The sequence below is a fragment of the Neodiprion lecontei genome, chromosome 1, assembly GCF_021901455.1.
Source record: "Neodiprion lecontei isolate iyNeoLeco1 chromosome 1, iyNeoLeco1.1, whole genome shotgun sequence".
Classification (NCBI taxonomy): Eukaryota; Metazoa; Arthropoda; class Insecta; order Hymenoptera; family Diprionidae; genus Neodiprion; species Neodiprion lecontei.
In genome coordinates, this window is record NC_060260.1 from 4868941 (window position 1) to 5013119 (window position 144179).

Consider the following 144179-nt stretch of genomic DNA (forward strand, 5'->3'; position numbering starts at 1 on the left):
CCCCCCCTTTTTTTTATTCATTAACTATGCGTTGAAAGCTGTGTCAAAATACGTACAGGTACTGCTACATTACAAACTTGAGTCTTGGCATTGACTTTAAAGAATGTTATTTTTTTTTCCTTCTCATCACCCTGATATTTCTGTTTTCTCGCGTTATTTTTGATTCAAAAAATGTTTACTCGGTCATTCGATTTTTGTACTCGATTTTTTAAATGGAAAATATCATGACATTCGGTTATGTGCACCTGTAGTATTCACATGTCGTACGAATGTCGTTGAACGCGTGGGTACATCAACGATTGCATCATTACACCGCGGGGCGTTAGTGGATAATTAATCCGAACGTTAATCGACACGCGTTTGATCTTTGAACTGCGTTATGTGCAGTACGTGAGTAGGTGAAAATTTTTAATTGCATACGCGAATTGCCGCGGTTGTGAGAGAAAGAAATCGAGGAGGCGAGACGAGGATGGGCTAATGATTAAACCTGTACCCGTAGAGATCCACGAATACGTTTGAAAAGTCTTACCCGCAGGCCGAGACCATTTTGTGAAACGAGGTTCAGGAGAGGTGAGATTGACGTAGCCTTACGATTCCGAGGTAATTCGTCTCACCGTTCCTGAAGGTATTTGGTTGCAGGTATGCGATGAACAACGCGAGAGTTTAGTGCGCAGGTCGAAGGACGAGAAGAGAAGACACGTTGAGACGGGCGAATGTAATTAAATGCGCGTAGTGCCAGGTGTTTTATCAGAGAATCACGAATCAACGTTTCGCGTTCAGGCGATTATCCGAGACACCCTGGATTCGCAAATGGATCCATTGACCATCGGGACGACGTAACTTTATCCGCCATGAGTCGGAAAGATGCCAAGATCAAGGACGTGCAGACCGTTGGTTGCATGTCGAGGGAATCTTCCTCTCCGTCCGCTGACCCAACGTTACATGTAGCTGCCGTAGTAGCATTTATTTTCATTACAAAAGTCGACATTTTTTTCTTCCTTATAAGTCTGTTACTCAGTTTTATGTAAGGATATTACGAAAAATTGCTTCACGGAACGGTGTTTCCATTTACGGTAGTCTCATTCATTTCTTCTTTGAGTAAGGAAGGTTCCTTTACTCCAGGGTATATTATACTCGGACTCGCAGTCTGCACTCGCAGAGATCTCAAATTTCGAACGTCATCTGAAGCCGCCACGCCGTTGAATCGGTACGTGATCGTTTTGAAGAGGACAAATTGCTCGAATCATAAGCTCTATACTTCTACACTTGTATTATTATATACAGCGAGTAATTATTGCGGTCGTACGAAGCGAATCTGCTCCATCAAACGAGAGACTTTCACGCGTCCGCCATACCGACTTTCTGCGGGGTGGTGACCCGGAGTAGGTATAATAATATGCTGTATCGCTTATATTCGATGACGATTTTTAAGCCCTCCTTTTGCGGAGAAAACGGGAGCGTTATATTTCCTTTTCCCTTTCCTTTCCATCGAAGAGAGCAGGGTGTGGCGTTGTTCGTTTCCTACTTCCGTTTTCCAATTTTTCACTATTCCCTCCCGTGAAGCGATCGACCGAGAGAACCGGTCAGTGTACATTCAATCTTGGAAATCCTCATACGGTCACGAATCGTGCGAATGTAAAAAAGTTAATCGCACGATTATCAAATCTAGCATCGTTGTATGTATTTTTGTTTTCAATTTTCAAACATTGAAATTGTCTTGATTCCCTCCATTCATCCGATTTTCTTATAAATTCATTGGGTCTCTGAGATCCACAATCAGCTGTAAGGTACCTGCGTACTGTAGAATTGTTATCATATGTAACAAAACGACGAAGGAGACTGCATGATTAAGAGTCCACGTCAGAAGGGACGTGAAAAGTTTTTCGTCGTGCTGGAAATTTTGTACATTTGATCGAATGTAAATGAGGAGAATTCTCGCGGTGTCGTTGGAATACGTGACGAGTTGGAAAGAAGAAAAGGGAATCTAGGGCAGCAGACGTACGAAGCAAGTACAAGACCATAGAAAGGAAAGTCGATCCGTCGAGGCGTACGCAAGAAACTTCTTCTCTGCAAGCCAAACACTGCATCGTTGGGTACAGAGTTACAGAGAGTCTAAATAGTCGAGCAGCCAGTCGTCCTCCAGGTACAAATCGAGTGGCGTTCTCCCCCCCACCGTGCCCCTACTTTTGGGGAGCTTTCGCATCCCACCCTGGAGTCTTGGCTCGGTAAGGGGACGGCGTCCCCGTTAAAGAACTACGTTGACCACCAGCCGCTAGAACATACTCTTTGGCATTAAACAGTCGAACATTATCACCAGGCAGAGTTAGCCGACTGTGTTACCGTGCAGGCTGCTCCTTGCACACTTCGGGAAGTCACTTGGTCGCAATATATCGCAGTCGTAAGAAAATCGTGGTATTTTGTCAGTGTGTGGTGTCGTGGTGGCTCCAGACTTCGATCGGAGTCTCTCATTGTCGGTATCAATTACTGAGCACGATTTTAACATCGACGTGATACCGTTACTGAGAATATTCGCGAAACGCGAGCAAATGCAGGCAGAATGATTCGCAGGTGAGGAAACAGACGTGGAATCGAATTTTTTACATTTTATTGTTTTTCCGAATCGCGTTAGAGAGGTAAAGGTGGTCGGCGGAATTTTCCGAAATTTCGCGCGGTCTACGGTGATACTTGTAATTGCTAGTTATTAAAATGTACACGCGAATATTATTTATACACACACCGACGCGGTTGAAGCCTCCACGGAAAGTGAAAGGGGCGTTTAACCGGCTCTGAGAAAGTATAAAATATCTCGTTTTATTTGGATCATCCCGTGATTACTGTGCTCGTCTTGACGTTCGCCGCAGGCGGTTAGATTTAGGTAACAATAAAACGAGGACAACGGTTCTTGATGTCTTCGGGATGTTTGAAAGGAGGCTGACACCGAGGCAATTGCGATGATTCGGAAGTTAGGCATCGCCTTCTATCACCCGTCATATTTCACTCTCATACACCTTTCTTTCTTTCCTTCTTTCTTCCCTCCGGGTACGCACGAGTAAAACGGACTCGCGTAGGAGATCCGATGCTCGCAGGACTGACGTTACACGGATCCATGCACACCTTGAGCGCAATGTGACTATCGCCGTCCGTATTAAGTGTCAAAAGTGAAAATCGTCTTCCGCAAAATTCGATACGGGCACGCACCGTGTAACCCAATATCGCACATTTCTAAGGATACCGTTGGTTGTACAGTCCTCTCGCGTTTTTGCCGAACCAGCTTTCCGAACGGATTGCAAAAGCCGGGATATTGCCAGTTCGGACACATCGGCTGAACGGTTGGACAAATCAAGGACCTTTTCTTATCGGAGATCAAAATTCTACGTCATGTCTACTCCGATTACCTCTCGATTTCGAGTATCATATTCTGACGAAATTTATCGTGCATTCTTGACCAATGTAAAGTAGGCAAATGGAACTTTTTTACTTTGCAACGTCGTTTTCAGAAACTTACTCCGGTTGAAAATATCGACGAACGAATACGAAACGCGCGCTAGAGAACAAATCAGAATGTCCACATGCATGTACAAGTAGCCAGAATAAAGAACCGTTGAATAGAAAGGAAGTCGCCATACCGTTGACATGATTTTGTTGGGACGTTTGCGGAATACGCGCCTTTTAGCTTGAAATTTATTCATCTCGTGATGTCGTGACGCGTGTCGGGTCGCGGGTAAGTCGAGACGTTCAGCGAGCACTAGGGAAACATAAAAATGTATAAAATGAGTGGAAATTTAATAAATAAAAGAAAAGATATACCTCAGGAGCGGAGAGATTTTCAGAGCTGACGTCATCGGCTGCATTGCAATGACGCAACGCGTCTCGAGGATCGGTATAACATCCGGAGAATTCAACGGGCCTTGAAAGACGCTCTTTACTTTTCAATCGTGGGATTTATTTGAAAAGAAATTCATCGCGTCTTCGGTTTCAACTTTCCCCCTTCTCAAGCTGGATCTTTATCACGCTTCAATTGATTCGGTTCGGTGATTTCAGCCCCCCTCCGCCTTGCGCAGACAGTCGATCTAATTGTCTGGATATGATTTTAGCGTTACATCGATACCCAGATAGATATTATTACGGTATATATATATATATTTCACAGCTGGATAGACATGACCGATCGTTTATTCGTGGGAGTATCGGTCATGCCTCGTTTCTGAGATCGTTATCAGAAATAAAAGAAAGAACATAAAAACATGCCTCGGTGTAAATTGTACAATCAGGCGGGCTTCGCAGTTAAGTTAAGTGGTTTTGCGAAAAATTGCACGCGGCGACCATTGACGAAGGCAGCAGCCTGTCTGCGGTCAGCCGGAAAACGCGAGGGTCCCGAAAGCGTAAAATCATGTAACTGCAGTAGCCGCTAACCGGACAACGTCTCAATTGACTTTCCATAAACCCGGTGACAACCGCAGTTTAAGTAATTTGAAGAATAGCGTATTACGGCTGAGCGTAAACCAGCAATTGCGACACCTCCGCGAGTCCTTTGCAAATTGATTGCAGGTTGTATGCAGCGAATATTCGGCCACCGCACTCCCCTGTCCTTAAACAGGCAATATAACGCCTTAATGATCCCTGGCTCGGAGTACTCTTGGCTTACTCAAAACCTCATTAAACTGTGAAACTGCAGTTGCGTATTGTTCGAAAGTTATCCGAGGTCCGTTTAATTGGTTTTATATGTATAAGCGCAGCCCGCGAACTAGTTTATGTGCCAACCAATCGTTACAACGTCGAGTTCTACCGCCGCCGCTACCAAGATACGTATCGAAACCACATAATGGACCATGCGCGTACAGACATAGGTATAAATATATTTATTTTCCAGTCTCGCGATACGTAAACACATATCGGGTATGGTTAACGATCAAATCTTTCATTATCATAGCCGTATTCAACCTTATTGCACCTAATACCATTTTCGCATAATCGTTAGCGAACCGCACGATAAGTAAGCTCCCAATACCGATCACTCGCTATATGCTAAAACCTACCGTCAGTCTGTCTGCCCACGGGCTGCTCGGGACACGTGCTCGCGGTTTCCCCCGTACTACGAACCTCGCATCGAGCCTATTTCCATGTTTCGAACTCGCGTTTCACGCGACATAACTATGCCCTGCTTTCGTCCAATCGACTACGAGATTGTATAATATATGGTTGCTCGTGTCAAAACTACTTCAATTTACGACGGCACCTCACCCACTTGTGGTTAACCCACGTTTCTGCCACTTTTATTCACCGTCGTTTAAGCGGAGAATGTTGTGTCTTTTGTTTATTTTTATTTTTATTTATTTATTTTTTTGCACGCATGTCGTATTTCTTGGACTTGGTCATCAAGTTCCGTACAAGTTTATCAACGAGGAACAATGTCGGATACTTGCAACGAAACGCACACGAAGGAATCAATCATCCGGCAGAAAGAAACCAATGATCTTGATTGATTAGCATAGCAACTATATACCGTGTAGGACGCGAAGAACGAACAATGCGTGTCACTGGTATGATTCATCTCTGTCCGGACAGAGATCGTATAAATTGTACGCTATCGCGCATTTCGCAACAGCAGCAATTTATGGCCTATAATATTATGTATAATAAGCTCGTTTTTCGATCGCTTAAGCGGAACGGAGCAAAAGTATTACAGCCGATTCGGCACGCTGTTAGGTGTCTGCGAGTGGTCATCGAGTGAACGGATTTGCTGAACTTGTCGATACATCGGCCGAAGCATCCGGACTCGAAAGGCAATAATCCTCCGGTCGTCAGTCGTCCATCCGTTCGTTCGGTTGGCGCAATCCGGGCTCGTAAAACGCGCCTGCGTAACGAGCCTCGGGAGGTGCAGAGAATGCTATTAGGATGCGTAGTTATTTTTGCTTTTCAGCGGACGATTCGCGCGATAATGATTTCGTTCCTGTGATTTCAGATCACCGATACCGCGGACGCGGTTAGCCGCGGTTCTGATTGCGGCAGTGACGATTTTCGGAGCGGATCTAAGGTGTTCGGGAATCCAGTATCAGCCGATCGACGCTTACTCAACAATCGGCGATGAATGCGCCCTGGTTCTCGACGGTCCCGGAAGATCGAGCGCCTTCGATTACACCTACAACCTGCTGCGCGGTACATTGTGAGTATGATATAGTTTTAATTCGTACCTTGGAGTTGTGGGATTCGCGAATAGGGATATAATTAAATATTACACTTACGTGGGAATACGCTTGTTCGGATTCGCAGGGCGAGCGCGTGAGCGATGAGGCAACGGTTAATTAATTCGCAATTATTATCGCACCGCACGAAAGCTATCATGTGAGCACTTTCTCCGCGATGCATAGCGTGCGATAAGTACCCGTAGCCTAGGTTGCGTTTATTACACATTGTACCGTGTATCATCTACTCCCGAGCCGACGTGTGCAACCACCCCGAATAATGCCCGGCTGAACGTCGAATCGGTGACGCGAATGACGCGTGAAAATGTTGCTCAAGAGCTTGTACTCCTCGGGCTTTTCGGCTCGACAGCTGGATCTCATTGGTCGGTATCGACTACCGACGATTAACGACACGTCGTCTACTCCCTGACCAGATCTCGTATCTCATATCGCGTGCAACCGCGGCAAAACTGCTTTTATCGATGCCTCGAGGATACGAAATAATGGAGCCGGACTCGAGAGGAATGAACATGTTCCGCCGCACCTCGGCAAGGAACGCAGCTACATACATGCACGCTCGATATTCGCCAGCGTCGCCGGCGTTCCAAATCTCTACGTAACGTTGGGTCGGTCGGTGTTGCTGCTTTATCTTTGAATGAAAATATGTAATCGCTTGTACTCTCGCAACGATGTAATATCGTAACACATACCCGTTGTGCGTATTATGACGTGTCTGTATGCGGGGAAAATAGAGCCTGTCATTCTTAAACGCATAATTATTGTTACGCCCGCGTTTGCATTTCTAACGGGTATATTATATATATATATATATATAATATATAATATATAATATATAATATATATATACACACATACACACACACACACATATATGTTATATATACAGTGGGTACAATATAATGTATCCGAGCCGTACCCGCACACGTGCGAATGGTTAAATAAGTCTGACTTAATAAATGAACTTTCTAACCCGGCAAAACCGCCGTCACGTCGAAGGCCGAAATTGTGTCGAAATCGTCGAGTACATCTGGACCAAGTTTTATCTCTAACCGGGCAAAATCATCTCTGTACGGTACAATTGCATTTCTACATTTACCCACACGGTCGTCCAGCAGCAGATACGTTCGGCTGCCTAACTACCTGAACGAATTAAGGCAAGGTCATATGCACTGACCCCTTTTCTCGCCTCGAAAGATCACCGAATAATTGCACGGCTGTCCGTCTTCCTTGGTTATTCTTCTTCCCTTGATACTTCGCATCCAGGCCCTTGGAACGACCTCCGCTTCTCCAAGGACGCGGAGGTATTGCGGGTGAAGTGTAAATTGGACGTACGGATACCCCCGAGACTCGTACAAGAGTGCACGGGTGATTATATAATGAATGATCAACGGTCGAGTGGAGTTCGGTACCGAGTATAAGCCGCTATTCCGTAATGAACGACTGGCATGATATACTTACTTACTTCCAAGCTTGACGTAAAGAACTCGTGAAATTTATTGGCTGGAAAAGGGAAGCCGAATAGAGTAATCGAGCAGCGGATATATCGCTTCGGGAGATACTCTCGGGGGCCAAGATTTAGTGCTAAATTACACCTGACTGACTTGAACTGACTGATTGTCAGGCCAATCTTTGCCTCAACAATCAATCCGACCCTCTATCGGTCTAACGTTGGATATAATTTCCAGCCTTTTAGCTTAATTCATTTCGTCAATTATCTCTCGCGGTAAAATCTGCCACAGGCATTTACTCTATTCAATCACGTTACGCCTAACGCCAAAGTTGCACGGGTATGATCGGGACATGGAAATTGATCCAATCATTACGAGTCGACCAACAACCTTTCGTCGTGATGCAAATATTGATTATCACTGGCGTTATTTGATCGCGGAGCTGAAAGACGGTGTCAAGATTTTAATAACCAATTTTTCACTTCAATCCTGCCCTTCTTACGCGTGTCATTAGCTGTGTTCGAAGCGATGCCGAGATCGAGCTAATGATCGAGAGCGACGTGCCGTAGCCGTTTTACAAGACAGCTGTTAAATATTTCATAACACAAGTTCTGACTCTGATGGTATTTAGTGTTAGATTATCTCGTTTCCAGTCAACGGATGCAAGTTTTTTCACCTGTTAAACTTCGGACCTAGGGCTATAACGTCTACCCGCACAATACGTGTCGGCTAATCGGACAGTAGCGATTTATTTCATCGCTCACTCTCTTTCTTTGTATTTCCTTCATTCTTCGATCTCTTCCCTCTCGTTTACCACCGAATCATTCATCTTCGAGACCCCGAGGCGAGGCCTTTGGCCACTTGGAAGTGGTGCAACACCCTTTCAGCGGTGACTGGAAACCGAAAACTATACCCACTACACAAAGTTACCGCGACTAACTGACTGACTGACTGAGTGAGTGACGTGCCGACGTCGCGAAACGCCTTGTCTGCGTTCCAGAAACCAGATATGCCGGCGCTGATCCTTACCTAGATCGCTTTTCTCACTGGCATGCGGCATCTTGTATTACCTCCTCAGGTACAGAGCCTTCGCAATTCGCACAACACCTTTTACGCAACCCAAGTGTAATGCTCGCCTCGCGTAAATAGAACCGCAGGCCAACGCACGCGGCATTCCTATGCAACCTTACTTAGTTTCTACCATTTATCTCTCATCCAGCAACGCGCCGCCGTTGACGTCCTTGCAAAATATTTGCTGTTCAACGTCCGATCATCCGCCCATTGTATTATCATACCTTCGTATTTTACGACGTGTACCGGCCCACGTACTTTGACGGAAATTTCTTCTATCCATTTTTCGACTAACATTTGCTTCTTTCGTTTTACAGCCCGCCTTCTGCCGGAAGTCAGACGTGCATCACTTACGACGCCGTGAACCACGCTTACATCGAAGCTCGCAAACGCATCAGTAAGTTTTTATTTCCTTTTACTTTTTTCCGTACCGCGTTCTGCATTGGTGAAGAATATTGTCGATGAAATCGATGCGTTGCGTATCGTAATTGGGATAAATTTTCCGCGTATATCAATAGGCGGGACCAGTTGTCGAGTATATCATGTAGCAAGTGACAGTCCGACGTGAAAGGCATTGGCAGAAAATGTCACGTTGGGCTAAAAAATTTATCCTCAATAACGAGATAATGTGGTTGACAATTAGGCACTTAGCGGCGCGGTCGATACAGAATGTATCGATGGTTAATTAGAGACAAATACGCAAGGAGGTATCGCCGCAGCTTGTTTGATCCTCTCAAAGCAGAGTCGACCTGCAGCCTACGGGCTAGTGCAGGTGAATACGTATGTTTATCGGCGCAAAAATACCCGTTCGTTACACTACGATTTCTCAATACTTAATGCAAGCACCGCGAGTGAGGTCGACCACTTTGTTTACGGACCACAAATAGGTCGGTAAGTGCTAGTTAACGTCAGCGACACGCTCATAGTTGCTGAATTAAATTGGTTTACATTAGGCATATCTCGACACTGATATGAATGAGAATGGAGAACCATTTTTTCAACAGTCTGGTCAAACTTTGCGTTCATTTACTCGCACGAGAAACTAATTTTCACCGATTTCTAAACAGGCCAAAGTCCTTTACTTTATACCGACAACCTTCGGCGTCAACTTATATTGTCCAATTTTCGAATAGAAAAATTCGAGATGATTCAAAGCATGAGCAGTATTTTGACGTATAATCTTTTTGGGCTTGTTAGCTGTTACGAAATTATCTCGTAAAGTTTGTAATTCTTGAGTATGTAAGAATCTGAAGTTACATATAATAGATTCATTCCCTGCGAGTTCTATGTTAGGAATAGAAAAAACTAACAGTTCATTAACGGTTACGATTTATGTTTACCCGCTATTACTTACTGATTATCTAAAAGCTTCGTAAATTATATAAGGCAATCTCGAGGGGGGAAGAAAATAATCCATCATGATAATTCGCAATAAGTGCAGACAATATAGGCCACAACTAATCTAATTACCCCGCGTAAGATTGCCTTCTGTATAATAAGTGAGGAAAAACCCGTGACCGCGATTTACTAATTTATTTCAACAAAAGTACGCTTCGTCATCCTGCCTCGCTTTCACCCTATATTCCGGTTTCTCTTTGCATTTCGCCCCAAATATTCTACCGGTATTTGTACATTTATGCAGTTCGAAAAGGCGTGCGAAATTACAGGATGAAATTAACCGAACCTGTCACAAACGCTCTGCCGCTATACGAGATTACTTGTTCTAGGTTTATGGATTTCTTTGCGTGGTTTTTACCAACATTTGAAATCATCCCTCCGTTTAAACGAATATACCTTACACCATATTTCATAACGAAGTTATTTTTTCAATCTTTGACTTACATGTGTCTGTTGTGTTGCGTTGTACAGACGTTGCTCAGCCCAACACCGAAACATGGCGCGGAGAAGACTTGGCCACGGTCGGCGAGCTCCTTTTGGACATCTCTACAAACCTCGCGCAAAAGTACGTCTGACATTGTTTAGCAGCAATTCTCCGATAAGAATATTGTTTCAAGTTATCGCAGAGTGTAATATTCAGGACCTGAATGTTTGATACCTGACCAGTTGAGCTTGAAAAAAGGTTCTCGTTTAGAAAGTGTCCAATAACAGGAGATCCGCAAGGATTGTCGTTAAACCAGTCGTAAACTTCTGAAATTGATAGTAAAATTTTTGGACCTTTAGTGTCAAGTATTTCAAGCTAATGCCAATAGTTTTGTATTCGGTTCAATCTCTGCGAATGTCGATGGGAAGGAGGGCGAAGATGAAAAATAGTAAAACATTCCACGCGTTTAGATACGGACTAACTTACGACGACATCGAAAAGGGTCTTCCGCTCATCGATACGTCGAAAACCTTGATTCGCGAAGTCTGCCCAGCGTTCCTGAGCAACGTCGAGTGCCGTCCAGGAAAATATCGGCGATACGACGGACTTTGCACGAATCTGGAAAACCCAACGTGGGGGGCAACCATGACGCCGTTCTCAAGGTAACCGAAACGTTTCCTTCCGCTTAGTATAGTTTTCATTTTTATAAACAAGATTAATGACACGCCCGAGAGAGATTTAAACGCTAATCCGCATCCTCTCGAGCGGGACTCTTGACGGACGTTCACCTCTGCCTCGGCGGCAGCAAACGGCACCGACTGCGAGGTGTTTGATCATTTTGAAATACCTGCCTTAATAAAGACCTTCGTTGGCCTTCGCCGTAGACTTCTGCCTCCGAGGTATTCCGACGGCATAAACTCGCCCAGAATATCTGTCACCGGAAATCAGCTACCTTTGGCTCGTGTCGTTTCTCGCACCATGCACCCTGACGAAGGTTATCACGACCATGCCGGTACTGTCATGGTCATCGCTTGGGGCCAGTTTATGGATCACGACTACACTTTGACCGCCACACCGTTAGGTAAGTACCTTCGTATAAATTAGCTATCTCTTATTTGGTCCTCGGGCTGTCACGACATTTTACAGCTGATTCGTCAAACGTGCCCATGAATATGTTCGAAGCACGAAACTTATACGCCGTTTCGCTTTGCGACGTATCCACCCAAAGTATTGTCCGGTAATGCTAACTCCAAACTTTCTCATTCTTTTTCTCTGATTGTTGCGCATCGATATTCTCATGACAATTGTTGTTTTCTGAACAGGCCGCAAAGACATCGGTGAATGAACGCTTCGATGTGCTTACAATCACGCTCATTCGCTATACCGTGGTTGTGGTCTGTTTCAACGGTTCATTTACGGTGGTTTCATCCCGCGCCCTTTCAAATAACACGATACCGTTGTACTTGCACCGTGCCGTTAAAAAATTGAGAGAGTGATCGTCACAATGGTCACTCCTAAAAATTATACCCTAATTGCAAGAGAAAGTGCGAGTTTATTGACTCGGTGCAATGATCTCACGTTGCAGTCCTTTCATTCCCAGGTCCTTCACCAATCTCCGAATGTACGTTATATCCGTAGGTAATATAATGATGATTGCGTGAAAGTTGATTTCGCAGATTCTATTGAACTTTGCAAAGAACAAACTTTGTACATGAACGATGAAAATAAAGAGGAAAGAAATATCGTCAACTAGATTTTAATCCCGTGTTACCTACACAGACTTGCTGAACCGAAATGATCCCGAGGAGTGCTGCCACAGGCCGCCGCACCTGAAAAATCCTTACTGCAACGAGATCCTGATACCGGAGGACGATTACTTCTACAGACTGTTCGGGGTACGCTGCATGGACTTTGTTCGAGGTTTCCCAGCGCCTCGACCCGGATGTCGCCTCGGTTCTCGCGTCCAGTTCAACCTCCTCACCGGGGTCCTCGACGGCAACACGGTTTACGGAGTGTCGGACGCTTTTGCGAGGTAAATATCACTTGACCAAACGTATCTTCGATGCGTTCCCATTGAATATAACGTCTTTCCCGACATTCGTGTGAGCGGACGTGAACGTGTAACGCAATTGCACCATCAATGTCGTCAAGGATATCGTAACGCAGGTGTGTACAACTTTTAATTGCGACAAGGGATATAGAAAAAAGGGCTATCAAGGTTAACTCAATCGATCAAGTTACACCAAGGTGTCAACGAATTATCGGTTCTGTTGACCCAGAAACAGTAAACATTACGAAATTCACGATGTCGTGGGTGTGACTGGGATATTATGCGTAATACGTCGGGCCAACGGTTTTTAAAGATCAGTTCAACTTTTTATTCCGATTCTTATCAGGTGATACCGTATCTGTGAATAACAACCACCCGACGTTCCGAGAGTTGTAACAAACGTTGAAATGATACAATCAAATGAAAAGTTTTTCTTCGGTAGAAAACTGCGGACCGGATATGGCGGACTGTTACGTATGAACCCCGTGTTCTCTGAATACGGACTTAAAGATTTGCTGCCCCTGAAGCTCGACATTCCTGATGAAGGTTGCACCAGGCCAAACCGTTCCATGTACTGCTTCGAGGCCGGTAAGTTTCCTCCGTTTAACTTCCCACCCTGATTTGAAGCGGTTGCTTAACAATCGTGGTTCGTCCGTAGCGCTCCGTAGGTATAATCGATCGTTAAACCTTGTTTCGTTTATAGTCAAGAACGAGATAATAATGGACAGCGACGGTTGATTATCCTGTGTAAATTAATAATCGCATGTATGCATAATACACGTTCAGTCGCGTAAGCAACCGATCCGGTTATTTCTAGAACATTGGTCAACTAACTAAGAAGTTATCTCTACAAATATTTACTACCACTATGGATAACTTTCTAATCGCAACTAGTCACGTGAGAAGTTCATTACTTGTAAGAAGAATTTCGAACTGTTCTTTATACACACTAAAGCACGTCCCCCAGGTACGTTACATACGTTACGCTGTAACAATTTCTTATCATTTATAGGGATTGTCCCCGTTATCGATCGTTCGTATTACTACAACTTTTCGTCAATTTTCCCTTCGAATTATAATTCCATGATCGTCGGAATATCGTTAATTTTATCTTAATCTTTGCATATATTTCGGACCTATATCACGGTCGGTATGATAATTATTTATTTATGTATATTTATTTTCAACTGGGCCCTTAGGATAATTAATTAATTCTTTTCGTCGTCTGTATTTTTTTTTTTTAGTGTCTTTCTTGTTCTTCGAAGTTTTAACTGACATCCAAGACAAATGTAACGATGTAGAGTATAGTCAGTAATTGATAGAAGTATCTTCGCTGAAAATCAAGGAGGTGGTGAGGGAGAAACTTTGATCTTTCGAAAACGGTGGCGCAGCTTATCAAAAAATTAAATATAAAAGCCGTGAATGTAGCTAACTTGTTGAGTTGGATTTTTCGCATTTCGCAGGTGAGATTCGGGTCAACGAGCAGCTGGTACTGACCTGCATGCACACGCTGCTGGCCAGAGAGCACAACCGGGCAGCCAACGCCCTGGCCCAGGTTAATCCTCATTGGGACGACGAGACGATATTCCAGGAGGCAAGACGTATCGTAATTGCTGAGATCCAGCACGTCACCTATAACGAATTTCTCCCAATTTTGCTCGGAAAGGAGGTCATGGAGAAGTTTGGCCTCCTGCTTGAGAAAGACGTAATTTTACAACCATACGTTTTACTTATTACGCAATTTCTGCTTTCTTAACGCGTATAACATACCGACTACACGTACACTCGTTCGGCTCCACCCCTTCCCTATATATTATCATGTGGCTTGAAATGCCTACGGCTAGAATGACTGACAATCAATGCCAAACACCTTGCGTATGCTCCAGTTTACCTCTTATTTATGGGGGAGTTGGAATGCCGGTATAGGACTTTCTTTTATCGAAACAGATTCGATTCTTTTGACGGGGTGTTGATTCCGTGCAACATTGCTCTCTAGTTTATTCTGTCATTCACAAACCACAGCTAAACCTTTGCTGTTTCATTTCGAAATGCAGGGATACTGGGACGGCTACGACCCGAGTGTAAACCCGGGGGTCTTGGATGCGTTCGCAGCCGCAGCCTACAGATTTGGTCATTCGTTGCTCCCGACGGCCGTTGAAAGGTGGAGCAAAGCTCACAAGTTCATCGGTACGTATCGGCACTCGGTATTTGGGACGACCGTGTGGTAACGCGTCAAAAATATTGATCAACGTCGAAGCAACGGATGAAGAAATTATTTCCCTAATTTTCTTTCAGCGTCCAAACGGCTCTCCGATCTTATCAGAAGACCCTACGATCTGTACCGCGCTGGGGTCTTGGATGAATATTTTATGGGTCTGATGAATCAGGTCGCTCAGGCTATGGACGATTCTATCACCCAGGAGGTCAGTATTGGCGTCAAGTTGGAATCCCCGCGTATTAAAGTTTCGATTCCGATTTTACCCTCCTCTTTTTTTTTGCCTTGTTTCTTCAGGTCACCAATCATCTGTTCAAAAAAGTCGGCGCGAAATTCGGTATGGATTTAGTGTCGTTCAATATGCAGCGTGGTCGAGAATTCGGACTTCCTAGCTACATGGAGTTCAGGTAACCAGGAATAATATACCTATCCATATTTGACGTGAAAAAGAGACTGGGTTTCGTTCGATTTATACCTGATAAATTGTTTCTTTTTTTTTCGACAGAAAATTCTGCGGACTTCCCGGTGCTGACACTTTTGAAGAACTCTTCGGATCCATGCCAAACGAGACCATCAGGCGATACAGCTCGATATTTCAGTTAGTATATGTTTATTTATTAAAAAAAGAATCGTTGAATAGGCGTTGTGCATCTATAAAAATAAAAATGTCCATCATTTTAGGCATCCCTCTGACGTCGATTTATGGTCCGGTGGTGTCTCTGAGAGACCACTTCCAGGTAGCATGTTGGGTCCCACTTTCGCTTGCATTATTGCAACGCAATTCAGCTACTCGAGACGCGGGGATCGCTTTTGGTACGAACTGCCGAATCAGCCGTCTTCTTTCACTCCTGGTAAGCCATAATTTTGAATAAATTCATACGAATTATCAGAAAAAAAACCCTAGCGAATAGAAAAAATTATCAGTTTTTAGTATCAACAATAACTACGATATCTTTATCCATAATTCTTGACAATAATCAATATGGATTTTAATGAAACGTTGCAGTAAATTCAGGATAAGAGATTGATATGAAATTTTGAATTGAAATTTTTCAATCTTCATCGTTTTATTTTCCTCAGAACAACTCACTGAAATTCGGAAATCCAGAATGGCGAGACTTATTTGTGACAACACGGATCTTATCGATACGATACAAATTTATCCAATGGTTCTTCCCGATCACGAAATGTAAGTAAATCTATTATAAACCGAACTGCCTAACTTCGCTTTTCTTGTCTTTTACCTCACGGTTTTTGATTTTAGAAATCCAAGGGTTCCTTGTCGAAGTGGCATTTTACCTAGCATCGATTTTAGCAAATGGGCCGAGTTTCCGTCACCGCCAACGGCGCACGCCGCCCAATACGTGAGTAATATTGCCGAGCAGTATTCGCACCTGGGCAAGTAGATATGAAAGGTACACCTCAGCATCCTGTAAGAGTGTGGGTAGAAAATAGAAATTAGTTTTTAGAACTTACATTAGTTCATAGTGTTATTGGTTTCGTTGTCACTTTTGACCGCGGGCAATTTCCCATCATTACTCAAACATCCAAGTCGAACAATTACCCTTTATCTTTATTCTCCATTTATAATTTTATTCCTCCGTTTTATGTTAAACAATTCAATTATTGTTTCAACAGAACTTTTTCGAACTTTTCAGTTTTTAATTTTGGTATTTCTATTAGAGGAATGTTACTGCAATAGTAAAAAATTTTAACGGTTTGCATAGGGTTAGCAAAAATGCTAGCATACCCTTATTGCTTCTCGGATTCGCCTTGTAGTTATTTTCATCTCGATTTCGCTATAAATAATTATTAAGTGTGTCCAATTTTATCAAATTTTTTTTTACACTTTATTAACATTCAATTTACTCATTGTTATGTTCATTTTTTTTTTCTTCATAGTTTCACCTAAATAGTAATAATCAAACTTTTTTACCTGCTTAATGTATTACGACACCTGTTATCACGAAACTTATTATCTTTTCTGCATCAAGTAAATAGCTGGACTCTCTTCTCTTCTTTACTACTATTTCTGTTTCTCACTGTTAGCTAAAATTGTCGGATTTTGCGAAAGATTTAATCTTGACACTGTGTAAGGAATTAACTAGGAATATTCTTATTGTTTTTACATACTGTAGCAATTATCGATGGAGAAACAATCGTTTCAATTACCTGCCAGTGATTCGGTGCTCTCATTTCCAACACCGTCAAACCACGGAGAAAATGTCATCTCACAAATCTTCTTTGCAAACGTAAACAGCATCGCCTCTTATCTAGAAACTTTGCTCACCCAAGAGTGAACCTATGGTTATTTTTTTTTTTTTTTCATTTTCGTTTATAAATTTCCCTTGACCAATGGATTACTATCAAACTTCGCCAAATACACACGAACATCACGCACCATCAGCGCCGCACGCCTGCACTGCACGCAATATACATTATATATATATATATATATATTTCTCTGACCACAAACATAACCAATGTTTACTTTTGATTATGTTTATATAATCAATTATTAATTGCAATATCGGGACTGAGCCTGAAAGACTAAATCTCTAGCAAAAATGTGTAGTTTCGATACTGACGTAAACATGACGACCTATTTGTACTTTAAACAGGGTATCTGGTAAACCGCGAGTCATTACTTTCAATTAATATTCTTCTCTCGACACGGCTCTTTTACTTTCACTTCGCTTCGATATTTACAATCTGCATAATCAGTAGCTTTGAGGATTCATGCTGACCGATGCCTTTGCGCTCAACAAATAGAGAACGTCGGTAAATACAATAGAAAGTATAAAATTTGGTCGAAAACGGCGCAGCATATGGCATAAGTGTTTATTTCTATGCCAGACTTACGTTATACTGATAATTTAAAGAAAATTGACGTGTTACTCTGAGGTGGGAAAAAATCTCGTATTATCAATAAGCTAATCATTGCCTCATAAATAAATCTATGTACACATATTATGTATAGGTAGAACTACGAATGGTATGTATGTAAACGTATACTGCGTACTGGAATATATTATTACGTGCGTACGAAATGTGTATACAAAACCTGCACCCATCCGATTGAGTTACCCACAATCCGCACCCGCCTGCATCAAGTATTTATATATAGTTGATTTATTTTATTATATACCCACGATTGAATACACCGGTATTTATGTATTGTAGGCGTATATCGTAGTATGTAATGTAAATATATATATATATATGTATATGTATTGCGCGATATTGTTTAATGATATTATTTAATACGCGCGATTTTGTACATACATACACATAATAATTTACCATCGTCGAAAGAATAAAGTATGGAATTCACTTTGTAAGTGTATTGCGTATAAGTGTAAAATATCGTACATTCAATATACATGCATCAGCACATATATGTATGTATATAATTGCACAATGCACGATTGATTAGCTGATTCATTGATTGATTGATTGATTGATTGATTGATTGATTGATTGATCGATCGATTGATCGATTATCAATTGTCCGCGCATTTTCTCAAGCCATTCTTTTTCCCTTTACCGATCAGCTTCCTACCTTCTCTCACCTCCTCCGTTCACTTTCCGACTCTGTTCGAGGTCCATTTTGCAATAGGAAGCGACCGTACGTGTCGATCTCTACAAGGATGAAATATACGGGCGTGACTTTTACCACATGCAGACAGGCTGCTTCTCAACCTGACGCTCCGATGCGTGAGAAATTTCTGAGCGCAAGTTTTATCTATTCAGACCAATCTTAACACACATTCACATTTCCAAAAATATTTTGTATCCACGTAGTTACTTGGAAGAATGTTTGAGAACGACCTGAGAACGTGCAGAATTTTAAGCGTGTGCAGTGCCAAATATCGTGTAAACTGTCTTAAAAAATAGCTCGGTGAGTATTACATTATTCCAGATTTCTATTTTGCTTGTAAATAATAGACATCCAAAATTTGTATTTGTGCACGGTAACGTAGAAATTTGATTGTAAATTGCTGTACGTTGACGGGGATGGTTTTTCCAATATCTATGGTAAATCGAGAAAGTACCAATAAATAGTCAAAGTAAATGAGCTTTACATTTTGTAGCACTGTGTAAATATACCAACGCTTTCAGGCGTGATGTATTCGTAACCTTAGGATTTACAGATTATTAAATCTATCGTGGGTATCTCGTATTATTTTCAGAACTTTCCTGGACCTTTCGTCATGCCTGTACCTAAACCAATGCCGCCCTTGGTTTACGCCAGGATGCCTAAGGCGTCTGAAAGCAAGAATAACTTGGTGTCAAAGCCTAAAAAGACGTCGGTAACGGTCGCCAAGATTCTAGGATTAGCCGGCCTCCGCCCGTCAAAAATATCCGCCACTTCAGTCACCCCGGAAACTAAACCAAAACCGAAACCCGATAAAAAATCTATTGGTTCACCGTGGCTGATGATGCAGCGATCGACCCAGATTTACGCCGTGCCAGAGGCAGGCTACTTCTTTGAGAAGTCAGAGGTATCAATTTCCCCGATGAAAGATATCCCCGAAGAGAAACCTCAATCTTTGAGAACCCTGCTCAACGATTTACCCAGAAGTCCTATCAAGGCTCCTATCAAGCTGCCTAAAACGACCGTGAAGAAAGTTGAGCAAACCGATCCAGAGAACATTTTCAGGATAATGGAAATTCTGTCGCGCAATCGTTACGACGAAGGGACGCAGAGCAGCCGGATTCCCCTTCGCAGGTCTAAGCGCCAGGTCACCGCTGACGGGGGGGAAAATCTCGTCGGAGGAATAGCGGGAAAAAAGAAGTCCAGGAAATCCGGCTACACCCCCGTCTTCAAGGTGTGCAACGATACCGCGGCGAGCGAGATTTCGGACTTGAATTTGCCGCCTCCGTCTCCAGAAAAGGAGCCGAAACGCTCCCGGCAGTATTACAGAAACGGCCAGCCGATACCCGATGCTGACGTCGTGCGAACGACGACCGGGACCCCGATTGTTCAAGTCGACGAGACCGTCGAGCCTCCCAAGGAGGCGGCGTTGGTCGACGAAAACGCGAAGAATCAGACCTACATAAACCTTCAGGATCATCAGAAGGGCGTGCAGGATGGAGCGGCCGACGCGCCCAAAGACGCAAACGGTTATCCCGCCGATATACCTCCCTACAATCCGGACATGATACCCTACGTCGAAGTGCCCGATTACACCGATCAGCGAGAGCAGAGCCTCGACAAGGATGACCGAAGGGTGGCGAAGGAGAGGTACGTCGAGTACCCGAACGAAGAGGCGGACGTCGTTGATCCGGAAGCACCGGCTGTCATCGAGCAGCGACCGAGGATGCCGCAAATCATTGTTCTCGATGACGACGTCGGGGATAGCGACGAGGTGCAGATGGAGGCGGAGGAACAGGAGGAACAGGAGGAAGTAAGAGAAGAAACGGACGAAGAAGGGGACGATAACGCAGGGCTGCGACAAGAGGAAGAGGACGATGAAGATTCGACAGCCAAGGATGAGCTACGTAACTCCGAGCCTCAGGAGGATGCGTTCGACTTCGAGACGTTGCGGTTCGACATTGAGGACTACAAGAAGCCGTTCAATCTTGAAGAGTTATTTAAAGAAATCGAGAGGGAAACAGCGGCCGCTTACAAGCAGAACAAGACAAGAGGAGACGTGAACGAGCACCAGGGCAGCAGACGAGTCGAAGTCCGCGGGAACAACGAGCAGGTGAAACGGGACGCGAGTAAGGCCTGGGACAAGGATTTCGAACTTCTTAAAATTCCGGTGATCGAGGAGAGCGAGGGAATTCGAAACAAGGATGGGAAAAGCGAGGAGAAAAGTGCTGGACAGGATGCCACGGTAGTCCCTCCGAATTTCTTCGAGGAGTTTGACCGAGTCTTTAGTTCCTCTACGACCGATACTCCGTTTGCCGGATACTACGAAGACGAGGATGAGGAAGAACGACTTCCCGCCTCGTCGTCCGTAGTCAAAAGCGACGATCTTCGCGAGGATCCTTACGCGCATGATAAAACCTATGAGAGAATGTTTGGGACTGGAGATGAACGGAATGGATCCGAGCCTGCCAAGGTTGAGGACGATGCGTACTACGGGCAATGGTCGGACAACGACAACAAAGGCGTAGCGGATTTCCTCGAGAAGAAGAAAAAATCTGGGATCAAGGCCGACGATGAACCGAGCGACGAATCGCTCCGTGAAGTTTACGAAACTCTGGGCACTATTCTTGACCGGAAAGATGACGTCTCTAGGCTCGATGATAAAGTCGCCGCAAAGGCAAAGGAGGAGGGAAAAATGCCGGCGATGTACAAAAATTACTGGACACTTGAATACAGTGGTCCGAAGAAAAAAGAAAAGACGTAAATAATGTTAAGATTTACGGTACTGTTGTCACGAGTTTGGAATAACCAGACTCGCAAGTTCGTTGACTAATTTTAATTATAATGAAGTAAAAATGAGACGTTCACAGTCTTAATTAATGTAGAGTGGAACCGCACGTAAAAATTGATATTCTAAGATATTTAAGTGATCTTTGTTTTAAACTGTAAAGCAATTAGTATTTACAACATCTTACTTCAATGATAAATATACTTGACTTGGAGCAATATATGTACAAAAAAAAAAAAAAAACCACGAATGAAAAACGTTCACGCGTGCTCTAAGCATAACGGTGACGTTTAACGATGCCATGCTTGAAAAGTTCTTTTTGCGATGAGCGGTATTGTAATAAGTAAAAAAGTGCGGAAAATAAATTGTTGGAAGTTAATTATTAATTAATTATTAACTATTATATATTATATATTAATTAATTAATTACTATCATGTCGCGCGATGAGTAATTTTCACGACTATTTACGTCATGTGTAACCCTCGCCTCAAATTTGGCTAATTTATTTCGAGTCTAATTCCATGTGTGGATAATCCGTGGTATAAAATCCGGTGCACAGTTTCGCTTCCTGTTTTCGTACCGGTGGCTTGTTCGAAAGATGACAACTGGTATTCGCCTGGCGGTTCGAGATAATTAATTAAGAATAACTTATAAATGTTGTTTCAGCCAGCCAGTCAACAAGCAGCATTTACGCATTACAGACAAGCGATATGATCAGTGCGATCGGGCAGTGCGTAGCGTGTGCCGTGTAAAGTTCCTTCGCAATGGTCGGTGAATTAATCTCAATGACAGATTTACGTGTATCACCGAAAGAATTCCTTCAGAGAAAGATTCCACGCTGTCCGTGTCGCGGATACTTCCGCGTCGCGTCTTGTCGCGTATTGTCGCGTCGTCGTTTCGACAAGTGCTGCAGGAAATCTAGGAAACCGAATTAGGATGAAAGCCAGCGTCACAGGGGGTTCCCCTTGTTCAAGGAGGGTGGTCCAGGACAGAGACTCAGAGCAGACTCAGGGTGATCGGGTATATAAGCTTGCGTTTCCGCGATTCAGGTATCACTCGACTCGCTACCAGCTCTCAGAGTCCAAACCCTCGTTTGTAACAAAGAACACTTGCTCGACGACTCATTGTCCACCCAAGTAAGTATTACACTACATTCAAAGTATGTACAACAATTAAGACATCGCACGCACAACGATTTTCACTCGTAATCAAACTTTTCGGATAAAAAAATCACTTTCTCTTACGGAAAATTTCGGGGGATTAGATAGTGTGATATATAAAACAGAACAATACTAAATAATATAATACTTTGTGCAAATGAAAGATTGGATTATTAGGGATATCGAACGTGTTAGAGTCAATCCAATTGTCCGTACATATGGAAAATCTCCTTGCCGCTTTGTTGGTGTAACGGTTGAAAGATCAGGGGCATTGACAAGAAACTTTGGAAAATAAAAGAAAACATTGCACATGGAATGTCTAATTATAGCAACCGCGATCACAATCAATAAGAGGGGATCAAACGCGGAAGCACGCTGCGTATTCCGGTTATTAACTGTGTGAGAAGTGAAAAAGAAAAAGAAAGAGGATAAAAAAAAAATGAGGAAAAAAGAGAGAAAAAAGAACCGAGAGACAAGACCATTAAATACAGGCAACCAAACAACCTTCGGCAATCTTCCCGGCAGTGGATATTCGGATTACTAATTAGTAGACGCATTTAACATGTATCAATGCATATTTATTTCTCTTTTTCTTCTTCGATTATTTGTTTATGTTTCTTTTTTTCTTCACACCTCTACAGGAAGCTGACCACGGAATAGTCGCGCGCATATATATTCATGCCCCGTTTTGACAAATTGTAACCGGACCTTTTGGTGGTACCTGACCGATTCCGAGATCTTATAATAAGCAGAGTTACTTGCGCGAGTAGCGTTACTCCGAGAAGCCGTTCATCGTGTTTACTTCACTCTGTCTGAACTCGTAGTTAAATTTCAAGGAAATAGAAAATTTTCAAGCCTGCACTGAACATTTCACAGTGAAGTGAGGGATATAGGTGAATATGTCGCTCGGATGCGAGATTTAATAAAAATATTGTGAGATAATTTTTGAAATTTACTTCGATTCAATATTACATCCAGTTTTACTTATCAAGCTTATTTTCTTCGGCAAATTGTCGCCTCACAATTAGCGAGAAATAATCTTTACATTGAAAATAAGTTCTCATGATACTATATGTATACATTTTTTCGCATGACTTTCATTAACTTTAACTTTATAGAGATAGAATTATAGGAGCGTAAATATTGAAGATTAGCGGTGAATAAGAGAGTTCGCCCGAAGTCGGATATAGGAGTCAAAATATTTTTGGTAATTCTATTTAATCGGCTTACTTCATCTACTAGTCCACGTGTTCGATATCTAAGACTGAAACTTAACGCTGGTTCGAAAAGACCAATTTTTATTTTTTTTTTTTCTCTCATCTACTTTTTTCTCATAAACGTCGATCCTGATCTCATTAAAGCCCGCCGCCTATAGGTCTTTGTTGCAGATATGAAGAACCAGACCCGTGTTACTATTCTCTTCCTTGTCGTGCTCGCTGTGATTGCCATAGCAGCGTCGACCGGCACCTCCAACCGCATTGGTTTGTAAATACTTGCATTTAATTTGCCTTAAATTAAGTTGAGATTAACTTGCACAACGTGTAAAGACGACCGGTTGGCCATCCTACGCGTATTAGTCGGTGAAGAAAGTTGAGATATTCCCGCCGCGGAGTATCTTCACAGATTTATTCATTAATGTAAATTTGCGTTACTTATCACGTTTTTCTATGTACGCATTCATATGTATACAATGATTTACATAAATTTAAACTGTGAAACTTGTTCGTTGAACAGGCGTCTGCATAAGGAACTGCGCCCAGTGCAAGAAGATGTTCGGCGCTTACTTCGAGGGACAGCTCTGCGCTGACACCTGTGTCAAGTTCAAAGGAAAACTCATTCCTGACTGTGAAGATGCCAGTTCAATTGCACCTTTCATCACCAAAATCGACGAGGATTAAATATTTATCTCGCCCTCGCACCGCCATGCAGCCGTTTCCAGTCTATCCGCCTATATTTTACTCCTTCTATGGCTAGATAAACTGGTTTTATTACTATCGCCAAGTTTTCGCTGTTTCAAGTTATACCGATCATCTGCAAACTTGGTTATTTTATTGGACGACGCCGCAGAGTAATCCGTATTTTACCTAGTAAATTGTACCTTCGTATTTCAAAATATTTTCATGCCGATAATCACTACGGATATTTTTCGCCTGAAATTATCTATTTTATTCTCGCTCGCTTGAAATCATTCACAAACTGGGTACCAATTCATTAGTTTAGACATGTGTTTGAGGATAACTTTGTTCCTTTCAACTTTTTATTTTTTTAATTACAACCACTGAAAATAATGCGAAGCATTGGCAGTTAGACGCGATTGAATATTTGAACCTATATACGAATTTTCATTGATGCTAAATTGATCGAAATTTATTTATATATTAATATTATTTACATAGTATTTATGTCCTGCCCATTATTTAACTCAACACGTTTATTTAAAATAGGACTACTATACGACTGACCAGATTAGTTGTTCCATTGTTTAAATTAATGGATCAAGAACAAATGACAATCGTACAATCATAGATATATAATGGATATTTTAACTCTAGTCAACCTGCAAATTATGTTGTAATTATATGTTATTGTAAAAAATTATAAAAACTAATGAGAAAGCTTATGATGAATGTATTCTTTTATGTTGTTGGTTTCTACAATAATTTTTTATTTAGCGTTCCTCGGTGATTTCGGAATCATAAATGATTACACTTGTATGCACACCACAATAATACCATGAAAATGAACGATTTTTCAACGTTTAAATATGCGTATATATTATCCTTTACATATTCACCAACTCTCTGGTCGTAAATCTGCTTCAATTGATTTAAAAAAATAATTTGAAGGTTGTCACGGAATTGATTAATTATAATACGAATAGAAAGAATTCGAAAATTGCGGACGAATTTCCATAAAACTTTAGCTTTCCTGTTGAAATTCATATAGATGGGATATTTCAAAAAATAGAGTATATCGAGAGCAAGAAACTTTTTTGCAGTTTTTATTTCCCATATCTTTCGGTACTTGTAGTTGAATTCCAAAGTCAATTCATTTCATGCGCGAGAAGTGGATGTACTTGAAATTTCTGGAGTTATTTCCTACCTAATGTAAACGAATTGAGTTATGCTAAATTTGGAATATCCCAATTAAAAAAAAAAAAAAAAAATACGTCTCTACCCATTTCTCCAAATTTCTTTCGTTGACTGATGCAAGCTTGAGTGGGAATTTTGCTCCCCTGCGAAGTAATAAATATCCACTATACAAATATAAAACATATCTGCTGCATAATTAGTTTTGCAAGCAACAGGATGATGGCAAAGTATGTGTTTAAAAAAAATTAAAATAATTCATATTCAATTCTTTTGGTATAGTAATATATTCTTTCATCCAGTACGGAGCAAAACCAAATTATAAGCATATATAAATTATATTAAACATGAATTTTAATTATTAATCGTAATACCGGTTCGCTATTCAGCTCATCGGCGAAAATGAAAATTTTGAAACCGAAAGGACAAGTTTTTTACCCGCAAGATTATAAGGATTACAGGAGAACGCAGGTAAAACCTAATACCGCAGGTTAGTACCAAACAAGTATTGATCAAAAATCTTTCAGCCAGGTCACAAGTAGGTGAATTAAATATTGAATCAATCGATTAGGAATTATAAGTATATTAAACCAATAATACAATCAAATCTTTTGTCAATTTGTAAAACAAATTACCGTTTGTTACGTAGCTTGCGAGAAACGGTTAAACTTGTCCCTGAGCCCTCCGCCGCCTTATTGGCTGATGCTAATCCTCAGGAGCCAATCGCAGGGTGCTTAATAGAATGTTGACGAATGAAGAGCGAGATCTCACGTCAGTGTTTGGAAACTGGAGTCAGGATTAGCGTTCTTAGTTGTATGACTGTAACCTTGGGACTTGGAAATAAACACATTATTTCCAAGAGATACTTGTAATTTAATTAAATAAGCAGCAGTGCCGTAACTAGGCGTAATCAAATTCGAAAATGGTAAGAATTCACCGATACCTCGAATTACATGTTCTTGTAATTATTTTAAACTCGCTCTGTCATCACGCCCGTACATAACCTCAAAAATAATGTATACCTCTTTTCAGGACGTATTCCTCATGATCAGGCGAAAGAAAACGACGATTTTCACAGACGCTAAAGACAACACTACCGTTCTTGAATTAAAAAAGATCATAGAAGGTGAGCTGAAATATATTTTCAACCATTATGATCTCATGTATGGACCTTGTCGGTGAGTGTCTGAATCAGTTGTTGAAATAATCTTTTCAAATCCTATTCGATGATGCTTAAGTCATTTGCATATATCTGCAAATCTGTGGTGACTTCGATACTTTCTAAACGTGTATTTCGTAAAGCTGAATTAATTCGCCTCTCCAGCAGATCACCAACTGTTGTTTAAGCTACTCTAAACCAATTTTAGGTATACTGAAGATTGCTCCGGCGAATCAACAACTCTACAGCAAAGACAATGTCATCATGTCCGATAACAAATTTTTGTCGGATTACGGAATGACGTCGGCAGTGGCAAAAGCACAATGCCCTGCTCTGGTTGCTTTAGCCCTACGCCAAGAAGGGGGTCAGTTTGAACCTCTTGAAATGACACCTTACTCGTTACCACCTGATCTCCCTGATGTAATGAAATCCCAGGAAGCCAACGGCAAAGAACAAACTCCGTGAAACTCGCCAATTTGTCCTCAACTAACCAACGATTGAGTATATTGATAAATTCATTAGCGATGTTTTCTAGGATTATCACAGGCATTGGAGAGAGTTCACTCTGGAGCTGGCTGTAACTGTTGACTGTAATTATTATGTCCTTGTGATCAATAGATATTTTTTCATTGTTTACTAGATTTTCAGTATTCTAAAGTTTTCAGCCTGATGATAACTGATAGTGAGTACTAAACAATCGGATGATTTGATAAAGAGTTTTTCTTTTTAAAGAGTATTTTCATTTCTGAGCTAGGTATGTCCTTTATTCTCATGATTCATCGTACTAAGAAACAATCGAAAGAGTTATTCTGAGTTCTCAGTATAAGATCTTTGATCTTACGTGAGTAATCATGTGCTGCCGAAATAAATTTTCTATGCCTATTCTTCATTTGTGATTTCAAGCTTTCCACCATGGAATTTTTTACCTCATTTCATAATGTTTTAATTCCAATAGAACCGCCTTCTTCCAGAGCAATGGAATATTACAGACTAGTTTCATCGGCTTCTTCAGCAAATTAATTGTTAATCGAGATATTCAAAGTATATTTAAACTGTTTGATTTTGAATGTTCCCTAATCTTAAAAACCTGCTAAGTCAATTTCTCATCTTTTCAAGGTTTATCATTAATATGTATTTAAATATAAATAATTATGAATACGAAACACTGGTCGTTGAGACGTATATGCAGGGCATATGCTGTTTTATCGCCCTAATCTCACTCTCCTTTGCCTGTGAAGGGTGCTGAGTAACTACATTATACAAAACTAATAATTACTACTAATCTTGACTTCCATTGCGAAGACATTGAAGAAGTAGGAAACAGATTTAAAAAAATTCATTTATTATTTTTCATTCCCTTTCATAAATGATCATGCAATCATACAAAGGAACTTGATACCTTTAGGAATACTTGAAACCGCAAGATTTGTGAAAGTACGGTAATTAATCTGTACCATAATGGAGAGAGGATAGTTGTATCATCATCTTTGATTTTTTTTGTCTATTAAATGCATTAGCACATCTAAAATTCATCCACAAATTTGAATTTAAATTTGTTACTCACACAGTACAAATGTTACACTTTTTTCGATTCAATCCAGAGTATAACACACCAAGTCCAGCAGATAAATAAATTTCCTACACCCGCTAATGCACGCCTAGTAAATAATGATAAAAAAATGTACTATTTTATAAAATTAAATATTAGTTTTATTCAGTTGTATTTTGATTGATATGCTCATTTGGCACGATCTTGTTGGCAACTTCGTTAATTATCGCGTACTACCATAATTCATGTCTCGATTTTTTTTTTTTCAAATCTCAATGATTAATTATGTGATATTTTGAAATTTAATATGAAATCTTCGTAATATTCTGTTCTGTTATAAACTCCTAATATTTTTAATTTATGAAAAAATAAATGGTATGGTTAGCATAAGTTAGTTTTATCTCTTGTAGCTTATTATTATAGTATATACATAACCCCATCTTAAGCAATGTAAGCACTGTCTAGGAAGCTTAAAGTTTTTCATGTTTGATAAATCGTACCGCTACTCGGTATGGAGTCGCAAATGTTTTTTGTACATACGTATACGTAATACCTGATAAATGCTACTCGATACAACAATTGCGCGAAAAATGAAATTTCGGATTCCGGAATAGAATACAATTGATATTTGAACACAATCTGACAAAACAATGTTATTCTTCCACCTCTCCTCAGCGGCTTAATTGTGACAGGACTTGGAACAATTTCTTTTCAAGTAATTTTCTTTCCCCACAGTCAGATTGGCAGTTGGACAATTTAACTGTTGCACAAATTACCTAGAGAACGAAAAAACCAGCCGCCGCTAAAATAATTCTAAACCTTATAGGCTACTCACACCGTTGTATTATTCTGTACGTAATTGCTCAATAATTGCTCAGTTTTTTGTCTCTACTTTGATCGCTTCAAATTCTTGTGAATGATAAGTGAATAATAAAATTGTTAAAGTACTGAGACGTTCCAGTTGCCCGTTTGGTCTGTTTTTGAACGCAGAATTAATTTATTATTTAATTTCTCGTTGAAAAGACAGACATTCCGAGGTTGCAGCAGAAAAGCTGGGTAGCTAGATATGAATTTGCAAAATGATTTTTTTATTTTTCATTCCCAAATTTTTAAATCTGTCAGCGAAGCAGTAACTGGCAAACCGTCATACACCATTCTCTGATATGTGAAATTCGGTCGTTAATACAGCGGTTACAGCGCGAATAATACCGAAACAAACGCTAGCGCGCCTCGCGTACGTCATTTGGGTCATTTCACGTTTGGCCGGCGCTCGGGGAACATCGCAGACGAACGTCGCGTAATTTTTTAAAAATTATTCAGTGAGTACGTTGTGATTCAAGTGAGTGAATTTTACGAAAGTGATGTTCGGTGATCAATGCGCGTAGTGGAGGAAATATTAAATCACAGTGCGTTATTCGACACAAAAATAGGAACCTGAAAATACAAGGTATGTGTACATGCTTTTCGAATTTTTAGAATGTCGTTAGTTTATTTAAATACGTTCTTGTTTACAAATGACGTGCTGTTGGAGAATTTTCAATGGCATTTTAACATAATTTCCAAGGTTTTTTCACTGGGAAGTGTAATAAAATCGATTTGTTAAATATTTTGCAATACGATTAAGCTACCCTCGGTCACCTATATAGTTGATGCCACTGGTTGGTGTAGTTAGATGTATTTGATGCATTGATAAACGCTACCTACAAAATGTAGAGAGCACTGATCTGGATGTATGCTTCTGACCATTTTTGTCGTAGTAGATCCGAACGCTATGTGCCGTATAATCGACGCTTGTCAACGTTTTTACCGGGAAAAATTAAGTTGAAACACCTTTTATTATCTCTCCGCGTCACGCGCGACGTCACGTCGCCGGTCGCTGTATGCATGAAAATTGCCGGTAGTACAAAATTTTCGTAATGTTTGTAACGTGCTACGTTTCTCCAATAATTTAATGTGGAATAAGTATTATGTACCGTTTGACGATGAACAATTGAAAAATGTCTATGCTGCGTGAAAGGCCGTTCGTAAAAGCTGCGATTTATGTTACGTTACTTTGAGCCCAGTGCCAAGCAGAGAATTGAATATTAAGAGGTTACGATGACTTCGGAACTTTCGACCAGCGCTAAATGCAAGGAACATTTAATATGGAGAATGTTTATGGCCATAGTGACCAGCGTCTGTGTACAATTTATATTTATGACCTTCGTCATACTGATAGTAAATTTCCGAATAATGCATCCGCTGACATGGATCATAAATACGTGGAATGCAGTAACGTGCTTCCGGACTTGGAGTTACTTCCTTATTTTAGCCACGGTGATATTCCTGCAGGGTGTGATATGCAGTAAGGATTACTTAACACCTCCCGTCTATCGAAAAAGCAGATTCTCGATCGTCTGTAACATGTTCAAACCACACAATTTGCTTGTTGGAGGATTGCACATATTAGTCGGTGGCGTGCTAGTCTGGCTTCATTTATCCCTGCAGGATGAACGCCTTGGTTTGCTGACCGTTAATTGCGACGGAGAAGAAACATGCCTCGTTGAAGAAAACTTTTTCCTACTGCTCGGCGGCTTTTGGATCGGCTTTTACTTCTTTGTCAAATCAAATTTTCATACGACACATCTACAGTTCCCCATTGTGCCCCGATCGAAGTTCTCTCAAATCAAAGGTGGAATTGGATACCTTCTACCACACGCTGCAATGAACGCCTTGTCACCTGTTCTATGCTTCATATTCTTTTACTATATCGATGGAGGATACTGCAGAGAAACTGTGCTTTCTATTTTCTCTATAAAAATGAAGGATGTACCGCTGGACACACTTTACGGACTGCTAAACATATCTCTGTTCTTTTATACCTGGCTATTCACCACTCTCTTCCTCCTAACAACATACACGATGCATTTGTCATTCGAAGCTCATCTGACACAAAGGATGGTTTTTGACATTGAACAGCAAAGCTTATTTGCCGATCAATCCTCTGGTATGTGTCTTGCGGACGCATTGGCCACCGACCAAGTACCTATCATACAACATTTGGCCTACTACGACTTGGTTACGCTGGCGCAGAAAGAGAAGCCACGCAGATCGATATTATTCACTCTCAGTACTCCAGGCGGTCGTCCATGCAACTGGAATAGTATAGCTGTAAAATGCATGGGGCTGTTGAACAGTTTTACTCTAGAAGTCAACCAAGCATGTGCTACAAATCACAAGTTGTTATCTGGGCCAACTAATACATCAACATCTGGAAAGTTGTCCGAAACGTCTTACCCTTACAAAATGAGAAATTTGACTGCTGCTAGACTCCTTGCGCCAAATTTGGACTCTACGATCCCTCCTCTGCCTAAACAAAACTCTAACGGAGATCTGTTCATCACTCAGTTTCTTAGGAGTAAACGACAGGAATTCATAACATACCTATTATCAGTGCCCATGATCAGATACGTATTTGAAGAGACTTTGGAAGAAAAGATACGTTATATATTCAGGAATGCTCAACCGGTTATATGGGCTGCGGAAGGTATTTCTTCGTTGATTGTGATTTCCCTTAAAGAGGATCAGTATGGGGTAATACAACAAGACTTGCCAACGATCATCAGAACTTTATTATCACTAAAGGAAGCTTTGGATAAATTACACAAGGCTAATATATTTGTGAAAAAATCACAGAGTGACGACAAAGAGATAAGGCAAATGATGATGTGCTTAATAAGTACGATTAAGCGCAGTATTTATAGAATTACCACCACATTTAAAGACTATATTGAGGACTTGCCGCTAGAACCAGATATTATAGGACAGCTGCAGAGCTTTCTATCTTATAGAGAGTAAAAAACATGCATTTTCTAAGACTATATTTCATATTTGTAACACACTGTGACTGGAACATTTTGTTTATTTTTATTTTTTTTTGCTCAATCACTAATTTTATAATATCTTTCTGGTTAGCAGATTCGTACTATATATTGAAAAAATTTGCCATCCCTAACCATATTACTTCCAACATGAAATTAATTCTCATTTTTTTATCCCTGTTTATATTAATGGAACCAATTTACTGATAATTATAGTTTACCTAAAATAATTAAGTAGTGTCTTTATTATTGTTGTGAACAGAATGATTTGTAACTTTTTAAGTTCGAAACTGTTATTATGGGATGAATAAAGTCAAATTGTGCATACTGTGTAAATCTACAGAAGTGTTCTGTGGAATAAAATTGGTATTCTTCTACAAAACTTTTACTGTTTCTTTAACAAAAGAAACAAATTCGACTTGTTACTCAATTGATATTGAAGAATCAGTTGAAAATGGTACTAATTAAACTAGGTGAAATTTTGATGGAAGGGAGACTATAAAACATCTGGTGGCATTTTAGATTGTATGTATTTTATTCTATCAACTGGCGTTGAGATGGTGTTTCAACAGTAAAAATAAGAAAATATGTATATTGTATGTACATCATTACCTTACACTCTTTTCAAATGCTGCACGACACTGAGATTATAGAATAAGTTATCCCTTAAGGTTGTCCAACTCGCTAATTGCGCTTTTTGTACTTTTGGCAAATACTCGCGCAACTGTTGGTCTGCAGCTATCGTTTCACCGTGTGACTTTAAAAATGCTCCAAGATATGCTTGAGCGAGTTCGAAATCTTTTTTACTTTTCATCATTGAGCGTATCATTTTTAAAAATTGTAACATTATTACAATCGATCCTCCGGAGTGTAATGCCAAAGATTGTATTTCAAAATCAATGGCGCTGGGTCCAAGAGATTTGAACCTTTCGATAACTTCCGAAAAGTCATCCGTCTCACTAGAAAGTTGTAACAATTTGCCAAATACTGTAAGACTATCAAAATTCGTTGGTGTTAATAATTTGCTCGCTTGATCTTTGTCGGTTGCTTCTCCTAAATCAAACTGTACTTCTAGTGACGGGATTGTAGGTAGGAAAAAAGGAGCAGCTGGTGGAGCTTTTGGAGCCTCTTTTGGCTTGTTTCTTTTTTTCACAATGTCTATGTTTAGTAAATTTTGCCATCTTGAGTTAGCTAAAGATGACATCGTGATTAGCTTAGAGTGGATTTGTTCCGGTGAGACAAATTCGACATTTTCACCACCATCTCGATCTTCAGAATCTACAGACAACTGGTTCGGTTCTGGAGCAGAACCTGGTAGTGCCAATACTGGCCCACTTAGATCTGATGGTATTGATGTTAACGATACATGAGAGTAGAGGGTTCGGTTAGACCACAAGTAAATTCCGAGATTACAAACGTGTGATGTAGCAAGGTATTCGCCGGTAGGGGAAAAGTGTAAAGATGTGCAAGCTTCTTCAACCTAGAAAAATAAAAGTGAAATAAATTGCATTAAATATCGAGTAAAGTTAAGAGATTATAAGTATTTAGTTATGATAAAGTGATGATAGTACTGATCTCGTACACTAAAAATGTCTATGAGCTGAGCAGAGGGAATATCCCAAGTCCGAATTGTACAGTCCATAGAAGCAGTTATCAACCATCGCGCATCAGGACTAAATGTTGCATCTGTGATGCGGCTAGTGTGACCGTTAAAATGTCGAACCAAACGTCGAGTATCTAAATCTATAAGTATGATACTCAGATCCTCAAGTGCTAAAGCAATAAGTGACGTCTCTGCATGAGTTCGAAGCCATTCCACTGGTTCCTTTACTTCAATCACAGTGCGTGGCGAAGAATCTAAAATTAAATTAAGAGAATAATAAGATAACTTATTGTTATTATCTTGCTGAGTAATTAATGCTGTTATTCTGCTTACCTTTAGTTTGTTTAAACGACCAAAATTTGATTGTAGCATCACGTCCAGCTGTGATTACAAACTGATTCAACGTATCAACGGCAACACCGCTGACTGGAGCTGTATGCCCTCCATTTTCACCACCATATGTGGCTCTATATATTCCTGATTGTATGTTAAATCTGTCTACATGGCCAGTGCTGTACCCAATTATGACGAAATTACCACAATGTGTAATGCAAAGGCTGGTAGCTGTGGCACTTGGATTATGCTTAAATCTATCCGGCAATAACTTAAGCTCTCCCATTTTTATTTTGTCGTAAGACCACGTAGTAACAACACCAAGGCCGAGGTGCAACGCAGCTACGTTATCCCAATCCTTTTCCCTCGTCGATTCCGAAGTGAAAAGTGTGATTGGAGGCATGATCAGAGGATCTTCTACAGCTCTGCTTTTCTTCTTAGACGCTTTCCTGTTGAATGATGCTCTTCCAAGGCTTTTATTATACGTTTCTGTTATTGTGGAAAATATTCTGAGCGAGGAATCGCCTCCGGCGCTCAGGATGTTATGCCCATTACTGCCGTGGAATCTAATGAAAGTTGGTGGTTCTGCATGGCCCTCGCGAATTCTCAAAAGCCTTGCTCCTCCATCAGCCAGGTCAAATATCCACAGTTTAAGAGAATTATCCGGCGATGAGGTGACGATTAAAGGCTCATTTGGTAGGCTGTTTAAACCAGTTACCGCCCCAAAATGAGCATTCAATAATTGACAATCTACCTTTCTTTGTTCCAGATTCCAGAATACCACGTGACCTGCCAGACTTCCCGTAGCCATAATGGGATGTCCGTCGCTTCTAAAGGCAATGGAAGTTACCAGCCCCCAATCCTGGATAAATTCCACAATAGATTCATCATACTTTATGTTGTGCAGAACAATTTTCCCATTTGCCAAGCCGATGGCTATCACATCAACTGCCGGGGCTTGTTCCAAGACACTAACTGGTGAGCTCCAACCCTTGAAAGTGTAAATCATTTTCGCACTCTTCAAATTCCATATCTGAAGCTGTCCCTGTTCACTACCAAGTAATATTTTATTTATGTACGTGCTCGGATGTACAATTGTTGTGATCTGAAAAATGCTATTGGCAAAATTCAGTTCCAGCACATTTTCTTCCGATCTGATATCCCACAGCTTCAGGTTACTGTCCTCGTCAATCGATATAAGGTGGGGTCCGAACGGGTGCAATATATGAATAGGACATTCATGTCCTTTGTACGTGTGCTTAAGTTCTGACCCACGACGCCATGCGTATATCTTATTATCACTCGCTGTGTAAATGTGGTAGGCATCCGCCGTCATGCAAGTTATTTCTCCGTCATGTACACCTGACACACTCAAAAGTGTGAAATGGGAACATCCGTAAGTGTGAAATGCTTTTCCAACGCATGTTACTATTAAATTTTCTTTTCTTCTTTGAATGTACCTTGTGACTACAGGAATGTGGTTACTGACGTAGCCTAACGCACGGTTTCCCGAAAATATTTTACTGTGCGACATTCTGAAGAGCTTAAATTGTCCAGTAATATGCTCGTATTTTTACTCACATATTTTTAAATCATATCAGATTTGCTTATACTGTACATTATTACTGATAGATTGGACGGGTTCAAATATTGCGACGACGTTGGGTTAGGTTAAATTAGGGTTAGGGTGGCAACACGTGTATTCAAAATCTTGTCAACATCTTCACGCTGTCGCGCAATTTTGACCGATTAGTTACAAAGGTACGTAGATGGGTGTATCGCTCAAGAATTATTGATAGTGATTCTCCACTCACAAAACTGGCAAATCTGAGAAAGAACAGTATTTATCAAATGGTATTTTTAATAGTGAAACTTCTGAATCAATTTTCTAAAATTGAATGCATCGTGGCTCATAAAACACTGATTATTCAAATTAAACGGAAATTAAAATTTAGTGTATTTCATCTATCCAGGAAGAAAGGGGGGGGGGGTGGAGACATTGCCGCGTATTCTTTCCAGTGGCAAAGGTGGGACACATTCTTGTCGAAGTTTGTAGTGCCGATAGCGCCGCTCGTAGTGCTGGGGTCATCTCTTGCATCGGAAATTGATATGATCCGACTGCACGTATTTCACATTCATGGGCGTAAACTGGTGTGCACATCGCCGCTGCTCTCTGCCGTAGTTTTTCTACCCATTGCTTTTCTACCTATGATATTGATAATTTCATGACTCAAATTTAAACGTGATATTTAGTTGTCAACGGTCGAACTGTAATGAACTGAAACCAGTTCGAGTGGATGTCAGTGGACGTGCTTTGTTAGCAAAGAAGAAAGAGAACAAGGAACCCGAGCTGCCCGAGAGTTAGAGATTTTATTAGTTAGAAGCCTTACAGAATATTTTGTATTAGAATGGCTGGACGTAGTAAGCGGACACGTAAGAACGCTACTCAACAAGATGTGTAAGTGCTGGATCCAAATTTTTCTGACTAACCGCCTTCGCAGAATTCAATTTTGCATTTATTACATCACGTTACTGGATCGCTTGACGGATAATTTATTCGAATTGTTTTCCATCTTAAACAGAATCCACCCAACTTCTCTGAGACAGCTTCATCATATTGTAATGATAATTTGAAAAAGAGATTGCACAAGCTTCGTGATTTTACTGCTCTATAATTTTCTATTAACATTTCTGTCACAATTATAACTAATTGTTGTATGGTATATCATTGCTCCATTTGCCACTGAATGTCATTAATTGCATGCAATGTTGCAATTGAATTTCAGCGCACAGGATGCGAGCACTCAAACAAGTCCAGATAAAACTTCAGTTCAAGTAATAGAATTGCAAGAAGAAGTACAATTACTGAAACAAACGGTTGACCGTTTAATGAAAACCCAATTGCCAAATGGAAGACGACATGATAATTTCCCCGTGCTTGATAAAGAACAGGGACATAGTCTAGCAGCTGTAGTACCCAGTTCACAGTTAAATCCCGAAACTAAGGAACAGCAGATTGGTGCAACAATAGCGAGTCCACAAATAAATAAAATACTTGGGAAAGGATGTAGTTGCAAAGGAAAATGTATAAGCAAAATTTGTGGTTGCGTGAAAAAAGACATTCCTTGTGGGGAATTTTGCAAGTGCACTCATGCTAAATGCCAGAACAAGGTGGAATTAAATTTTCAAATAAAATCCTGTTTTAAATTTCAATCATACTTGGCTATTTCATTGCAGACTTTTAAACAATCCTATGTGAAATATTTTTGAAATATTTTTGAAACATTTTAGTTGAAGAAGATTGAAATAGTTATAAATACAGATACCTTTTCGATTTCATTTACATGATATTGATAAATTTACAGGAATCGAACAAAGAAAATATCCCGAATCCAAATGTTCAGGACACATTGACTGGTGTGGCAGACCATGTTTTCAATAATTTGTCTGTACTTACACTCAAAGATCACCAAACGAGGGTTATGAATGGCACTGTGGGTGCATCGAATAAAACTTATAAGAATATTGAAAAAGCAACAAAGAGTATTTTCAGTCCAGATACCCCTTCGGCATACAAAGACGAAGTTCCATTAGACAGTCTCAAATTAAATACCACGTTTTACTTGGCTGATGCCAAAAAAAATTTAAGCTACACATCCGATTCGTCTGTCTCACCACTAGGTGATAGGTCTCACTCAAATACAACAAGAACAAACAATGCAGGAAAAAAGACTAAAAAAAATTCTGGAAAGTCACAAACTCGAGAAGATTCTGATGATGACGTAAGAAAAAAATTTATGACTACACGATAATTACTGAAATAGTCTACATATTATTAAGCTGTTAATGTTTCATTTTTCATCTTTTTTTTATAGGTGGAACTTTTAATTGATCCAATGAAGCCCACACGGCAGTTGCCTCGTACGCCCATCACAGGATCACCTCAAAGTTTTCGACTCGAACTATCAGCCGCACCTATTTCTTCTCCAAAAGACGAGGTTGAAGAAAAACCAATACTGCCGCCAGAAGGTAAACTATAGTCAACTCCAACGAATTTATTATACTGGAGTTGTATTAAATGAAACTGAATTTATTTCAGATTTTAATGCACCGGTGGTGAATTTGGAAGAACACTATGCCCAGCTGCTTCCATGTAAGCTTTGCCATCGCAAGTTTTATCCGTATAGGCTACAAAAACATGAAGCCAGTTGCAAAAAGTTATGAGCAGATGCTGTGTGAGCCTGATATTGTATTTTTACCTATTAAGTTGCACAAGAAATAAACAAATATATTTTTCATTATATTATAATAGGTGCTATATTACAATTAATAATTGCAGCCTCATATTAGTAGATTCGCTTGTAATGTCTAACTGACTTCTTGTTATTAATAGTAATAATATTGTTATTTTATAAACTTATAGCTTTTTTGTCTATCGGTTCTCCATTTCGATCAGTGTCAGTTTCATAAATCCTCATGTATCACCCTAAGTTTGTTCAGTTAAACTTCAACAATAACTAGATGCTTGCACAATACCAGCAATACCTTTCTTTTAGGTGGTACATGTTGAGTTAGGTATATTATTGGCAATCGAGTTATGAATTTTTATTCAATTTTCGCTATGACAAATACTAGTTTTTCTTCAGTTGAAGACACATTTAAACACAGTCGTCTAAAAAACATATCCTATAAAGTGAATGATAAGTCAATTAATTCGCCTATTTTTATCGGCGGTTGTTAAAAAAAACTCATATGTTCTGCGTTGTACTCTACAGTCAAATTCAATTTCACCGCTCTGAGGCAGCCGCCGCGAAGGGAACTGAGGGAGTTCAGTTCATACGTTACTAGGTGATACTGTATACTTAATGCTTGACTGGCTTGATTTTCCTAACTGTACCATGCAGTACCATGCTCGCCATGTGTTTGTCGATGGAGCGTGGGTTATAAATTGAATATATTTGCTAGACTTGCAGTATATTATACAGCATTATTGGGTTATAACGTTCTTGTTGCATAAATACTATTATAAAGAAGTGCTAAATGGTAAGAACGAACAATATTATTCGGCAATTCAATTATAAATTCAATTCTTTTCGTGACATAATCTAACCTCCAAGGCGTCAAATACTTAGAACTTTCCTTACCATTGTTTGAAAATGTTGAGCCTATCATTGCTTTCATATATAAGTGATAAATACATTTACTAATCAGGTATCTCACTGTTTCAACATCCTGGAACCCCACAATCGAATATTCTCTTCGGCAATATTTGTCCTAACCTATAAAATATCTTAGTTTCATTTCATCGTCAATACATTGGGATAAAAATTAATGCCTTGATATTATAGTGTTTGAATAATTGATAATGAGACTGTTATTTCAGGCACCCAAAAAATCTGTGCGTAAAGTAAAACCTGGAAAACGGCCAAATAATGGTTAGTTGAAAATAAATTTTGACTTTTACATTCAATATAATTAATAGAGTTAGTTAATAACTATTAAAGTATAACATTCATGAATTATTAATAAGTAAGCTTAAGTCATACTACTAAAATTTCGGTTATTTTCCAAATGTTCAGGCTTTGCAGAGAAATCTGATAACAGCAATGAAGACATAGTTGTGAATGGGCACGGAGTTAAACGGCATCTGCCTGATGATATTTCAGTGAAACGTGAGTCAAATCTACAATAGTGATATTTTCAGAATTTACAGTGTTGATGTAGTATATACAATGACTGATACGAATTTTCAGAGAAAAAGAAGAAGCCAGCGAAGTTAGAACACACTGAAAACAATGAAGATGAAAGTGATAATGACAGCGGAGAAGAAGAGTTGGAGGAGGAAGCTACGCCGTGCGATGTGGCAAAAATATGTGAGCCTCAAATTTATAACAGAGTATAGGTATATTTTTCTCATCGTTGAAAGTTCCATTTTATGATTTTCAGTACCTGGATCCGCCGTAGGTTTGGAAATAATGAACAATGCTGCGTTCTCATCCCTAAAAGACAAAGTATGTGAGAATACCCTGAAGGCAATTGAAGATATGGGTTTTGCTAACATGACTGAAATTCAAGCCCGATCAATTCCTGCCCTAATTGAAGGACGAGATCTTGTTGGGGCTGCAAAAACAGGCTCTGGAAAAACACTAGCATTTTTAATACCAGCTGTCGAACTCATCTACAAACTAAAGTTCATGCCACGAAATGGTTAGTCTGCAGAAATATATCCAAATACAAATCTTTCAGTAGATAGAAATTGGGAAATTTTTTATTTTAGGCACCGGCTGCATTATAATATCCCCGACACGTGAGTTGTCTATGCAGACCTTTGGCGTTCTCAAGGAGCTCATGAAGCACCATCATCACACTTATGGCTTGCTGATGGGAGGCGCAAATAGGAAAACTGAGGCACAGAAACTTTCTAAGGGTATAAACATCGTGGTAGCTACACCTGGCCGATTGTTGGATCACCTTCAAAACACTCCTGATTTTTTGTATAAAAATCTTCAGTGCCTAATTATCGATGAGGCTGATCGTATACTGGATATTGGTTTCGAAGAAGAATTGAAACAGATTATCAATATTCTGCCCAGTGAGTAGCTTTTCTTTTTATCAGTATTTGCATTGTATAGAATGCTGGATAAAAATCTAATTAGTTGTACAGTTTACATGCATTGCAACTTGGAGAAATTACTCTCATGTGTATTTCTTTTCTAACATTACTTTCTAGGAATATTCTTCAACGTCTTATTTCATCTGAATTTCTCTGTTACAGAAAGAAGACAGACGATGTTATTCAGCGCGACACAGTCTCAGAAAACGGAAGCTTTGACTACCTTAGCTCTCAAAAAAGAGCCGATATATGTGGGGGTGGATGACGAAAAAGAAAAGGCAACCGTCGAGGGTTTGGAACAAGGTTATGTTGTGTGTCCAAGTGAGAAACGTTTTCTGCTTCTGTTTACCTTCCTTAAGAAGAATCGGAAGAAGAAGGTTATGGTATTCTTCAGCTCCTGCATGTCCGTCAAATATTACCATGAACTATTGAATTATATCGACCTACCGGTGATGAGCATACACGTAAGTACGCTCTGCAATTTTATTTCCTGCACAATATATTCCTTTATTCATCACCCAGCCTCATATAGATTCTTTTATTACTCTCTTTTAGGGAAAGCAAAAGCAAACTAAACGCACCACAACGTTCTTCCAATTTTGTAACGCATCCACTGGTATTCTTCTATGTACCGACGTTGCAGCTCGTGGTCTTGACATTCCTGATGTTGATTGGATCGTGCAATATGATCCGCCGGATGATCCTAAGGTACAATTTGCATTCTCAGATTTACGCAGAAACTATCAGACAATCAGTTACATTTTTTTATGCTTGTATTGTTCTCTTCTCTTCAGGAATATATACACAGAGTTGGAAGAACAGCACGTGGAGAAGGCAGCAGTGGTCACGCCTTGATGGTTTTGCGACCAGAAGAATTAGGATTTCTGCGTTACCTGAAGCAGGCACGAATTCCCGTTAATGAATTCGAGTTCTCGTGGAACAAGATCGCCGATATACAGTTACAAGTGAGTATTACTTATTGATTAACAAATCGAATACTTTATATAGATGTTTATATCTGCTTACCAATGAGCGATGAGTTAGCATCGCTCGAAATGTATCCAGAATCACTTGCCAACTAGACTAAATTTTCTTTTCATATTGCGTCGTATTGTTGACTGAAAATTTGCCAGTAATGTGACACATAATCTAATAATAATAAGAAATAGCAGCGACGGTGCAGCGTTTCTTTACATTGCATGCAGCGCTTCTGTAAGCTCAAAGTCAGATCAGCATGAGTCTTACAGTCATTACAAATTATCAAAAGTTTCTTACTACGTTCCAAAAAGTTCAGGAAAAAATATGCATAAAGGGATAAAATATAGAAGAAATTAAATATACTGAAAATACTTGATGATTTTATTCGATACTCAAATATTATTTTGACCCATCTTCTGGGTATTGCATCGAAATTTCATACATGCGCGTGTTCATTGTTGATTAGGATCGGAGTGAAAAATGATCTGAAGGGAAATGCTCAGCTGACAATCGAACTCGGAAAAATGCCAAGATTATAATTTGATCAATAGTTATTATAACAGCCCAAGAACAATTGTGAAAAAAAGGAAATTTGCTTGTGTACTGCGAGTAGTCAAAGTTTTAAAGCGTCCGAGCAATATTTGTTGGAAAAACATTATTAAACGTGTAATTAGTCCTTCATTAGGTCATTTCCAGATGTCATTAATAACAACGATATCTAGTTTGAACGCGATGCGTGAGTTGTGCGCGTCGAGGTTTGTGATTCCAGGCAGATCGGTCTGGCGCTGGTCGAAAGTTGCTCAAAATCGCGTTATAAATACCTTCGCCTTGGCTACATAAGCCCACGCACTCCAGCGTTCCTCTTCCTCCGGCTCTCCCTGCTCTTTAAGATTTTCAGTACCTACACATACTTTACCCGAGACCCGGAAATCTATTCTTAGCATTTACTTCCATAAATAAGAAAACCTTTAGGGGATACAGCAAACCGCTTTCCGATTTCACGCGTGAGAGGAAAACTATAGCGGAAGGTACGCGATCTTGGACGAGTCATTTTATCGAACGTAATTCGAAGTTCAGAGATCAATCATAATTAACTTGGAAATTTTCTTTCTTTATTTTATTGGCGATAAATTAATTCGATTAATAGGTTCCAGAACTCTGAAAGTACGCTACACCAGATGCGAAGACCGTGTTTTTACTCGACCTAATACAATCCTTATACCCGACCGAACAGTTTTTATCCCGTATCTGGCCGTCTGCCTTCTTTTATTATCAACGTCTGTTCTATTCGTAATCTAAGCATAGATGTGACCAGTACGCGTATGCCAGCATGTGTGGAGCTTTGCCAGCGTACTTGTGTTTTCACGAATACTTGTACGTGCGAATGAATGTATCTATGTCTTACAGTGAACCAATTTACCGCAATAAATTGGCAATTATGTACATTGTTATTGCGGCAAGAATTCAAATAAAGTCTGTAGAAAATAATTGAACAAGTTAAAACTGGAAACTGAGTTCCTCGTATTTTTAATAATTTGGCAAATTTTTTTCATACGCATGTATTTTTCTATCGCTAGTGCGAAAATTGAACACACAAGAATTGGCGAAATATTTACCTGTCAAGATTCTTACATTATGTATAGAACAAATTTACCTTTTTCGCGTGTGGGAGTAGCGTCTTGTCGCAATAAGCTGCTGATTTTAATTTAAAAACCCGCCAAGCTTAAAACCGAGTCGTTGACGAATTCGAAGTTGTGAAAGATGATCACCTACTTTGCCTGGTGAAAGTATATACTTAGATATGCATCTATTTGAAATAAAGCGCGATTTTTATTGACAAATGTTTCCTTTACTAGATATATATGGATATGAATAATCTATAGGTTTTACAAGGTTCTAACCTTGTTCAAATCTAAATTTCGCTCCATGGAGGATGATTTCGAAAGCCTGAGAAAACTCTCTTGAGACATAAATTACGTATTTGATACGCGATAATTGTCAGTTGCAATGAATATCGACCGAACAGTCTCCGGAGGTAGAAAAAACGGTTTCTAGCACAAAAACTTGGTGGTGGAGACGGCAATTGCTCGTAAGAAGCTTTTTGCGTTTCTCGTTAATTGTTATATATTTACTTTATGACCATTCCCGGGCAAATGGTTTAACCCGGTCATGATCATAACGAGATTAAAGCTTTAGGGGTTAACGATATCGCTGTTTCAGGGTTTTTATACATAGAAACCGAAGAAGCTATAGGAAAAGGTGAATAAAATTATGTTGAAAGCATCAAACTCATCACATAATTCGTCTCCTAAGCCAGCTGAATATAAAACGCATCCTATAACAATTCAAGCCTTTGTATTGAGGCGGTCCAATTAGAATATATCGAAAAATCCAGAAAATTCGGTAAAATTTTAGGAATTAGTGAAATCTGCAGACCATCTAACATTAAATATCAGGGCAAAGTTTCGGTGCTTAAAATATCAGGAAACTCGAAAATAAACACTCATATATGTACAAATTGGCAGTGAAGAAATGCAGAATAAACCAATGTACTCGTATTCTGTTATAAATGTGAGTTGAAATTTGCGAGGGTGCTTTTTCGGGAACGGCGTTTCGCGGCCGTAGAATAATAACAGAGAGAGAACATTACTTTTCGTAATTTAATTTCTGATCTGCGATACGGTGGAAGAGGAGGAAAAAAAATCTTCTCTCTCTTTCTCTCTGCCAGCGTTTACACAAAGACGTTTCTTTCGGCTACCGATGTGTTCGTCTTCCTTGAGAAAAGATCGTGACTCGAGGAGGAGGAGGCTGGGAGGGTAAAGGAGGGAAAGGCGAGGAGCAAGAGGGGAGGGAAATCGCGCCCACGCGAGTGAATCATGTGCCACTCCCTTCTTGAGCGGTCGTAACCAATCCAGAATCTGCGCGCGGGTTGCAGAGGCAGATTGGAATCTGCGTCTTGGCCATGGCTACTGGGATCCGATGATTTTACCTTTCTCGGCTCTGTGCGCTATGTAGCAATAATTTTTTATTCTTATGAATAATCAGCTCGCTATAGCGAGTTAATCCACCATGTCTTTGCAAGTTTCGTGCTGATTAATCGAGCCGGGGGGTGTCGATCTCTTCTCCATTGCTTTCCTCTCTCTCTCTCTCTCCCTCTCTCTCTTTGTCTCTCACTTCTTGTTTTTGGTTTGCTACGGAATTTCTTTCTTCGTATTTTTTCGTCTACAGAGAATTACTGCTTGAATATATTGCTTCGTATTTGAAAATTTAAACGCTGCAAACGTGGATTGTTTTTCTTTGTTTTTAGCTCGAAAAATTAATATCAAAGAACTACTTTTTGAACACCTCCGCTAAGGAGGCCTTCAAAGCTTACGTACGGGCGTACGATTCGCATCATCTGAAGCAGATTTTCGACGTTGAGACCTTGGATTTATCCAAAGTTGGTAAATCGTTTGGATTCATCGTACCGCCTGCCGTTGACCTGAGTATCCTTTTCTAATCATACCATTTTGGAGCGCATGTAACGTGATGAGAATTTACTGAAAAATCTTACAATTCAAAGTTTTCACCCCAGCTAGGAGGGTGTGAAGATCGTTTCTTTCACTGCAAAATATTTTTTTTTTTTACATCCTATTCATTTCGTTTGTCAAGTCGGGTAGAAAAATCCATACGTATAATTTTCTTAACGATAAAAAAAAACCTCGCAGAAGTTGGAATAAGCAAGGATTCCAGACCTAGGAAGAGACAGGGGGGCGGCGGCTACGGTCACTTCAAGAATATGAACGCGAATCCAAGTGGACGAAGACAAGTCGATCGCTCCAAGACTTTCAGGCAATCTGGAAATCGAGGAAAATCAGATCGTCGTCAATTTGCGAGATAGGGAATTATAATTTTAATTGTACTTATTTAAGGCGCGGCGACACGCGAGACGTGTCGCTATTTGTTGAATAAAAAAAGGAGACAAGCAAATTAACAATTTTACAATCGTCGGTTATCTATAAACGAATTTCTCGCACCTATAGGAGACCTTGAGCGGGTGGGATTCTCAAAATATCAAATTTATAAATACAACATTTTTTATCGGTATCAAATCAATACCCGTATTATATATCATAATTTTTTTTTCTCGTCCATCGAAGATGTAGAACATGGAAACGTGCAGCATTCGTTTCGTAATCGGGAAGGGGTACAATTTTTCGCGATATGAAAATAGATCCGAGCGTGATTCGCTATGTAATATACGATATCCGTGTCTCTGTGCGTACGTGTGTGTGTAACGTGATCTGTGACAATATAGTATCTTTAATTCATCCCGCAGACTTGTGAGTTGTTTAGCGTCAAGAACGCGTAATGAAATTATTAAAGTATATACGCGACGTTGATGTACATACGCGTAGGTTGGCCAAGCAGCCATATTTCTTTCTGGCACTTAGATTTCTTGCTACGTCTCGGCGTCGTCGTTGTTGTATGGTTTTCACATACAGTCAGTACTCGTCCTCATGTCAGTTCATTTGGCGTTCAATTTTCACACGTTCTTTTAATGTATTTGTCATTTACTGGGCTATCAGAGGCCAAAAACGGTTACAGATCTTACAGATACAGAACAATACGCATGCCACGTAGACGAGAACATCAAGCAACCTTGTACGGCTTTTCACGTGTAAAACTAAACTAGGGCAAAGATTACCGGATTGCTCGTATAAATCTGGTTCTGATTTATCCGCTTCCGTGGATTCCTGTTCAACGCTTTGTTGATTTAGATCAGATCGTTCTTCGTCTTGTATAATCTTTGCATAACAATTTTCTTAGCGGCGGGTAAACTCGCGTCTTGCACAAATTATGCAAGCGATATACCTACGTATGATGCGCGCTGGGTAAACTGACGTTATAAATCGACTCTACAACATCTAATTTTGTGTAGTTGAATCATTGTATCTATCTTCTATAATCCTACCTTGGACTCGGTGCTAGATAAAAATATGACTATATTTTTAACATTTTAACAGAATTATTATTGTTATCATCGTCACGTGATATCATTTTAGTTTAAAGCTTGTTGTTAAAACACGTTTTTACGTCTATTATAAGGTACTGATGTAAAAAATATACATGATGTTCCATTTTCGACTCGAATGACAATTTGTAATTATAATTAATAAACTGTAAAATGAATTTCACTGCAGCGGAAATGGGTGGAAAATAAATTTCGTAACATTTCATTCGATGACGATCGTTCTTGATAAATGTTTGTGTCTTGCGTCATCTGATTCTTTTATTCGAAATAGAAGAAAAATTCAATTTTTCCGTCGGTTTTCCACAATTTTCCACAATTTTCGCTGATTAGTGTGATGTATGTAACAAAATTGACAGCGGTTTCAGGATCTGTTGGTGATCAATCTTTGTTGCGACTTTCTGGTGTGTAGGAAGTATATTATGTGGCCACCAACCCGGTCGGCAAATAGCGCTAAGAAGAGGATGACAGAAGAAGAAGAAGACGAAGAAGAAGTAGACAAAGAAGCAGCAGGAGACAAAGAAGCAGCCAATGAATCCTAAAGAAGAAATGGTATAATGTAATTCTAATCATTGTTCACGTTAAACTCTCTCCCACTCGAAGTTTCAGCGAGGTCCATGTATGGACCAGTGACGTCAGCTGGTACTATTAACCAATATATGTGTAGGCGCCCGCGATCGTAGAAGGCGACAACCCGTAGGTGCCGCAGAAACGAGACGACATTCCTAATATGCTCTGGACCCTTCAGCGACGTGCGACGACGTTATATGCGCTGACCACACCAGCGCCTGCAAAAACACAGCTGACAATCTCCGCTCCGTCTCGGAGAGGTCCTTCTCTGGAGTCACCACGGATACCTGCAGGATCAACCTACGCGATTCCACCTACCCAGCCACCTTGGTTCGCTTTGGCTTCCCCCGCCGTCAATAATTTCTCAATTTGCCTCACCTGCACGAGAGAAACAACGGGATTCGTGTAGAGAGCGAAGAGAGAGGAAGAAGAGAAGATTAAGATTGCTCACCTCGAACTTGAAGCTGTCAACCCGAACGGGACCTTATCATTTTCACTTGTACTCTTTTTTTTTTCCCCATTCTTTGTTTTCACGCACAAGGTATGCAAGTATGTACTCGAAGTACGTACAACACATGCCAATCAATCAATCAATCAATCAACCAGTCGATGCGGGGAAGGTCGGAATCGCAACGAACAGGTGCCTTGCGTTCTACTCCCGCTTTAACACGACACGTCACAACAGAACACCGCCATTTCTGCATTATAGCAGGTACAGTGGATACCCCCTACCACAAACATGTAATTTTGTATTCTCATCAAGTGTTGCGAGCTCTATTCTTGCGGTCGCATTTATGTATTGCTTAGCCTTTGGTTGCGCGAAACGTGATCTGGTAACGAAAATCATGGAACGGTTACCAGAAGGTACCATATGCACGTTGGTTTATATCATTTGATATTTTAAGGATCGTCAACGTCGTTAATAATGCTACGAAGCAGGGGGAAAGACGGAAATAAACGTCTAATATCTATCATCTCGTTATAAGGCCGTACGCGGGGATGTCATGGATCAGGATGATGCCAAACCAGATGCCTCTACTGACTGCAAGCAACCGATCAACTTCGTTAGAGGTCTTCGTTGAGCTACTCTGGTGGAGGAAGCTTCCTCGTCGAGGTAGGAGAGGCGGCTATATATCGAGCGGTCTTATAAAGCGAGAAGACTGCATGGTCCGCGTTTTAATAACGTCGTACATGTGTAAGAGGATCTCGAAAGTCTTCGATCCAATTTCAATATTTTTTCATTCCGTGTACAAAAATTTTAACCATGCACAATTGATTCCACCTATTCGTAACTCTTCCGTCCATCCTGGAATCTCTGTATTATACAACTGTTCCAGTTACGTTATCACTTCGGGGAATCAGAAAAATGGCAAACTTTTCAGCCGCACATATTTAACCGCGATTAAGCGAGACCAGCCCGTCCTTGTTGCGAATAACTATCATATCGTAATAATAATACGTTCATGCAGTTGCTCGTTGTCTGCCAACGCGCACTTCGCCGTTTATGGGAATGACTAAAGCGTCGTAGTCGTTGTCAAGTGGCTTGCAGGCAAGCCTAGGCGGTTATTACACGTGCAAAAGCACGGGCTGACGCGCTGCGTTATGCAGAAAACTATGACCTGCAGTTCTCTTCGAATTTTATGCCACGCCGCATCGTGTATGCCGCGGTCATTTTGCATGACGATATATCGTGACGTTATGTGCCTATAGTAAACTATGACAGGTTGCTGATGAATGCCTTGTAGCGCGATTACGTCATTTTTCTTTTCTATTTTATCTTCTTTTTTTTTGTAAATTCTTTTTTTCTCTATCCTAAAGACCTACCGTTGATACAAATCATCTACGATGGACGGAAGAGGCTGCCGCGATGATCTCAACATCCAAACGAGAGTCGTCTACTGTTCTCTCCGCGAATCCGCGTCACGGATTCTTTACAGATTTGTGTGGTCTGCTTTACACGTGTGCAAGCAGCCCAATTGCAAGCGTTTAAAAACTTGAATCACAGACTCGCACTCTATCCTCTCATATGCAACTTCAATATTTGGCCTGTCGTCCCAAATTGTAATTCATATCGATATTTCCGAGATGATGTAAAATTTTTGTCACTCGTTCGGCCAGTTTTTGCCATCGCCAGACTCGGTGTTTCTCAATATTTCTTCTTTTTTTATCTCACTTTGAACAGAAAATATTGGCCTCGATGCGAATTGTTGCAAGTACCCACTAGATTTTACAGCTACGTACGTGTACGCACTGACAACTTTTTGAGATTTTTTTCCAACTTTTTTTCCTCTCCATTATTGACACTAGGAGTTCTCTATCGATGACGAAAGAAAATGAACTAATATTTGCTAGTACTTGTATTTTTAGGACTTGTTCTTTTTTTTTTTTTGTCATCTCGGCTTAAAGTATATACACGTATACATCGAATTTTTTATTCATTACGAAATAGATATATGAATTTTTGTTTTTTCCACGGTGAATTGAGCCAACTACTTCAAGTTTTCAGGATTGTCGGGGTGATGCAAAATCATTCGTCAGTCGCTTACAGTTTTGCGAATCTACTTCATCTGAAAATTATATGTTTCAGCAACTGCGAACGGATGAAGGATGAGGAGAGAAGTTGTGTGCTAGCTGATCAACTGAGCATGTACCAAAGGCGCATGTATACCTCCATGATGTAAATCTGTATAAATATGCCGTAGCAAATTGTGGATCCAATCGGTCGTGTAATTAATGCCAGAGTCCTCAAGCTGTTCATCATGTAACTTCCGTTACAATTATGTCATCGTTGATCAGCTTTGGACATCGTGATGCGTCCATCTGATGTACGTAACTTATGCATCCGTATTCCGTCACGTGTAGTTTCCGTTTAAGAGAATCTCTTTGTCTCTGCAGACAAGATGTGTGCGTACTTATAAGATATACTATCGCACGAAGACCAGAGCCGAAAGTAACTCTTTCCCAGATGACAACAACTGAGTCGAAGCTTATCGAAGAAACTGGTTGAAAAAGGTGTAAATGAAAACTCTGATGGAGCATGGGGAACAAAATAATCGCGAAAATAACGCAGTCCGTGTGTGGAATCGCACGATATGTAAGTAAATCCAGACCTCAACGTTACACAACGTTCCCAAGGTGCGTGCATGATGTGTATTATTCACGCTGCACAACTTCCGCATCACATTTATCTCAACATCATCTTTTCCTTTTGGAGATTAACGGTGACATGGAAAATAAAGTAACGTCACTACTTGTAATATTTTAGGTGCGTCTATAGTTGACGAATTTTTGCATTGTTGTAATCGAACAAAGTCCCCCATGCAAGGGTGGCTTGAACGGTCTTTGCAGACTTTCCACAGACGCTGATCATCGCATGGAATTCCGATCACGATCGTGCCCTCAAATTTTTTGAACGGTTACGTTTTTTTCCCGTCACACGACATTTAGAAATGCGAACCGAGTGGGAACCTCGAATTATATAGGTATAATATAAACGAAATACAGAATAAGCAAAGAGTCGAAATGTGTATCGACCCACGCGTCCTTTTCAAAGAGAGAACCGGTAATTGCAGTCCGTCCCTCGGGTCGGCTGTCGTTCAGGTCTCACCTTTTGAAGGTACAATCTAGGTTACTCGTGGGTTGATTCATCCGTGAGACCCTGGGGACAGTCGGACGTGGGCGCCGAAATACGAAGTCGCTCGCCTTCTGCCGCCTATTTCGGCGTCCTCTAATCACCACACGATAAGCTCGTTTCACCCCGTAGGTGGGATTTTCATTAATATCCAAAGAGACGGGCTGCGGGTCCATTTTGTAGTTTGATTTATGCGCGCGAATCATGAGGGCAAAATCGATCTAAAATATAGACAGATACAATCGAGATCCGCGTTTCTCTGACAGGATATATTCGCTCTTTCTCTCTCCTCTTCTTTCTCTCCCGCAGCGTTTATCCTTCTACGATAAAACGTGGGATCATATTATGGACCGAAATCGGGTTCGCCGATGATCTCTTGATGCGGTATCGCCGCGATCTCGCGAATAGGGAGGCGGAGAGGCGCGCCAGATTTCCTCGTACAAACTCATATGGTTACAAGCAAAACCGGAGCAGTCAGACCTCATCGTACGCGGTTAAAGAAAGCTTCGTAAATATTACGTAATTATACCCCGAGCTGGAAGTCTCGAGTTAAAACTTGAGTTAGGTTCATTATGTGTGTTATAACCAACTATAATTTATGGTCGAAGCTTCATCAGCTTTATCAACGGGGTTATTAAGAAGTCCGCGGTACCAGTTGACTTTGACTAATAGGGAAAATACAGATTTGTGGTCTGTGTATTGTAATTATTTGATGTGCATGAAAAAACATGAATAAATAAAAATCGAATTTCTTAAAGCAGCTACGTGATATTAATCAAGATTCATGCTTTTTGGAACTCGTTTCGTTCTCTTGATCATTAGAAGTTAATTATAGATGTATATAAGACTAACAAATGACCATCGTTACTCAGCATAACGACGTGGCATTATCAGGCTCAAAGTTGATGAAAAAATTGAATACAAACAAAGTATCAACTTGAGAATTGGTCATTTTTTATCGTTTCCACCTCACAGCCACAATTTACTCCCGATCATCACAATAGCTAGAAACGATTTCCAGACAAAGCATGAGCAACGAGTTATATTGATTTCGCCGATTTTCGTCAATGTTTCTGTATTTGAAAAAAACCAGTCCTCGAAGAATGAAGAAGCGGGTGCGCGCGCGTTTCATGCTTGCGGCATAAACGTTGGCGGGTCCGTCTCTTGAAGGCATGGAGGGTGAAGGGTAGCTGGACCTGAAGGACGGTATACAGCATGGCGTAACCAATATGCAGTAGCGAAGAGAGCGAGAGAGAAAGAGAGAGAGCGAGAGACAGAGAGGGGGGAGGGGGTGGGGGGTGCTTAAGCTCGAAGAAAAAGGTATACTGTATACCGAATACTGTATACTATCCGCGCGTTGCGCGTTGCGTATCTCTCGATTCTCGCTTACGTAGGTATTGTCAGCGGAGGCCGTATATGGACAGTGGGCGGGAAGTGTTTTCCCGTTTTGCGCATGCGCTGATGCTAGCGCGAGCTGCGCGCCGCCGCACGAATCCGCCCGAGAGTCCCTCGGCCTGACTTACGCAGCGCACCGATCAGTTGAGCCGTGATATCCGTAGCGCGCGTACTTACACACGAAATATCGCTGTATAGTTTACTACATATACGTACATACAATACATATATGTATATATATGTGTACATATGTATAGATATATATGTATATATATTAACACCATATAAATACCGAATAACCGAATCGTCTATCCCGAATCTCCCTAGTCTCGATAGTTGTACAAAAAGAGAAGTAATAATTGAAAGAAAGAAGAGAACGGAACGAAACTAAAAACAAAACAAAACAATAGAAAAAATCGCACGCATCTAATCATCTCGTTATCTAAATCACCGTTGCTGCCGTTGAATGTTTTTCTTCGACGTATAACGAATTCTCTGTTGCAACGATAGTGACTCTTCGACTGTCACCTTGATAATAACTGTCTGCAGTAACGCACGACGAAGACAACGACGGAGACGAAGACGACAGTTGAACTTGATGAATAAATAAATAAGGAATTAATTTGAAAAAAAAGGCCGCGCGTAAACGTGAAACGCGGCTTATCCTCGAATCAGTAGATTCGAAGACAATTCTTCGCTGGGGTGGGCAGGTATTGTCATTATTCGGTAAATTTGGACGTCGCTAACGCGCGTAAACATTAACGAAACGTGTTCCTACGCATCGTGGAACGTCGTCCCGCGGCCGTATTGTAAAAATAATAAAAACATAATTACAATGTGTGATAATACTAACACGACGACGCAAAGTATAGCGGACTATCTTTCACAGTTACTAAAAGATAGGAAGCAATTAGCCGCTTTCCCTAACGTCTTCATACACGTAGAACGCCTACTAGATGAAGGTAAGAATTAATCATTAATCCCTACTAACATATCTATCTCCTCGATAATTCTTATTTATGTGTAATCGTCGCTCTCACGCTCGATCCTCGGCAAATCTTCGTTTCTTTCTTTCTTTCTTTCATTCATTCATTCATTCATTCGCTCGTTTTCTTCCACGTTGTGCAATTTCCTCGATTATTCCTCGACAATTGCCCAAGTGTGTTACCGCACACATTCGTAAAAAAAACACAAGAGTGATACGAATAGAGAGCGAGAGAAATAGATGTGGATGGTGCGAGGGAGAGAGAGAGAGAGAGAGAGAGAGATATCGAGAACCGTATGTTTACACCAGCTAAGGCATTACGTCACTCTTTCGAAAATGGCACTTGCCTTCGCGGAATACTAACTATTCTAAAACCGTACGCGATGAACGAACGCACGCGTAACGCTTATTATTAGAAGTTATCGACAATTAAAACCGCGCTAGCGATGAAAAGAGTCTCTTCTATCACCCAGTTTTCTCGAATTGATATACCACACACGTGTCACACGCTTTCCGACTAACACGATCCACTGACATATTCGGTATTTGCGCGAAAAAAGAACGCGTGCATTTCCCATCGCGTTCCCGTACTTGTGAATACCAACCAACTAATGAAACCACCTTCGTTTTATCAACTAACAATATCCACTTGTGAAAACAAAGAGGAAGACAGTGAAAATCGGCGTGAAATAAGATTAATCTTATCGTAGTCTACGCCACGTGACACGAACCAGACGTGAGGATGATTCCGTGCTTGCTGCTGTTGCTGCTGTTGCTCATCTCCTCTACACCCTGCAGCAGCATTGGTTAATATGGTATCTCGGCCTGCATCTGCGACCCGGATGTCAAAAACACATGGCATTAGCCAGCCGTACGCCGTTGACGAAACCTGCATTGAGAAGACAGCTATTCCACGATATTTTCAGACTATTGTGAACGGTGAACGCAGCAGCGTATAATACCGTGTTGGGAATACCGGATGGAACAGTGATATTATATTCAGTGAGAGAGAAAAGAAATAAGAACGAGTAACAATAAAATAACGTCATGTATGCGATCATGAACTGTGTGCCTCTGTGTCGTTGCTGCTGCTGCTTGGAGCTTTTAGAGTCGTGGCCAGGGACCGACTCGCGAGGTCGGTCTTTGGAGCGAGTGAAATCGACGAATCGCACTCACTCGGGCAACTCGGTTGCTCGTTTCGAGTTGCTCTACGCGCCGGGTAGTGATGGGTAAACGCAGCTATCGAACGCGATCAAGCGGGCATTACGCGTGCATCTAACTGAACGCACGCAACAGGTTGAATGCGCCGGTTGTAAAGTCTAGACGCTACCTGATGGACAACGACGAGTATTTGATCGTTGTTCCAGGACGGCGGGGCCGCAAGAATCGGCTGACACACAAGCACCGCAAGTACCGGTTGAACGGCGCCAAGTATTTTAGGAAAGCCAATGATTCATTGAACCACCAGGTGAATTACCTAATCGTATATTATAACCTATGTAACACGTGTTATAATGTATGTAGGAATTAGACGAACAGCGCGTGCATTCCGCACGAAATATAATTGTTTGATAATATGAGAACGAAGATCGAACAAATGGATGAAAAGAATTAAATATTATTGTCGTGTGTAACGCAAGGAAAAAAGTGACTAAATAATTAATCCTTTATCCATCGATATCATGTACATGTACGTGCGTACGATATCGTGTATGAAATATACTGTATGCAAGTATATATCGATGAAATCGGTGAGGTAATTGCTTCCGTTGACTTTGAATATTGACCGTGACTGAAGCGATTAATGATCGTATTGAAAATCACCGTGACTCACATCGTTTTCCTATTTCTTTTGTCCTTTTGTTTGTTTTAAAACAATATATATATATATATATATATCTTTCTCTGTCCACTTCTTTATCGGTTTCATTTCACTTTATCCAGCGAGATCGATACGCGATCGATTGGTAACAACATACGATACACAGGGGATCAAAGTGTATCGTCGAGAGAATTTAAAATCCCTCGATCTAACACTGAAACACCGTTTCGTCGCGGCTACATAACACTCGCAACGTACGCGTGCATAAACACGACAGGTTCGTCTCGCGTCCAGTTGTTCTACGCAAGTATGTAGACCTAGTCAAAGTTGGCCTGAAAAGAAGGAGGATGGAAACTGTGGCGCATAAGCAGCGTGTTCGAAGCCATCGTTTGGCCCCGGCCCCCCCCCCCCCCCCCCCCCTCCAACCTTCCCCGCCCTCCTCCCCCGCCTCGGGCAGCCGCATTCCTTCTCTCGAGCCACACGAGAGCGAGCGAAGCGATCGTTGGTAGGTGGCGGTGGCGGTGGGGGCGGAGGGGTAAGGGGTACCGTTTCGCTCGGCTCTTGGTTACCAGCGCGTGTGTGGTTGTCGGGCGAACCGCATCCATGCGCACCCTCACCATCAGAGGATATATACCCTGTATGTGGGACCAGAAACGAGAGAAACAGAGGCCCTGCAGCGACTAGCCAAACGCTTCGTCGGGTGCGCGCGCGCGCGCTAGCGAAAGACGGACTCTAGGCGGTGTGCGCGCGTGCGTGTATACGAATGTGTATGTGGAAGCGAACGGGCGAGGAGCGAGTCGCGCGGCCCTCGTTTCTCCGGGATCCTCAGGAGTGGCGGCGCGCGGCGCCAGCCATCTTGCCGTTTTGCGACAAGCCGACAGGTTCGCCGCCCGTTAGCGATATGTGCGTAAATATTTTACACGTACTGTGACGCCCGCAGTCCCTTCTCTCTCTCTCTCTCTCTCTCTTTCTTTGTTTCTCCTCCTCCTCTTCCTCCTCCTATCACCGCCAACCCCGTTCTCTCGCAATCTCGCACTCAGCACGTGTACTTACCGGCTGCATTCGCAATACTTGCGCACAAAAATGTATACCTAATTTTTTATTGTTTATGAGTGGGTGTGTGCAGGTAGGCGTATTTAATGCGGTTGACCTTGTTGGCGCAAAATTGCGCGATGGGAATTACTGTACAAGGGGAAAAATATTTGTGCGAATAAAAATCGTGCCAGTAAAACGGCGATAAGGTTAACAGGTTGGGAAGGAATCCCGTATTGGTATGTTTGGTTTGTTTGATACGCTGAAGATCGCCAAATTTTTAGATTGTGAACGAATTGAATGAATTTTTGAATTCCATGCATTTAATATTGCGATTTCGTTGAATCCGTGCCATTTCGTTATTTCTGCGTCAAATGATAATGTATTGGAGTATTTTTGTTCAGAATTTCGTATAGAATCGGACTGTTGAGCCCTTTTTCGATTCTGAGATAGGTGTGCTTCGATATTTGGAGATATATACGTCAAAGTCGAAATCGACCAGGCCACCCACTTAATGAAACATCAGGCTTTCGTAGAACCCATTCTCGTCTACACATCACCTGCAATCCAATTGCTTATAGAGTACATTTAATTTTCCAACTCCAAATTATTCTTGATTAGTTCGTTGAAAGTTTTGGTCAAACTGTTTATTCTTTAACGTATAAGGTAGCGGTTGAAACTGGTCTCACATCATCCAGCAAAATTACTCGATTTTTCTGTAGGTTGTACGTAAGATTCGGAGTTTATCCCTGAAGTTTTTGTTCAATTGACATTCACGGTCAATGGCTCGTGAAAAGCCGCAGGTTTAAACCGCGCAGCCATACTTCTGAATTCGGCTTCTGCAGTGCCGCCGGCGATTTCCTGTGTCCATCCGGGTGGTGGAGAAGGTTCCTTGGGTGGCTATAAAATACGGCCGTCGTGACGCAACGTGCGCGAAATTCGTTATCCTCTTTGGAGATCTACGAAGAGAAAAGTTTGTTGAGTTTTACACGATCGCCATTTTTACCTGCTATCTTTAGCTCTTTCGCCTTGTCGGTTTCTGTTTCTTTTTGATTGATAATTTTTTTCCCCATTTTACGCGGACCGACGTCGTCCGATCACTCCGTTGCGTATTTTCGTTTGACCAGTTCTTTCGTCATCTCTCATCGCGGCACGGCCCCGTTATATTTCCCCTCGAGAGATAAAAATTAATAAAACAAAAAATTATTAACGGACCAAAAAAGAATATCGCTCGTTCTCGCATCGAGTTTACTGTTAGACACAGATGCGTATGATCGATAACGCGATACAGACACATTGGCGAATAGCTGTTGACCGTCTTTCGCTAGGCCGAGTCATTGGTGCGAGGTTGGAAATTACGGGATTTCCGAACGTAGCGCTCGTACAAACACAGCGCGATCGAACTTTGAACTTTGGAAAGGGTGAGGAGAAAAGGTCTTGACCACAAACGTCCACGGGTGATAGGTCACTCACACCTGCAGGGTCTGCGGAACTGTTTAACTCGATGATCTTTTGCCTACTTGTCCTGCCCGGCGGAAGAGCCGCCTTTAGAAATTCAACCGGCACAATAACACGACGCGCGTTGACAAACCAGTCACGGGTCAAACGCGGCTTTGCTTTCCTGCCTTTCAAAGAGACTCATCATACGTACGCACCTGTTCACCGCACACACCGCAGGTGGTACACGCACGCGTTTCCGTATAATCTTCGCGAACGGGGTTGCGGGTGGCATCAGATTAAATTTTGACACGTCGCCGATCGATAGACGATGAAGATTTTGGGCAATTGCACTTATGACAAGTACAGCGGGCATTTGTGATGAATGGTATTATAAACTCGGACCGGAGAGTGGCTCGAATTACAACGTATCGGGTCTGTAGGTGGGGAGTTACAGGGCCCAAGTGGGAAATACGAGGCTATGGTAATAATTCTGTAAGAAGACGTTACGCGCTAGGGTATATCGCCTGTTTCTAAATTAGGAAATGCCCACGCGTCTTCACTCGCCGTTACACAGGCGGTTTAAAACGAATACCAAGTGACTTTATACGCAGCGCTCTTCTTACACTCGCGAGATCGCAATGCTCTACGTCATATAACGCATCGACAAAAACCGCGGTTAAAGCGCGATTGTCGTTGAAATTTTCAACGAAATTAGCGATGAAAAATTACGGGTAAGTTGCGCCGAGATCGTAAATTATACTCGGATTCGGGACCGTTGATTGGACTGTTTTCTTCGTCGCGAGATACGCGGTGTTGCACAGGGATAAAAGTGGGTGAAAAACGTGCGTCATCGACGATCCCCGATCTCGCTCACTACCGTCATCGAACAAGACGGCAAGACAAGGTCTCATACGATTAGTTACGGACCTCAGGGCCGTAGGTTGAAACTATTGAGGCCCTCTCGCGATGGGGGCCGTTGACCGAGATGACCCCCGGTGCACACCCATCCTTCTCGACGCAATACGTCCGCGTGGTGGGAGGTGAAAGGAATCTTCTTCGTCGGTCTCTGTCCTCTGATATATCCAGCTCGTGGACCATCCGACCATCCAGAGATTCGAACCGTCGCTGTCAAGAGATTCCCACGTTTCTGTATCGTACACATATTGTACATACCATTGGTATGTACCTGCCATGCTCACCGACAACGCCGCACACTCGTTTGCTCAATGTCGTGAAGGGTCTATCGAACGAATCTTTAAACTCGATAAGCTCGATTCAACCCGTAGGAATCGAAGATCGGAGTAATATTTCACTGCGAAATGTCTGCGAATGAATATGCATAAAGAAGTTGCTCACTATATTCCATGTCGTCGGTAATCCTTATAGTAATCGGATTCTTATTTTCAATGTGTGCGCGCAAAAGTATTGGGGACGAGGATTACAGACGTTGGTCATGTTGTGTGATTGTTATTTGTATAATAAATGGACTGGGTTTACCTTCGTACCTACCGACTGACAAATCGGTGGCACGGACAAAGGTTCGGGCTTTCTAAAAGTCATTACAGTTCTGACCGTGAGGCATGCTTGTCTCCCCTTATGAAACATTTAACCCAGTGAGTGACCGGGACTCTTGAGAAGACGATGATTGCGATAACGAGTATAGTGAAGTTCCATGTTGTGACTCCCTCTATTTCTCTTGTTCGAGCATTCGTTCCTACTTTCATTGTTCTCCGTGTCTCTCGTTGTCTCACTTTTCTTTCTTTTTCATCTCTCTCTGGGATGTAACGAAAACTGGGTGAACCACTGCGCGTGGTGTACCGCTATCAAAGAGGACCTCTCTGCAGACGATGACGAGCGGAAAGAATCGAATTCGGGCCTGACTCGGACCGGCTGGTTCGTGCAACCACAAATAATATCCCCACGGGTGGGCCTCGAGCGAATATTTTTTAACGAGCACCGCGTATCCTCCACCGGGTGACCAACGCGCGGCCCACATTCGTCGCAAAACCCTTAACCTCGCATCATTTCACAGATACATGTTTTCGAACAACCGAGACTTAGCCGCGGCTCGCACGTAACCTACCTTGGTGTCGCGGACTAACAGGATTTTACTCCCGCTTTTCCCCTTTACTCCCTCTCACTTCCTGTCATGCCACTGACATGTCGGTAGATTTCAACGGGTCGGGAAATTCTCTTTATACCACTAAGGAAAGAAGGAAGGGAGAAGAGTGCGAGATAAAAAATACGAGAGTCAGGCAGAGAGAAAGATGCTGTGATGGAATAAGTATATATATATATATATATTTATATCGTAGATAGGCGCGAGTTTTAACCCGTGAAAAACCCCTTTAAAGAGATTTTTAAACCCACGCTGCTACGTAGCATCAGCAGCAAAGGCTCACTCACGCCCCACGTAGAAGTACACTGTTACCTCGACACTCACTCCCGCAAAGCCAGACAGCTAGAAATCCTATCTTGGACCCTGATCTTTCTTTCTCTTTCTCTTTCTACTCGGAGCTTTTAGTTGCTCTCTTTTTTTCCTTCCTCAAATCTCCCGCCATCATCCCTCAGGGGGAAAAAATATATCTACAAGTAGATGTAGTGTGTTCACCGCAATCTAAACTTATAGTTCGGTTACCTCTCCGTCCGATCCGAACATTCAATGTTTTCCATTTTCGTCGACTTAATTTTTTCTAGTTTTCAAGTAAAAAATAAAAACGGAAATAAGAATACATGGAACTTTGTCCGTAGCGACGGAAACCTTGGCGGTCACAGAGGGATGTAAACAGAACAAGTACTTGTTGTTTCACCGTGCAATTTTTCACCCTCGCGAAGGTTACGGAAGAGTTTGGTAAATCGCGATAAAACGAAGTTGGTAAAAACGGTGCATCATAACCCCGAGAATGAATTCGTTGTTCTTGCACATGAAACTTTGGTTTTTTCAACAAAATTATCCAACTCGGCAACCAGATCCGGCCTGAATGAAATATATCTGTTTGTCGCAAGGCTGGTATGTAGATTCACGGTATGGAGTAGTGGTGAACCAGGGTAATCTAATACATAAATATAAACGCCGCCATACACCGCGTACACGCACACGTGCTCATTCGCTCTCTCTCTCTCTCTCTCTTTCTCTTTCTCCTACGAGGTCACGTGTTCGATGGTTCCATACCAAGACTTGAGACTGGATTGACTCCCGAGGGCTTGTCCAGGAGTGGCGCGATGCAGGGAGTGGCGACCCGCTCCTCGTACCGACTAGTCGGGAATGGACTCTACGTGTAGAACGCGTACAGATTTCTCTGAGCCATTCGCTCCGAGGTCCGATATGCACAGGCACACCGGTACCTACCTTTAGATTATTTCATACCTGCATCTAGGCGCTCGCACTGCCGCACGTAGGACGCGTTAGTGTCTAACCGGAAAAGCGAATGACTGTCATCGAAGTATCGTGTTCGAGTTAGACCGCAGCCACCGTTGTTGTCGTTGGTATCCTTGACACTATTTTTATCACGAGTATTATTACGAGTAAAACAAACACGCCGACAGATCTCCTGCAAGTGATTTGGGACTGCGTGGATACAATAGAATTAATATCTATGAGATACGTTAGGATCGGAATAGCTCGGCTGGTTTGTTTTAAACTGTAATTATGATTTTTTATTTCGATTTCTTCCGATCGTAAGCGTTGACACGAGACTCCTTGTCATCCCAGCCGAGTCTCGCTTATCTCGATAAATGCAGCTAAGGGACTCTCGATTCGACGGTGTTGGCGTCGATTACCGATGCGGATATGCTTCGAGCGACGAACTCGAGGAAAACATATTACGTTATTAAGCTGCGCGTGATGTCTCGTCGCCAGGTTTCTTCCTAACGGTATGTAGGAACTCGCGCGTGAAAGGACATCGGCTAATAAGGCGTTTTGAGCAACGATCATTGATTGGAGCCGGTACTCGCTGTGGTCGTGCCGCTTGGAACCTAGTTCAGCGAGTCGTACGAAACCGCTAATGACACTTTGGTATTCGTAACGAGCCAAGGAGGGCAGAATTTCCTTGATCAGTATCCCGTTTGACCGGCTTTTCTTATAAGCTCGAAAATTCTTTACACTTCCATTGATAGTCGGAATTGTTCAGGCTATCGGTATTACTTTTGTTTCACGCGTTCGAATTTTAGCGCCAAAAAGATAACCTCGTGTCTCTCCGTTGCTTCGAAGGGAAAGGCGAGAGAGTAATAGAGATGATAGAACGGCCCGGTTGTCGAACAATATTGTGAATAAACAGTAGCCCTCATTGACATCCGTGCCTACAGGGGTAAATAACAAAGATTGAACAGTAAACCGTGAAATCATGTGTACATATTTATAATAGATAAAGCCTTGCGTGGTGAGACCGAAAAGCATCTGGTTATACTGCAGCTATTTAGGGACCGTAAAAGGGGTCTGGTTTTTCCTCTTCCGGTTATACCGCGCCACTGCTCGGCGCTGGAGAGATTTTGTGTCAAATGCCTGGCACACGTTGCCGCACTGCATTCTCGTCGAACGCTTTCAAATTCCAAGTTTAGTTCTCTCATGTGTCTCCCATTTTCCACGGTTCTCCACTTTTCGCAATCTTCGCGAATTCCTGATCACTCGACAAGTTTACCCCCGATCCGGTCACTCAACGCTACACTTTTTTCTATACGCCCTCCCCGCACGCACGACGGTCGACTTTTTTCCCCTCTCGTCCTGCGCAGGATCAACAGGTTGGTTTGTCCCGCTCTCTGAAAGGAGGCGTGTAGCCTGACTCGGGGGAATCTTGAATGGAACCTGTTGCACGGGGTGGTTGCACCGATCGAGGTGCAAGGCCGATGTCCCGAGGATTCGAACTCGCCTCGGAGACCCCTTGCCGACTCCTTTTTTCCCCGTCTCCCTTACAGGCGACAGGATATCGCCGCTTATAACTCCTTCTTATAGCAGGTTTTACCTTCGAAACCGCGACTCCGACACTCTCCCTTTACACGTTTTCTCTACGCGTAGCGTATTCCACGGAACTGTTTTCATTGCGTCGTAAGTACAGCAGACAAGACTGAACCGAAAATATGAAACGATCGTCCAAATAATAGTTTGTGTCGTTGTTCCCGCGATTCCGCCCCCAAAAAGCGAACCGATAATTAAACAGATACTCGAATTATCTGCAACGGGACGCGTAAATCTGTAAATCGGGTCACTCGAATCATCACCGATGAGGAATAGCTCGGGATTTCAGGTCAGACTATATTTCTTTCGTATCTTACACGTTATATTCGTCATGTATTGGTGTACAGTTATCTCATCGAAATGTTTATCCGGCTGTACCTGAGCCTAGGTTCTGCTACCTGTAGCTTGTTAGCCTGATATACCGATGCGGTTGGAGAGATGATTTGAACGTAAAACGATTTGCGAAGGTTGTGCGTAGGATAATCGAATATGGCTACCGTAACGTGCGATGGACGTTAACTGTAAATTTTTTCAACTTCGGATGAATGTTATTTGCATCTTTTACGTCCAACCAGCGCCCACTTAACATACTCTGAACGCGTTGATACCGATCATTCAGTGGAATTCAAATCGTGGATCGTTTTGCCGTCTGCTCACCAACTCGTCGGTCCTAAGTTTCGCCTTGGTATTTATTCCGGAGTATATATGTGTATATATATAATGTGTGTCTGTCTCTTTTCGCACGCTCGTGTGCGTGTGTGTTTATGTTACACGCATGCGTGTATCTATGTACTTAAGAGACGAAATTATAAATAAAAACCCTGAGTCAGTGAGTGAAAATAAAGCGAATTGCCTAAGCGGCGACGACGACGATTTGGTCGGATTTTGAAATATCCGTCGAAAAGCGAAACACCTGTAATATTATACCTACCGAAACTTGTACTCTGGATGATCGAGGCGTTTTTGTTTAGAAAATATGTATATTAGCTGGTTTTCACTCTTCACTGTTACATCCTGTATTATACCGAAATCTGATGAACGATCAACTTGGAATTTAACGACTGAAACCTGTAATTGACTTTACTGTGAAAAATGACAATTTCCTCATTTCTTCTCCGGAGCACTAAAATGAGACTTGGAAAGTCTGGAGATAGTCACGCAGATTTTTTTTTCCTTGATAAACTAAAGAAAGACGGTATCTTTTTATTTTATAAAGTAAACTTATAAATTCGTTGCTAAAACAATTTGGCTTTTGACTAAAATTGACGAGAATGCGAAATCGTACATCCCGAAAATGTGTTGAGATAAGTTGGAAGGATGACCCAAAATTGTCGAGAATTTCACGACGGGTAATAAATCAGAAAATTAGCATTACTTTTGTGCGAGTACATTATACGTATGGTATACTTTGTGAAAAGATGCCAGGCTCTATTTAAACTCTGTACAAATGCCAGATGCGTGTATTATTATACATATATTATAATTGCATGTGATTGTTTCAACGTTTTCAAATTCTGTACAAGTATATTAGCCAAGTTATGCAAACGATTCGTAATTCCTTGATAAACTGTCAAGTCTGCTTACAACTTGGTCAAGGGAAACGTGAAAACAAATCTAGGTATATTAATTAGACAAATGCTTGCCGGTTATTAACGCGGAACACGCGAAGGTTTCTTCCGTAAAAAATTGCCATTCGTTATACTTATCGCAGATTTCTTTGCCTGGCGTAAAAAACCGCGAAGACGACTTTGGGCACCTGACGCGCTCTCGTGGTTTAGTCATCTTTGGCACCGTGACATTTTTCCACAAACCCTTGAGCGAAAATCTTTCATGAAACTTGACTCGAGCCGAGTCGTTAGATTGAGGTTTTAAAAAGTTGCTTCATAAAACGAGGAGAAATCTTTTCCTAGTAGATTAACGCGCGTTTTTTTTTAAATTCTATTTTCCATGTGACTCTTAGTTTAAGTATATTTCTTCATCTGTCATTAATAGCTTTTTGCATAGATTTTTTAATAGATTTTTACATGACGACGATGGCTGTAAACTGTTGGTCAAAAAATATCCCGGCGTCTATTTTCTGATTTACATGTTTCTTCATTTTTTTCCACGTATCGGAAACGAGGAGTCGGGTTATTTTTTCTTCCTCTTCTTTCCTTCCTTCTCGTTCTCCCTTTCATTTTTTGGTCCAAGGATGATGAATCTTTCGAAAAGAATTGACGCGGTCTAGAGAGAAATACCTTAGCATAAAAGTGACGAATGAATACGTGTAAAACGCAGTCCTACCTCTGGGAATGGTGAAATAAATAAAACATAGTCAGTATAAGTCAGCTGGTTATCCGCCGCTGGCAACGACAACGTTCACTGCTAACGATAGCGTCATACATAGGTACTTTGTCTTGCAAAAATCTCAAAAGCCAACAGCTGTGTGTGCGTGCGCGCGTGTGTGTGTGTAGGAGGAGAATTCGTGTAGAACAATTCTGAAACACACAGGCGCACATTCACGACACGCGATCCAAAGGTACAACCTTTACGACGAGTCATTTTTATTTATTGTAAGCCCAGCGCATGCTCCCAGTAAAATTCATGAGATCACCCACGTTTATTCTTCTTCTTCTTCCTCTCCTCCTCCTTCTTCCTCTTGCCGTAATATACACACAAAACTTATTATATACACACACACACACACACACGTATCGACGAGCACAACCGGACCCTGAAAAGAAGGAGGACAATAACGACTGACGACACCTCTAATCGCGGTAAAAGTTAGTCAGGGTTAAAACCGGGCCCTGATCATCGTCTTCCAAACATCATTATACATTGTTTTTTTCTTTTTACGTGAAATAAACGACACGTTTCTTACGCCGAAGGTTCTTAATTCCGTTATTTCGTTTTACTATCGTTTTACCAGGTGTAACAAGATTAATAAAAAATTCACCGGCTTTCGGATTATCCTGCGATATCTGTACATACACTTGCATATTTCGAGCTGCAGTTGGGCGCTACAGGTATTCGCGAAGCGTGCGACAATCTCGTCACGATTAGGTATGCGTTAAGTTTTGCCAACGAAATGTGCTTTGCTCGGAGAACGGTAAATACTATACGTATACGGGCAATATCGGAGCGAATTCCCATCACTTCGATGACCTCAAACTCTTCCTCCGATACATGCGGTCATAATTCGAAGACTCGAAGCGTTCGTTCGCTGTGGAATTTCTCGACGCAGCAGAGAAATTATACGGTCGGTGCGTAATCATTAAAAAGCCCCTCCTCGGCTTTTCGTTGGAAATCTACGTTTTACCGACGTTCTTTTTTACGCTTGAAAACCACCAACCTGAGTCAAGTTTACGTAATAATATATTACATGGATTATTATTTTTTTATTTTTACTTTAATTATCGCGAACACATCGCTTGGTTGGTTGGCACGTATCTATAATGTGTATGCAGAGAGACGGGCGTGACCACCGAGGTTAGCACAGAAATTCTTGCCAATTTTCTAGAGCAACTATATACAAACGCGTATAGCATCATCGAGGTGTCTAAAATATTGTCCCAATTCTTGGTGCCAAGATTTGTTATAGTTACCAGTGTCGGTTGGTCTCGCCTAGACTGACTTTGCAGTCTGTTCGGCATTACCGTGGAATTTTAGTCAAGGACGATCATCGCAGTGCCAACCAAGTACACCGCTAAAATTTCACTTGTTTATTTCCGCTCTTTGATCTTTGTGAAAAAATAAATATCAGTTACAACAACTTCTTTCCATTCCATTCAGGGATATTTTTACGAACGAAAATACGGCGATGTACTTTACCCGGATGCCGAGCCGTTTATCCATAAAAAATTGGTATCCTCGTCGTCGTCGTTGTTGCTTAATTAAACAATTCTGCCGTTGCACCGCAGCGCGCATGATGCACTTCGTGCCAATTATGCTGTGCAGGTGGCGCATTCCTCGAGTAGATTTGTCGACTTGGAAGTGCCGAGTTTAGCCACCTTGAAAATTCACCAGTCGATTAATTATCGGACCCTCGCTAACGCAGGTGAAAAGTTTAGCGTCCTTTTTCAACTCTTTGAAGCAATTCAATTAACATCCGTTGCCTGCAGTAACTTTGGGAGACGATTCGTCATTTCTGATGCATAACTGTTGTCGAAAAGACAAAATAATAACAATAACAACAACGGTATTGATAACAATCATTTACGCTTGTACAAGACTTGGAAGTAATTGCGATTATACGATTTCGGGGAAGTGAAAATTTTCATACTTTTCGTATTCACGTACATTGTACCGTTTGTGCAAGTACTTACTTTGCTATGCATCGTACGAGATGGGAAAATAAAGGTCTCGTTATCTCGCTTGCGGTTTTGTCTGCGTTTTATTCTTGAACATTCTTGATAAGGTACACGTGTTGTAAAGAAACTGTCCCAGCTAAGATTACGAGCCGTCGACTTGATACAATTAGTGTCTATACGTATGCTCGACGTTCTCAACGTACGTCAATTAAATTGTAATACCGTTCAGCTCGCGGGCACGCCCAAAAAATTATTCATAATATTAATTCTGATCGTTTTATCCCGCGCGAAAGATGAGTTGACAAAAAATATATACACGCATACGTAATCATATGAACTGTAACAAAACGGTCTCGTTAACGTTGGGATTGAACGATTACCGTCGGCTGTTTTGTTCAAGTGGAAAGGTATGCGTGTAAGCTTAAAACTTGCAGACAATCGAGAGAATTTTTTAACAGCGGCGATTATTAGCCAGCGCATTATGTACGTATAATGCACTAGTAGGCGTCGTACCTGGGCTAATTGGCCTTTGTTTCGTTAAAATTACACTCCGCACTGCAAGCGTAATTCCCAATGAAAATGTCGTAACTCGTCATTGTCGATGTTTCACACTACTCAACAGCAAGAGGAAAAATTACAAATAATCCGCACTTTTGAGTAAATGTGTTTCAACATATCTAGGTATATAATATAACATACTCGTGAATGCGATGCGATCCACTATTCGTTATATTTAAACACGTCTGCATTTGTATGTCATGTAAATTTACATATAAATGCAAACTACCACGAGATCCGTATCGTCGTGGAATTAAATGAAACGAGCTCAATTTTACAATAGTAGAGAGATGTAAAAAGAAATATGCAGTAATAGTAATTATGGGAAACAAAAAACTGCACGAAAGTGAAAAATTAAAAAAAAAAAAAAAAAAAAACAAACAACTCGATCTTATCGCGCGAATTTAACAACGAGTCTTATCTACGAATTTTTTCAAGTCTTATCTTCTTATTCTCTCTCCGTATACACGATGTACGTATATCATATGCACATCTTCGTCTCCACTTCCTCTGACTTTCTCTCTTCATCTTCCGTCCGACGATGACGACGAATCCGCGCGGGCTTGGCATTTGTCCGTGGCATCGAAAAGTCCGATTGGTGGTGAAACGAAAAAAAAAAAAAATTTGCGGGGGATGCACGCCGCTGCAGACGATGATCCGTACGGATGCTGGCAAACCTTTGGCTCTGTGCTCTTGCAAAACCTGAGGTAGGTTGGTACTTACGGGCGCCTCTGGATCTAGCCCACGAGCCAAAGAACGTCAGTCAGCTGATGTCATGCAGGCGCGCGTTGCTCGCGCTAAATGCGGCTGTGATGCCCCCTTTACCCTCTACCCCCCCTCCACCATCTCTCTCTCTCTCTCTCTCTCTCGTCTCTCTCGTCTCTCTCGTCTCTCTCGTCTCTCCACGGCGACGGGATCGCGCAGACTCCATTCCACACTCTCAATTCTTGCGGCATATGATCTCTTAGAGCGGTAAACGCCACACCCTTCGTTCCTTGTTCATGCCGCTTGTTGCGTCGCGTTGAACGAGCGCGGGATTTCATTCAATGTATTCTCACGTTTCCACGTTTAAGGAGCGCTGGAGAGGTGCGAAAACTAAGATACCCACCCACTCGAGCAAGGGGACACGTCCGGTGATTCTCTGTGACTTTTATCATTTGCTTGAAATTTCCACTCCGCTCCACTCGCTTTGCGAAACGAGCGGTTTTCACCTGGTTTCGAATCAATTGTGTTCTGTATGTGGCGGGGATATTATTTTAAATAATTTCAAATTGTAACATTTTTCAAAAATCTTTCAACGGTACAATTATAGTCGTAAATCTTTTTTATTTTAAATTCCACGCTTACGACGTAGAGAATATAAGTTGCTATGAAAATTCTGATCCGACAACTTGTCATCTAATTGTAACAATAATTTGTTATCGAACATTAATTTTAATTCATAAAAATCTGTGTGAAATTGTCAATTGCCAATTATCGACACGATTAGGTGGCAACTTGTGGGATGGCAATTTTTCATAACAACTTTTGCTCCCTATTCTCCGTCAATAAATTTGATTTTTTTGTTTTTGATATTGTTGCGAGAAAAATCGTTCCGCGAGAAGCTTCCTAAAAATACCACTTTTTGACGTTATTTTAAATAATATTTGAAAGAATGTACCTGACATGTTACGCGAACATCCGAATCGAGTTTTGATTACAAAATAAATAAAGTAACGTGCCCAAGCTACGTTTTATTACACGAAAAACTTACGTATTAATATATCATTCGTTGAGTCTAATTTGCCGAAAGATTTATATTTCCAGTTTACAGTGTATTCCGTTAGGTATAATTTTGCTTTTTCGACGGTTAAAACAGGGGAAAGAAGGTGAAATTCTTCGTCTTTTTTTTTTTTTTAAATCTTTTTAACGCGTTGCGCAATTTTTCATAGTGAGAATACGCGTTACCTGCTACGCTGGCTCAATTATTATCCACACTATACACGAACCAACAAACTCGCTTTGGAACGAGGTGAGACTTGCGAGAGATTACCGGCTTCCTTTTAGCCTGAGATTTCAAACAACTTTCTGATTTTGCCATACCCGGTAATGTCGGTGTGTCCGGTGCATATACGCGAGTGTAGAATCGCGCGGATTACACTTGTTGCACTGCCGATTCGGAGAGATAGATTTTACTTTAGAAGCGAAGATATATGTGTATATTACACACGTATATTATATCCGTTTCGGTATCTGTCGACGTTTTTCTTCGCGATGTATAATTTCGTTTCGTGCCTCACTCTCTCACGACCGAGAAGAGACACGGGAATGTTGGCCGGTTAATTTCGCAATTATAATATGTGTGCCCGTGTGTAAGTCGGCAGAGAAACGAGTGACGGCGTTCTTGAGACAGAAAAATGTCCAGTTTTGCCAAATTTATTGTTCACGCAGGTGTGTAACTATAATTAACTAGTCGAGTAATAACGGTGCAGTTTCGAGATTAATTAAATAAACACGTCAAAGTTTTTAGCGTAATATTATTATTTCTTAATCGGTGTGAAATGTATCTCTTCTAGTGGAATGATTTTAAAAAAATTTTGTAGTCAGGTATCGCACTTTTTTTGAAACTAAATGTCGAGTGTTGTACGTCGAGTAAATTAATATCCGACAATTCCGGGTATATATAAACGTGCAAATTAGCGATTGCGTTTTGCATCATATGCTCGTTTCAAACTTTCAACGACATACGGAAGTTGAAAAAATTGTTTAACCGGTTCGTCTCTGCACATTCGTCCAAATTTTTAGCGTTCCTTTTCAACTTTTGAAAAAGAACATTAACAGACGAAGGAATAACGCGAATCGCATCTGTTCGAACATCACGAATCCAATCGATTTTGCTCATTTTCTCGAAGGTTAACTGCTAGCCTAAATGGCGTCTGCAATAGTCTGCATGCTTACTCATTTACACTCACATGCACACAAATTCGCACGCCGGTCGTACTTACACTTGTGTAACGAAGATTCATTCGCACAAGATACCGTGGTCCAGATAAAACTGCTCTCTCCGTCACAAATACATCATACGTTCGCAACGAAATCGAGTTCATTTTATACGCGCATCTGCACTTGTATCAGACTCTGTTTTATTTATTTATTTTTTTTATCCAACCTCATTGGGTGACGATGATCGTCCTATCGCAACGACTCGCTCTCTTTTCGACAGGTACCGAAAGATCTATTACGGATATGAAAGACCAAAGACCCAAGACGGTTGTCCTCTTACAGCCAAGATTCTGGCTGCACATCTCATCTCCAATTTTTTTTTCTCTTCTTGTTTTTGCATGAAACAAATTATTGCAACGCCGTACTCGCGCTATCAATGTCGACGAATTTTGATGTTACGTAATGCTGAAACGAAACGAATCTCTCACGGTATTTTAAAAGTAAAAGAGTAAATTCGAACCACAAAAGTCTAGATGAGTGTAAATCGGTGTCACAAATTTTCTGTACACAGCTCACTTGACGGTGGATAAAATTGATGACGCGTCACTGATAAATTGATTCAATAATAAGTTGTACGGCCGTATTCAAAGGTCGGAAAAATCTTTGCGAATAAACATTGACGACCGCAATATCGTGCTTCTTACGTTAAAGCTTACATTGAAAAAAATCCAAATGCATATCGAGAATTTGAACGTTACAGTAATTATAATGCAACGATGCCTCTAATCGACCGACGGTACAAAAACAGTTCCACTTCTACTCATACGTTATTTTAATAGTTAAAAGCGAGAATTGAACAATATCTATCCACGTTATCACCGCAATACTGGGCAGGGAAACGAGTTTCACTTTTCTAAATGGATTTTAATGCGGTTCAAACTAGCCGTCCGTGCGATACCGTTTCCAGTGCTAGGGACGGGAATCTAGTGCGTGTGTAACTGGCGCAGGCAATGATTTGTCCTAGGCTTACTGGTATAACTTAAAGTTGTTAAGAGAGTCGGAGTAGGTAAGTAGGCGAGTGTGTCCGCCCGTTTGTTCGTCGTGCAACGTCCTTCCTTGTAAGCGAATCGTTTCGTTTCGTTTCGGTGAACGCATTGAATTTAACCACCAGGGTTGGGCTCTGACTTTTATTACGGTTTGTAGCGTGTCGGCATCAGGAAGTCACCGAATCGTGACGCCAGGTTAGCCGGACTGGACTGGAGACACAGCGGACGTAATTTTCTTCATATCTTGGAGGTGTACGTAGCTTTTGGGCTCGGCACTTTGATATTGTTCTTGTTACCGCGAATAGCCTCACGATTATAGATGCAACCACCCTTACCAAGCGAAACTACTACTAACGAAATAGAATCCAGATGAGAGTTCCGAATGCGAGTCAATTTAAACGCGTGTCTCTCAACGATGCTAAACGCGGTAGAAAAAAAAATAAAAAAATTTCTTTTGGTCTATCTACTCGCTAATCGAGATGAAAAAGCATTGATCAAGTATGCGGACACAATGTCGACTTGGAGGTTGGTTAACACGTCGTAGCTGGTTATATGTCAAATTGTGATTATATCCGTTTCTTATTTTTAACCGGTATGTTGTTTTATTTTTTCTATAACGTTTCTGTCTAACAGACGCTAAGGAAATGACTGAGTATTATTGAAAATGCCAAGGACTGACATAATTCCGATGTCTCCAAGCACTGAAAATAAAATAAAATAAAAAAAAATACAAATAAAAAATAGTATAATAAATACATAGAAATAGAAATAGAAACAGAAACTTTTCGAATCTTAAAACTTCTTCTATGCGTATATTCATACCACATATATTTCCATGGTCTGTATTAAGGTTTTACACAACACTTTATATAACAACACTATACATAATATAACTGTTAAATAAATCTTAGTAAAGGACGTTCGGTGTGCTGCTGTATAGTCTGTCACACATTCAAATCAAACTTGTGCAACTTGTGTACGTTAATATGTACACCGATGTGCATCCAGGTATATGTCGCTTTCTATTTTTACCAAATTGAGTTGACCGCATTAAAGATTGCTCGAGAAAAAATAACACACACGCACACACACGCAAACACCTACCGAATTAATGGGTTTTTCTTATTTTTTGTCTTCTTCGATACGCCTGTTCTAAATTGAAACGTTCAAAACGGCGGTTAGGATCTTACAATTTACTCGCTAAATTGAAAACTCGTCAGGCTTTGCAGCCGATTGGTTGATGATGGTAGGAAAATAATTTGCGCAGTAAGTAAAAGCCGCTCTCATCCCGTAAAAATTGGATAAATCAAAAAAAAAAAAATCGGTTTAGAGTTGTACGAGACTAAAGGAAAATGAATAAAATAAGAAAGTGATGAAATTTCCACCCAATCTCCTTTCTTCGATATTCTGTATATCCATACACTGCTGATGCCTGATTAACTGGCGCCAGTTTTTCACCCAAGCCTGCGGAGTACAGCCGGCTCCCTTTGCAGCGATGCAACACGCCGCTACTGCTTCTGCTTCTGCTTCTGCTTCTGCTTCTCAACGCATCTCAGAAGCAGTCTGGGCGAGAGTATGCGGGCGGTATAAAGCCGATGATGCATGAAGCCTTGCGGGTATTTGTGACCGCATGCGCCTTGCAGGGGGAATGATCATTGCGGCCGTTTCAGACTGATTGATAAAAGAGGGACACACCGTCAGATATTAGGGCACGCGTGCAAGCTGCAGGCTTATTGTTTGTTATATTGGCCGATGACGATCGCGGAGGGAAAGGTGGGACGTGATACGCTTTCGTTCGTTTACGAATTTTCGTTTAACTAGGAGGATTGTTACACCAAATACTTTTTTTTTTAAATTTCTTTTAAGAAGAAGCTTTATTTGCATTATTATTTTTTCGAGCTCTCTACAATTTCCTCGGACTCCTGGAATTTAGGCTGCGCTCATTGACTTCCCATTTTTGTATTTCCGTGAAACGATCGAGAGACTTGGAAAAACATTAACAAATCAACTTTCTGCCCATGGCTACGGGATGCGATTACCGCAAACTGTTATAGCTACATTCCTGAAATATAACGTCAGGTGCATATATAGTTTACACCTCAATAAATAAGACTTGAGTGGAAATATCATTTCAAATAATATGCAGTTTGCTTTTACCCGTAATCCATAGTAACCGAATCGCTTTTACGATCATAGACTTTTACACGTAGGTTATATCCTGCGCGCATAAGGCATCTACGTAACCGATCGTTATACGAACTTGCTTTATTCACGCTACATTAACTAGCGCGTCTTATAAATTTAACGTACGTGTATAACTGTGACGTAAACTTGTAATACGCAATCAGCACCGTTATCTGGTTTGCTCATCTATGTACGGTCTATTTTTATCGACTACATGTTCTGCGGACTTTTTCTCGTCCTCGCATACGTTATACGGTATTTGGCAGTGATTAAGTCTCGAACCGGAAAAAAGGAATATCCATAAGTCGAGTCGTCCTCTGAAGCTCATTTATTTTATTAATCATCCTAAATTGATTGCAATCAGCCAAAATTGAACTAACCATCGGCGCTAATGAGTCGAATTAATCGTAGGTATATGTATATACGCTGTAACTCTCTGAAAAAGAAAAGACGGTGAAAACCTTGTCACCAAATTTGTGATGAAAAAATTGGACGTGAAATAAAAAATAAAATGAAAAAAAAAAAACACAAACTGGGAAGCAAAGTTACACCGTTTTCCAAACACTGACGAAGATCGAATATCAATAAAACGCGTTTGCTCGTACACGTGACGCGAAATCGCACTCGAATCATCTATTCGAATATTTTCATAACGGATCGTCTGTTTCTCTTCTCCGAAGAGTCAGAGACCCCGATAGGAATGGAACGACGAAGAGCGTGCATCGATCAACGCGAAACACGTTACGGAATCGCACATATATATAAATACATATATACATATGTATGTAGAGTGTCGGATGTTCGCGCGCGAGCTTTTTTATACGACCTGCACCGATGTATCCGATTACCGACGACTGCATTACGGGCCATCGGACACCTGGAGGGAATCGCTACACCATCTCCGAATGAACGGTGGCAGTGCCCGTGGATACGCGGGGAAACAACCGTCGTCGTTGACGCTTTACACGCGATAATTCCTATGCGTAATCGCGCAATACGCCGAGGAGTGCTTTAACGACAGGCTCATGTACCGAGTATAATAACCAGAGAGGTTTACACGCAGCTGTAGCAACGTTGCGTCACTATGTCAAGGTCAGATTGGTCACAGATAGACAAGTCTGAGCAAGCACGGAAAGGCCACCGGCATATAACCATGAATGTGTAACCTACCGGTGCAGTCCCGATGCTTGCTCCGGGTTACCACTGGTGGACGGACCTGACATCGGTGCAACGGAGCATGAGAATCTGGTTGCGGACCCCGGTGCAAACTCAGCTTTTGACACATATAATCCACTGTCCAACTCTGCTACGGGCGCATCTCATAATTCGTCCGTGCCACCTGTGCCGTCGTCGTCGTAGTCGGCATCGGTAACGCGGTTTTGCAAGTACCATGGACTCGTTTCGGGATGGCTTGCGACAAGTGTGCGAGCTTGAACGAGAACCGTCGTTAACCCGAACCCCCATTTGCGGACCATCGGAACGTCGTTCTTTCCTTCTAACCAGGTTGAAGTGAAATAAAAAGAAGCTTTTAAAAATTTTCATGTAAAACAATTTTTGTTCTCTGGTAGAAAAATGGTTTGGCAATTCCCAACGCGCACGTTGTTCGTTGAGAAACAGCGCGCTTTTTTCATTTTCAACATGCGGCCAAAATCAGCTATCTTGACATTTGAGTGGCGAAAAGATTTTTTCCTGAACATGCATCGTTGCCGGTAACTTTGTCAACTCAGAGCACATTCGTTCTAAGCATTGTTTAACCAGAATGGAATCGAGTCGGAAAGAATTCTTCCACGTGTAGGAATTCAACCACTTCGTTTAGCATAATTCAGCCATTCAACGTTTTTCCTTTAGCTGCAAATGGTGCACGGATTAGAGGAGACTTTAGTGCCGAACTTATCGAACACTGCTACGGTGTAGCGTGACTTTTTCACTTTGGCCATGTTGACTTGACTCGTTAATTATACAAGTACCACTCGTGTATATTACAGGGATTACATGGCTACCGTTTTTTTTCTGTTACAGAAATTGCGAAGGTTCGAGCCAGCCTCTTCCAGATCAGTGGAGTAAAAAAGGAACCGCTGATATTGCCAGAACCAGAAGGAGACGTCACAACACTCACAGAAAAGGTCTATGTGCCGGTCAAAGAACACCCAGACGTAAGTTTCTGCTTGGCGTGATTACGTGCCTAGTTATCATTTCCGCTCCAACATAAGACGAGGCATAAAAAGAAGCTTTGCCTCGTTTTATTCTACTTTTAGTATATCGATAACTTGGCGTGCGTGCATGCATACGTGTAAACGTACCTACACAGCTCGTGATGCAGGAGCCTTGGAGAATAAGAAACCCGTGAAACGATCGCTCGTCTCTCTGTATATCGACACAGACCAAAATGCTTCCGGGACAAAACTTGCCAGCCCGACATTGTGCGCAGAGAATCAGTAATGAGATATTACTAATTTGAATAAATATTTGAATTACGTCCGCTTAAGGTATGCCGGTGTAAAAGAAATCGTTCCCGCGATACTTGAGCCGCAGCAACTAGAATCGTACGATCCTCGACTTCGTATTAATTGTAAGTACAGCCGCGCTAATTGTGTGAACAAATAAATTGAATCGCACGTAGGTACGGACGCATGTATGAATAGGAGTGTACGACGACTGGTAGATAATTTCATTTCGACGGTACGAAACAATTGTTATCAACGAGTTTTACTGTCGCGTAATTATTCGGCTAGTACTCAGAGTCGTTGATCTTTGCCTATTTTATTGTTTACTCTTTCTTATCTCATCGGGGTTCGGAAATCGACGAAGACAGAATTACATTGCGCATTGTAGGCGAGTACCCGATGTCAATATACACGTTGGAAGACCGTGGTTCGTCTCTCGGTGTTTTGAAATTCTCTTTATAATTTGGTCCTCTCGATGTGGCGCAAAAGCGTGAAGCACGGATGGTCTGTATATGCTCCCAATCTATGAGAGAGCAGGTGACAGTGTCTCACAGGCGAAAATTTCACGTGCGTCTTTTTTTAACGGGGCGAGACGTACGTACGTGTGTAGATTTGCTCTTGGAGTCGAAGGAGGGCATCGGCGGAAAGAGGCGGAGGGAGAGAGAGAGAGAGAGAAATAGAGAAAGGAAAAGGAAAGAACCTACGGAGAACGGAGAACGGAGAACGGAGAACGCGTTCGTCATGTGTATACAGTCGAGCGTTATTTCTGGACCGCTCGGAATAGATTCCCTGCCGAAGAGTGTACGGCATCGTGTTCTATGTAGGTGTAGGTATAACTTTGCAGCTTATGCTTCAGACCCCCGCCGCAATAACAAAACTGGGCACTTTTTGGCACGGTATAACGTGTCACAGTTCTTCGCAATAACGTTGTTATCTTATATACCAGTCACTAGGTATAACGTTATATGTCGCGTTCGTGTTTATCGCCCCGATAACTCTGCTACCTATTTCAAATTACGAGGTCGATCGATGGGACACGGACGGCCAAATTTAATTGCGACAAATTATTACATCTCTTTCAATTTCGAGATAATGTCTGTGAGTTCTTATATCAGAGCGTAAGATTCTCGTGACTATCGGTTTGCACGGAATTGGCAAGTTTTCAGACTCAGTTTGCTAAGGAATAAGAAAAGTAAGAAGATAAAAATCGCCTTACCAAAAACAGACTCTGACGAATTCATGGAAAATTACTGCACCAACATCGTCGAACGTTCGTCGAGTATTAGTAATTGCATCGCAGCTGCTTACTTTATTCTCTCTCTCTCTCTCTCACCCTCACTCTCTAAAGCAGTAAAGGATTTTAACTGTGCTGCATGCAGGTTTTGTTTCAGCGCGGGAAGTCGATAATTCTGCACGTATCTTGATTCTCGTACAATAAACCTACCGTAATATGCATGTGTTCTAAGCAGCGGAATGTATTTTTTTATTTTTATTTTTTTAACTGGTGAAGAAAAAACTGCGGGAAAATGACAAGCGCGTAAATCCATCCTATCGAGGAGTTATATTATTCTGTATAAAATATACGGTTGTGGGATAAACTTCGATCACGCGCTTAATAATACAGATGCCACGTGTACGTTGGGAACGGATCAAAGTAATAATCAAAACTGAGATAACATCTGACAAGCGGTAAAAAATGATAATTATAGGTTTGCGGTGTAGTGATTTGTAAAAAGTGTACAATGAAATTTCGCTGAATATTCTCGCGTGACGTGACGATTGTTTCGCAAGTATTCCAAGTACGTACGCGCGTACCGTCTGTGAGCTACCGTTCGCCAAAATCTGTCTGATCTCGTCGTTTCGGCACGAAGATACACTTGCACAAACGTATACTTATACGTTTACGTGCCGCGGTGACCTTATGATCTTGAATTGTTCAGGGCAGCAACCTCCTCGTTCTCAAGTACCGCTGCAAGCATCGCGGATCCCTTGCAGAGTATAATATCAAGGATCTCGAATCCAGGATCGTTGATCAGCGTAAAAGATTTTTACTCTGGATCGTGTTGTCATATTTTTTATTTTTTTTCAATTTAGTTGCATGTGACGACGTGTGTGTCCGGTTGAGGAATGTGATTTGAAAGAAGAAGATGACGGTGCGTATTTTGCACTCGCGCATTTGCAACAGAATTCCTTTGCCATAGTCGGTGTAACTTGCTTCTCCTTTTACTTGGCCGTTCTTCGTTTTAAATGAGATAGAAAGTGCGAGCCAAAGTTTTGTCTTCACTCGTTTATTATACTCTCACGAATTTGGTCTAGTTATTATGTCGTCTACTGTTACATGAACAGCATTCAACCCATTGAGTGTAAAACTTTTCGCTGTGCACTTTGGATGGTATACACGTAATTTTAACGTCGTCGGTCGGTTTAGCCATAGAAACGGATGTGAATACCTACAGCTATTGACGCTTTGCAAATGACATATACCTGTTATTGTTAAATCTTTTCTGTCAATATGCGTTTGTCTCTTCGTATTTGTCTCCGACAGGATGTAGGCATTATGGTTTGTCCATCGAGGACGCTCCCCTCATAGTTTCTTCACGGTCTCTAAACTTCGGCATTATTTATGTCTTCCGTATATAAGGCATGCCGATATTTAACATTCATTTTTATAGTCGATTATAACACAGGATTTTTCCTCTTCCCTTTACGGACTGTATTCTTTGACTCTTACCTTCCTTCGTCAACTTTATCCTGCTTATGGTCGGTTCACTTCACAGTATATTCGTTTAATTCGCTTCGAATTAGCGGACAGTATTTAGTCGGTCAAGTTCCGAATAGAAAGCGGTTCAACGCTGCAGTGCCTTCGTCAATTGCACGTACACGCGTTGCGTGCTTGCGTTCAAACACACCTCGGTTTTACTGTTTTGCAACGGTACAGTTAGGCGAGCCCTCTGCAGGTTGTCGTCGATTACCGTTTAGTTGAGATTTTTCATTTCGCAACGTTCAACCATTCGTAGATTACATGTACACATGTGTAACAAAACATATAGCGTATGTGTACAATAAAAATACACGTGCGTAATGCCGCGTCGTTGTTGAAGAGTATTATTTATTGACATTTGAAACTTTTCGCCCCTTTCTTTTTCACTCTCCTTGATACCATGCTGCTCCTGCTGCCCACTCCGTCATTTTTCGTTCATTTTGTTCGATGCTGCCTATCGCAAGATTTCTCTTCCCTATGCACGCTTCGATCCAATGGTCCCCGGCGCACCTAAGTTGGTCCCCCTCATTTCCTTCTATGCCATAACGTGTCTCTCTCCGAGTCCACTTGACTCGAGACGAGACGGGTTTTCGCTTCAACGTCGGTACTCGTACCTTGGTTCAGGACTTTGAGAATATCCGCCCGCGTGACGTTGTTCGGGAATAGGCGTAAAATTCGTCGCGGCCAATATCCGATTCCACCATTTACGATCAGAGGTGGAGGCCATTTTATTTGGAGGGCTGAAGGGAAGAGGCTTCATTCTAGATTACACCGGACACTTGACCATTAGAATCACACGAAAGAGTTTATCGGTGAATGTCGATAGCATTGACCAATCGGTATCGTTTCCTGATTATTCGATATCTTCTTACAGGCGGCTGTTATCTGATACGAACACTATGCAACTATCGGCGTTGATTGGCGGACGAAATATGACCGTTGTCTGAAAATCGGAATCAGTTATCGTCGTCGAATCGCAGCGTCGATCCGTGCGGGTACGAACAATTTATGCCCCTCAAATCGTGTTGGAGTTTTATACTCGCGTTTTTTAGGAAATCGAAAGTTCTATCAATATTCCAATTTGTGAATATTTACGTTAGACTGTCGTGGGAAAAGATACCACGAATCGGGAAGTAGCTGAGCTTACGATGTTGCGTTATGTGGTTAAAGGTTCAGGTTCAACGACTCCGCGATGTTCGAAAGTAGAGATTCGTTCTTATCTGCCTCTCTCGAGTTCAATCTTACTCCTTTCTATATCGTCAATGCATTATCGTACAGATGAAACGGCAGGCTGCAGACCTTTCTTTTCTGTCCCTTGTTATGTGTGAAATTGGATTGCCTTATATGTACTCGTTTCAATAACGTATCGTTTCTCGATTCCGTAATTTTTACTCTGTGTGCCAGATATCACAAAATGAATCGTGCTGCGATAATTTTGTACAATTATATCGTACGTGTGCATGACTTGTATATTACATACAAAATGCCGTAGTTCGTTGCGTTAAATAATCCGTAAGAACCACTTACGTGAATGATCTACGGTACACTTACCGTTACGTAAAAATTTGTAATAATTTCAACATAGCGAAACCTTGAGTGAGGAAAAAATAAATAAAGATTAAACAATCCCGTATACAGCGTGAAAAGCGAAGGTGATAGGTATCATTCGAAGGAACGTGTGAATATTTATTTTATAGTACTTGCCTAATTCTTGTGGACCGATAGTTTGAGCAAATTTGACATTTTCAAAACTTGAACGTTCGTTCAAAATTTACATATACATGTGTAATATTTACATTGAACTCCGTCACGTGATGACACATGTCAAATTAGTACGTCAGTTCATCTAGATGTATGTACGCGAGATTCGAACGATTTTTCATGTCCGTTTACGGTATTGGGAAGATTTTCACGATAGTCTAACTTTTTTTTTCTCTTTTTCGGATTTTAGTTCAACTTCGTCGGGAGGATTCTGGGACCACGTGGTATGACGGCTAAGCAGCTCGAACAGGAGACTGGATGCAAAATCATGGTTCGGGGAAAAGGTTCAATGCGAGACAAAAAGAAGGTGAGCAATTAATGAAGAAAATTTGTAAATTAATCAGTATATACAGTATGTATCTTATTCCTCAACGAGGCGAAATCATACAATCAAGATAAATAGAGATGGTTCACCAAATATGGGGCCTGAATGATCCTCGATGGACGGACGATTCGAGTTTACTGAAAAAGGAATCTTGATATTTCGCGATTTTTAAAAATCGTACGCTCTACTCAAAACAAACGTTTTTTTTTTTTTGGCTTACCGTAAAAATTTATGTTATCGGCCTGACAGCTGCATTCGGTTTTTAGCAGGTATACGAGTATAAGAGATACGGTTACTCAACCGACCACTCTGTACGAAAAAAATCCTTACCGTCGTTCGTAAGTGAACCACCCTGTAGGCCGATACGTAAAGTAACCACGTAAACGGGTCTACGTGTGCAACGGCAAGTTCCTCGTTCACGCGTTCGAAGAGGACACTTGTTCTCTCTCTCTCTTTTCCTCGCACGTACGTACATCCATACATACACAAGAGAGCGATACATGCCTATATTTGGAAAGAAACGATGGTTGGCGACCCGCGCGCGTTCTTCTCTCGAAGTCGCCGACGTTGCATACCACTTCCAATCCTTAACACCACGTGCACGCCTTTCCGATCGCACAAGCACCAGACACGCTCACGGTCTAACGTATGTAATACCTACGTGGAATAAGGTATACGTTAATGTGCGTGCCTCCGTTCGTGTGCGTCGAGCCTGACGACGGTGGCGATTGCACGGCGGAATGGGGGAATGGGGGGGAGGCAAAGGGGTCAGTCACCGACTTTTACCTACCTCGAACACCACCGCGGTGTACCTGGTATACCTACCTACCTACCTACCTACCTACCTTATATCCCGGGTCTCTTCGGCTCCGTTGTGTGTTCCGTGCCGCATGTAGCAATTCTCCTCTCTCGTGCCTTCAACGACCCCGATCATAGCTCGCTAACTTTTCTTGACTTTGCGGTGGCGGCAACTCGAGCTCTTCCATCGAATCCGTTTAAGGCTGCAACCTCGGTACGCGCAGCGATTGCACCTGGTTTTTTATACATATATATATATATATATATATATATATATATATAGGTATATGTGTATATACACATACACTCCAGATGATTCTGTTACTCATTACAATCGGAGAGGTATTTTTTTTTTTTTGGTTTTTTAATTTCAAATTTTTATGTAACGCGTGTATGCGCATGTGATGCAATTGTTGTCTGACAGACTGCAGGATGGTTTCGACGCATTGATTTTCTTATAATTTACGTAATTCCAGACGCTCGACGAATTCTACTTTTAGCTCCATATTTTACAGTGGGCCACGCCCAGATTTTGACATGCGTGAATTATGCGGTGTTAATTTTCGGGGTTCTGAATTTTATCGGACGGAAAAATAACTTGAGAACTATTCTTGCCGCGATATTGTTTCGTATGAAATATCGTTTTATCTGTAGTTTTTTATGTAAACGATTCTGCGGCTAAAATAAAATTCCAAGTGGGAAAATAGCGGCCATGTTGATCTTCGAGAGTACACAGTTCTCGTGTAAAATTGAATATGAAACTTCATTTTAATTTTTTTCAACAATGCCGGCAGAAATTTGTGTCTGCGGTTTGAATGTAAAACTCTCCTCATCGTTTCGTCGGTAACGCGGCAATTTTTACGCCAATGAAAGATCGGATTTGTAAATAATTAACATGCGTGACATATCTACGTGGCTCGGAATTCACACGCGAGATGTCTCATTAGTCATTAGCTTGGAAATGATTAAAACACGGATTATGCACAAGGAAGTGAACCTGGCACAGGCAATTTCAACCTTGCCAATACAAGACTCCCCGTTTCTGACTCCCGATGGTCTGTCAATGGCAATTTGGCTTGCGTAATAGTCAGCTGATTCAAAATTAATGTAAAATGAGATTCGCATACCTCGTATAAATTATCAAGAAAGTATTCTCAAATTAATTATGTCCGCACCTACCTGATTCATTCTACCGCACGTACACCTTATACTGTATACATGAATTAATGATGGTAATCCGAGGCTTCGTCACTTATACTTGAGTTAGGCTGCATGTACCGTACAAACGAATAAAGCGAGTAATCATTTTTTCAAGCTGCAATTGGTACTGAGATAAGTGCTGACCCTGTGTAAGTACATTTATCGCAAACTATAAAACGCTGGAGGATAAAATTAATGGAATACCGACGATTTTCGATTGAACAAACAATCTTGGAGTGTCTGTTCACAGTATTATGACATCTGTTCCCATGCTGGCTGCGTACGTAATTTTCACAACATTTGGTTGATTAGATATACATTTATTTGTTTAAAGAAAAAATGAAAAATTATTTATCCAAATTTCAGTTAGATTTGTTATGAAACACTTTTTTACCATCGAGTCTTGCAAACACGCCATCGTATCACTTACTTTGAAATTATTTACACAGTCCTGCGGTTTTTCACTTTTGTTTCTTTGTCATGAGAGGAAGCTTGGCAAGAAATGTTAAAAAAATATACGCATATTAAATATAGACTTGGGTGTATTTTTTCTATTTGTTCAACTGTAACGTGCCTGACTTGCATATATGCGTAACGTAAAAAATATAACTGTATAAAACATCGCACAGCACCAGACATCTGGACAGTTGCATACTGGACAGATCTCTCCGTGCAGGGTCTACAAAATGGTAACGATCTGTTTTAATATCCTCAGGAGGAACAAAACCGAGGTAAACCAAATTGGGAACACCTAACAGACGAGCTACACGTTTTACTGACGGTAGAAGATACAGAGAATCGAGCAACCCTCAAACTCGCACGTGCCGTTGAAGAAGTCAGGAAGCTACTCGTACCCGTGGTGAGACAGTTCCGATTATTTCAAACATACAAAAATGCGAAGCCACTTAGAAAATAGACAAATTTTTAAACCGTCGCAATCCCGATATCTTAGTGTGCAAACATTATCCTCCGATAATGCGTTACCTCATCTTAAAAGTCAATACTACACTGATTCGAAGGGAACAGAGAATCCCTTAGAAATCCCTGATGATTTTTAATACGCCTATTAACGATTACGTATAAGACGCATCGCTTCTACGGTCGTACATTCTGACGGTGATATCGATTGTTAGCAGGCTGATGGTGAGGACGAGCTGAAGAAAAGGCAGCTCATGGAGCTTGCCATAATAAACGGAACTTATCGTGACTCCAACACGAAGGTTGCTGCTGCTGCAGGTAATTTTTTAGGGTTGATTCAACCCCAGAAAATCTTGATTCGTTAGAATTGAAAAAAAATTTTCACCTGACAGCCGGAAGCTTACTAAAGTACTTTAGTAGCTACTAAAGAATATTACAGCTCCAGTGACCGTAATGAAAAAGAATGAAAAGAATTTCCATTTTCTAATCGGTACTACGTTTTTCTGTAACGGTAGAGAGATGAAAATAGTCGAGTAACCGTATAGAAATATACACTGAGAAAAATTGAGTAAAACAGGTATCGTTAAATAAACTGTTTGAATATTGTTGGAATTAGGAAAAACGAGGTACGCCTAACCATTTTGCGCTATCGTCGATCCTTTTTTGGTTATTGCAACGCAAAATCAGTTTCTTCGGTTTACTCTACTTTTTTAATTAAGCAAGGCTTTAACGTCAATTTATTCTTGCACGAGGATTAAATTTTCGCAACAGTTGCAAGAAAATATAGTAACAACGGTCGTAACGAAGAAGAATAGTAACGGATACTAGACTTTCCTTTAACAGCTAGAAAACTAATTTTCATTTTCTACCAAGAACAGTATTTTCCGTTCGTGGTGAAAAATGATAATAGTTCAAGAACCAAGCGTTAACCGAAACTAAAAATTTCCCTCATTGTATAAACATCTCTCTCGACGATCCGTAGAAAATTGTCGAGTACCGAGGCTTCTCTTCCCCTGTTGCAATACGTATCGATAAGCTATTCGTCGTTACGAAGTACGGTTTTGAAAGTCAGTGTAGTTTTTGACATCGCAGCCTGTGACGAGGAATGGAGGCGCGTCGCGCAAGCGGCGGCCGAAACGCAGCGTCTTCTCCCCGGCCTGACCGCCCCGATGAGGAATCCCAGCACGCCCTTGGGCGCGCCGCTGATCCTCTCCCCGAGGATATCGGTCCCGACGACCGCCGCCTCCCTCCTGAACGGATCCGGTCCTCCGGGGTCCTTGCTGTCCGCGGGGGATCCTCACGGACTAATTTACACTCCATACGCGGATTACGCGAACTACGCAGCACTCGCAGCATCGCCGCTCCTCACCGAGTACGCTACAGCTGACCATTCTGGTGGGTTGTTTGCTCGCTGACGCTAGGCTTCGGCTGAATTACATACATTACATATATATAATCCATGCGGAGCGTATATCTGCAAAGAGATATTATTATTATTATTATTATTATTATTACTACTATTATTATTGTCATTAATTTTCATTGTTGTTAGTTGTAATGTTATCACCGAAGCATATAGCGCAGATTATTACTATATTAACACTACGATGACGAAGATTATTATTATTATTATTATTATTTTTTACTATTATTAGTATTATATAATGATATTTTTCGATAATCGGCTTCTTTTCTTACGTAGAATATTATTGTTATCGTTGTTATACGTAATATTTTTATTCTTAGATTTTAGTTGTCTGTAGAAAGAAAATAGCTGAATCAGTCATTTACTAGTCGAGTCCGTTCTGATATAGCAACAGAATTTTTAGCGTAACATATATAATATAAAGAAGATATATTTTTCACGTTTTATTTTCTTTTCTTTTCTTTTTTTTTTTTATTTCATCTTTTCTATTTTAAATCTCGTTTTGTTTACTACTTATTTTCGTTTTTGTCTTAAACATCACGTACATCGGTTTTTATTTTTAGCAACAACATGACATTGAGGTTGGAGGAGTTTAGATTTTTTAGACGATTTAGCTGAAGTTATTAATTATTATTATTATTGTTATTATTGTAAATGTGTCGCGGGTTGAAAAAAAAAAAATGTAAGTATACTAGTCCAAAAAGTTTTTTATGGTAGACGAAGATTTATACCTCGGTGGTCTTGTTAAATTTATGATATTGAAATATCGTCATTTCTTATATTCATCATAAAACTGAACGGTAATTACTTTTCATCACCTCTGGTGATATAAGAAATATATTGGTTTCGGTCGAAAATTACTTTGTCTAATTTCAACGAATCTTTACATTTTCGAACGTCTAGAATCCGAAAAAAGTTTTACTTTTTTGGACAGACCTTTCGCTTTTCATGGTCATGAAAATTATCGTGTATTTTTTTATACACAGATCGGCATCAGGCCAAAAAGAGTCAAAATAATCAACGTCACATTTAATACCTAGCTAGAAGAAAACTTTGTAACTTGAGTTCTTGAGTTGCGTATATTATTAGTTTTTTTTTTTTCTTCTTTTCTTTCTACTTTTTGCATAAATTTTTCGAGCTTCGTACACGTTGACCCAAGTGAAATTAAATCATTCCAAGTGACTAAATAAAAATAAAATCGTAGAAAAATATTCTTGCTAACAGTAACAGCAATACATTGCCATGTTGTTTATCGTCTTGCCGTGTACAGAAATGAAAAAAATTTTTTGGTACTAGTATAGATTATATTACGAATCGCATAGAGTATTTTAAATCGCAGGCTAAATAGGTCAGTGTGTATAGGAAAAGCGTAGGAAAAAAGTAAGAAAAAAACTGTTGAGCAGTAAATAGCATATAAAGTGAAATTTCATTGGCATTTTAGGTGTGTGTGTGTGTATATAGGCACACACACAAACACACACATACATACATATTACACATATATAATTTTTCTTAAGCATAATGTTAAAAATATACCCTCTAACGGATTCTTGCATTTCAGCGAGATGTCCGGTTGCTCGGCGCGTTCTTGTGTACTACTCGATGCAATAATCAAAGGCCATTCATTGTTGTGTAGTTATTATGAAAAGATATATATTTATTCGCGATAGAATGTTAGTAAATGTTAGTGTATAATAGCTTTTTCAGATTATCGTTATTATTATCATTACTATTATTTTTTCTATCGCTATTAAGTTAGCGTTTTATCTTTGAAAGAGACGTACAGTTGATATTCTAGAATCTAAAACTTGTATGGATATTATTTTATACCATTAGCTCGAAGACTATATAATCCGTACTAAAAATTTTAACATCTAGTTACGAAGTATTTATGAATAATACGGTGATGGTATTGATTGTTAGTAGAATTCGCATTGCATAATTCCTTTTTGAAATTATTATTTCTTTTTTTTTTTTTTGCTTTTCTGTTTTATCCTAACTTTTATTTATTTGTTTTTATTCTTATTTTTCAATTTTTTTTTCTCGCGCTTCGCAAACTTTCGCGTTTCATCGAATTTTTCGGCAGTAACACTACAATTTATTATACCAGTAGAATCTCGAACAAATCCCTAGGATTGGTTTAACATATTAGAAATAACAACTAACTTGGTCCGCCTTTCCTACAAAAACTCACTTATAACTCGTATTCAAACTGACATTATACCCTAATATCGTAATCAAATGTACTAAATGTGTTTGAAGAAGTATTTACAAGCCATATAATACGTATGCCGCGTCGGGATGTTTGAACAAATTGATCAATAAAGCCAACAGAAAACGATACTCTGATCGAAAACGTCGTTTTGCTCACCGTAAGAATTCTCAATGCATTTTATTACACTATCGAAAGTCAATTCGTGTTTGATAAAATGAAGTGTAGATTTTTCCATTGGTACTGAAGTATGATCTCGCGGATATTTGAACAATTCCAATTATCATCATACGTGCAGCAAAATGAGTAACGAAAAAGTAATAGAATTTCACAGCAAACAAACGATCGAAGCAACAAACAAACTAATCGTGTTGGATAATAAAATATTGCTTTATTTTCCTATCAGATCTAATATTAATAAACGGGTAATATCAATTTAATCTAATACGCGGATACTTTTGGTAACTAATCAATGGCGATTGGTCATGTGCTGATTGTGTTGTACTAAAAAGAAAAAAAAAAAAACACAAAGATTCTAGACAGACAATAGGAGTAGGAAAAGTTATCCAGGGACCAAACAAATGTTTTTGAGGACTGACGGTTCTAGCGTATATTATTTGTAGCTGTTTAAGTAAAGTTGAAAGAAAAAACAAAAATACGCTACTACGAGAATCTTGTACATTATATAATTTACATATTATATATTATTATACATGTACATTATTTTATATATGATTATTTAATTTTATTTTTATAAAGATTTAGCTATATATACACACACATATACACACACATATATATATATATATTTTATAATAATAATATAATATATATATAAATATATTTATGTGTAAAGGGTAAAGAGTAAGGAAATAGGTATTTTCGAAATACTCATTGTTGCTATAATATGTAAACAATCGTTGAACAAAATGAACTGGACTCAAGTTTTTAGAAGCATTAGGAGAAAAGAAATGATTTGTTTAGAATAGATAAATCAAAAACAAAAAAAAAAAATTACTTCTAGCCATAAATAAGTGAGAACCAACGGAGCGAAATAGTCCAGTTTTGGAGTTGATGTTAAAAAGAAATTATACATATTATATCAAGGTTGAAAAATGTGTTATTCGCAGTTACAGTTTGAGTATTGAGAAGTAGCAGACTCATAAATTTGTTTATTAATTGAAATAACTATTCGCCGGCAGTTTGAAAGTCACAAATATACATAAAAATATTTCTTACCGAGTTGGATGAGTACGAGTAATATGTTTATTTTATTTCATCCGAAACAGCTGACATTTACATCTGTATTATACATTATACATTCAAGTTTGCTACTCTCATAACAATAAACTGTGGATTGTTGTTGCAATTTCAAGGACTGTACAAAACAAACGGCGATGATAGCATGTGCCAAATGTTATTGTGCGACCTTAAACTTACACGCCACATTCTGCATAAGTTGTATTCGTGTAGTAAACTTAATATTAAAACAAAAGTGAATATCAGCGAGTGGATAACTATAATTAGTAACAGACGGTAACTCTTACAGTTACTGAAATCAACTATGGAATTTTTTATAATACCATAAGCGGGGTGATTACTGATTTTTTTATGTTGGCGACAGGTGCAGCAGCCGCTGCCAAGCAGCGTAGGCACCTGGGTCAGATTCGCGAGCACCCTTATCAAAGGGCCGGCGCTCTCTCGTGAATACAGAGTACTCTATTTCGCCTCCGCGGAAAGGTTAGTTGTACTCAAACGTTTTATTACGTTGTTATATTCATAAACAATTTTCTATGTCAATTTTTCATGCGACAATTTCACAAGCCACTCTCTGTCCTATCTATGCGTACATACGTACATACGTATACATATACATATATATATATATATATATATATATATATATATATATGTATGTATATATATATCAGTTTAGCATATGTACGTGTGCATAGATCATTTTAAATCAGCAACACAGTGACTTGTGTAAGTTAAATTTATTTTTCCAGTACCTGATACCGCGTCCGTTTGACGCGATGTCTTATTTAAATTTCGATCTTTCTTAGATTCTAACGCATACATATACCCAAAACCTCTTATGTTTTTGATTGATTCTTTTTTTATTTTCCTTTTTTTTTCTCTTCCCTTGACAAATTAGATTTTAGTCAGAAACAAACAGATCAAATTATTGTACGAATGTAAAGTGGGTTAAGAAAAATCGAATTCTTTCTGTATGTGACAGCGATGAGGCAATAATAATGATAATTTTACATTGAAGCAAATAAAATAGCTTTTGTTGCAATGAGATGGGGACATGATATAATAACGGCACACTTGCCCTGTTTAGCATTATTCAGTTATATCGTTACGCACCAACAACCATAAATTTTGTCCAACAATTTGCATTAATGTGTTTCAAATCTGACGTATTATCCGTTATCGGCACTAATACGAAAACCATGTAGATGCATTTCGTAGCCGTAGTAGCAATTACATAGAAATATACCTCTTGCCGTAACTCCCCGCTCTTAGGTATAATAAGCAACTTTATAAGTAAACGTTGTATCCAATGAGCTCACTCTCGTCTTACATATACATATATGAAACATTGACAACAGTTTGTGGTGAACTGGCAATGCGGGTGCGCGGCGATCATTATTGATTTGGCGTGAAAAAGTGAAAAATCTGAATACCTATCTGTTTATTGAATATAAACGTGAATAATTTACACTGATGTTTGTTTCACCTGCAGCGCCGATTGTATTCAGTATACTAGTCTTCCAAGTGTGTTGGTATTTTCTTCTTTTTATTTGTAAACTTCCTTATTATTTATCGTATACTTCATTTTTTTTTTTTTTTTTGTTCTCTTTTACAAGAATATATTCTATTCACAAGAGCCAACGTCGTGTTAGAATATCATGCGTTACGATGCGGGGCAGTGTGTGTGTGTAGTCTTTGAAATAGAAGGACAAGATAAAAATTATATAATATATGTTTGGTGCTCGAATAAGTATAAATAAACAAGATTCAAATTTTTTTATCGTCAATGTAAAATTGTTTTCCAGGACATTGTATTTTACACTTTGGTAAATTTTTTTTTCTTTCTTCTTTTTTTTTTTTTTTTTCTCTGTCTTTCTCTTTTTGGCAACTTGTGCCTGTGGAACACTCATTTACTTTCTATTTTAATTTGTATATAAACCGATAAATAGATATATGTATATGTGTGTACACACAAACACATATATATATATATATATATGTGTTATATCATACGATGAAAAATAAATATTTATACATATATAAACAGAAAAGAACGTCAATTTTCTTGTTAGTAGAGTTCAGGGATGGTAACGTGATGCGACGCGAAGGTTTTCTCAACTGATTAAAAATTTACCTGAGATTATTGATGAACCATTGATCGGCAGATCATTTGCTTTGTAATAATAGAGATTACCAGTATTTTTCTTTATTTTTTAATTTTTTTTTTTCCTTCTTTATTTCGTCAGCTAAAATGACAGAAAAATTTACTCTATTTTCAATCACTGCGGGTCTGTCTTTTCTCGGTGAATCAATATTCCTTTTGGTACAGTTCAGAGAAAGAAAGAAAAGCAATTATATATATATATATCCCGAGGTGTGGAGAAGGTTGTGCCACACCGGGTCGTTATTGCAGCCAAAGTCCCACCCTCTTACGTACTATACCACTAACATCTTGACATATAATTTTATATACATATATACATATATATTACATCCTTTTTTTATCATTAGATGCAATTTTTTCACCCATCACATAGACCACCGCACAACAGCACCATATTCTTTTAATTATATTTAACTAACCAAAATGCTCCACATGGCCAAGTTGACACTAACTTTTATTACATATATATATATATGTATATATATATATATATTTATTAATTTTTTTTTCTTCTTAATACTGTAAAATAATATTTGCTTTCGATTATGCCTGGAACTATATACTATAAATCTGTCCTACATGGCACACGCGTAACTCATGAGCCTCTGACACCCGCTTGCTGATGGGATATTATTAATCATTACAATTATTAATATAATCACAAAAACAATAACAAATATCGTCAAATGTTTTATCTCTGGCCAGTCTCTTAGTTTTCAATTAAATGCCACACTTGTTTGTAGGTCACTGTTCTGTAGTGAGAAGCGAATTGCGGAGCCAATTTTAGTGATCTATCGTTACAGCAATCCGCGGAATACGGATATTTTTAATGAATGAAATAACGTATAAACGGTTGAAACAGTTTTATACGTTAGGGTGACAAGAAATAGAAAATAATCTCAAGTACATAAATACACCAGTTGGTAGCTATTGGGTGCAGCTCTGAAATAAATTATTATATTTATATATTATACTGTTGCAGTGGCATTGATTCATAAGTTCGTTTACTTCCAAATATGTGAATTTTGTCACATAATTATTATTACTATTGTTTATTCAATTTTCGTGTCGTAATCATTCCTAATATCATAACGGCTATGTGTCGATACCACGGTATCTTTCGAATAACTGTCCTATGCGCGGGGAGGATATAAAATGGCCTCGTAATGTTATAGCTAATTACTTTTGACTGTATGAAAAAAAAACAAAAAAAAAAACAAACAGACAATTAATAACTTATTACTAGTACAGAATTTATGTGGTTGTTTCTAAGGAGAGTTATTTTTTTTTTTTGTTTTTTTTTTCTCTTTGTTTATTGTTAGTGAATGTCACATTTCATTGTATACACACGATTCAAAATGCTTCATACTAATAATTTTTAATCGATACTATAATGCAAAGCAATGCGAAAAGTCTTATTTCCATTTGTTACGCTCTGAGAAAATATCACTTGTCTACGCCTCGCTACCGACGTTCTTGATTATCCATTGCGGCAAACAAAAATTATATGTTTGTCACACATTATTCTGATACTTGATTTGGGCAAGAATCAGTACGACGGGCAGCACGGTGACGGCAAGCAAATCACTTGGCATTATCATTGCTTCGCATTGAGCACATTTCTATCAGTTGATCAGCTATTAGAAAATGAATGTTAACGACGATCAATCATGATAATCAAATTACTAACAAACTGTTTTTCTTTTCTTTCTTGTTAACCCTGGTTGCCCATGGCCTGTAGGCTTGGAGTGCTAACAATGGAATCCACTCGCCCCGTGCTAACACCTGGACTCTGGAAGAGCATCCGCGTACGATTGATTCGTCAGACAGCCGACCACCTTCGCCGCCCGCGTCACCAGCCCTGTTCGTCGAGCCTATATCTATCCTGCATCCTATCCGTGTCTCAGATTTTGTATTTTTTGGTTCCAATTTGGAGTCCGATAAAAATTTTCGCAACGCCGGATGCAGCTACGAATATTGACCGAACATTTTCTGACTTTCTGATTCTTTGTCTTTGCATCGGCGTTGCTATAAAATATGTTGGATATTCCTAATCTTGAAAGACAATGATGAAGACACTGCTGTAAATTTTTATTGTATTCGTTTAATATCAATATTACACTAGCGTGTGTATGCGAGAGAAAACATTCAAATATTGTACAACGCATCGTGAAGTCACTCGCGCATATAACGATCACAGGTGTGATTTTTTTTCATCTTATCAACTTCGGTACACTATAAGGCAAATCAAAGCTTAGCTGCTTTTGTCAATTATATCACTGACTGCGTACTGGCACAGGCCGTAGCTTGTGATTGTTCGTTACATGTTTTATCGTGTAATGTATTCGGTTCATCGAATATTTGGGATTGAAAATCACTCACATCCCATCTTTGCTACAGTAACTTTTGGCGATCCAAAAACAGCAAGCCTCGCTGCAGTCATTTTAATTTCCATCATTCATTTCACAATCTCTACAAACCGCTTGCTAAGGTTGCATATAATTTATTACCCTGTGTACAGCCAGCGTACTTACAGAGTCGCAGTAACATCTTAAGCTGTGTGTTTGACACATCAGTGACAGAAACAGTGTTTGACACATCCCGGTTTTCTTTCGTAGTTTTATATACAATTAGTGGAAAAAAAACCAATACGAGAATCGAAATGATATGCAATCAAAACGATTACAGGGTGAAGATATGGAATACTTTCACCAATGCTCTTGAGAAGAAACACTCTAGCTTTCGTAAAAAATTATATTTCATTTTTATTTTTTTGTTTTTCGGAGAGAAAAGACAAGACCGAGATTAATTGAAGAAAACTCTGCACGCAGGTGTTGAGGTACAACAATAGCATGGTGAATACGATTTTATTGATGAAATAACATCCGATAGATCTATTGCTAGCACTTTCCGTTACGAAATTATTATCTCTTAAGAATATATATATAAATAAATTTATGTAATTTGTTAATAAGTGTGAGAGTGAATGAGTGAGAGCGAATTACTTAATGTTGATCAACGTTACATCATATAATTACGTCGTGTTAACTTATAGGTCTGCCATAAATATAACTTTAAGAATTTTAGTTATACATTATTCTGTTTTGTATACTTATTATTTCCAAATTTAGTATGCCCCAATCAATTAGACAGATGCAGGAAAATGAATTCATTCAGAAGCATCCTGAAAATTATTGTAATCGGTAGCTCGCCTTTCTTGTACATACATGCTTAAAGCATAGCTACACTTGGAGTGATCTGCAATCTACTTAAGTTCATGTTATCTCAAATTCTGAATTATTTTATTATTATTATTATTATTATTATTATTATTATTAAATTTATCATTATTTTACGTAGATGTTAGCTATATACAATGATGAGAATCTCTTTATGCCTGTATTATCTATATATATACATGTATGTGTATATAATAATACAACACATGCGTCCATTTACCGTAACGAATGTAAATTATACCTATGGCACTTGACCATAAGTATAAATGAACCCGTGTAAGCATTTGTTCGCATGGGATGTGTACATTCATCAACAGATACATATATATATGTATATATATATATATATATACATATTTATACACATCAAAATATATATGTATACATAGTAAATGATATATATTTTGCCTTAAAGCATTATTGTTAGTAAAATGAATATTTCAGTTTAAATTTATTGCAATAGTTACACATAGTAAATATATTCGGATCTTAGTTGCATATGATATATTTTATTTCTATGTTAGCACACGCTCATTATTGACGCGGCGTGCAGGATTTCGTGGCAATATTTAATAATATGCGGGCAGCAATACAAAATAGTCGTGATTTTATTATCTCTGTGAAGATCTGATTTAAAGAAATTATGGTACTTCGTATAAATTTGTAGAGATTTTAAGTTGCAATTAAATCGCAATATTGTTTAAATAGTAAATAAAAAGAAATTATAATTATAGATTGAAAAGTTTTTGCCTAACGTTGGTACCACGTTGTTTTGCGATTTATCTTAATTGCTTACCTTTCGATTTTGTCTCTTACGAGAGAAAGAATAATGTTGCAATTGATACGTTTATTGGTAATTCTGGTTTATCCATTATACACTTTAGAGTTAATATGGTGAGCTAAAGTCAAACTAGAGAAGGTTTACTAATCTCAGGATAAAATCGTCGCAGACATGGAAGTATGCCTACTCCAAACCGACAACATATGGAAAATCGTATGAACAAGATATTAATTTTTGTCTTGTTCTGAATGGAATCCTCAACTGGTGATGACGTCTTTCCCGTACGGTTATAGATTCTTGGATATTTCATGAACGTTTGTGGCCGTACACATGACACAAAGAAGATGCAAGTACCAATACAGTGACACATCGCTAGCAAACTGGAGAACGGCGCGTTCAATACACGCACCCATATTGTACTTTGTGAAACGTGTTATGAAATAAAAATTTGACGTTGTCTTGAAATGCATGAAAGATGAGAGTAAGACCCTGTGTATGAAGTTCCCTACTTCTGCTACCCCTCTACAGCCGAGCCAATAATACAAAAGAGATATTTATACACGAGTTTGGGCGTGTTACAATTTGGCTTTACCTACGTATCCAGGACTCGATGATAGACTTGACAGTAACAGAAACAAGTAAGGGTGAGAAAATTACACTGCTTTCAGCATAAGCTATTCTAGCTAGACGCGATATGACCTTTTCATGAAGATAGTCCGTACAGATTCAGGGAAAGTTAATTCATGATGATGGAAATATGGTAAGACTCATCAAATAGTACTACTTACAAGGGCTCGCCGGTTTTGTGCTCTGACGTACAAACAATTTCGGTGCCTGGGAGTTATATGGTCTGAACAAAAAAGGCTGACGACTTTGTATTTTTCGTGAAAATATCAGAATAAATTCTTTAAGGCATTGCTCGGACGTAATTTTGAAAGAGAAATCGATTGGGCGCAGTCCCAATACGCTGCGATCAACGCATCGAAAGTTACAGCCAAAAAACGAAAACCTGAATTTTCGACATTTTTCAGCAGGTGCTTTTTTCCTCGTATCTTCTCTCCCGTTGATCCCACGCTCCTTTTGCTGCGTTTTCTGAGTTCCTTGGGGTCCAATTGGTCGGGAAAGAGTCATACGAATCAATTCTGAGACGAAAAATTTTTTGGTCAAAAAAAAAGGAAGGTTAACCCCTTTGTATTTTTGGCGAAAATTTTCGCGATTTTCAAAAGTGCTGGAATAAATTAATTGTGGCACTATTCCGACGTAATTTTGCGAGATAAATCGATTGGGCGCAGTCCCAATACGCTGCGATCAACGCATCGAAAGTTACAGCCAAAAAACGAAAACCTGAATTTTCGACATTTTTCAGCAGGTGCTTTTTTCCTCGTATCTTCTCTCCCGTTGATCCCACGCTCCTTTTGCTGCGTTTTCTGAGTTCCTTGGGGTCCAATTGGTCGGGAAAGAGTCATACGAATCAATTCTGAGACGAAAAATTTTTTGGTCAAAAAAAAAGGAAGGTTAACCCCTTTGTATTTTTGGCGAAAATTTTCGCGATTTTCAAAAGTGCTGGAATAAATTAATTGTGGCACTATTCCGACGTAATTTTGCGAGAGAAATCGATTGGGCGCAGTCCCAATACGCTGCGATCAACGCATCGAAAGTTACAGCCAAAAAACGAAAACCTGAATTTTCGACATTTTTCAGCAGGTGCTTTTTTCCTCGTATCTTCTCTCCCGTTGATCCCACGCTCCTTTTGCTGCGTTTTCTGAGTTCCTTGGGGTCCAATTGGTCGGGAAAGAGTCATACGAATCAATTCTGAGACGAAAAATTTTTTGGTCAAAAAAAAAGGAAGGTTAACCCCTTTGTATTTTTGGCGAAAATTTTCGCGATTTTCAAAAGTGCTGGAATAAATTAATTGTGGCACTATTCCGACGTAATTTTGCGAGAGAAATCGATTGGGCGCAGTCCCAATACGCTGCGATCAACGCATCGAAAGTTACAGCCAAAAAACGAAAACCTGAATTTTCGACATTTTTCAGCAGGTGCTTTTTTCCTCGTATCTTCTCTCCCGTTGATCCCACGCTCCTTTTGCTGCGTTTTCTGAGTTCCTTGGGGTCCAATTGGTCGGGAAAGAGTCATACGAATCAATTCTGAGACGAAAAATTTTTTGGTCAAAAAAAAAGGAAGGTTAACCCCTTTGTATTTTTGGCGAAAATTTTCGCGATTTTCAAAAGTGCTGGAATAAATTAATTGTGGCACTATTCCGACGTAATTTTGCGAGAGAAATCGATTGGGCGCAGTCCCAATACGCTGCGATCAACGCATCGAAAGTTACAGCCAAAAAACGAAAACCTGAATTTTCGACATTTTTCAGCAGGTGCTTTTTTCCTCGTATCTTCTCTCCCGTTGATCCCACGCTCCTTTTGCTGCGTTTTCTGAGTTCCTTGGGGTCCAATTGGTCGGGAAAGAGTCATACGAATCAATTCTGAGACGAAAAATTTTTTGGTCAAAAAAAAAGGAAGGTTAACCCCTTTGTATTTTTGGCGAAAATTTTCGCGATTTTCAAAAGTGCTGGAATAAATTAATTGTGGCACTATTCCGACGTAATTTTGCGAGAGAAATCGATTGGGCGCAGTCCCAATACGCTGCGATCAACGCATCGAAAGTTACAGCCAAAAAACGAAAACCTGAATTTTCGACATTTTTCAGCAGGTGCTTTTTTCCTCGTATCTTCTCTCCCGTTGATCCCACGCTCCTTTTGCTGCGTTTTCTGAGTTCCTTGGGGTCCAATTGGTCGGGAAAGAGTCATACGAATCAATTCTGAGACGAAAAATTTTTTGGTCAAAAAAAAAGGAAGGTTAACCCCTTTGTATTTTTGGCGAAAATTTTCGCGATTTTCAAAAGTGCTGGAATAAATTAATTGTGGCACTATTCCGACGTAATTTTGCGAGAGAAATCGATTGGGCGCAGTCCCAATACGCTGCGATCAACGCATCGAAAGTTACAGCCAAAAAACGAAAACCTGAATTTTCGACATTTTTCAGCAGGTGCTTTTTTCCTCGTATCTTCTCTCCCGTTGATCCCACGCTCCTTTTGCTGCGTTTTCTGAGTTCCTTGGGGTCCAATTGGTCGGGAAAGAGTCATACGAATCAATTCTGAGACGAAAAATTTTTTGGTCAAAAAAAAAGGAAGGTTAACCCCTTTGTATTTTTGGCGAAAATTTTCGCGATTTTCAAAAGTGCTGGAATAAATTAATTGTGGCACTATTCCGACGTAATTTTGCGAGAGAAATCGATTGGGCGCAGTCCCAATACGCTGCGATCAACGCATCGAAAGTTACAGCCAAAAAACGAAAACCTGAATTTTCGACATTTTTCAGCAGGTGCTTTTTTCCTCGTATCTTCTCTCCCGTTGATCCCACGCTCCTTTTGCTGCGTTTTCTGAGTTCCTTGGGGTCCAATTGGTCGGGAAAGAGTCATACGAATCAATTCTGAGACGAAAAATTTTTTGGTCAAAAAAAAAGGAAGGTTAACCCCTTTGTATTTTTGGCGAAAATTTTCGCGATTTTCAAAAGTGCTGGAATAAATTAATTGTGGCACTATTCCGACGTAATTTTGCGAGATAAATCGATTGGGCGCAGTCCCAATACGCTGCGATCAACGCATCGAAAGTTACAGCCAAAAAACGAAAACCTGAATTTTCGACATTTTTCAGCAGGTGCTTTTTTCCTCGTATCTTCTCTCCCGTTGATCCCACGCTCCTTTTGCTGCGTTTTCTGAGTTCCTTGGGGTCCAATTGGTCGGGAAAGAGTCATACGAATCAATTCTGAGACGAAAAATTTTTTGGTCAAAAAAAAAGGAAGGTTAACCCCTTTGTATTTTTGGCGAAAATTTTCGCGATTTTCAAAAGTGCTGGAATAAATTAATTGTGGCACTATTCCGACGTAATTTTGCGAGAGAAATCGATTGGGCGCAGTCCCAATACGCTGCGATCAACGCATCGGAAGTTACAGCCAAAAAACGAAAACCTGAATTTTCGACATTTTTCAGCAGGTGCTTTTTTCCTCGTATCTTCTCTCCCGTTGATCCCACGCTCCTTTTGCTGCGTTTTCTGAGTTCCTTGGGGTCCAATTGGTCGGGAAAGAGTCATACGAATCAATTCTGAGACGAAAAATTTTTTGGTCAAAAAAAAAGGAAGGTTAACCCCTTTGTATTTTTGGCGAAAATTTTCGCGATTTTCAAAAGTGCTGGAATAAATTAATTGTGGCACTATTCCGACGTAATTTTGCGAGATAAATCGATTGGGCGCAGTCCCAATACGCTGCGATCAACGCATCGAAAGTTACAGCCAAAAAACGAAAACCTGAATTTTCGACATTTTTCAGCAGGTGCTTTTTTCCTCGTATCTTCTCTCCCGTTGATCCCACGCTCCTTTTGCTGCGTTTTCTGAGTTCCTTGGGGTCCAATTGGTCGGGAAAGAGTCATACGAATCAATTCTGAGACGAAAAATTTTTTGGTCAAAAAAAAAGGAAGGTTAACCCCTTTGTATTTTTGGCGAAAATTTTCGCGATTTTCAAAAGTGCTGGAATAAATTAATTGTGGCACTATTCCGACGTAATTTTGCGAGAGAAATCGATTGGGCGCAGTCCCAATACGCTGCGATCAACGCATCGAAAGTTACAGCCAAAAAACGAAAACCTGAATTTTCGACATTTTTCAGCAGGTGCTTTTTTCCTCGTATCTTCTCTCCCGTTGATCCCACGCTCCTTTTGCTGCGTTTTCTGAGTTCCTTGGGGTCCAATTGGTCGGGAAAGAGTCATACGAATCAATTCTGAGACGAAAAATTTTTTGGTCAAAAAAAAAGGAAGGTTAACCCCTTTGTATTTTTGGCGAAAATTTTCGCGATTTTCAAAAGTGCTGGAATAAATTAATTGTGGCACTATTCCGACGTAATTTTGCGAGAGAAATCGATTGGGCGCAGTCCCAATACGCTGCGATCAACGCATCGAAAGTTACAGCCAAAAAACGAAAACCTGAATTTTCGACATTTTTCAGCAGGTGCTTTTTTCCTCGTATCTTCTCTCCCGTTGATCCCACGCTCCTTTTGCTGCGTTTTCTGAGTTCCTTGGGGTCCAATTGGTCGGGAAAGAGTCATACGAATCAATTCTGAGACGAAAAATTTTTTGGTCAAAAAAAAAGGAAGGTTAACCCCTTTGTATTTTTGGCGAAAATTTTCGCGATTTTCAAAAGTGCTGGAATAAATTAATTGTGGCACTATTCCGACGTAATTTTGCGAGAGAAATCGATTGGGCGCAGTCCCAATACGCTGCGATCAACGCATCGAAAGTTACAGCCAAAAAACGAAAACCTGAATTTTCGACATTTTTCAGCAGGTGCTTTTTTCCTCGTATCTTCTCTCCCGTTGATCCCACGCTCCTTTTGCTGCGTTTTCTGAGTTCCTTGGGGTCCAATTGGTCGGGAAAGAGTCATACGAATCAATTCTGAGACGAAAAATTTTTTGGTCAAAAAAAAAGGAAGGTTAACCCCTTTGTATTTTTGGCGAAAATTTTCGCGATTTTCAAAAGTGCTGGAATAAATTAATTGTGGCACTATTCCGACGTAATTTTGCGAGAGAAATCGATTGGGCGCAGTCCCAATACGCTGCGATCAACGCATCGAAAGTTACAGCCAAAAAACGAAAACCTGAATTTTCGACATTTTTCAGCAGGTGCTTTTTTCCTCGTATCTTCTCTCCCGTTGATCCCACGCTCCTTTTGCTGCGTTTTCTGAGTTCCTTGGGGTCCAATTGGTCGGGAAAGAGTCATACGAATCAATTCTGAGACGAAAAATTTTTTGGTCAAAAAAAAAGGAAGGTTAACCCCTTTGTATTTTTGGCGAAAATTTTCGCGATTTTCAAAAGTGCTGGAATAAATTAATTGTGGCACTATTCCGACGTAATTTTGCGAGATAAATCGATTGGGCGCAGTCCCAATACGCTGCGATCAACGCATCGAAAGTTACAGCCAAAAAACGAAAACCTGAATTTTCGACATTTTTCAGCAGGTGCTTTTTTCCTCGTATCTTCTCTCCCGTTGATCCCACGCTCCTTTTGCTGCGTTTTCTGAGTTCCTTGGGGTCCAATTGGTCGGGAAAGAGTCATACGAATCAATTCTGAGACGAAAAATTTTTTGGTCAAAAAAAAAGGAAGGTTAACCCCTTTGTATTTTTGGCGAAAATTTTCGCGATTTTCAAAAGTGCTGGAATAAATTAATTGTGGCACTATTCCGACGTAATTTTGCGAGAGAAATCGATTGGGCGCAGTCCCAATACGCTGCGATCAACGCATCGAAAGTTACAGCCAAAAAACGAAAACCTGAATTTTCGACATTTTTCAGCAGGTGCTTTTTTCCTCGTATCTTCTCTCCCGTTGATCCCACGCTCCTTTTGCTGCGTTTTCTGAGTTCCTTGGGGTCCAATTGGTCGGGAAAGAGTCATACGAATCAATTCTGAGACGAAAAATTTTTTGGTCAAAAAAAAAGGAAGGTTAACCCCTTTGTATTTTTGGCGAAAATTTTCGCGATTTTCAAAAGTGCTGGAATAAATTAATTGTGGCACTATTCCGACGTAATTTTGCGAGAGAAATCGATTGGGCGCAGTCCCAATACGCTGCGATCAACGCATCGAAAGTTACAGCCAAAAAACGAAAACCTGAATTTTCGACATTTTTCAGCAGGTGCTTTTTTCCTCGTATCTTCTCTCCCGTTGATCCCACGCTCCTTTTGCTGCGTTTTCTGAGTTCCTTGGGGTCCAATTGGTCGGGAAAGAGTCATACGAATCAATTCTGAGACGAAAAATTTTTTGGTCAAAAAAAAAGGAAGGTTAACCCCTTTGTATTTTTGGCGAAAATTTTCGCGATTTTCAAAAGTGCTGGAATAAATTAATTGTGGCACTATTCCGACGTAATTTTGCGAGAGAAATCGATTGGGCGCAGTCCCAATACGCTGCGATCAACGCATCGAAAGTTACAGCCAAAAAACGAAAACCTGAATTTTCGACATTTTTCAGCAGGTGCTTTTTTCCTCGTATCTTCTCTCCCGTTGATCCCACGCTCCTTTTGCTGCGTTTTCTGAGTTCCTTGGGGTCCAATTGGTCGGGAAAGAGTCATACGAATCAATTCTGAGACGAAAAATTTTTTGGTCAAAAAAAAAGGAAGGTTAACCCCTTTGTATTTTTGGCGAAAATTTTCGCGATTTTCAAAAGTGCTGGAATAAATTAATTGTGGCACTATTCCGACGTAATTTTGCGAGAGAAATCGATTGGGCGCAGTCCCAATACGCTGCGATCAACGCATCGAAAGTTACAGCCAAAAAACGAAAACCTGAATTTTCGACATTTTTCAGCAGGTGCTTTTTTCCTCGTATCTTCTCTCCCGTTGATCCCACGCTCCTTTTGCTGCGTTTTCTGAGTTCCTTGGGGTCCAATTGGTCGGGAAAGAGTCATACGAATCAATTCTGAGACGAAAAATTTTTTGGTCAAAAAAAAAGGAAGGTTAACCCCTTTGTATTTTTGGCGAAAATTTTCGCGATTTTCAAAAGTGCTGGAATAAATTAATTGTGGCACTATTCCGACGTAATTTTGCGAGAGAAATCGATTGGGCGCAGTCCCAATACGCTGCGATCAACGCATCGAAAGTTACAGCCAAAAAACGAAAACCTGAATTTTCGACATTTTTCAGCAGGTGCTTTTTTCCTCGTATCTTCTCTCCCGTTGATCCCACGCTCCTTTTGCTGCGTTTTCTGAGTTCCTTGGGGTCCAATTGGTCGGGAAAGAGTCATACGAATCAATTCTGAGACGAAAAATTTTTTGGTCAAAAAAAAAGGAAGGTTAACCCCTTTGTATTTTTGGCGAAAATTTTCGCGATTTTCAAAAGTGCTGGAATAAATTAATTGTGGCACTATTCCGACGTAATTTTGCGAGAGAAATCGATTGGGCGCAGTCCCAATACGCTGCGATCAACGCATCGAAAGTTACAGCCAAAAAACGAAAACCTGAATTTTCGACATTTTTCAGCAGGTGCTTTTTTCCTCGTATCTTCTCTCCCGTTGATCCCACGCTCCTTTTGCTGCGTTTTCTGAGTTCCTTGGGGTCCAATTGGTCGGGAAAGAGTCATACGAATCAATTCTGAGACGAAAAATTTTTTGGTCAAAAAAAAAGGAAGGTTAACCCCTTTGTATTTTTGGCGAAAATTTTCGCGATTTTCAAAAGTGCTGGAATAAATTAATTGTGGCACTATTCCGACGTAATTTTGCGAGAGAAATCGATTGGGCGCAGTCCCAATACGCTGCGATCAACGCATCGAAAGTTACAGCCAAAAAACGAAAACCTGAATTTTCGACATTTTTCAGCAGGTGCTTTTTTCCTCGTATCTTCTCTCCCGTTGATCCCACGCTCCTTTTGCTGCGTTTTCTGAGTTCCTTGGGGTCCAATTGGTCGGGAAAGAGTCATACGAATCAATTCTGAGACGAAAAATTTTTTGGTCAAAAAAAAAGGAAGGTTAACCCCTTTGTATTTTTGGCGAAAATTTTCGCGATTTTCAAAAGTGCTGGAATAAATTAATTGTGGCACTATTCCGACGTAATTTTGCGAGAGAAATCGATTGGGCGCAGTCCCAATACGCTGCGATCAACGCATCGAAAGTTACAGCCAAAAAACGAAAACCTGAATTTTCGACATTTTTCAGCAGGTGCTTTTTTCCTCGTATCTTCTCTCCCGTTGATCCCACGCTCCTTTTGCTGCGTTTTCTGAGTTCCTTGGGGTCCAATTGGTCGGGAAAGAGTCATACGAATCAATTCTGAGACGAAAAATTTTTTGGTCAAAAAAAAAGGAAGGTTAACCCCTTTGTATTTTTGGCGAAAATTTTCGCGATTTTCAAAAGTGCTGGAATAAATTAATTGTGGCACTATTCCGACGTAATTTTGCGAGATAAATCGATTGGGCGCAGTCCCAATACGCTGCGATCAACGCATCGAAAGTTACAGCCAAAAAACGAAAACCTGAATTTTCGACATTTTTCAGCAGGTGCTTTTTTCCTCGTATCTTCTCTCCCGTTGATCCCACGCTCCTTTTGCTGCGTTTTCTGAGTTCCTTGGGGTCCAATTGGTCGGGAAAGAGTCATACGAATCAATTCTGAGACGAAAAATTTTTTGGTCAAAAAAAAAGGAAGGTTAACCCCTTTGTATTTTTGGCGAAAATTTTCGCGATTTTCAAAAGTGCTGGAATAAATCAATTGTGGCACTATTCCGACGTAATTTTGCGAGAGAAATCGATTGGGCGCAGTCCCAATACGCTGCGATCAACGCATCGAAAGTTACAGCCAAAAAACGAAAACCTGAATTTTCGACATTTTTCAGCAGGTGCTTTTTTCCTCGTATCTTCTCTCCCGTTGATCCCACGCTCCTTTTGCTGCGTTTTCTGAGTTCCTTGGGGTCCAATTGGTCGGGAAAGAGTCATACGAATCAATTCTGAGACGAAAAATTTTTTGGTCAAAAAAAAAGGAAGGTTAACCCCTTTGTATTTTTGGCGAAAATTTTCGCGATTTTCAAAAGTGCTGGAATAAATTAATTGTGGCACTATTCCGACGTAATTTTGCGAGAGAAATCGATTGGGCGCAGTCCCAATACGCTGCGATCAACGCATCGAAAGTTACAGCCAAAAAACGAAAACCTGAATTTTCGACATTTTTCAGCAGGTGCTTTTTTCCTCGTATCTTCTCTCCCGTTGATCCCACGCTCCTTTTGCTGCGTTTTCTGAGTTCCTTGGGGTCCAATTGGTCGGGAAAGAGTCATACGAATCAATTCTGAGACGAAAAATTTTTTGGTCAAAAAAAAAGGAAGGTTAACCCCTTTGTATTTTTGGCGAAAATTTTCGCGATTTTCAAAAGTGCTGGAATAAATTAATTGTGGCACTATTCCGACGTAATTTTGCGAGAGAAATCGATTGGGCGCAGTCCCAATACGCTGCGATCAACGCATCGAAAGTTACAGCCAAAAAACGAAAACCTGAATTTTCGACATTTTTCAGCAGGTGCTTTTTTCCTCGTATCTTCTCTCCCGTTGATCCCACGCTCCTTTTGCTGCGTTTTCTGAGTTCCTTGGGGTCCAATTGGTCGGGAAAGAGTCATACGAATCAATTCTGAGACGAAAAATTTTTTGGTCAAAAAAAAAGGAAGGTTAACCCCTTTGTATTTTTGGCGAAAATTTTCGCGATTTTCAAAAGTGCTGGAATAAATTAATTGTGGCACTATTCCGACGTAATTTTGCGAGAGAAATCGATTGGGCGCAGTCCCAATACGCTGCGATCAACGCATCGAAAGTTACAGCCAAAAAACGAAAACCTGAATTTTCGACATTTTTCAGCAGGTGCTTTTTTCCTCGTATCTTCTCTCCCGTTGATCCCACGCTCCTTTTGCTGCGTTTTCTGAGTTCCTTGGGGTCCAATTGGTCGGGAAAGAGTCATACGAATCAATTCTGAGACGAAAAATTTTTTGGTCAAAAAAAAAGGAAGGTTAACCCCTTTGTATTTTTGGCGAAAATTTTCGCGATTTTCAAAAGTGCTGGAATAAATTAATTGTGGCACTATTCCGACGTAATTTTGCGAGAGAAATCGATTGGGCGCAGTCCCAATACGCTGCGATCAACGCATCGAAAGTTACAGCCAAAAAACGAAAACCTGAATTTTCGACATTTTTCAGCAGGTGCTTTTTTCCTCGTATCTTCTCTCCCGTTGATCCCACGCTCCTTTTGCTGCGTTTTCTGAGTTCCTTGGGGTCCAATTGGTCGGGAAAGAGTCATACGAATCAATTCTGAGACGAAAAATTTTTTGGTCAAAAAAAAAGGAAGGTTAACCCCTTTGTATTTTTGGCGAAAATTTTCGCGATTTTCAAAAGTGCTGGAATAAATTAATTGTGGCACTATTCCGACGTAATTTTGCGAGAGAAATCGATTGGGCGCAGTCCCAATACGCTGCGATCAACGCATCGAAAGTTACAGCCAAAAAACGAAAACCTGAATTTTCGACATTTTTCAGCAGGTGCTTTTTTCCTCGTATCTTCTCTCCCGTTGATCCCACGCTCCTTTTGCTGCGTTTTCTGAGTTCCTTGGGGTCCAATTGGTCGGGAAAGAGTCATACGAATCAATTCTGAGACGAAAAATTTTTTGGTCAAAAAAAAAGGAAGGTTAACCCCTTTGTATTTTTGGCGAAAATTTTCGCGATTTTCAAAAGTGCTGGAATAAATTAATTGTGGCACTATTCCGACGTAATTTTGCGAGAGAAATCGATTGGGCGCAGTCCCAATACGCTGCGATCAACGCATCGAAAGTTACAGCCAAAAAACGAAAACCTGAATTTTCGACATTTTTCAGCAGGTGCTTTTTTCCTCGTATCTTCTCTCCCGTTGATCCCACGCTCCTTTTGCTGCGTTTTCTGAGTTCCTTGGGGTCCAATTGGTCGGGAAAGAGTCATACGAATCAATTCTGAGACGAAAAATTTTTTGGTCAAAAAAAAAGGAAGGTTAACCCCTTTGTATTTTTGGCGAAAATTTTCGCGATTTTCAAAAGTGCTGGAATAAATTAATTGTGGCACTATTCCGACGTAATTTTGCGAGAGAAATCGATTGGGCGCAGTCCCAATACGCTGCGATCAACGCATCGAAAGTTACAGCCAAAAAACGAAAACCTGAATTTTCGACATTTTTCAGCAGGTGCTTTTTTCCTCGTATCTTCTCTCCCGTTGATCCCACGCTCCTTTTGCTGCGTTTTCTGAGTTCCTTGGGGTCCAATTGGTCGGGAAAGAGTCATACGAATCAATTCTGAGACGAAAAATTTTTTGGTCAAAAAAAAAGGAAGGTTAACCCCTTTGTATTTTTGGCGAAAATTTTCGCGATTTTCAAAAGTGCTGGAATAAATTAATTGTGGCACTATTCCGACGTAATTTTGCGAGATAAATCGATTGGGCGCAGTCCCAATACGCTGCGATCAACGCATCGAAAGTTACAGCCAAAAAACGAAAACCTGAATTTTCGACATTTTTCAGCAGGTGCTTTTTTCCTCGTATCTTCTCTCCCGTTGATCCCACGCTCCTTTTGCTGCGTTTTCTGAGTTCCTTGGGGTCCAATTGGTCGGGAAAGAGTCATACGAATCAATTCTGAGACGAAAAATTTTTTGGTCAAAAAAAAAGGAAGGTTAACCCCTTTGTATTTTTGGCGAAAATTTTCGCGATTTTCAAAAGTGCTGGAATAAATTAATTGTGGCACTATTCCGACGTAATTTTGCGAGAGAAATCGATTGGGCGCAGTCCCAATACGCTGCGATCAACGCATCGAAAGTTACAGCCAAAAAACGAAAACCTGAATTTTCGACATTTTTCAGCAGGTGCTTTTTTCCTCGTATCTTCTCTCCCGTTGATCCCACGCTCCTTTTGCTGCGTTTTCTGAGTTCCTTGGGGTCCAATTGGTCGGGAAAGAGTCATACGAATCAATTCTGAGACGAAAAATTTTTTGGTCAAAAAAAAAGGAAGGTTAACCCCTTTGTATTTTTGGCGAAAATTTTCGCGATTTTCAAAAGTGCTGGAATAAATTAATTGTGGCACTATTCCGACGTAATTTTGCGAGAGAAATCGATTGGGCGCAGTCCCAATACGCTGCGATCAACGCATCGAAAGTTACAGCCAAAAAACGAAAACCTGAATTTTCGACATTTTTCAGCAGGTGCTTTTTTCCTCGTATCTTCTCTCCCGTTGATCCCACGCTCCTTTTGCTGCGTTTTCTGAGTTCCTTGGGGTCCAATTGGTCGGGAAAGAGTCATACGAATCAATTCTGAGACGAAAAATTTTTTGGTCAAAAAAAAAGGAAGGTTAACCCCTTTGTATTTTTGGCGAAAATTTTCGCGATTTTCAAAAGTGCTGGAATAAATTAATTGTGGCACTATTCCGACGTAATTTTGCGAGAGAAATCGATTGGGCGCAGTCCCAATACGCTGCGATCAACGCATCGAAAGTTACAGCCAAAAAACGAAAACCTGAATTTTCGACATTTTTCAGCAGGTGCTTTTTTCCTCGTATCTTCTCTCCCGTTGATCCCACGCTCCTTTTGCTGCGTTTTCTGAGTTCCTTGGGGTCCAATTGGTCGGGAAAGAGTCATACGAATCAATTCTGAGACGAAAAATTTTTTGGTCAAAAAAAAAGGAAGGTTAACCCCTTTGTATTTTTGGCGAAAATTTTCGCGATTTTCAAAAGTGCTGGAATAAATTAATTGTGGCACTATTCCGACGTAATTTTGCGAGAGAAATCGATTGGGCGCAGTCCCAATACGCTGCGATCAACGCATCGAAAGTTACAGCCAAAAAACGAAAACCTGAATTTTCGACATTTTTCAGCAGGTGCTTTTTTCCTCGTATCTTCTCTCCCGTTGATCCCACGCTCCTTTTGCTGCGTTTTCTGAGTTCCTTGGGGTCCAATTGGTCGGGAAAGAGTCATACGAATCAATTCTGAGACGAAAAATTTTTTGGTCAAAAAAAAAGGAAGGTTAACCCCTTTGTATTTTTGGCGAAAATTTTCGCGATTTTCAAAAGTGCTGGAATAAATTAATTGTGGCACTATTCCGACGTAATTTTGCGAGAGAAATCGATTGGGCGCAGTCCCAATACGCTGCGATCAACGCATCGAAAGTTACAGCCAAAAAACGAAAACCTGAATTTTCGACATTTTTCAGCAGGTGCTTTTTTCCTCGTATCTTCTCTCCCGTTGATCCCACGCTCCTTTTGCTGCGTTTTCTGAGTTCCTTGGGGTCCAATTGGTCGGGAAAGAGTCATACGAATCAATTCTGAGACGAAAAATTTTTTGGTCAAAAAAAAAGGAAGGTTAACCCCTTTGTATTTTTGGCGAAAATTTTCGCGATTTTCAAAAGTGCTGGAATAAATTAATTGTGGCACTATTCCGACGTAATTTTGCGAGAGAAATCGATTGGGCGCAGTCCCAATACGCTGCGATCAACGCATCGAAAGTTACAGCCAAAAAACGAAAACCTGAATTTTCGACATTTTTCAGCAGGTGCTTTTTTCCTCGTATCTTCTCTCCCGTTGATCCCACGCTCCTTTTGCTGCGTTTTCTGAGTTCCTTGGGGTCCAATTGGTCGGGAAAGAGTCATACGAATCAATTCTGAGACGAAAAATTTTTTGGTCAAAAAAAAAGGAAGGTTAACCCCTTTGTATTTTTGGCGAAAATTTTCGCGATTTTCAAAAGTGCTGGAATAAATTAATTGTGGCACTATTCCGACGTAATTTTGCGAGATAAATCGATTGGGCGCAGTCCCAATACGCTGCGATCAACGCATCGAAAGTTACAGCCAAAAAACGAAAACCTGAATTTTCGACATTTTTCAGCAGGTGCTTTTTTCCTCGTATCTTCTCTCCCGTTGATCCCACGCTCCTTTTGCTGCGTTTTCTGAGTTCCTTGGGGTCCAATTGGTCGGGAAAGAGTCATACGAATCAATTCTGAGACGAAAAATTTTTTGGTCAAAAAAAAAGGAAGGTTAACCCCTTTGTATTTTTGGCGAAAATTTTCGCGATTTTCAAAAGTGCTGGAATAAATCAATTGTGGCACTATTCCGACGTAATTTTGCGAGAGAAATCGATTGGGCGCAGTCCCAATACGCTGCGATCAACGCATCGAAAGTTACAGCCAAAAAACGAAAACCTGAATTTTCGACATTTTTCAGCAGGTGCTTTTTTCCTCGTATCTTCTCTCCCGTTGATCCCACGCTCCTTTTGCTGCGTTTTCTGAGTTCCTTGGGGTCCAATTGGTCGGGAAAGAGTCATACGAATCAATTCTGAGACGAAAAATTTTTTGGTCAAAAAAAAAGGAAGGTTAACCCCTTTGTATTTTTGGCGAAAATTTTCGCGATTTTCAAAAGTGCTGGAATAAATTAATTGTGGCACTATTCCGACGTAATTTTGCGAGAGAAATCGATTGGGCGCAGTCCCAATACGCTGCGATCAACGCATCGAAAGTTACAGCCAAAAAACGAAAACCTGAATTTTCGACATTTTTCAGCAGGTGCTTTTTTCCTCGTATCTTCTCTCCCGTTGATCCCACGCTCCTTTTGCTGCGTTTTCTGAGTTCCTTGGGGTCCAATTGGTCGGGAAAGAGTCATACGAATCAATTCTGAGACGAAAAATTTTTTGGTCAAAAAAAAAGGAAGGTTAACCCCTTTGTATTTTTGGCGAAAATTTTCGCGATTTTCAAAAGTGCTGGAATAAATTAATTGTGGCACTATTCCGACGTAATTTTGCGAGAGAAATCGATTGGGCGCAGTCCCAATACGCTGCGATCAACGCATCGAAAGTTACAGCCAAAAAACGAAAACCTGAATTTTCGACATTTTTCAGCAGGTGCTTTTTTCCTCGTATCTTCTCTCCCGTTGATCCCACGCTCCTTTTGCTGCGTTTTCTGAGTTCCTTGGGGTCCAATTGGTCGGGAAAGAGTCATACGAATCAATTCTGAGACGAAAAATTTTTTGGTCAAAAAAAAAGGAAGGTTAACCCCTTTGTATTTTTGGCGAAAATTTTCGCGATTTTCAAAAGTGCTGGAATAAATTAATTGTGGCACTATTCCGACGTAATTTTGCGAGAGAAATCGATTGGGCGCAGTCCCAATACGCTGCGATCAACGCATCGAAAGTTACAGCCAAAAAACGAAAACCTGAATTTTCGACATTTTTCAGCAGGTGCTTTTTTCCTCGTATCTTCTCTCCCGTTGATCCCACGCTCCTTTTGCTGCGTTTTCTGAGTTCCTTGGGGTCCAATTGGTCGGGAAAGAGTCATACGAATCAATTCTGAGACGAAAAATTTTTTGGTCAAAAAAAAAGGAAGGTTAACCCCTTTGTATTTTTGGCGAAAATTTTCGCGATTTTCAAAAGTGCTGGAATAAATTAATTGTGGCACTATTCCGACGTAATTTTGCGAGAGAAATCGATTGGGCGCAGTCCCAATACGCTGCGATCAACGCATCGAAAGTTACAGCCAAAAAACGAAAACCTGAATTTTCGACATTTTTCAGCAGGTGCTTTTTTCCTCGTATCTTCGCTCCCGTTGATCCCACGCTCCTTTTGCTGCGTTTTCTGAGTTCCTTGGGGTCCAATTGGTCGGGAAAGAGTCATACGAATCAATTCTGAGACGAAAAATTTTTTGGTCAAAAAAAAAGGAAGGTTAACCCCTTTGTATTTTTGGCGAAAATTTTCGCGATTTTCAAAAGTGCTGGAATAAATTAATTGTGGCACTATTCCGACGTAATTTTGCGAGAGAAATCGATTGGGCGCAGTCCCAATACGCTGCGATCAACGCATCGAAAGTTACAGCCAAAAAACGAAAACCTGAATTTTCGACATTTTTCAGCAGGTGCTTTTTTCCTCGTATCTTCTCTCCCGTTGATCCCACGCTCCTTTTGCTGCGTTTTCTGAGTTCCTTGGGGTCCAATTGGTCGGGAAAGAGTCATACGAATCAATTCTGAGACGAAAAATTTTTTGGTCAAAAAAAAAGGAAGGTTAACCCCTTTGTATTTTTGGCGAAAATTTTCGCGATTTTCAAAAGTGCTGGAATAAATTAATTGTGGCACTATTCCGACGTAATTTTGCGAGAGAAATCGATTGGGCGCAGTCCCAATACGCTGCGATCAACGCATCGAAAGTTACAGCCAAAAAACGAAAACCTGAATTTTCGACATTTTTCAGCAGGTGCTTTTTTCCTCGTATCTTCTCTCCCGTTGATCCCACGCTCCTTTTGCTGCGTTTTCTGAGTTCCTTGGGGTCCAATTGGTCGGGAAAGAGTCATACGAATCAATTCTGAGACGAAAAATTTTTTGGTCAAAAAAAAAGGAAGGTTAACCCCTTTGTATTTTTGGCGAAAATTTTCGCGATTTTCAAAAGTGCTGGAATAAATTAATTGTGGCACTATTCCGACGTAATTTTGCGAGATAAATCGATTGGGCGCAGTCCCAATACGCTGCGATCAACGCATCGAAAGTTACAGCCAAAAAACGAAAACCTGAATTTTCGACATTTTTCAGCAGGTGCTTTTTTCCTCGTATCTTCTCTCCCGTTGATCCCACGCTCCTTTTGCTGCGTTTTCTGAGTTCCTTGGGGTCCAATTGGTCGGGAAAGAGTCATACGAATCAATTCTGAGACGAAAAATTTTTTGGTCAAAAAAAAAGGAAGGTTAACCCCTTTGTATTTTTGGCGAAAATTTTCGCGATTTTCAAAAGTGCTGGAATAAATTAATTGTGGCACTATTCCGACGTAATTTTGCGAGAGAAATCGATTGGGCGCAGTCCCAATACGCTGCGATCAACGCATCGAAAGTTACAGCCAAAAAACGAAAACCTGAATTTTCGACATTTTTCAGCAGGTGCTTTTTTCCTCGTATCTTCTCTCCCGTTGATCCCACGCTCCTTTTGCTGCGTTTTCTGAGTTCCTTGGGGTCCAATTGGTCGGGAAAGAGTCATACGAATCAATTCTGAGACGAAAAATTTTTTGGTCAAAAAAAAAGGAAGGTTAACCCCTTTGTATTTTTGGCGAAAATTTTCGCGATTTTCAAAAGTGCTGGAATAAATTAATTGTGGCACTATTCCGACGTAATTTTGCGAGAGAAATCGATTGGGCGCAGTCCCAATACGCTGCGATCAACGCATCGAAAGTTACAGCCAAAAAACGAAAACCTGAATTTTCGACATTTTTCAGCAGGTGCTTTTTTCCTCGTATCTTCTCTCCCGTTGATCCCACGCTCCTTTTGCTGCGTTTTCTGAGTTCCTTGGGGTCCAATTGGTCGGGAAAGGGTCATACGAATCAATTCTGAGACGAAAAATTTTTTGGTCAAAAAAAAAGGAAGGTTAACCCCTTTGTATTTTTGGCGAAAATTTTCGCGATTTTCAAAAGTGCTGGAATAAATTAATTGTGGCACTATTCCGACGTAATTTTGCGAGAGAAATCGATTGGGCGCAGTCCCAATACGCTGCGATCAACGCATCGAAAGTTACAGCCAAAAAACGAAAACCTGAATTTTCGACATTTTTCAGCAGGTGCTTTTTTCCTCGTATCTTCTCTCCCGTTGATCCCACGCTCCTTTTGCTGCGTTTTCTGAGTTCCTTGGGGTCCAATTGGTCGGGAAAGAGTCATACGAATCAATTCTGAGACGAAAAATTTTTTGGTCAACAAAAAAGGAAGGTTAACCCCTTTGTATTTTTGGCGAAAATTTTCGCGATTTTCAAAAGTGCTGGAATAAATTAATTGTGGCACTATTCCGACGTAATTTTGCGAGAGAAATCGATTGGGCGCAGTCCCAATACGCTGCGATCAACGCATCGAAAGTTACAGCCAAAAAACGAAAACCTGAATTTTCGACATTTTTCAGCAGGTGTTTTTTCCTCGTATCTTCTCTCCCGTTGATCCCACGCTCCTTTTGCTGCGTTTTCTGAGTTCCTTGGGGTCCAATTGGTCGGGAAAGAGTCATACGAATCAATTCTGAGACGAAAAATTTTTTGGTCAAAAAAAAAGGAAGGTTAACCCCTTTGTATTTTTGGCGAAAATTTTCGCGATTTTCAAAAGTGCTGGAATAAATTAATTGTGGCACTATTCCGACGTAATTTTGCGAGAGAAATCGATTGGGCGCAGTCCCAATACGCTGCGATCAACGCATCGAAAGTTACAGCCAAAAAACGAAAACCTGAATTTTCGACATTTTTCAGCAGGTGCTTTTTTCCTCGTATCTTCTCTCCCGTTGATCCCACGCTCCTTTTGCTGCGTTTTCTGAGTTCCTTGGGGTCCAATTGGTCGGGAAAGAGTCATACGAATCAATTCTGAGACGAAAAATTTTTTGGTCAAAAAAAAAGGAAGGTTAACCCCTTTGTATTTTTGGCGAAAATTTTCGCGATTTTCAAAAGTGCTGGAATAAATTAATTGTGGCACTATTCCGACGTAATTTTGCGAGAGAAATCGATTGGGCGCAGTCCCAATACGCTGCGATCAACGCATCGAAAGTTACAGCCAAAAAACGAAAACCTGAATTTTCGACATTTTTCAGCAGGTGCTTTTTTCCTCGTATCTTCTCTCCCGTTGATCCCACGCTCCTTTTGCTGCGTTTTCTGAGTTCCTTGGGGTCCAATTGGTCGGGAAAGAGTCATACGAATCAATTCTGAGACGAAAAATTTTTTGGTCAAAAAAAAAGGAAGGTTAACCCCTTTGTATTTTTGGCGAAAATTTTCGCGATTTTCAAAAGTGCTGGAATAAATTAATTGTGGCACTATTCCGACGTAATTTTGCGAGAGAAATCGATTGGGCGCAGTCCCAATACGCTGCGATCAACGCATCGAAAGTTACAGCCAAAAAACGAAAACCTGAATTTTCGACATTTTTCAGCAGGTGCTTTTTTCCTCGTATCTTCTCTCCCGTTGATCCCACGCTCCTTTTGCTGCGTTTTCTGAGTTCCTTGGGGTCCAATTGGTCGGGAAAGAGTCATACGAATCAATTCTGAGACGAAAAATTTTTTGGTCAAAAAAAAAGGAAGGTTAACCCCTTTGTATTTTTGGCGAAAATTTTCGCGATTTTCAAAAGTGCTGGAATAAATTAATTGTGGCACTATTCCGACGTAATTTTGCGAGAGAAATCGATTGGGCGCAGTCCCAATACGCTGCGATCAACGCATCGAAAGTTACAGCCAAAAAACGAAAACCTGAATTTTCGACATTTTTCAGCAGGTGCTTTTTTCCTCGTATCTTCTCTCCCGTTGATCCCACGCTCCTTTTGCTGCGTTTTCTGAGTTCCTTGGGGTCCAATTGGTCGGGAAAGAGTCATACGAATCAATTCTGAGACGAAAAATTTTTTGGTCAAAAAAAAAGGAAGGTTAACCCCTTTGTATTTTTGGCGAAAATTTTCGCGATTTTCAAAAGTGCTGGAATAAATTAATTGTGGCACTATTCCGACGTAATTTTGCGAGATAAATCGATTGGGCGCAGTCCCAATACGCTGCGATCAACGCATCGAAAGTTACAGCCAAAAAACGAAAACCTGAATTTTCGACATTTTTCAGCAGGTGCTTTTTTCCTCGTATCTTCTCTCCCGTTGATCCCACGCTCCTTTTGCTGCGTTTTCTGAGTTCCTTGGGGTCCAATTGGTCGGGAAAGAGTCATACGAATCAATTATGAGACGAAAAATTTTTTGGTCAAAAAAAAAGGAAGGTTAACCCCTTTGTATTTTTGGCGAAAATTTTCGCGATTTTCAAAAGTGCTGGAATAAATCAATTGTGGCACTATTCCGACGTAATTTTGCGAGAGAAATCGATTGGGCGCAGTCCCAATACGCTGCGATCAACGCATCGAAAGTTACAGCCAAAAAACGAAAACCTGAATTTTCGACATTTTTCAGCAGGTGCTTTTTTCCTCGTATCTTCTCTCCCGTTGATCCCACGCTCCTTTTGCTGCGTTTTCTGAGTTCCTTGGGGTCCAATTGGTCGGGAAAGAGTCATACGAATCAATTCTGAGACGAAAAATTTTTTGGTCAAAAAAAAAGGAAGGTTAACCCCTTTGTATTTTTGGCGAAAATTTTCGCGATTTTCAAAAGTGCTGGAATAAATTAATTGTGGCACTATTCCGACGTAATTTTGCGAGAGAAATCGATTGGGCGCAGTCCCAATACGCTGCGATCAACGCATCGAAAGTTACAGCCAAAAAACGAAAACCTGAATTTTCGACATTTTTCAGCAGGTGCTTTTTTCCTCGTATCTTCTCTCCCGTTGATCCCACGCTCCTTTTGCTGCGTTTTCTGAGTTCCTTGGGGTCCAATTGGTCGGGAAAGAGTCATACGAATCAATTCTGAGACGAAAAATTTTTTGGTCAAAAAAAAAGGAAGGTTAACCCCTTTGTATTTTTGGCGAAAATTTTCGCGATTTTCAAAAGTGCTGGAATAAATTAATTGTGGCACTATTCCGACGTAATTTTGCGAGAGAAATCGATTGGGCGCAGTCCCAATACGCTGCGATCAACGCATCGAAAGTTACAGCCAAAAAACGAAAACCTGAATTTTCGACATTTTTCAGCAGGTGCTTTTTTCCTCGTATCTTCTCTCCCGTTGATCCCACGCTCCTTTTGCTGCGTTTTCTGAGTTCCTTGGGGTCCAATTGGTCGGGAAAGAGTCATACGAATCAATTCTGAGACGAAAAATTTTTTGGTCAAAAAAAAAGGAAGGTTAACCCCTTTGTATTTTTGGCGAAAATTTTCGCGATTTTCAAAAGTGCTGGAATAAATTAATTGTGGCACTATTCCGACGTAATTTTGCGAGAGAAATCGATTGGGCGCAGTCCCAATACGCTGCGATCAACGCATCGAAAGTTACAGCCAAAAAACGAAAACCTGAATTTTCGACATTTTTCAGCAGGTGCTTTTTTCCTCGCATCTTCTCTCCCGTTGATCCCACGCTCCTTTTGCTGCGTTTTCTGAGTTCCTTGGGGTCCAATTGGTCGGGAAAGAGTCATACGAATCAATTCTGAGACGAAAAATTTTTTGGTCAAAAAAAAAGGAAGGTTAACCCCTTTGTATTTTTGGCGAAAATTTTCGCGATTTTCAAAAGTGCTGGAATAAATTAATTGTGGCACTATTCCGACGTAATTTTGCGAGAGAAATCGATTGGGCGCAGTCCCAATACGCTGCGATCAACGCATCGAAAGTTACAGCCAAAAAACGAAAACCTGAATTTTCGACATTTTTCAGCAGGTGCTTTTTTCCTCGTATCTTCGCTCCCGTTGATCCCACGCTCCTTTTGCTGCGTTTTCTGAGTTCCTTGGGGTCCAATTGGTCGGGAAAGAGTCATACGAATCAATTCTGAGACGAAAAATTTTTTGGTCAAAAAAAAAGGAAGGTTAACCCCTTTGTATTTTTGGCGAAAATTTTCGCGATTTTCAAAAGTGCTGGAATAAATTAATTGTGGCACTATTCCGACGTAATTTTGCGAGAGAAATCGATTGGGCGCAGTCCCAATACGCTGCGATCAACGCATCGAAAGTTACAGCCAAAAAACGAAAACCTGAATTTTCGACATTTTTCAGTAGGTGCTTTTTTCCTCGTATCTTCTCTCCCGTTGATCCCACGCTCCTTTTGCTGCGTTTTCTGAGTTCCTTGGGGTCCAATTGGTCGGGAAAGAGTCATACGAATCAATTCTGAGACGAAAAATTTTTTGGTCAAAAAAAAAGGAAGGTTAACCCCTTTGTATTTTTGGCGAAAATTTTCGCGATTTTCAAAAGTGCTGGAATAAATTAATTGTGGCACTATTCCGACGTAATTTTGCGAGAGAAATCGATTGGGCGCAGTCCCAATACGCTGCGATCAACGCATCGAAAGTTACAGCCAAAAAACGAAAACCTGAATTTTCGACATTTTTCAGCAGGTGCTTTTTTCCTCGTATCTTCTCTCCCGTTGATCCCACGCTCCTTTTGCTGCGTTTTCTGAGTTCCTTGGGGTCCAATTGGTCGGGAAAGAGTCATACGAATCAATTCTGAGACGAAAAATTTTTTGGTCAAAAAAAAAGGAAGGTTAACCCCTTTGTATTTTTGGCGAAAATTTTCGCGATTTTCAAAAGTGCTGGAATAAATTAATTGTGGCACTATTCCGACGTAATTTTGCGAGAGAAATCGATTGGGCGCAGTCCCAATACGCTGCGATCAACGCATCGAAAGTTACAGCCAAAAAACGAAAACCTGAATTTTCGACATTTTTCAGCAGGTGCTTTTTTCCTCGTATCTTCTCTCCCGTTGATCCCACGCTCCTTTTGCTGCGTTTTCTGAGTTCCTTGGGGTCCAATTGGTCGGGAAAGAGTCATACGAATCAATTCTGAGACGAAAAATTTTTTGGTCAAAAAAAAAGGAAGGTTAACCCCTTTGTATTTTTGGCGAAAATTTTCGCGATTTTCAAAAGTGCTGGAATAAATTAATTGTGGCACTATTCCGACGTAATTTTGCGAGAGAAATCGATTGGGCGCAGTCCCAATACGCTGCGATCAACGCATCGAAAGTTACAGCCAAAAAACGAAAACCTGAATTTTCGACATTTTTCAGCAGGTGCTTTTTTCCTCGTATCTTCTCTCCCGTTGATCCCACGCTCCTTTTGCTGCGTTTTCTGAGTTCCTTGGGGTCCAATTGGTCGGGAAAGAGTCATACGAATCAATTCTGAGACGAAAAATTTTTTGGTCAAAAAAAAAGGAAGGTTAACCCCTTTGTATTTTTGGCGAAAATTTTCGCGATTTTCAAAAGTGCTGGAATAAATTAATTGTGGCACTATTCCGACGTAATTTTGCGAGAGAAATCGATTGGGCGCAGTCCCAATACGCTGCGATCAACGCATCGAAAGTTACAGCCAAAAAACGAAAACCTGAATTTTCGACATTTTTCAGCAGGTGCTTTTTTCCTCGTATCTTCTCTCCCGTTGATCCCACGCTCCTTTTGCTGCGTTTTCTGAGTTCCTTGGGGTCCAATTGGTCGGGAAAGAGTCATACGAATCAATTCTGAGACGAAAAATTTTTTGGTCAAAAAAAAAGGAAGGTTAACCCCTTTGTATTTTTGGCGAAAATTTTCGCGATTTTCAAAAGTGCTGGAATAAATTAATTGTGGCACTATTCCGACGTAATTTTGCGAGAGAAATCGATTGGGCGCAGTCCCAATACGCTGCGATCAACGCATCGAAAGTTACAGCCAAAAAACGAAAACCTGAATTTTCGACATTTTTCAGCAGGTGCTTTTTTCCTCGTATCTTCTCTCCCGTTGATCCCACGCTCCTTTTGCTGCGTTTTCTGAGTTCCTTGGGGTCCAATTGGTCGGGAAAGAGTCATACGAATCAATTCTGAGACGAAAAATTTTTTGGTCAAAAAAAAAGGAAGGTTAACCCCTTTGTATTTTTGGCGAAAATTTTCGCGATTTTCAAAAGTGCTGGAATAAATTAATTGTGGCACTATTCCGACGTAATTTTGCGAGATAAATCGATTGGGCGCAGTCCCAATACGCTGCGATCAACGCATCGAAAGTTACAGCCAAAAAACGAAAACCTGAATTTTCGACATTTTTCAGCAGGTGCTTTTTTCCTCGTATCTTCTCTCCCGTTGATCCCACGCTCCTTTTGCTGCGTTTTCTGAGTTCCTTGGGGTCCAATTGGTCGGGAAAGAGTCATACGAATCAATTCTGAGACGAAAAATTTTTTGGTCAAAAAAAAAGGAAGGTTAACCCCTTTGTATTTTTGGCGAAAATTTTCGCGATTTTCAAAAGTGCTGGAATAAATTAATTGTGGCACTATTCCGACGTAATTTTGCGAGAGAAATCGATTGGGCGCAGTCCCAATACGCTGCGATCAACGCATCGAAAGTTACAGCCAAAAAACGAAAACCTGAATTTTCGACATTTTTCAGCAGGTGCTTTTTTCCTCGTATCTTCTCTCCCGTTGATCCCACGCTCCTTTTGCTGCGTTTTCTGAGTTCCTTGGGGTCCAATTGGTCGGGAAAGAGTCATACGAATCAATTCTGAGACGAAAAATTTTTTGGTCAAAAAAAAAGGAAGGTTAACCCCTTTGTATTTTTGGCGAAAATTTTCGCGATTTTCAAAAGTGCTGGAATAAATTAATTGTGGCACTATTCCGACGTAATTTTGCGAGAGAAATCGATTGGGCGCAGTCCCAATACGCTGCGATCAACGCATCGAAAGTTACAGCCAAAAAACGAAAACCTGAATTTTCGACATTTTTCAGCAGGTGCTTTTTTCCTCGTATCTTCTCTCCCGTTGATCCCACGCTCCTTTTGCTGCGTTTTCTGAGTTCCTTGGGGTCCAATTGGTCGGGAAAGAGTCATACGAATCAATTCTGAGACGAAAAATTTTTTGGTCAAAAAAAAAGGAAGGTTAACCCCTTTGTATTTTTGGCGAAAATTTTCGCGATTTTCAAAAGTGCTGGAATAAATTAATTGTGGCACTATTCCGACGTAATTTTGCGAGATAAATCGATTGGGCGCAGTCCCAATACGCTGCGATCAACGCATCGAAAGTTACAGCCAAAAAACGAAAACCTGAATTTTCGACATTTTTCAGCAGGTGCTTTTTTCCTCGTATCTTCTCTCCCGTTGATCCCACGCTCCTTTTGCTGCGTTTTCTGAGTTCCTTGGGGTCCAATTGGTCGGGAAAGAGTCATACGAATCAATTCTGAGACGAAAAATTTTTTGGTCAAAAAAAAAGGAAGGTTAACCCCTTTGTATTTTTGGCGAAAATTTTCGCGATTTTCAAAAGTGCTGGAATAAATTAATTGTGGCACTATTCCGACGTAATTTTGCGAGATAAATCGATTGGGCGCAGTCCCAATACGCTGCGATCAACGCATCGAAAGTTACAGCCAAAAAACGAAAACCTGAATTTTCGACATTTTTCAGCAGGTGCTTTTTTCCTCGTATCTTCTCTCCCGTTGATCCCACGCTCCTTTTGCTGCGTTTTCTGAGTTCCTTGGGGTCCAATTGGTCGGGAAAGAGTCATACGAATCAATTCTGAGACGAAAAATTTTTTGGTCAAAAAAAAAGGAAGGTTAACCCCTTTGTATTTTTGGCGAAAATTTTCGCGATTTTCAAAAGTGCTGGAATAAATTAATTGTGGCACTATTCCGACGTAATTTTGCGAGAGAAATCGATTGGGCGCAGTCCCAATACGCTGCGATCAACGCATCGAAAGTTACAGCCAAAAAACGAAAACCTGAATTTTCGACATTTTTCAGCAGGTGCTTTTTTCCTCGTATCTTCTCTCCCGTTGATCCCACGCTCCTTTTGCTGCGTTTTCTGAGTTCCTTGGGGTCCAATTGGTCGGGAAAGAGTCATACGAATCAATTCTGAGACGAAAAATTTTTTGGTCAAAAAAAAAGGAAGGTTAACCCCTTTGTATTTTTGGCGAAAATTTTCGCGATTTTCAAAAGTGCTGGAATAAATTAATTGTGGCACTATTCCGACGTAATTTTGCGAGAGAAATCGATTGGGCGCAGTCCCAATACGCTGCGATCAACGCATCGAAAGTTACAGCCAAAAAACGAAAACCTGAATTTTCGACATTTTTCAGCAGGTGCTTTTTTCCTCGTATCTTCTCTCCCGTTGATCCCACGCTCCTTTTGCTGCGTTTTCTGAGTTCCTTGGGGTCCAATTGGTCGGGAAAGAGTCATACGAATCAATTCTGAGACGAAAAATTTTTTGGTCAAAAAAAAAGGAAGGTTAACCCCTTTGTATTTTTGGCGAAAATTTTCGCGATTTTCAAAAGTGCTGGAATAAATTAATTGTGGCACTATTCCGACGTAATTTTGCGAGAGAAATCGATTGGGCGCAGTCCCAATACGCTGCGATCAACGCATCGAAAGTTACAGCCAAAAAACGAAAACCTGAATTTTCGACATTTTTCAGCAGGTGCTTTTTTCCTCGTATCTTCTCTCCCGTTGATCCCACGCTCCTTTTGCTGCGTTTTCTGAGTTCCTTGGGGTCCAATTGGTCGGGAAAGAGTCATACGAATCAATTCTGAGACGAAAAATTTTTTGGTCAAAAAAAAAGGAAGGTTAACCCCTTTGTATTTTTGGCGAAAATTTTCGCGATTTTCAAAAGTGCTGGAATAAATTAATTGTGGCACTATTCCGACGTAATTTTGCGAGAGAAATCGATTGGGCGCAGTCCCAATACGCTGCGATCAACGCATCGAAAGTTACAGCCAAAAAACGAAAACCTGAATTTTCGACATTTTTCAGCAGGTGCTTTTTTCCTCGTATCTTCTCTCCCGTTGATCCCACGCTCCTTTTGCTGCGTTTTCTGAGTTCCTTGGGGTCCAATTGGTCGGGAAAGAGTCATACGAATCAATTCTGAGACGAAAAATTTTTTGGTCAAAAAAAAAGGAAGGTTAACCCCTTTGTATTTTTGGCGAAAATTTTCGCGATTTTCAAAAGTGCTGGAATAAATTAATTGTGGCACTATTCCGACGTAATTTTGCGAGAGAAATCGATTGGGCGCAGTCCCAATACGCTGCGATCAACGCATCGAAAGTTACAGCCAAAAAACGAAAACCTGAATTTTCGACATTTTTCAGCAGGTGCTTTTTTCCTCGTATCTTCTCTCCCGTTGATCCCACGCTCCTTTTGCTGCGTTTTCTGAGTTCCTTGGGGTCCAATTGGTCGGGAAAGAGTCATACGAATCAATTCTGAGACGAAAAATTTTTTGGTCAAAAAAAAAGGAAGGTTAACCCCTTTGTATTTTTGGCGAAAATTTTCGCGATTTTCAAAAGTGCTGGAATAAATTAATTGTGGCACTATTCCGACGTAATTTTGCGAGAGAAATCGATTGGGCGCAGTCCCAATACGCTGCGATCAACGCATCGAAAGTTACAGCCAAAAAACGAAAACCTGAATTTTCGACATTTTTCAGCAGGTGCTTTTTTCCTCGTATCTTCTCTCCCGTTGATCCCACGCTCCTTTTGCTGCGTTTTCTGAGTTCCTTGGGGTCCAATTGGTCGGGAAAGAGTCATACGAATCAATTCTGAGACGAAAAATTTTTTGGTCAAAAAAAAAGGAAGGTTAACCCCTTTGTATTTTTGGCGAAAATTTTCGCGATTTTCAAAAGTGCTGGAATAAATTAATTGTGGCACTATTCCGACGTAATTTTGCGAGAGAAATCGATTGGGCGCAGTCCCAATACGCTGCGATCAACGCATCGAAAGTTACAGCCAAAAAACGAAAACCTGAATTTTCGACATTTTTCAGCAGGTGCTTTTTTCCTCGTATCTTCTCTCCCGTTGATCCCACGCTCCTTTTGCTGCGTTTTCTGAGTTCCTTGGGGTCCAATTGGTCGGGAAAGAGTCATACGAATCAATTCTGAGACGAAAAATTTTTTGGTCAAAAAAAAAGGAAGGTTAACCCCTTTGTATTTTTGGCGAAAATTTTCGCGATTTTCAAAAGTGCTGGAATAAATTAATTGTGGCACTATTCCGACGTAATTTTGCGAGAGAAATCGATTGGGCGCAGTCCCAATACGCTGCGATCAACGCATCGAAAGTTACAGCCAAAAAACGAAAACCTGAATTTTCGACATTTTTCAGCAGGTGCTTTTTTCCTCGTATCTTCTCTCCCGTTGATCCCACGCTCCTTTTGCTGCGTTTTCTGAGTTCCTTGGGGTCCAATTGGTCGGGAAAGAGTCATACGAATCAATTCTGAGACGAAAAATTTTTTGGTCAAAAAAAAAGGAAGGTTAACCCCTTTGTATTTTTGGCGAAAATTTTCGCGATTTTCAAAAGTGCTGGAATAAATTAATTGTGGCACTATTCCGACGTAATTTTGCGAGAGAAATCGATTGGGCGCAGTCCCAATACGCTGCGATCAACGCATCGAAAGTTACAGCCAAAAAACGAAAACCTGAATTTTCGACATTTTTCAGCAGGTGCTTTTTTCCTCGTATCTTCTCTCCCGTTGATCCCACGCTCCTTTTGCTGCGTTTTCTGAGTTCCTTGGGGTCCAATTGGTCGGGAAAGAGTCATACGAATCAATTCTGAGACGAAAAATTTTTTGGTCAAAAAAAAAGGAAGGTTAACCCCTTTGTATTTTTGGCGAAAATTTTCGCGATTTTCAAAAGTGCTGGAATAAATTAATTGTGGCACTATTCCGACGTAATTTTGCGAGAGAAATCGATTGGGCGCAGTCCCAATACGCTGCGATCAACGCATCGAAAGTTACAGCCAAAAAACGAAAACCTGAATTTTCGACATTTTTCAGCAGGTGCTTTTTTCCTCGTATCTTCTCTCCCGTTGATCCCACGCTCCTTTTGCTGCGTTTTCTGAGTTCCTTGGGGTCCAATTGGTCGGGAAAGAGTCATACGAATCAATTCTGAGACGAAAAATTTTTTGGTCAAAAAAAAAGGAAGGTTAACCCCTTTGTATTTTTGGCGAAAATTTTCGCGATTTTCAAAAGTGCTGGAATAAATTAATTGTGGCACTATTCCGACGTAATTTTGCGAGATAAATCGATTGGGCGCAGTCCCAATACGCTGCGATCAACGCATCGAAAGTTACAGCCAAAAAACGAAAACCTGAATTTTCGACATTTTTCAGCAGGTGCTTTTTTCCTCGTATCTTCTCTCCCGTTGATCCCACGCTCCTTTTGCTGCGTTTTCTGAGTTCCTTGGGGTCCAATTGGTCGGGAAAGAGTCATACGAATCAATTCTGAGACGAAAAATTTTTTGGTCAAAAAAAAAGGAAGGTTAACCCCTTTGTATTTTTGGCGAAAATTTTCGCGATTTTCAAAAGTGCTGGAATAAATTAATTGTGGCACTATTCCGACGTAATTTTGCGAGAGAAATCGATTGGGCGCAGTCCCAATACGCTGCGATCAACGCATCGAAAGTTACAGCCAAAAAACGAAAACCTGAATTTTCGACATTTTTCAGCAGGTGCTTTTTTCCTCGTATCTTCTCTCCCGTTGATCCCACGCTCCTTTTGCTGCGTTTTCTGAGTTCCTTGGGGTCCAATTGGTCGGGAAAGAGTCATACGAATCAATTCTGAGACGAAAAATTTTTTGGTCAAAAAAAAAGGAAGGTTAACCCCTTTGTATTTTTGGCGAAAATTTTCGCGATTTTCAAAAGTGCTGGAATAAATTAATTGTGGCACTATTCCGACGTAATTTTGCGAGAGAAATCGATTGGGCGCAGTCCCAATACGCTGCGATCAACGCATCGAAAGTTACAGCCAAAAAACGAAAACCTGAATTTTCGACATTTTTCAGCAGGTGCTTTTTTCCTCGTATCTTCTCTCCCGTTGATCCCACGCTCCTTTTGCTGCGTTTTCTGAGTTCCTTGGGGTCCAATTGGTCGGGAAAGAGTCATACGAATCAATTCTGAGACGAAAAATTTTTTGGTCAAAAAAAAAGGAAGGTTAACCCCTTTGTATTTTTGGCGAAAATTTTCGCGATTTTCAAAAGTGCTGGAATAAATTAATTGTGGCACTATTCCGACGTAATTTTGCGAGAGAAATCGATTGGGCGCAGTCCCAATACGCTGCGATCAACGCATCGAAAGTTACAGCCAAAAAACGAAAACCTGAATTTTCGACATTTTTCAGCAGGTGCTTTTTTCCTCGTATCTTCTCTCCCGTTGATCCCACGCTCCTTTTGCTGCGTTTTCTGAGTTCCTTGGGGTCCAATTGGTCGGGGAAGAGTCATACGAATCAATTCTGAGACGAAAAATTTTTTGGTCAAAAAAAAAGGAAGGTTAACCCCTTTGTATTTTTGGCGAAAATTTTCGCGATTTTCAAAAGTGCTGGAATAAATTAATTGTGGCACTATTCCGACGTAATTTTGCGAGAGAAATCGATTGGGCGCAGTCCCAATACGCTGCGATCAACGCATCGAAAGTTACAGCCAAAAAACGAAAATCTGAATTTTCGACATTTTTCAGCAGGTGCTTTTTTCCTCGTATCTTCTCTCCCGTTGATCCCACGCTCCTTTTGCTGCGTTTTCTGAGTTCCTTGGGGTCCAATTGGTCGGGAAAGAGTCATACGAATCAATTCTGAGACGAAAAATTTTTTGGTCAAAAAAAAAGGAAGGTTAACCCCTTTGTATTTTTGGCGAAAATTTTCGCGATTTTCAAAAGTGCTGGAATAAATTAATTGTGGCACTATTCCGACGTAATTTTGCGAGAGAAATCGATTGGGCGCAGTCCCAATACGCTGCGATCAACGCATCGAAAGTTACAGCCAAAAAACGAAAACCTGAATTTTCGACATTTTTCAGCAGGTGCTTTTTTCCTCGTATCTTCTCTCCCGTTGATCCCACGCTCCTTTTGCTGCGTTTTCTGAGTTCCTTGGGGTCCAATTGGTCGGGAAAGAGTCATACGAATCAATTCTGAGACGAAAAATTTTTTGGTCAAAAAAAAAGGAAGGTTAACCCCTTTGTATTTTTGGCGAAAATTTTCGCGATTTTCAAAAGTGCTGGAATAAATTAATTGTGGCACTATTCCGACGTAATTTTGCGAGAGAAATCGATTGGGCGCAGTCCCAATACGCTGCGATCAACGCATCGAAAGTTACAGCCAAAAAACGAAAACCTGAATTTTCGACATTTTTCAGCAGGTGCTTTTTTCCTCGTATCTTCTCTCCCGTTGATCCCACGCTCCTTTTGCTGCGTTTTCTGAGTTCCTTGGGGTCCAATTGGTCGGGAAAGAGTCATACGAATCAATTCTGAGACGAAAAATTTTTTGGTCAAAAAAAAAGGAAGGTTAACCCCTTTGTATTTTTGGCGAAAATTTTCGCGATTTTCAAAAGTGCTGGAATAAATTAATTGTGGCACTATTCCGACGTAATTTTGCGAGAGAAATCGATTGGGCGCAGTCCCAATACGCTGCGATCAACGCATCGAAAGTTACAGCCAAAAAACGAAAACCTGAATTTTCGACATTTTTCAGCAGGTGCTTTTTTCCTCGTATCTTCTCTCCCGTTGATCCCACGCTCCTTTTGCTGCGTTTTCTGAGTTCCTTGGGGTCCAATTGGTCGGGAAAGAGTCATACGAATCAATTCTGAGACGAAAAATTTTTTGGTCAAAAAAAAAGGAAGGTTAACCCCTTTGTATTTTTGGCGAAAATTTTCGCGATTTTCAAAAGTGCTGGAATAAATTAATTGTGGCACTATTCCGACGTAATTTTGCGAGAGAAATCGATTGGGCGCAGTCCCAATACGCTGCGATCAACGCATCGAAAGTTACAGCCAAAAAACGAAAACCTGAATTTTCGACATTTTTCAGCAGGTGCTTTTTTCCTCGTATCTTCTCTCCCGTTGATCCCACGCTCCTTTTGCTGCGTTTTCTGAGTTCCTTGGGGTCCAATTGGTCGGGAAAGAGTCATACGAATCAATTCTGAGACGAAAAATTTTTTGGTCAAAAAAAAAGGAAGGTTAACCCCTTTGTATTTTTGGCGAAAATTTTCGCGATTTTCAAAAGTGCTGGAATAAATTAATTGTGGCACTATTCCGACGTAATTTTGCGAGAGAAATCGATTGGGCGCAGTCCCAATACGCTGCGATCAACGCATCGAAAGTTACAGCCAAAAAACGAAAACCTGAATTTTCGACATTTTTCAGCAGGTGCTTTTTTCCTCGTATCTTCTCTCCCGTTGATCCCACGCTCCTTTTGCTGCGTTTTCTGAGTTCCTTGGGGTCCAATTGGTCGGGAAAGAGTCATACGAATCAATTCTGAGACGAAAAATTTTTTGGTCAAAAAAAAAGGAAGGTTAACCCCTTTGTATTTTTGGCGAAAATTTTCGCGATTTTCAAAAGTGCTGGAATAAATTAATTGTGGCACTATTCCGACGTAATTTTGCGAGAGAAATCGATTGGGCGCAGTCCCAATACGCTGCGATCAACGCATCGAAAGTCACAGCCAAAAAACGAAAACCTGAATTTTCGACATTTTTCAGCAGGTGCTTTTTTCCTCGTATCTTCTCTCCCGTTGATCCCACGCTCCTTTTGCTGCGTTTTCTGAGTTCCTTGGGGTCCAATTGGTCGGGAAAGAGTCATACGAATCAATTCTGAGACGAAAAATTTTTTGGTCAAAAAAAAAGGAAGGTTAACCCCTTTGTATTTTTGGCGAAAATTTTCGCGATTTTCAAAAGTGCTGGAATAAATTAATTGTGGCACTATTCCGACGTAATTTTGCGAGAGAAATCGATTGGGCGCAGTCCCAATACGCTGCGATCAACGCATCGAAAGTTACAGCCAAAAAACGAAAACCTGAATTTTCGACATTTTTCAGCAGGTGCTTTTTTCCTCGTATCTTCTCTCCCGTTGATCCCACGCTCCTTTTGCTGCGTTTTCTGAGTTCCTTGGGGTCCAATTGGTCGGGAAAGAGTCATACGAATCAATTCTGAGACGAAAAATTTTTTGGTCAAAAAAAAAGGAAGGTTAACCCCTTTGTATTTTTGGCGAAAATTTTCGCGATTTTCAAAAGTGCTGGAATAAATTAATTGTGGCACTATTCCGACGTAATTTTGCGAGAGAAATCGATTGGGCGCAGTCCCAATACGCTGCGATCAACGCATCGAAAGTTACAGCCAAAAAACGAAAACCTGAATTTTCGACATTTTTCAGCAGGTGCTTTTTTCCTCGTATCTTCTCTCCCGTTGATCCCACGCTCCTTTTGCTGCGTTTTCTGAGTTCCTTGGGGTCCAATTGGTCGGGAAAGAGTCATACGAATCAATTCTGAGACGAAAAATTTTTTGGTCAAAAAAAAAGGAAGGTTAACCCCTTTGTATTTTTGGCGAAAATTTTCGCGATTTTCAAAAGTGCTGGAATAAATTAATTGTGGCACTATTCCGACGTAATTTTGCGAGAGAAATCGATTGGGCGCAGTCCCAATACGCTGCGATCAACGCATCGAAAGTTACAGCCAAAAAACGAAAACCTGAATTTTCGACATTTTTCAGCAGGTGCTTTTTTCCTCGTATCTTCTCTCCCGTTGATCCCACGCTCCTTTTGCTGCGTTTTCTGAGTTCCTTGGGGTCCAATTGGTCGGGAAAGAGTCATACGAATCAATTCTGAGACGAAAAATTTTTTGGTCAAAAAAAAAGGAAGGTTAACCCCTTTGTATTTTTGGCGAAAATTTTCGCGATTTTCAAAAGTGCTGGAATAAATTAATTGTGGCACTATTCCGACGTAATTTTGCGAGAGAAATCGATTGGGCGCAGTCCCAATACGCTGCGATCAACGCATCGAAAGTTACAGCCAAAAAACGAAAACCTGAATTTTCGACATTTTTCAGCAGGTGCTTTTTTCCTCGTATCTTCTCTCCCGTTGATCCCACGCTCCTTTTGCTGCGTTTTCTGAGTTCCTTGGGGTCCAATTGGTCGGGAAAGAGTCATACGAATCAATTCTGAGACGAAAAATTTTTTGGTCAAAAAAAAAGGAAGGTTAACCCCTTTGTATTTTTGGCGAAAATTTTCGCGATTTTCAAAAGTGCTGGAATAAATTAATTGTGGCACTATTCCGACGTAATTTTGCGAGAGAAATCGATTGGGCGCAGTCCCAATACGCTGCGATCAACGCATCGAAAGTTACAGCCAAAAAACGAAAACCTGAATTTTCGACATTTTTCAGCAGGTGCTTTTTTCCTCGTATCTTCTCTCCCGTTGATCCCACGCTCCTTTTGCTGCGTTTTCTGAGTTCCTTGGGGTCCAATTGGTCGGGAAAGAGTCATACGAATCAATTCTGAGACGAAAAATTTTTTGGTCAAAAAAAAAGGAAGGTTAACCCCTTTGTATTTTTGGCGAAAATTTTCGCGATTTTCAAAAGTGCTGGAATAAATTAATTGTGGCACTATTCCGACGTAATTTTGCGAGAGAAATCGATTGGGCGCAGTCCCAATACGCTGCGATCAACGCATCGAAAGTTACAGCCAAAAAACGAAAACCTGAATTTTCGACATTTTTCAGCAGGTGCTTTTTTCCTCGTATCTTCTCTCCCGTTGATCCCACGCTCCTTTTGCTGCGTTTTCTGAGTTCCTTGGGGTCCAATTGGTCGGGAAAGAGTCATACGAATCAATTCTGAGACGAAAAATTTTTTGGTCAAAAAAAAAGGAAGGTTAACCCCTTTGTATTTTTGGCGAAAATTTTCGCGATTTTCAAAAGTGCTGGAATAAATTAATTGTGGCACTATTCCGACGTAATTTTGCGAGATAAATCGATTGGGCGCAGTCCCAATACGCTGCGATCAACGCATCGAAAGTTACAGCCAAAAAACGAAAACCTGAATTTTCGACATTTTTCAGCAGGTGCTTTTTTCCTCGTATCTTCTCTCCCGTTGATCCCACGCTCCTTTTGCTGCGTTTTCTGAGTTCCTTGGGGTCCAATTGGTCGGGAAAGAGTCATACGAATCAATTCTGAGACGAAAAATTTTTTGGTCAAAAAAAAAGGAAGGTTAACCCCTTTGTATTTTTGGCGAAAATTTTCGCGATTTTCAAAAGTGCTGGAATAAATTAATTGTGGCACTATTCCGACGTAATTTTGCGAGAGAAATCGATTGGGCGCAGTCCCAATACGCTGCGATCAACGCATCGAAAGTTACAGCCAAAAAACGAAAACCTGAATTTTCGACATTTTTCAGCAGGTGCTTTTTTCCTCGTATCTTCTCTCCCGTTGATCCCACGCTCCTTTTGCTGCGTTTTCTGAGTTCCTTGGGGTCCAATTGGTCGGGAAAGAGTCATACGAATCAATTCTGAGACGAAAAATTTTTTGGTCAAAAAAAAAGGAAGGTTAACCCCTTTGTATTTTTGGCGAAAATTTTCGCGATTTTCAAAAGTGCTGGAATAAATTAATTGTGGCACTATTCCGACGTAATTTTGCGAGAGAAATCGATTGGGCGCAGTCCCAATACGCTGCGATCAACGCATCGAAAGTTACAGCCAAAAAACGAAAACCTGAATTTTCGACATTTTTCAGCAGGTGCTTTTTTCCTCGTATCTTCTCTCCCGTTGATCCCACGCTCCTTTTGCTGCGTTTTCTGAGTTCCTTGGGGTCCAATTGGTCGGGAAAGAGTCATACGAATCAATTCTGAGACGAAAAATTTTTTGGTCAAAAAAAAAGGAAGGTTAACCCCTTTGTATTTTTGGCGAAAATTTTCGCGATTTTCAAAAGTGCTGGAATAAATTAATTGTGGCACTATTCCGACGTAATTTTGCGAGAGAAATCGATTGGGCGCAGTCCCAATACGCTGCGATCAACGCATCGAAAGTTACAGCCAAAAAACGAAAACCTGAATTTTCGACATTTTTCAGCAGGTGCTTTTTTCCTCGTATCTTCTCTCCCGTTGATCCCACGCTCCTTTTGCTGCGTTTTCTGAGTTCCTTGGGGTCCAATTGGTCGGGAAAGAGTCATACGAATCAATTCTGAGACGAAAAATTTTTTGGTCAAAAAAAAAGGAAGGTTAACCCCTTTGTATTTTTGGCGAAAATTTTCGCGATTTTCAAAAGTGCTGGAATAAATTAATTGTGGCACTATTCCGACGTAATTTTGCGAGAGAAATCGATTGGGCGCAGTCCCAATACGCTGCGATCAACGCATCGAAAGTTACAGCCAAAAAACGAAAATCTGAATTTTCGACATTTTTCAGCAGGTGCTTTTTTCCTCGTATCTTCTCTCCCGTTGATCCCACGCTCCTTTTGCTGCGTTTTCTGAGTTCCTTGGGGTCCAATTGGTCGGGAAAGAGTCATACGAATCAATTCTGAGACGAAAAATTTTTTGGTCAAAAAAAAAGGAAGGTTAACCCCTTTGTATTTTTGGCGAAAATTTTCGCGATTTTCAAAAGTGCTGGAATAAATTAATTGTGGCACTATTCCGACGTAATTTTGCGAGAGAAATCGATTGGGCGCAGTCCCAATACGCTGCGATCAACGCATCGAAAGTTACAGCCAAAAAACGAAAACCTGAATTTTCGACATTTTTCAGCAGGTGCTTTTTTCCTCGTATCTTCTCTCCCGTTGATCCCACGCTCCTTTTGCTGCGTTTTCTGAGTTCCTTGGGGTCCAATTGGTCGGGAAAGAGTCATACGAATCAATTCTGAGACGAAAAATTTTTTGGTCAAAAAAAAAGGAAGGTTAACCCCTTTGTATTTTTGGCGAAAATTTTCGCGATTTTCAAAAGTGCTGGAATAAATTAATTGTGGCACTATTCCGACGTAATTTTGCGAGAGAAATCGATTGGGCGCAGTCCCAATACGCTGCGATCAACGCATCGAAAGTTACAGCCAAAAAACGAAAACCTGAATTTTCGACATTTTTCAGCAGGTGCTTTTTTCCTCGTATCTTCTCTCCCGTTGATCCCACGCTCCTTTTGCTGCGTTTTCTGAGTTCCTTGGGGTCCAATTGGTCGGGAAAGAGTCATACGAATCAATTCTGAGACGAAAAATTTTTTGGTCAAAAAAAAAGGAAGGTTAACCCCTTTGTATTTTTGGCGAAAATTTTCGCGATTTTCAAAAGTGCTGGAATAAATTAATTGTGGCACTATTCCGACGTAATTTTGCGAGAGAAATCGATTGGGCGCAGTCCCAATACGCTGCGATCAACGCATCGAAAGTTACAGCCAAAAAACGAAAACCTGAATTTTCGACATTTTTCAGCAGGTGCTTTTTTCCTCGTATCTTCTCTCCCGTTGATCCCACGCTCCTTTTGCTGCGTTTTCTGAGTTCCTTGGGGTCCAATTGGTCGGGAAAGAGTCATACGAATCAATTCTGAGACGAAAAATTTTTTGGTCAAAAAAAAAGGAAGGTTAACCCCTTTGTATTTTTGGCGAAAATTTTCGCGATTTTCAAAAGTGCTGGAATAAATTAATTGTGGCACTATTCCGACGTAATTTTGCGAGAGAAATCGATTGGGCGCAGTCCCAATACGCTGCGATCAACGCATCGAAAGTTACAGCCAAAAAACGAAAACCTGAATTTTCGACATTTTTCAGCAGGTGCTTTTTTCCTCGTATCTTCTCTCCCGTTGATCCCACGCTCCTTTTGCTGCGTTTTCTGAGTTCCTTGGGGTCCAATTGGTCGGGAAAGAGTCATACGAATCAATTCTGAGACGAAAAATTTTTTGGTCAAAAAAAAAGGAAGGTTAACCCCTTTGTATTTTTGGCGAAAATTTTCGCGATTTTCAAAAGTGCTGGAATAAATTAATTGTGGCACTATTCCGACGTAATTTTGCGAGAGAAATCGATTGGGCGCAGTCCCAATACGCTGCGATCAACGCATCGAAAGTTACAGCCAAAAAACGAAAACCTGAATTTTCGACATTTTTCAGCAGGTGCTTTTTTCCTCGTATCTTCTCTCCCGTTGATCCCACGCTCCTTTTGCTGCGTTTTCTGAGTTCCTTGGGGTCCAATTGGTCGGGAAAGAGTCATACGAATCAATTCTGAGACGAAAAATTTTTTGGTCAAAAAAAAAGGAAGGTTAACCCCTTTGTATTTTTGGCGAAAATTTTCGCGATTTTCAAAAGTGCTGGAATAAATTAATTGTGGCACTATTCCGACGTAATTTTGCGAGAGAAATCGATTGGGCGCAGTCCCAATACGCTGCGATCAACGCATCGAAAGTTACAGCCAAAAAACGAAAACCTGAATTTTCGACATTTTTCAGTAGGTGCTTTTTTCCTCGTATCTTCTCTCCCGTTGATCCCACGCTCCTTTTGCTGCGTTTTCTGAGTTCCTTGGGGTCCAATTGGTCGGGAAAGAGTCATACGAATCAATTCTGAGACGAAAAATTTTTTGGTCAAAAAAAAAGGAAGGTTAACCCCTTTGTATTTTTGGCGAAAATTTTCGCGATTTTCAAAAGTGCTGGAATAAATTAATTGTGGCACTATTCCGACGTAATTTTGCGAGAGAAATCGATTGGGCGCAGTCCCAATACGCTGCGATCAACGCATCGAAAGTTACAGCCAAAAAACGAAAACCTGAATTTTCGACATTTTTCAGCAGGTGCTTTTTTCCTCGTATCTTCTCTCCCGTTGATCCCACGCTCCTTTTGCTGCGTTTTCTGAGTTCCTTGGGGTCCAATTGGTCGGGAAAGAGTCATACGAATCAATTCTGAGACGAAAAATTTTTTGGTCAAAAAAAAAGGAAGGTTAACCCCTTTGTATTTTTGGCGAAAATTTTCGCGATTTTCAAAAGTGCTGGAATAAATTAATTGTGGCACTATTCCGACGTAATTTTGCGAGAGAAATCGATTGGGCGCAGTCCCAATACGCTGCGATCAACGCATCGAAAGTTACAGCCAAAAAACGAAAACCTGAATTTTCGACATTTTTCAGCAGGTGCTTTTTTCCTCGTATCTTCTCTCCCGTTGATCCCACGCTCCTTTTGCTGCGTTTTCTGAGTTCCTTGGGGTCCAATTGGTCGGGAAAGAGTCATACGAATCAATTCTGAGACGAAAAATTTTTTGGTCAAAAAAAAAGGAAGGTTAACCCCTTTGTATTTTTGGCGAAAATTTTCGCGATTTTCAAAAGTGCTGGAATAAATTAATTGTGGCACTATTCCGACGTAATTTTGCGAGAGAAATCGATTGGGCGCAGTCCCAATACGCTGCGATCAACGCATCGAAAGTTACAGCCAAAAAACGAAAACCTGAATTTTCGACATTTTTCAGCAGGTGCTTTTTTCCTCGTATCTTCTCTCCCGTTGATCCCACGCTCCTTTTGCTGCGTTTTCTGAGTTCCTTGGGGTCCAATTGGTCGGGAAAGAGTCATACGAATCAATTCTGAGACGAAAAATTTTTTGGTCAAAAAAAAAGGAAGGTTAACCCCTTTGTATTTTTGGCGAAAATTTTCGCGATTTTCAAAAGTGCTGGAATAAATTAATTGTGGCACTATTCCGACGTAATTTTGCGAGAGAAATCGATTGGGCGCAGTACCAATACGCTGCGATCAACGCATCGAAAGTTACAGCCAAAAAACGAAAACCTGAATTTTCGACATTTTTCAGCAGGTGCTTTTTTCCTCGTATCTTCTCTCCCGTTGATCCCACGCTCCTTTTGCTGCGTTTTCTGAGTTCCTTGGGGTCCAATTGGTCGGGAAAGAGTCATACGAATCAATTCTGAGACGAAAAATTTTTTGGTCAAAAAAAAAGGAAGGTTAACCCCTTTGTATTTTTGGCGAAAATTTTCGCGATTTTCAAAAGTGCTGGAATAAATTAATTGTGGCACTATTCCGACGTAATTTTGCGAGATAAATCGATTGGGCGCAGTCCCAATACGCTGCGATCAACGCATCGAAAGTTACAGCCAAAAAACGAAAACCTGAATTTTCGACATTTTTCAGCAGGTGCTTTTTTCCTCGTATCTTCTCTCCCGTTGATCCCACGCTCCTTTTGCTGCGTTTTCTGAGTTCCTTGGGGTCCAATTGGTCGGGAAAGAGTCATACGAATCAATTCTGAGACGAAAAATTTTTTGGTCAAAAAAAAAGGAAGGTTAACCCCTTTGTATTTTTGGCGAAAATTTTCGCGATTTTCAAAAGTGCTGGAATAAATTAATTGTGGCACTATTCCGACGTAATTTTGCGAGAGAAATCGATTGGGCGCAGTCCCAATACGCTGCGATCAACGCATCGAAAGTTACAGCCAAAAAACGAAAACCTGAATTTTCGACATTTTTCAGCAGGTGCTTTTTTCCTCGTATCTTCGCTCCCGTTGATCCCACGCTCCTTTTGCTGCGTTTTCTGAGTTCCTTGGGGTCCAATTGGTCGGGAAAGAGTCATACGAATCAATTCTGAGACGAAAAATTTTTTGGTCAAAAAAAAAGGAAGGTTAACCCCTTTGTATTTTTGGCGAAAATTTTCGCGATTTTCAAAAGTGCTGGAATAAATTAATTGTGGCACTATTCCGACGTAATTTTGCGAGAGAAATCGATTGGGCGCAGTCCCAATACGCTGCGATCAACGCATCGAAAGTTACAGCCAAAAAACGAAAACCTGAATTTTCGACATTTTTCAGCAGGTGCTTTTTTCCTCGTATCTTCTCTCCCGTTGATCCCACGCTCCTTTTGCTGCGTTTTCTGAGTTCCTTGGGGTCCAATTGGTCGGGAAAGAGTCATACGAATCAATTCTGAGACGAAAAATTTTTTGGTCAAAAAAAAAGGAAGGTTAACCCCTTTGTATTTTTGGCGAAAATTTTCGCGATTTTCAAAAGTGCTGGAATAAATTAATTGTGGCACTATTCCGACGTAATTTTGCGAGAGAAATCGATTGGGCGCAGTCCCAATACGCTGCGATCAACGCATCGAAAGTTACAGCCAAAAAACGAAAACCTGAATTTTCGACATTTTTCAGCAGGTGCTTTTTTCCTCGTATCTTCTCTCCCGTTGATCCCACGCTCCTTTTGCTGCGTTTTCTGAGTTCCTTGGGGTCCAATTGGTCGGGAAAGAGTCATACGAATCAATTCTGAGACGAAAAATTTTTTGGTCAAAAAAAAAGGAAGGTTAACCCCTTTGTATTTTTGGCGAAAATTTTCGCGATTTTCAAAAGTGCTGGAATAAATTAATTGTGGCACTATTCCGACGTAATTTTGCGAGAGAAATCGATTGGGCGCAGTCCCAATACGCTGCGATCAACGCATCGAAAGTTACAGCCAAAAAACGAAAACCTGAATTTTCGACATTTTTCAGCAGGTGCTTTTTTCCTCGTATCTTCTCTCCCGTTGATCCCACGCTCCTTTTGCTGCGTTTTCTGAGTTCCTTGGGGTCCAATTGGTCGGGAAAGAGTCATACGAATCAATTCTGAGACGAAAAATTTTTTGGTCAAAAAAAAAGGAAGGTTAACCCCTTTGTATTTTTGGCGAAAATTTTCGCGATTTTCAAAAGTGCTGGAATAAATTAATTGTGGCACTATTCCGACGTAATTTTGCGAGAGAAATCGATTGGGCGCAGTCCCAATACGCTGCGATCAACGCATCGAAAGTTACAGCCAAAAAACGAAAACCTGAATTTTCGACATTTTTCAGCAGGTGCTTTTTTCCTCGTATCTTCTCTCCCGTTGATCCCACGCTCCTTTTGCTGCGTTTTCTGAGTTCCTTGGGGTCCAATTGGTCGGGAAAGAGTCATACGAATCAATTCTGAGACGAAAAATTTTTTGGTCAAAAAAAAAGGAAGGTTAACCCCTTTGTATTTTTGGCGAAAATTTTCGCGATTTTCAAAAGTGCTGGAATAAATTAATTGTGGCACTATTCCGACGTAATTTTGCGAGAGAAATCGATTGGGCGCAGTCCCAATACGCTGCGATCAACGCATCGAAAGTTACAGCCAAAAAACGAAAACCTGAATTTTCGACATTTTTCAGCAGGTGCTTTTTTCCTCGTATCTTCTCTCCCGTTGATCCCACGCTCCTTTTGCTGCGTTTTCTGAGTTCCTTGGGGTCCAATTGGTCGGGAAAGAGTCATACGAATCAATTCTGAGACGAAAAATTTTTTGGTCAAAAAAAAAGGAAGGTTAACCCCTTTGTATTTTTGGCGAAAATTTTCGCGATTTTCAAAAGTGCTGGAATAAATTAATTGTGGCACTATTCCGACGTAATTTTGCGAGAGAAATCGATTGGGCGCAGTCCCAATACGCTGCGATCAACGCATCGAAAGTTACAGCCAAAAAACGAAAACCTGAATTTTCGACATTTTTCAGCAGGTGCTTTTTTCCTCGTATCTTCTCTCCCGTTGATCCCACGCTCCTTTTGCTGCGTTTTCTGAGTTCCTTGGGGTCCAATTGGTCGGGAAAGAGTCATACGAATCAATTCTGAGACGAAAAATTTTTTGGTCAAAAAAAAAGGAAGGTTAACCCCTTTGTATTTTTGGCGAAAATTTTCGCGATTTTCAAAAGTGCTGGAATAAATTAATTGTGGCACTATTCCGACGTAATTTTGCGAGAGAAATCGATTGGGCGCAGTCCCAATACGCCGCGATCAACGCATCGAAAGTTACAGCCAAAAAACGAAAACCTGAATTTTCGACATTTTTCAGCAGGTGCTTTTTTCCTCGTATCTTCTCTCCCGTTGATCCCACGCTCCTTTTGCTGCGTTTTCTGAGTTCCTTGGGGTCCAATTGGTCGGGAAAGAGTCATACGAATCAATTCTGAGACGAAAAATTTTTTGGTCAAAAAAAAAGGAAGGTTAACCCCTTTGTATTTTTGGCGAAAATTTTCACGATTTTCAAAAGTGCTGGAATAAATTAATTGTGGCACTATTCCGACGTAATTTTGCGAGAGAAATCGATTGGGCGCAGTCCCAATACGCTGCGATCAACGCATCGAAAGTTACAGCCAAAAAACGAAAACCTGAATTTTCGACATTTTTCAGCAGGTGCTTTTTTCCTCGTATCTTCTCTCCCGTTGATCCCACGCTCCTTTTGCTGCGTTTTCTGAGTTCTTTGGGGTCCAATTGGTCGGGAAAGAGTCATACGAATCAATTCTGAGACGAAAAATTTTTTGGTCAAAAAAAAAGGAAGGTTAACCCCTTTGTATTTTTGGCGAAAATTTTCGCGATTTTCAAAAGTGCTGGAATAAATTAATTGTGGCACTATTCCGACGTAATTTTGCGAGAGAAATCGATTGGGCGCAGTCCCAATACGCTGCGATCAACGCATCGAAAGTTACAGCCAAAAAACGAAAACCTGAATTTTCGACATTTTTCAGCAGGTGCTTTTTTCCTCGTATCTTCTCTCCCGTTGATCCCACGCTCCTTTTGCTGCGTTTTCTGAGTTCCTTGGGGTCCAATTGGTCGGGAAAGAGTCATACGAATCAATTCTGAGACGAAAAATTTTTTGGTCAAAAAAAAAGGAAGGTTAACCCCTTTGTATTTTTGGCGAAAATTTTCGCGATTTTCAAAAGTGCTGGAATAAATTAATTGTGGCACTATTCCGACGTAATTTTGCGAGAGAAATCGATTGGGCGCAGTCCCAATACGCTGCGATCAACGCATCGAAAGTTACAGCCAAAAAACGAAAACCTGAATTTTCGACATTTTTCAGCAGGTGCTTTTTTCCTCGTATCTTCTCTCCCGTTGATCCCACGCTCCTTTTGCTGCGTTTTCTGAGTTCCTTGGGGTCCAATTGGTCGGGAAAGAGTCATACGAATCAATTCTGAGACGAAAAATTTTTTGGTCAAAAAAAAAGGAAGGTTAACCCCTTTGTATTTTTGGCGAAAATTTTCGCGATTTTCAAAAGTGCTGGAATAAATTAATTGTGGCACTATTCCGACGTAATTTTGCGAGAGAAATCGATTGGGCGCAGTCCCAATACGCTGCGATCAACGCATCGAAAGTTACAGCCAAAAAACGAAAACCTGAATTTTCGACATTTTTCAGCAGGTGCTTTTTTCCTCGTATCTTCTCTCCCGTTGATCCCACGCTCCTTTTGCTGCGTTTTCTGAGTTCCTTGGGGTCCAATTGGTCGGGAAAGAGTCATACGAATCAATTCTGAGACGAAAAATTTTTTGGTCAAAAAAAAAGGAAGGTTAACCCCTTTGTATTTTTGGCGAAAATTTTCGCGATTTTCAAAAGTGCTGGAATAAATTAATTGTGGCACTATTCCGACGTAATTTTGCGAGAGAAATCGATTGGGCGCAGTCCCAATACGCTGCGATCAACGCATCGAAAGTTACAGCCAAAAAACGAAAACCTGAATTTTCGACATTTTTCAGCAGGTGCTTTTTTCCTCGTATCTTCTCTCCCGTTGATCCCACGCTCCTTTTGCTGCGTTTTCTGAGTTCCTTGGGGTCCAATTGGTCGGGAAAGAGTCATACGAATCAATTCTGAGACGAAAAATTTTTTAGTCAAAAAAAAAGGAAGGTTAACCCCTTTGTATTTTTGGCGAAAATTTTCGCGATTTTCAAAAGTGCTGGAATAAATTAATTGTGGCACTATTCCGACGTAATTTTGCGAGAGAAATCGATTGGGCGCAGTCCCAATACGCTGCGATCAACGCATCGAAAGTTACAGCCAAAAAACGAAAACCTGAATTTTCGACATTTTTCAGCAGGTGCTTTTTTCCTCGTATCTTCTCTCCCGTTGATCCCACGCTCCTTTTGCTGCGTTTTCTGAGTTCCTTGGGGTCCAATTGGTCGGGAAAGAGTCATACGAATCAATTCTGAGACGAAAAATTTTTTGGTCAAAAAAAAAGGAAGGTTAACCCCTTTGTATTTTTGGCGAAAATTTTCGCGATTTTCAAAAGTGCTGGAATAAATTAATTGTGGCACTATTCCGACGTAATTTTGCGAGAGAAATCGATTGGGCGCAGTCCCAATACGCTGCGATCAACGCATCGAAAGTTACAGCCAAAAAACGAAAACCTGAATTTTCGACATTTTTCAGCAGGTGCTTTTTTCCTCGTATCTTCTCTCCCGTTGATCCCACGCTCCTTTTGCTGCGTTTTCTGAGTTCCTTGGGGTCCAATTGGTCGGGAAAGAGTCATACGAATCAATTCTGAGACGAAAAATTTTTTGGTCAAAAAAAAAGGAAGGTTAACCCCTTTGTATTTTTGGCGAAAATTTTCGCGATTTTCAAAAGTGCTGGAATAAATTAATTGTGGCACTATTCCGACGTAATTTTGCGAGAGAAATCGATTGGGCGCAGTCCCAATACGCTGCGATCAACGCATCGAAAGTTACAGCCAAAAAACGAAAACCTGAATTTTCGACATTTTTCAGCAGGTGCTTTTTTCCTCGTATCTTCTCTCCCGTTGATCCCACGCTCCTTTTGCTGCGTTTTCTGAGTTCCTTGGGGTCCAATTGGTCGGGAAAGAGTCATACGAATCAATTCTGAGACGAAAAATTTTTTGGTCAAAAAAAAAGGAAGGTTAACCCCTTTGTATTTTTGGCGAAAATTTTCGCGATTTTCAAAAGTGCTGGAATAAATTAATTGTGGCACTATTCCGACGTAATTTTGCGAGAGAAATCGATTGGGCGCAGTCCCAATACGCTGCGATCAACGCATCGAAAGTTACAGCCAAAAAACGAAAACCTGAATTTTCGACATTTTTCAGCAGGTGCTTTTTTCCTCGTATCTTCTCTCCCGTTGATCCCACGCTCCTTTTGCTGCGTTTTCTGAGTTCCTTGGGGTCCAATTGGTCGGGAAAGAGTCATACGAATCAATTCTGAGACGAAAAATTTTTTGGTCAAAAAAAAAGGAAGGTTAACCCCTTTGTATTTTTGGCGAAAATTTTCGCGATTTTCAAAAGTGCTGGAATAAATTAATTGTGGCACTATTCCGACGTAATTTTGCGAGAGAAATCGATTGGGCGCAGTCCCAATACGCTGCGATCAACGCATCGAAAGTTACAGCCAAAAAACGAAAACCCGAATTTTCGACATTTTTCAGCAGGTGCTTTTTTCCTCGTATCTTCTCTCCCGTTGATCCCACGCTCCTTTTGCTGCGTTTTCTGAGTTCCTTGGGGTCCAATTGGTCGGGAAAGAGTCATACGAATCAATTCTGAGACGAAAAATTTTTTGGTCAAAAAAAAAGGAAGGTTAACCCCTTTGTATTTTTGGCGAAAATTTTCGCGATTTTCAAAAGTGCTGGAATAAATTAATTGTGGCACTATTCCGACGTAATTTTGCGAGATAAATCGATTGGGCGCAGTCCCAATACGCTGCGATCAACGCATCGAAAGTTACAGCCAAAAAACGAAAACCTGAATTTTCGACATTTTTCAGCAGGTGCTTTTTTCCTCGTATCTTCTCTCCCGTTGATCCCACGCTCCTTTTGCTGCGTTTTCTGAGTTCCTTGGGGTCCAATTGGTCGGGAAAGAGTCATACGAATCAATTCTGAGACGAAAAATTTTTTGGTCAAAAAAAAAGGAAGGTTAACCCCTTTGTATTTTTGGCGAAAATTTTCGCGATTTTCAAAAGTGCTGGAATAAATTAATTGTGGCACTATTCCGACGTAATTTTGCGAGAGAAATCGATTGGGCGCAGTCCCAATACGCTGCGATCAACGCATCGAAAGTTACAGCCCAAAAACGAAAACCTGAATTTTCGACATTTTTCAGCAGGTGCTTTTTTCCTCGTATCTTCGCTCCCGTTGATCCCACGCTCCTTTTGCTGCGTTTTCTGAGTTCCTTGGGGTCCAATTGGTCGGGAAAGAGTCATACGAATCAATTCTGAGACGAAAAATTTTTTGGTCAAAAAAAAAGGAAGGTTAACCCCTTTGTATTTTTGGCGAAAATTTTCGCGATTTTCAAAAGTGCTGGAATAAATTAATTGTGGCACTATTCCGACGTAATTTTGCGAGAGAAATCGATTGGGCGCAGTCCCAATACGCTGCGATCAACGCATCGAAAGTTACAGCCAAAAAACGAAAACCTGAATTTTCGACATTTTTCAGCAGGTGCTTTTTTCCTCGTATCTTCTCTCCCGTTGATCCCACGCTCCTTTTGCTGCGTTTTCTGAGTTCCTTGGGGTCCAATTGGTCGGGAAAGAGTCATACGAATCAATTCTGAGACGAAAAATTTTTTGGTCAAAAAAAAAGGAAGGTTAACCCCTTTGTATTTTTGGCGAAAATTTTCGCGATTTTCAAAAGTGCTGGAATAAATTAATTGTGGCACTATTCCGACGTAATTTTGCGAGAGAAATCGATTGGGCGCAGTCCCAATACGCTGCGATCAACGCATCGAAAGTTACAGCCAAAAAACGAAAACCTGAATTTTCGACATTTTTCAGCAGGTGCTTTTTTCCTCGTATCTTCTCTCCCGTTGATCCCACGCTCCTTTTGCTGCGTTTTCTGAGTTCCTTGGGGTCCAATTGGTCGGGAAAGAGTCATACGAATCAATTCTGAGACGAAAAATTTTTTGGTCAAAAAAAAAGGAAGGTTAACCCCTTTGTATTTTTGGCGAAAATTTTCGCGATTTTCAAAAGTGCTGGAATAAATTAATTGTGGCACTATTCCGACGTAATTTTGCGAGAGAAATCGATTGGGCGCAGTCCCAATACGCTGCGATCAACGCATCGAAAGTTACAGCCAAAAAACGAAAACCTGAATTTTCGACATTTTTCAGCAGGTGCTTTTTTCCTCGTATCTTCTCTCCCGTTGATCCCACGCTCCTTTTGCTGCGTTTTCTGAGTTCCTTGGGGTCCAATTGGTCGGGAAAGAGTCATACGAATCAATTCTGAGACGAAAAATTTTTTGGTCAAAAAAAAAGGAAGGTTAACCCCTTTGTATTTTTGGCGAAAATTTTCGCGATTTTCAAAAGTGCTGGAATAAATTAATTGTGGCACTATTCCGACGTAATTTTGCGAGAGAAATCGATTGGGCGCAGTCCCAATACGCTGCGATCAACGCATCGAAAGTTACAGCCAAAAAACGAAAACCTGAATTTTCGACATTTTTCAGCAGGTGCTTTTTTCCTCGTATCTTCTCTCCCGTTGATCCCACGCTCCTTTTGCTGCGTTTTCTGAGTTCCTTGGGGTCCAATTGGTCGGGAAAGAGTCATACGAATCAATTCTGAGACGAAAAATTTTTTGGTCAAAAAAAAAGGAAGGTTAACCCCTTTGTATTTTTGGCGAAAATTTTCGCGATTTTCAAAAGTGCTGGAATAAATTAATTGTGGCACTATTCCGACGTAATTTTGCGAGAGAAATCGATTGGGCGCAGTCCCAATACGCTGCGATCAACGCATCGAAAGTTACAGCCAAAAAACGAAAACCTGAATTTTCGACATTTTTCAGCAGGTGCTTTTTTCCTCGTATCTTCTCTCCCGTTGATCCCACGCTCCTTTTGCTGCGTTTTCTGAGTTCCTTGGGGTCCAATTGGTCGGGAAAGAGTCATACGAATCAATTCTGAGACGAAAAATTTTTTGGTCAAAAAAAAAGGAAGGTTAACCCCTTTGTATTTTTGGCGAAAATTTTCGCGATTTTCAAAAGTGTTGGAATAAATTAATTGTGGCACTATTCCGACGTAATTTTGCGAGAGAAATCGATTGGGCGCAGTCCCAATACGCTGCGATCAACGCATCGAAAGTTACAGCCAAAAAACGAAAATCTGAATTTTCGACATTTTTCAGCAGGTGCTTTTTTCCTCGTATCTTCTCTCCCGTTGATCCCACGCTCCTTTTGCTGCGTTTTCTGAGTTCCTTGGGGTCCAATTGGTCGGGAAAGAGTCATACGAATCAATTCTGAGACGAAAAATTTTTTGGTCAAAAAAAAAGGAAGGTTAACCCCTTTGTATTTTTGGCGAAAATTTTCGCGATTTTCAAAAGTGCTGGAATAAATTAATTGTGGCACTATTCCGACGTAATTTTGCGAGAGAAATCGATTGGGCGCAGTCCCAATACGCTGCGATCAACGCATCGAAAGTTACAGCCAAAAAACGAAAACCTGAATTTTCGACATTTTTCAGCAGGTGCTTTTTTCCTCGTATCTTCTCTCCCGTTGATCCCACGCTCCTTTTGCTGCGTTTTCTGAGTTCCTTGGGGTCCAATTGGTCGGGAAAGAGTCATACGAATCAATTCTGAGACGAAAAATTTTTTGGTCAAAAAAAAAGGAAGGTTAACCCCTTTGTATTTTTGGCGAAAATTTTCGCGATTTTCAAAAGTGCTGGAATAAATTAATTGTGGCACTATTCCGACGTAATTTTGCGAGAGAAATCGATTGGGCGCAGTCCCAATACGCCGCGATCAACGCATCGAAAGTTACAGCCAAAAAACGAAAACCTGAATTTTCGACATTTTTCAGCAGGTGCTTTTTTCCTCGTATCTTCTCTCCCGTTGATCCCACGCTCCTTTTGCTGCGTTTTCTGAGTTCCTTGGGGTCCAATTGGTCGGGAAAGAGTCATACGAATCAATTCTGAGACGAAAAATTTTTTGGTCAAAAAAAAAGGAAGGTTAACCCCTTTGTATTTTTGGCGAAAATTTTCACGATTTTCAAAAGTGCTGGAATAAATTAATTGTGGCACTATTCCGACGTAATTTTGCGA

The 144179-nt window shown here is 40.5% G+C and overlaps 7 protein-coding genes and 1 long non-coding RNA gene across 10 annotated transcripts; 6 read left to right on the top strand and 2 right to left on the bottom strand.

Annotated features, from left to right (window-relative positions):
• The first annotated feature begins 1748 nt into the window (after positions 1-1748).
• On the top strand, positions 1749-21574 carry LOC107226351. Its single transcript, XM_015667142.2, has 17 exons — positions 1749-2568; positions 5963-6163; positions 9040-9119; positions 10592-10685; positions 11015-11206; positions 11429-11625; positions 12324-12576; positions 13037-13182; positions 14058-14299; positions 14649-14781; positions 14890-15017; positions 15107-15216; positions 15315-15407; positions 15491-15660; positions 15890-15998; positions 16074-16173; positions 19003-21574. The coding sequence occupies exons 1-17, from the start codon at positions 2558-2560 to the stop codon at positions 21169-21171; spliced, it is 4428 nt and encodes a 1475-aa protein (XP_015522628.2). The 5' UTR covers positions 1749-2557; the 3' UTR covers positions 21172-21574.
• A 4634-nt stretch (positions 21575-26208) lies between these two features.
• LOC107226360 (elongin-B) lies at positions 26209-28791 on the top strand. The gene is made up of 3 exons (XM_015667153.2): positions 26209-26370; positions 26478-26571; positions 26813-28791. The coding sequence occupies exons 1-3, from the start codon at positions 26368-26370 to the stop codon at positions 27067-27069; spliced, it is 354 nt and encodes a 117-aa protein (XP_015522639.1). The 5' UTR covers positions 26209-26367; the 3' UTR covers positions 27070-28791.
• A 1149-nt stretch (positions 28792-29940) lies between these two features.
• On the top strand, positions 29941-32540 carry LOC107226328 (nucleoporin NDC1). Its single transcript, XM_015667107.2, has one exon. It carries the CDS (start codon positions 30251-30253, stop codon positions 31988-31990), a length of 1740 nt encoding a protein of 579 aa, XP_015522593.1. The 5' UTR covers positions 29941-30250; the 3' UTR covers positions 31991-32540.
• On the bottom strand, positions 32530-35807 carry LOC107226343 (WD repeat-containing protein 36). Its single transcript, XM_015667126.2, has 3 exons — positions 33950-35807; positions 33596-33870; positions 32530-33493 (listed from the first exon to the last, which is right to left on the bottom strand). The coding sequence occupies exons 1-3, from the start codon at positions 35481-35483 to the stop codon at positions 32627-32629; spliced, it is 2676 nt and encodes an 891-aa protein (XP_015522612.1). The 5' UTR covers positions 35484-35807; the 3' UTR covers positions 32530-32626.
• Positions 35808-36202: 395 nt separating this feature from the next.
• Positions 36203-38306, top strand: LOC107226345. Its single transcript, XM_015667129.2, has 5 exons — positions 36203-36407; positions 36736-37120; positions 37315-37731; positions 37825-37978; positions 38049-38306. Exons 1-5 carry the CDS (start codon positions 36358-36360, stop codon positions 38171-38173), a joined length of 1131 nt encoding a protein of 376 aa, XP_015522615.1. The 5' UTR covers positions 36203-36357; the 3' UTR covers positions 38174-38306.
• A 532-nt stretch (positions 38307-38838) lies between these two features.
• On the top strand, positions 38839-75440 carry LOC107226344 (probable ATP-dependent RNA helicase pitchoune). The gene is made up of 17 exons (XM_015667128.2): positions 38839-38992; positions 39333-39384; positions 39529-39621; positions 39703-39822; positions 39896-40156; positions 40227-40541; positions 40725-41026; positions 41118-41270; positions 41357-41527; positions 44848-45025; positions 45248-47103; positions 47219-47833; positions 48108-48235; positions 49709-49946; positions 50017-50215; positions 53843-54600; positions 75399-75440. The coding sequence occupies exons 1-11, from the start codon at positions 38990-38992 to the stop codon at positions 45418-45420; spliced, it is 1821 nt and encodes a 606-aa protein (XP_015522614.1). The 5' UTR covers positions 38839-38989; the 3' UTR covers positions 45421-47103; positions 47219-47833; positions 48108-48235; positions 49709-49946; positions 50017-50215; positions 53843-54600; positions 75399-75440.
• Positions 41318-41797, bottom strand: LOC124296642. Its single transcript, XR_006906420.1, has 2 exons — positions 41589-41797; positions 41318-41455 (listed from the first exon to the last, which is right to left on the bottom strand). It is a non-coding gene; the product is annotated as an uncharacterized LOC124296642 (long non-coding RNA).
• LOC107226346 (protein held out wings) lies at positions 52280-95133 on the top strand. Of its 3 annotated transcripts, none has more exons than XM_046746747.1 (8): positions 52280-53109; positions 75399-75532; positions 80536-80652; positions 83384-83524; positions 83802-83904; positions 84679-84981; positions 88849-88964; positions 92390-95133. In XM_046746747.1, exons 1-7 carry the CDS (start codon positions 52983-52985, stop codon positions 88929-88931), a joined length of 1008 nt encoding a protein of 335 aa, XP_046602703.1. In that variant the 5' UTR covers positions 52280-52982; the 3' UTR covers positions 88932-88964; positions 92390-95133. The 3 variants fall into 3 exon arrangements, with proteins under 3 accessions (XP_046602703.1, XP_046602705.1, XP_015522619.1); XM_046746749.1 differs by having other exon boundaries at positions 88855-88964; XM_015667133.2 differs by lacking the exons at positions 88849-88964; positions 92390-95133 and having other exon boundaries at positions 84679-87815.
• The last annotated feature ends 49046 nt before the right edge of the window (positions 95134-144179 follow it).

Bases quoted from the DNA above. Each gene is read 5' to 3' on its own strand.
- LOC107226351 (XM_015667142.2), top strand. The intron at 12,577-13,036 runs GTAAATATCACT...TTTCTTCGGTAG, and splicing joins GTGTCGGACGCTTTTGCGAG to AAAACTGCGGACCGGATATG. The intron at 15,999-16,073 runs GTAAGTAAATCT...TTTTGATTTTAG, and splicing joins GTTCTTCCCGATCACGAAAT to AAATCCAAGGGTTCCTTGTC.
- LOC107226360 (XM_015667153.2), top strand. The intron at 26,572-26,812 runs GTGAGCTGAAAT...AACCAATTTTAG, and splicing joins ATTAAAAAAGATCATAGAAG to GTATACTGAAGATTGCTCCG.
- LOC107226328 (XM_015667107.2), top strand. From the start codon at position 30,251: ATGACTTCGGAACTTTCGACCAGCGCTAAATGCAAGGAACATTTAATA.
- LOC107226343 (XM_015667126.2), bottom strand. From the start codon at position 35,483: ATGTCGCACAGTAAAATATTTTCGGGAAACCGTGCGTTAGGCTACGTC. The intron at 33,871-33,949 runs GTAAGCAGAATA...ATTTAATTTTAG, and splicing joins GTCGTTTAAACAAACTAAAG to ATTCTTCGCCACGCACTGTG. The intron at 33,494-33,595 runs GTACGAGATCAG...TTATTTTTCTAG, and splicing joins AGCTCATAGACATTTTTAGT to GTTGAAGAAGCTTGCACATC.
- LOC107226345 (XM_015667129.2), top strand. From the start codon at position 36,358: ATGGCTGGACGTAGTAAGCGGACACGTAAGAACGCTACTCAACAAGAT. The intron at 36,408-36,735 runs GTAAGTGCTGGA...ATTGAATTTCAG, and splicing joins AACGCTACTCAACAAGATGT to CGCACAGGATGCGAGCACTC. The intron at 37,121-37,314 runs GTGGAATTAAAT...ATAAATTTACAG, and splicing joins ATGCTAAATGCCAGAACAAG to GAATCGAACAAAGAAAATAT.
- LOC107226344 (XM_015667128.2), top strand. The intron at 39,823-39,895 runs GTGAGCCTCAAA...TATGATTTTCAG, and splicing joins GTGCGATGTGGCAAAAATAT to TACCTGGATCCGCCGTAGGT. The intron at 40,542-40,724 runs GTGAGTAGCTTT...TCTCTGTTACAG, and splicing joins GATTATCAATATTCTGCCCA to AAAGAAGACAGACGATGTTA.
- LOC107226346 (XM_046746747.1), top strand. From the start codon at position 52,983: ATGTGTGATAATACTAACACGACGACGCAAAGTATAGCGGACTATCTT. The intron at 53,110-75,398 runs GTAAGAATTAAT...TTTCTGTTACAG, and splicing joins AGAACGCCTACTAGATGAAG to AAATTGCGAAGGTTCGAGCC. The intron at 83,525-83,801 runs GTGGTGAGACAG...ATCGATTGTTAG, and splicing joins TCAGGAAGCTACTCGTACCC to CAGGCTGATGGTGAGGACGA.